This window comes from Leiobunum rupestre, chromosome 2 (genome assembly GCF_980474605.1).
Source record: "Leiobunum rupestre chromosome 2, qqLeiRupe1.1.hap1, whole genome shotgun sequence".
Classification (NCBI taxonomy): domain Eukaryota; kingdom Metazoa; phylum Arthropoda; class Arachnida; order Opiliones; family Sclerosomatidae; genus Leiobunum; species Leiobunum rupestre.
The window spans coordinates 2,876,169-3,003,851 of record NC_143385.1 but is presented as its reverse complement, the minus strand read 5'-3'; the positions used below and the strand labels follow the sequence as shown (position 1 = coordinate 3,003,851).

Genomic DNA, 127,683 nt, shown 5'->3' with positions numbered 1-127,683 from the left:
AACCCACGAAGCCCCTAGAATATATGCAAGCTCACATTTTAATAATAACCTTTATTTAAAATAAAAGGATTTGAAAAATAACAATTTGATTTACAATACCTTATTGGTTTAGTTTTCTCCTAAATTTCACATTAAAAATTAGAAATGTTTGATAGAGTTAAGTCTAATGAAGTTAGCGATGTCTTTGTCGACTTTCAAGTATCGCAGTGAGAGCCAAAAAAGTTTTGGTTTTTAAAAATTGATATTACATATTTTACTAGTGATTATCCCAAAAAGTTAATGTTATTCAGAATCAAGTAAATTATTTGGATAAGCTATAGTTTAATTATTCTTTCTGGTGGCTTCCTTCTTTCATACTTCAACAAACGTTTTCTATAGTGGTAAAATATAGACTAAAATATGACTGCAATCTATAAGGGAACAACAAACCCCGTACACATTTATTTCGCTGATGTATCGTTACAATTCAGTACAAAAAAAATTGAAAACACTACATGAATTAATACCCATAAGTCTGAGCAATATTTGGCATATACATTAAATGTACAAATTATTGAATATTATATTACACATAAAAAGATATGTTATTTAAACCTTTTAATAAAATATTTATCAGAAATTTTTACTATTATTAGAAATTTTTCTCGCCTGGGATTATAAAAGAGCTGATGACTCTCTCAGAATATGATAATTTTCGGCCCATCGGGGAATCGGTAACCAGAAATTCAGCTTGCTTTACGTATAACACACACTACGAATATTTAAGGAAACGTAATGAAAATTGTACACATATGTACAAAGGACGCGAAGAATATTTCCCTATCACGTACCACTTGTTTCATTCGATCAATATTTCAGCAGATATCACCCAGAGGATTAATTATCTGTGAGTTCAGCATCTATTTGTTTACTAAAATTGCACATTATTAATTAATTCCAGAAAGTAATAAAATGAGTCTGCAGCTAACAGCTCCGGAGGTAGAATAAATAGAGATCCAAATCCGCCCTCCAGGAACTACAATTTCGTGGGACAGTATTTGTTGAAATTGGAGAGTTAGGCCTAGTAAATGAACTTAATCAAATCGTGTTAGCGCCATCTATCGTGTTATTGGAAAACTAAACCTTCATATATTTTGCGAAAGGGTCTGATTATAAAACAGATGACGCTAACACGATTGGATAAAGTTGAAACTTAAGCCTAATTCTCCTACTCAAATAAAACGTGTCCCGCAAATCCCAGATTATTTGGGAACTCTATTTATTCTACCTCATTGGATATACCCCCTTTCAGGATCAATTTTAATTTTTAGGTCAAGAGCGCCATTTATTGGTAGGAATAAGAAACATTAGTCATTAATAAATAAATTTTTTATATTTTATTTCATTGTTTTTTGTTTTTATGTACAATGAAATTTTAAAAATTAATAATTAATAATATAAGAGGTGCTCATTTTAGATTTAAAATTTTTGTTAAATTATTTTATAAAGGTATACTCAGGCAGTAAATTGTTTTGAAAATTTGGCATTTATGAGAGTTGCTATTATTTATTATTTCAATTTCGCTCAATATATAGCGGCATCTGAGTATTACAAAACCAATTGGTAGAATCAGGGAGTAGAATTATATGGAAATGACAATTGGGCCAGTTCCAAGTTTTCCCATATGTAAATTGGCTCTGGGCTATTAGGCTAAGACACAAGGAAATTTAGAGGTTTTGAATGATTTTTAAAATCCTAAAAACGCGTCAAAAATATTTTCTAATTTACAAAATATTTGATTCGGAACTATGACGTATTCGTTGGTCAAAATGATTCAAAAGTGTGTAAAGAAAATTTTTCATAATGTTCTGTGTGGAAACCAACGCTATAAAAATAACTGTTCATGTTTACGTTGCTTTAAGGTGAGCTAGAATTCGGGTCCCATAACTCTGTAGCGTAAGTACTTTAGAGCACATAGATATTCTACATGTTTCACTAGTTTCGACTAAAGAATTTGACGCAAATCCGAAATCACTCTGTATACTTCCTATGAAATACTTTAGAGGTCTATAAGTGTTGGGTCTATTGGTTGTCTATCCGACAGAATTCTGTACAAAAGATATTAAGTGTCCGGTCAACGTGAAGTGGCTGTTTTTCAACAGATGGCGTTAGCGTCGAAATCAAAACAAGATGCTTTTGCTTCATTTTTCCCCAAAAGGCGGGACATAAAAGTACCCCTCACGTTGATTGGCTCGTTCGAAAATTGGACAATAACGCAAATTATAGTAATTTTTTACAATATATTTTATATGGGATATCTAATTTAGATTTGGATCCATTAAGTAGAGTATAAGTTGCCTAATTATAATACTCAACTCTGACGACGTTATCGTTTCGCTATTTTGAATTTTAGCTTCCTTTGCCATTAATAGATGGCACCACGTTCTCCAGTAAAGTGGTTTTATCGAAGAATCGTATAGATTCATTGTCATCTCTAATAACAAGGGCCTTATCATTATACAGGTGGAAATGATAGAGCCGATTGTTGCTTTAAAAGATAGAGAAAAACGAATCAAATGTGTTTATAAGTCACACCAGCCTCCCAGGGTCGCTGGTGTTTCTGATTTTATAGATTTTTCTGGGCAAATTGATTAATAATTTGAGTGGAACGGTAATATGAACTAAAATTTTAAGTAATTAGAATATATTTAAATCATTATTTAAAAATTAAATTTAATCTAGGTTGCTTTAAATTGACATTGATAGAAAACCTACTTTGAACATTTTCATAAATACGTTGAAATCAATAATTGATTGCGAATGAGAATATTTGACCGTGGAACGTTTACCATTGCGCTATTTGGTGTCAATAGTCACTAAAGTAATTTCTACGATTTTTCACGTCTATGATGATTCATTCAAATAATCATTTGCGTTTTATTTTAAAGAGTTTAAAGTTATAGCTAAATTTATAGATAAACGAGCATTTTATTAAGCCTTTATTTCCGAATTATAAAGGTAAGTTAACTTAGATGGCACCATGTGCTCCATTTACGTGATTTACTGTCTACCAAAGATATTTGTTTCTCGCCGACAGTCAAGAAAACGGCCACTGTGCATGCTCGAATATCAACCATCTGGTGTTCCTTCCCTGGATAAATAATCAACCCCATTTATTTTAGCGTTCTATAACTTATTACGTGTTTCTTTTTGCAGCGTCACTCGTTTTGTGGAGTGCAGGTTGAGACAACCGAAGGACAGACAAAACGCACACGAGTTTCGTGATGAAAACCCTTTCGATCCGATTATTAAACCAACAGAGACCAATTTCCATTTCTTGTGGCCGATTGTTGCAATTTGGATCTTCGGGATGATTCTTTCCATCGTCGTTAGCTTTATCGAAATGGCGCACGCGCAGTGGACGAAAAAATGGAAAATACGACAGAAATATTACAAAACCGAATACGCAAATCCTTAACCTACCACGTGTCGTGAACCGAATCTATGTGTTATTCCTTTATTGTAATACCCAGATTCCGAAGGGCTAGTCACTCCACGTAATTGGTGTACAAGCCCGTACCTTTGACTGTACTAATGAGATTACGCGTAATCTTTAGAGTCTGTATCTTTGTCAGTGTTGACTGTTGAGTACGCGTAATCGGTGTACAGGCCATCGGATCATAGACGAAGAACGGGTAAACCCTGGACACACGACGTACGCCTTTCTTCGCAATAAATTGTTAGTGGCGTCAGAGGCGCTGCTTGTTTGTTTGCTGGTGTGCTCGCCCTCCACCCTCCACCTCCTCTATTATCAATTTCTGGTTTCGAATCACGTGAGTCGTGGAGATCCCACACGTTTAAGCTAAGACTTAGCAATTGGACTTGAATAAACGATGAATTTATTGATGAAGTGTTTAATGGTGAGTACAATTAACATTTCTGTATTTCACTCTTCCTAACTGCGATTATAAAAGTAAGCACTTTCTACAATCTACACACGATAAATATAAAAACATACTTAAAATTATAAATCCACGAGGTTTTATTGCTTTAGGGAAAACACACGGTAAATGGTCGATTATGTCTAATAATCTATTTACAAATAACACACTAAATGCAAGACTGATTGAAACTAACAGGATAAATTGATAAGGCTTACTAAACGGCACGACTCGCCTCAACTATGACCCCGACACCGGAAATTTAGAGAGAAACAAAAATTTGCGCTTGCGCAGTAGTCGTTATTTTGATGACGGCCACTAGAGGCACTAGAGTCGCGCACCAGCAAATTCCGAATAATTTTCAAAATCTCTCTCTCTACTGTGGAACGCGTACGTCGCGTGTCCAGGGCTTACCCGTTCTTCGTCTTTGATCGGACAGTCAGGTCTTCTATGCTTGTGTATCTCTATAGCTTATAAATTTATTCATTTTTACCATGTCAATTAGTGTAACTATAGAAAATATAGGCGTGACGTATGTCGACGTTACCCATGCTTTTTCCTATAGATAAAAAACTGCCCTCAAAATAGCGGCAATAGCCCAAAGCTACAGAGCGATACTACTCTATAGACTATATTTCTAGTCTTTCAAATATATATATTCCAAGTGATGATCTGGATCCTATTAACACTACGAGCTCAGCGAAATATAATTTTCTTTAACGTACTTAATGTCTAAAGTTATATTTATTGAAGGTCTTCTAAGAATGAGATTATCTGAAGTGGAATCAGATTTTGGGTCCATAGTACAGAAATATTTATAACGGAGCCTTGCGTAATTTTTGTCAAATGAGGTTACGTGCATGTAGCATTCCTGATAGGTTTGGAATCTAAAGTGTTTAGAGATAAAGTTTTATTTTAAATTGTAATGCTGAATCCAATTAAATGGAATATCCGCTTATTTATAATAGTAAAATTAGTTTTCTTAAGCCCAAACTATATAAAATAACGTTAGTAATTAAATATATGGCAAGGGATCAAATGAATTGGGTAAAATAAAATATAAATTCATAGTACCTAAATTAAAATGTCGATAAAAAGTGTCAACCCGGCAGAATTTGAAAACACATTGTCACACCGCTTTTTCGGTTCATTTCGCGCAATAAACGCTTCAATAGAACCCTTTCAGCGATTCACTAGGAAGTATTAATACACAGAGAAAGCTACTTATTATATGGTCCGTGTATTGGGTGGTTTTTCAAAAGGACAAAAACGCCCTGTGGTTGACACGATCCTGAATTCAATGTGGCCCGAATTGGGCAATCGAAGTAACTTTTCCTCGCTAAAAACGTACATTTATCACTCCTATATTCAGAAGTAAGGGGTCTCATATGGCCTAGAATTCTTTTACCGGGGCCCGCCCCCCCCCTCAGTCGCCCTGAGTAATACGGATTGAAGGCCAAAGAAAAACAGTAATACACTCAGATTAGGAAAGGCATCAACGTTGCGGGCAGTGGCCCTGTTTTTTTGGAATTTAGAGACAATACCAAAGGTTGTATTGGCACTGAAATCAATCAAACTCATCCGAAGGTGCACGAGATGGGAGGGCAGTTGCCCGCTCATCCGGGTGTCCATGTGCTCATTTTTTAATCAAATATAATCAAATATATATATAAAATACATGTACAAGCAATGGAATTCTAAAATTGTTTTCTTAAAAGTGTTTCAAGTGTAAAAAGAAATACTTTAAATTGATTCCTAATCAGTTAACAAGTTCATTATGGATTAAACGAATTTTCAATAATATTTCTCCAAGAATCATTAATTTTGGTAAGTTCCTGTACGAAGGGGGCATCAGTGGCCAGGACGGCCAATCTCCGAAGCAGCTCGTTAATGTCATCGAAGCGGCGAAATCGGTCGTCCAACAACTTTAGAGCATGTTCCCACTCCGCTTTCCTGGGACCTCCTTCGGGCAAGAAGTACACGAAGGGTATTTTGTAAGTGATCAATTTCACTTCTTCATTCGTTTTCGAGGTTGGATCCCCTTCACGTACGGACAGTTCGATGTGATCCTTAGCACCGAGGATGGTAAAGAAAGCTACAACAGCTCCCCCCAAATCAGCAAATGCCAGTGCATGGTAAGTATTCATCTGGAAAATAAAGAAAACGAAATGAAATAGATGTCACGCGTTTTGACGATTTCCATTGCCACGCGATTAATCTTTTTACACTCTATTTCTTTAGGCTTCCCTTTCACAAGGACACCCATTAAGTAATGGTTCTGAGGCAGCGCCGTAACCAGCCTTAAAATTTGAGTAGGGCACTAGTAGGGAACTGTTTTTAGTGGCGAAGTATGAGTGAGCGAGACGCTCCGCAATGTATATTTTTAAATTGATGAAAATTATAATGTTTTAATCTTCGTCCAATGCTCAATGGGCAGTCGAGCATAGCCTGTAACGATTGACGGGCGCCCCGTTTGTGTTAGATTTACTGCAACGACGAAGAGACATTTATAGACTATGGTTGCGATGGTTTGACAAATATGTAACATTTATAGTTATTCATATTTTTATGAATTTATTTGCTTGTATTGCGAATTGCTAATTTTTTTTGAACGAAAAAATTAAATTTAATTTAATAAAAATAAAAAGGTGTTCAACTGAAAAACTTTAATGATCACCAAAATATCTGGTTAGGGCACTTTCCTCAGATTTTAATTTCATCTCAAAATTTTAGGTAGGGCACTTCAAATTCTAGGTAGGGCACGGCCCGAGTGCCCCCCTGGTTACGGCCCTGTTCTGAGGCCGCCCGCCAAACCTGATTTATGCCCCATTTGAAGAATCCATTTTCTAAGGGGGACCGCCTGAGAGGACCCTATTTACGCCCCTGAAGAACATTTAATGAAGACAATTAAACTGTAAGAGTCGCAACTACCCTGACCTCCACATTTCTTACGTTAGATTATATGTTAAGAGATCTTTAGCAAATGGTGACCTTCACCATCAAAATCTTTTTCTAAAATATACTAAAATCTCATAATAAAAAACTTGTACAAACAGAGCGATTTCGACCAACAAAATGGAAATCTAAAAGTTTGAAATTTAGTAACCCATGCTTTATTACATAATTAACTATTTTGTCTTATATTTGGCAGATTTATAACCATAAGGTCGGCACATTTAATTACGTCCACATAGAATATGTTAAAGGTAGTCATGCAAGTTGTAATAAGTTATAGAACATAATGATGGACCCCGATTGCGTAAGAAGACAAACGATGTAATGTTAAAACCTCATTTTCAAACTTACTCGGTTGCGTTTTTCAATTTGAAGGACATTTTGCAACTTTTTCCCAACAAAAAACCATCTGTGTTCCACTCTGCTATCCGGGGATATCGTGGCGTCGTATGTCTCGGTTAGCCAATAAACGTAGTTTTCATTGTAGTATTTGAAGTCGTAAGATTTCCCTCCTGTTTTGCTCACAATTTCAAATCTTCCGGTGTTGGGAGCCTCACCGTCTTTCATGATGACAACCGGAAAATCAATCAAGAATCCGGGGTCGAGAATTATGAAGCCTTGGCGCCTTTGACTTTCGAGCGTAAATTTCATTACGAGACAAGAATGATCTTTTAAACAATCAGTTTTTTGGGGCAATTCCTGATGATAACTGAAAAGGTAAGAATATTTTTATCAACAACCGGTATAAGATCATCTTGATATTGTTCCACAAGCAGCGGTATTCCTTGGTTTAAATGTAACTTCTAATTGTATAATTTCCCGCGTTTTAACAAAAATAAATTCTCATTGTTATGACTACAGGCTATCAAGAACCTGTAATAAATTAGTTGACGTAAAATGCTACGGCATCGTCAACAACGGGTTAAATGTATCCCGTCAATAATGTGAACCAGATCGAGTCATTCTTAAATTGGGTGGCCGAGGTCTGATTATTCGTGGCCTCGGTAGTCCAATGGTAGTGGCGTTGGGACGGTAACCCAAAGGTCGTAGGTTCGATTACTGCCCGAGGTGATATGATTTTTCTCAACCACTCTGGTAGGGCACCACACGCAGAGGTATTCCTTGGTTTAAATGAAACTTCTAAAAGTAATACCACATCAACATTAATTAATTCGAAACTTTTCTTATTCGAGGTAATATTGATTCGTAATAATTAAGTTATTCGTGAACACTAATTTTGGAACTAAAAAACATTCATTACTGAGTTCACCCTGTTTTACAAGAATTAAATTTAATTGTAAAATATCATCAGGAACTACCTTTTTAAAGCAGATCAAGGGTTATAAGAAACATCTACCATTACTACACTCATGGTTCTACCTTTTTGGGATATCATTTTCCAAGTATGGGTTACAAGTGCCGATATGGAGATAGCTCTGCAGGTCCGGATATTCGCCTCGAGTGTGTTTGAGGAGTTTCCTTCTAAGATAAAGAGCCTTCCCGATGCAATTCTGGCTGTCTCTTCGAATGGTGGGTTGATGGACAGTCTCGAAGAAATTCATTAAATCCAAGTCTTGCTCTTTGAACTCTTCGTAAAATCGCACGAAAGACGACACAGAGTTGTACGGATCCCTGTTCATGTACTTGACCATAATCCTACTTATTTCGCTAATGAACTTTTGGAAATGTGAGCGGAAGGGGAAATGCCGAACCAAGATGGAATCACTGCTCCACATTTGGTCCGGTCCGAAGGTTTCATTGCCAATAACTTCGAGTTCCATCTTCAACAGCGATATACAATGTGATGATAGCCTAGAAAGGAAACCAAATTTGCCAAATACTTATTATGGGCTAAATAACTTGTATTGCAACGATGTAAGCCTAACGATACCCCAAAATGTGATCCTAAATTTTAGGTTGTCTACCAAAGCCTCCACTAATTATTGCATTTCTTTGAATAAGTGCTTCCCTTTTGTAGCTTTTAAGAAGTTTCTGTATTTGCTTTAAAAACTTTGTGTTATACTTATTACATAGCAAATAAATGAAATTCATTATTATATCAAGAATGTATTGAAGTTACTAAGAATATTGCAGCATAGCATTAACCCCATAGTACCAGCCTCACAGCTTTTGTGGAGAAAGTTCATCTGTATTTAAGGCGCAATCAAGGTCATACCATTTAGCAAATTTGAATGGGAAAGCAGACGAATTTAAGCTACAAAGGCTGCGAGTATGGGAATCAGAATCCTGTAGTCCAATATTCTTAGTAATGAGATAAAATATGTTTGGCTTATCTGCTTATTAATTTCAAAAATCGGGCAATTAAACGGTATGTTCCCATTTATTCCAATTTTACCTTCTCCCAAAAACATGGTGTCCCATTTGTCCCAATTCCATTTCGCCGAACCGGAGTTCATTTAACCCAAAAATTTGTATTCCCATTTCTCCCAACGATCAATATTCCCAAAAATATTTATTCCCCTTTCTCCCAATCATTATTTTCCAAATATATGGTAATTGCGCGGTTTTAGATCTCATCGGTACGAGTCGATATGTCGAAAAAAATACCGTTTTGTGAATATGTGAATTGACTTGGCGTTAGGTTAGGTTAGGTAAGGTTAGGTTAGGTTATGTTAGGTTAGATTAGGTTAGTAGGCATATCCTAATTGTAGTAATATAAAGAATTACTTGGACTTATTTCATGTAATATATGGTAGGTTAAAATAAAACTTAGATTCATGTTTATACCAAGTGCAATTTTGGAACAAATGGGATTTAGGATAACTATTTTGGGACAAATTGGAATTGGGAGAACTATTTTGGGCGAAATGGGGGTAAACCAATTAAACAGCTATCTGCTACATTTTATTAATAAATAATAAATACATTTAAAGATAGGTTTTTACTCTATTAAAAATCGACTTTTGGGAAAATCATTGCCTCACGTAAAGTAAACATAACGCTTACTTTCTGATCAGATATCATGAATTGAAAAAATTATAAATTCAGTTAAAGAAAACAGATACACTATGTTTTTAATCAGATTACCGTGAACCAGTTAGTTGTTATCTACTTTTCTAATATCGGTATTGTCCAATATCGCCTTAAACTGATATCGGCCGATACCGGTATTAGAAAATATTTCCAGGAAAATCTTTTAAAAATCAGAAAATTCTCAATTAACTAACTAATGATAATTTATTTGATTCGCCGCGCAACGTACGTCAGACTTCAAAAGCTCCATCATACCTTTTTTTTAGACAAGAGGTTACGAGTATAAACAAATTAATAAAAACTACGATATTCGATTTGTGATAGAAAATGTGTGAAGTAAAATGAAAAGAAACATATTCGGATATGCTTTTGCAAACTATTGTTAAGGAAAAATTAGAATAAAATGGTATGACAGTTCACTGAATCGTCTTTTATTATGATTTTATCATTTAGATAACTTTGTTAATATCGGCCACGAATATCCGACATATCGGTTGTACCGATATCGGTACATCCCTACAAAAAAGTTATTTCCATTTCAATGTCAATCTGACGCGGAAAAAAATTATCTAGATTTTCTTTTGAAAGACTCGCCTACACTTCACCTACTCGCAGAATCATATAAATAAACTAACAATACAGATTCTGACGCGTGTTATAAACCGGTTACCAGAGAGAAATAATTTAAAGTCAAATTACAAAATAATATTATTAATAAAAATAATAATTATAATTATAATAATAACAAATAATGATTTCCAACTCGGTTTGTACTATTCTATAAAAATCATTCTACACCTTCTGCCAATACCTTGTTCAAATTTGAAAAGAAGATACACAAATTCCTACATTAAAAAGCAAATCTCACTTACTATTTAGAAGAATTAATTCAATTGGAAAATACTGTTCAATACTTTTGTACGAAAAATTATCTGAAAAAAAGGTTCGTCTTTCAATGTTTGAATTGAGCAGAAACAAGTACTTAGAACCTTTGATAAACGTTTGGGCGCCTTGACCGAGTTCTATCTCTAATCGAGTCCTTCAGTGTTATCAAGTTATACTTTTTTTTCCAAATTTTATAGCGGCCGAAAGAATACATAAATGCCTTGTGAAACGTTTTACGCTATTTTCTATAGGCACAAGCTAGAGTAGAATATAAACGAGTCACATGTACTGTGCTACGCGTTCCGTATTTTATTGACGTCACTCGGGTTATATAGTGAAAAAGAAACAGTAGAGACAGTACGTTCTTGGGCCGCACGTTCAAATTATACTTAATAATTTGGCATTTTGAATCTTTGGCTATAATTATTGTATTATTCAAGCTATTAAGGCGAGTACTTTCAAAGAGAGTTTATTTATTGGACATAAATTAGTTAATGTATTAAATCTTCATTCGAATAAATTCTTGGTATGCTATCTTAATACTTTACTTCGGGTTTATGTGGTTTTGTTTGTAAGTTCAATATGCTGAAAATGGTTATGAAAAAGGAGATAGATTTCGTTATATTAGTATATTTAATAAGTTAAAATTCATGATATATACAATGATTTTTACTAATTAAATAAGCCAATTTAACGAAGTTTCTCCTTTTAATAACCAATACTTTACGTCATCATTTGAAAATCTGTTCAAAATGTACTCGGAGTAGGCTGTGGTTCCAATAAAATCTAAAATCGAAATTTCGGCTTCGCTACAGATCTCTGGTGCACTGATTTTGAGACCCTTCTGCTTGAAAGATTGTCCAAGAGTTATTTAGTTGAGGCTAGCAGGGAAATCTGTTTTCTATCGAAAAGTATATTTTGAATGAAAAATATTTGATCACAAAGGTTTAATCGGCTTAAAAATAATTTTGATATATTCTTCAATAATTTTAAAGGTTATTACAAATAATATTTCTCCAAGAATCATTAATTTAAAACTATCACTATATAAGGTATAAATATTAATTTTTAAACCTAAATAATTTATTTATAAAACGTTTACAAACTGTTTGACAACCAAGAAATAAAACTAGACGAATAATTAAGAAAAGTAAAGGTAAAATTAATAGACCTTTAAATAAATAATAAGGAAATCGCCAAGAAGTAATATTTCCGAGAGCCAGGACCCACGAGGTATTGTTTATATAGTGCAAGCAAAACTAAGTAATATTATATACAAAATGTGTCAAACTTCACTAGTCCTATAGCTTCCGCTGTGGTTTGCACGTAATTTCTAGAGTTATGTAGGGAGCCAAAATGTTTGGGCCAATAGAAAACGTTCAACGATGACGACACTTTTTCAGTCAGAAAATAGTACAAGTTCGTTAACAGTCAAAATATGTACGGTGCCGATTCGTTTGAGGTGAATTTAAATAATAATTTAATTAATTTATACGTAGTTAATCGGTTATTTTGATTTTATAACATAGCTTCAGTACTATTAAATAGTTAAAAGGTTATTTTTTATGATGGTACCGTCTGATAATTTCTAAAACAAAACGGTTTCTGTAAGCCTTGGTATAAACCAGCGTTTGTTTGACTGTGTGAAACGAAACTTGAACGCTGTTTCAATATGCCTCCTCGAAAAAAAATATGAACAATTAATACACAAAAAATCTAATTATACCCAATGCAACTTCTACCTGAAGGACACATGCAACGCAGAAATCCAGACTGAGATTCCTTGTCAATCTATTCCAACTGCAGTTTCAGTTCAACCTATAATAAACAAGGATGTTAGTGAAAGATTGGAGAAGTATACAAAAGAACAATCAACTCAGTGTGTTTTTTTTCTGAAACTTACACGTTCTTATGCGGTACAAACTGACTTACCTGACCTTGAATTGCGATTACCTTTTAAAAGGAAAGTTGTAGATAAAGAAACATTAATTTACCAAGTCAAAAAGCCAAAGCTTTCTTTAAAGGCAAAATCAGTTTCAATTATAAATTATCTGGAGAAATACATTAGTAGTTTACAAAGAGGTAAATACATTTCACTTTTTATTCAATGAGTAACGTTTCACTCTTAACAGTCACACCAGGATAATTATTTTTTAATATATTACTTTTTTATTTTTATTATCAGATGACTTGTGTGTGTCATTACGAAAAACCAAAGATGGAGATGAACAGCTAGAAGTAACGAGAGAAGGTGGTTTAATTTTTGTGTCTAAATATTATGATACACCAATTAGACTTATCAGTAGCGTAGCCAGGATTTTGTTTCGGAGGGGGGGGGGGGGGCACACCATTGAAAAAAAGTAAAAAAATAAAAATATTTGTACGTACAACCATACGTTTCGGGGGGGGGCATGTGCCCCCTGTGCCCCCCTGGCTACGCCACTGAGACTTATCTTTTCTTCAAGTGGACTACTCACCATTTTAACTCTGTTTCAAACATCCCACCAAACCAGCTTTGCCAATTAAAATAATCACCAAGAAATAGATGTACTGGTGGTAAATGAAGCGTTATCAAAGTTGTCAGTCCATCATGTTTTTGCCCAGATATCTTAGATGTACGTATATTTATTTTTTAAATCTAACCATGATTTTATACACTCTTAACCTTTTTTAGGATAACTGCAAAAACTTCCAAACCAAAAACTTTCCTTTCGAGCGACTACAGTCTTCTGAATGTGCTGTTTGGTTCATACCACCATCTAATACTCGGGCACTTGAAGTAAAAAATGGGATTTATCAATGCAGTAAATGTCGATATCTCCAGAGGTGATTATAGATATATAATTATAATTTTAAACCATTATAGCTCAATCTACATGTTTTCTTGATTGTAATTAGGTACATTCTTTATCGTAAAAAGAAGAAAGAACAACTTACTCCAAAAACGAGACGAAGAAGACAGTCATGTTTCTCTTCATGCAGAATTAGCGTTTTAACACCACGATCGCGATCAAAAAGAGTTCTTGACAACAGGCAGTACCGATGCAGTCTCCGGAAGAAAATTAAGGTACTGAAAAATAAGCTTGATGAAACAAGTGTTGAACTTTCTACCGATCAAAATAATCAAATGGCAGCAATTTTAAGTGAAATTAACTCCAGAGGACATGACGATTTAAAAATAACTTTCAAAGAAGCTAAGGCCAGAAATAAAATGTTAGGATTAGCACTTGAAAAAGCATGGCAGAGAGATTTAGACAAAAATGATTTTCTAAAAGACCAGGATAATTGTAAAAAAGGGTCAAAAGGGAACAGGTGGAGCCACTTAACTTATCGTATAGCACTCAGCGTGTACTCCAGGTCACCCGCTGCGTATGAAGCTCTCGCACCATTTGACATTTTGAAATTACCGAGCGTACACTATGTGCAGGCTAAGATACCTAAAATACAAAGTCAGAAAGGCATTGATTACAAATTTTTGCAATTTGAAACTGATTGATTTGATCAATTAAATTATCCCGGCAAAATAAAACCAACAAAAGAAGGCATTTTAATATTTGACGAAGTTAAATTTATTGGTAAACTGACTTGGAATTTACGAAACAACGAATTCATTGGCTGCGCTCTTCAGGCTAGTGAATATATTACGATGGAAGATTTGTTCAAAGAAAATACTCTTAAAGAAACCCTCGCTGCGGAAGATGTCTTACAGTTTCTTTGGAGGTGTTCTTCAGCTCGATTTGACATAGTCGGGCCTTATTTTATGCTGGCAGTTCCAGCCCCACAGGGATTTATTACAAATACTGTTTTGGACTGTAATGCTGCATTTCATTTGGTTGGGTTTGAAACCACTGCCCTCGTGTGTGATGGTGGAAGTGCAAATGTTGCATCGTTAAGGCACAGTTTAGGAGTCACAGTTGAAGACAATGGGACTCTAAATTTCAAAATAACTCCTCGGTTTAGGAATCCTCACTTGGAAGACCAATGGATTTATTGGATAATTTGCCCAAGACACCAGATGAAGAATATGATAAATGCTGCTCATAGTTCTCAAAAGGAAGGCACAAAACATTTCAGTCATAAAGACATTCATTTTGGCTGGGAACAAGCTATAGATATGAAAGTGAGGGAAGATGACCGAAGAGACTGTAATGAACTTGCTCAAGTAAAAGGGTTGTGTCAAGCTTACATCGATAGAGACTCTGGGTCGAAACTAAGCGTGACTCCCGCAAAAATAATGCAACAGCTTCCGGTCCTTGGTGAACTATTCAATTATGTTAATCCGAAATATGGAAAACCCCCAGATGATAAAGAAAAATTAATGGCTTTTTACAACTATCTCTACGCTTGCCACCAAATTTTTGAGAAATGTTTATTAAGTCACGAAGGCCTTTACGATGCAAATTCAGCCCCAATAAAATCTATGCTAAATGCGCTTAAATATTTTGAAGACTGGGCCACCGAACGAATTAGTAAAGGGGAATGTTTGACGGAAAAAAATCCAAACCATTTTATAGCGTGACAAACTTGGGAGTTGCTAAGGATTTGTATATTTGGTTTGCGGAAGATTTTACACGAAGACATCCTACAAAATGCATTTATCCGGTGAGAATTAATGGATCCGCTGTGAAAACTGTATTTAGTCAGGTGAAATATATATCCGGTGAAAAGCTTACAAGTGGAAATTATAAACCAGCAAGAAGGGCATTGTTAATTAAAAGCTGCACGAATACTAAACAGAATGCAGAAGCTTCCTATAGAAAAGAAGGGTTAGACATATCGTATGAGTGATAAAAAAATTATACTTTATACATTTATGATACTAGAGAAAATAAATGTTAAACATACCTTTGTTTATCACAACATCTACAGTCTATTTACATTATTTATTTACACAGCTGCGATTATCAAGTTTATTTTATTCATAAAATACCTTTCTCCTAACAGTTCGTCCTGAACGAGTATGCTTAGATATGATAAAATTGAAATACTAGCATTGTTTAATGGGGTAGTGGAACTCGTTGCTTTTGAGGGGCTGGAGTATGGAATGTTTGTTAATGGGCTGCGTGGGCTGGATTTTGAGGAATAGAAACTGCATGAAGGTATACGTTCCTCTAGTGACTGTTTTCCTTTCCTTTTGGTAAGTGATTTGTTCTTTGCGTTGGGTTTCTTAGGTGATTTGTTCTTTGCGTTGGGTTTCTTAGGTGATTTGTTCTTTGCGTTGGGTTTCTTAGGTGATTTGTTCTTTGCATTGGGTTTATTAGGTGATTTGTTCTTTGCGTTGGGTTTCTTAGGTGATTTGTTATTTGCGTTGGGTTTCTTAGGTGATTTGTTCTTTGCGTTGGGTTTCTTAGGTGATTTGTTATTTGCGTTGGGTTTTTAGGTGATATGTTATTTGCGTTGGGTTTCTTAGGTGATTTGTTCTTTGCGTTGGGTTTCTTAGGTGATTTGTTATTTGCGTTGGGTTTCTTAGGTGATTTGTTATTTGCGTTGGGTTTCTTAGGTGATTTGTTCTTTGTGTTGGGTTTCTTAGGTGATTTGTTATTTGCGTTGGGTTTCATAGGTGATTTGTTCTATGCGTTGGGTTTCTTAGGTGATTTGTTCTTGCGGTGGGTTTCTTAGGTGATTTGTTATTTGCGTTGGGTTTCTTAGGTGATTTGTTATTTGCGTTGGGTTTCTTATGTGTTTTGTTATTTGCGTTGGGTTTCTTAGGTGATTTGTTCTTTGCGTTGGGTTTCTTAGGTGATTTGTTCTTTGCGTTGGGTTTCTTAGGTGATTTGTTCTTTGCATTGGGTTTATTAGGTGATTTGTTCTTTGCGTTGGGTTTCTTAGGTGATTTGTTATTTGCGTTGGGTTTCTTAGGTGATTTGTTCTTTGCGTTGGGTTTCTTAGGTGATTTGTTATTTGCGTTGGGTTTTTAGGTGATATGTTATTTGCGTTGGGTTTCTTAGGTGATTTGTTCTTTGCGTTGGGTTTCTTAGGTGATTTGTTATTTGCGTTGGGTTTCATAGGTGATTTGTTCTATGCGTTGGGTTTCTTAGGTGATTTGTTCTTCGCGTTTGGTTTCTTAGGTGATTTGTTATTTGCGTTGGGTTTCTTAGGTGATTTGTTCTTTGCGTTGGGTTTCTTAGGTGATTTGTTATTTGCGTTGGGTTTCTTAGGTGATTTGTTCTTTGCGTTGGGTTTCTTAGGTGATTTGTTCTTTGCGTTGGGTTTCTTAGGTGATTTGTTATTTGCGTTGGGTTTCTTAGGTGATTTGTTCTTTGCGTTGGGTTTCTTAGGTGATTTGTTATTTGCGTTGGGTTTCATAGGTGATTTGTTCTATGCGTTGGGTTTCTTAGGTGATTTGTTCTTCGCGTTTGGTTTCTTAGGTGATTTGTTATTTGCGTTGGGTTTCTTAGGTGATTTGTTATTTGCGTTGGGTTTCTTATGTGTTTTGTTATTTGCGTTGGGTTTCTTAGGTGATTTGTTCTTTGCGTTGGGTTTCTTAGGTGATTTGTTCTTTGCGTTGGGTTTCTTAGGTGATTTGTTATTTGCGTTGGGTTTCTTAGGTGATTTGTTATTTGCGTTGGGTTTCTTAGGTGATTTGTTCTTTGCGTTGGGTTTCTTAGGTGATTTGTTCTTTGCGTTGGGTTTCTTAGGTGATTTTTTCTTTGCGTTGGGTTTCTTAGGTGATTTGTTCTTTGCGTTGGGTTTCTTAGGTGATTTGTTATTTGCGTTGGTTTTCTTAGGTGATTTGTTCTTTGCGTTGGGTTTCTTAGGTGATTTGTTCTTTGCGTTGGGTTTCTTAGGTGATTTGTTATTTGCGTTGGGTTTCTTAGGTGATTTGTTATTTGCGTTGGGTTTCTTAGGTGATTTGTTCTTTGCGTTGGGTTTCTTAGGTGATTTGTTCTTTGCGTTGGGTTTCTTAGGTGATTTGTTATTTGCGTTGGGTTTCTTAGGTGATTTGTTATTTGCGTTGGGTTTCTTAGGTGATTTGTTATTTGCGTTGGGTTTCTTAGGTGATTTGTTATTTGCGTTGGGTTTCTTAGGTGATTTGTTATTTGCGTTGGGTTTCTTAGGTGATTTGTTATTTGCGTTGGGTTTCTTAGGTGATTTGTTATTTGCGTTGGGTTTCTTAGGTGATTTGTTATTTGCGTTGGGTTTCTTAGGTGATTTGTTATTTGCGTTGGGTTTCTTAGGTGATTTGTTATTTGCGTTGGGTTTCTTAGGTGATTTGTTATTTGCGTTGGGTTTCTTAGGTGATTTGTTATTTGCGTTGGGTTTCTTAGGTGATTTGTTATTTGCGTTGGGTTTTTTAGGTGATTTGTTCTTTGCGTTGGGTTTCTTAGGTGATTTGTTCTGTGCGTTGGGTTTCTTAGGTGATTTGTTATTTGCGTTGGGTTTCTTAGGTGATTTGTTATTTGCGTTGGGTTTCTTAGGTGATTTGTTATTTGCGTTGGGTTTCTTAGGTGATTTGTTCTTTGCGTTGGGTTTCTTAGGTGATTTGTTCTTTGCGTTGGGTTTCTTAGGTGATTTGTTATTTGCGTTGGGTTTCTTAGGTGATTTGTTCTTTTCGTTGGGTTTCTTAGGTGATTTGTTCTATGCATTGGGTTTCTTAGGTGATTTGTTATTTGCGTTGGGTTTCTTAGGTGATTTGTTCTTTGCGTTGGGTTTCTTAGGTGATTTGTTCTTTGCGTTGGGTTTCTTAGGTGATTTGTTCTTTGCGTTGGGTTTCTTAGGTGATTTGTTCTTTGCGTTGGGTTTCTTAGGTGATTGGTTTTTGCGTTGGGTTTCTTAGGTGATTTGTTCTTTGCGTTGGGTTTCTTAGGTGATTTGTTATTTGCGTTGGGTTTCTTAGGTGATTTGTTATTTGCGTTGGGTTTCTTAGGTGATTTGTTCTTTGCGTTGGGTTTCTTAGGTGATTTGTTCTTTGCGTTGGGTTTCTTAGGTGATTTGTTATTTGCGTTGGGTTTCTTAGGTAATTTGTTATTTGCGTTGGGTTTCTTAGGTGATTTGTTCTTTGCGTTGGGTTTCTTAGGTGATTTGTTCTTTGCGTTGGGTTTCTTAGGTGATTTGTTATTTGCGTTGGGTTTCTTAGGTGATTTGTTATTTGCGTTGGGTTTCTTAGGTGATTTGTTATTTGCGTTGGGTTTCTTAGGTGATTTGTTCTTTGCGTTGGGTTTCTTAGGTGATTTGTTCTTTGCGTTGGGTTTCTTAGGTGATTTGTTATTTGCGTTGGGTTTCTTAGGTAATTTGTTATTTGCGTTGGGTTTCTTAGGTGATTTGTTCTTTGCGTTGGGTTTCTTAGGTGATTTATTCTTTGCGTTGGGTTTCTTAGGTGATTTGTTATTTGCGTTGGGTTTCTTAGGTGATTTGTTATTTGCGTTGGGTTTCTTAGGTGATTTGTTTTTGCGTTGTGTTTCTAAGGTGATTTGTTCTTTGCGTTGGGTTTCTTAGGTGATTTGTTATTTGCGTTGGGTTTCTTAGGTGATTTGTTATTTGCGTTGGGTTTCTTAGGTGATTTGTTTTTGCGTTGGGTTTCTTAGGTGATTTGTTCTTTGCGTTGGGTTTCTTAGGTGATTTGTTCTTTGCGTTGGGTTTCTTAGGTGATTTGTTATTTGCGTTGGGTTTCTTAGGTGATTTGTTATTTGCGTTGGGTTTCTTAGGTGATTTGTTCTTTGCGTTGGGTTTCTTAGGTGATTTGTTCTTTGCGTTGGGTTTCTTAGGTGATTTTTTTCTTTGCGTTGGGTTTCTTAGGTGATTTGTTCTTTGCGTTGGGTTTCTTAGGTGATTTGTTATTTGCGTTGGTTTTCTTAGGTGATTTGTTCTTTGCGTTGGGTTTCTTAGGTGATTTGTTCTTTGCGTTGGGTTTCTTAGGTGATTTGTTATTTGCGTTGGGTTTCTTAGGTGATTTGTTATTTGCGTTGGGTTTCTTAGGTGATTTGTTCTTTGCGTTGGGTTTCTTAGGTGATTTGTTCTTTGCGTTGGGTTTCTTAGGTGATTTGTTATTTGCGTTGGGTTTCTTAGGTGATTTGTTATTTGCGTTGGGTTTCTTAGGTGATTTGTTATTTGCGTTGGGTTTCTTAGGTGATTTGTTATTTGCGTTGGGTTTCTTAGGTGATTTGTTATTTGCGTTGGGTTTCTTAGGTGATTTGTTATTTGCGTTGGGTTTCTTAGGTGATTTGTTATTTGCGTTGGGTTTCTTAGGTGATTTGTTATTTGCGTTGGGTTTCTTAGGTGATTTGTTATTTGCGTTGGGTTTCTTAGGTGATTTGTTATTTGCGTTGGGTTTCTTAGGTGATTTGTTATTTGCGTTGGGTTTCTTAGGTGATTTGTTATTTGCGTTGGGTTTTTTAGGTGATTTGTTCTTTGCGTTGGGTTTCTTAGGTGATTTGTTCTGTGCGTTGGGTTTCTTAGGTGATTTGTTATTTGCGTTGGGTTTCTTAGGTGATTTGTTATTTGCGTTGGGTTTCTTAGGTGATTTGTTATTTGCGTTGGGTTTCTTAGGTGATTTGTTCTTTGCGTTGGGTTTCTTAGGTGATTTGTTCTTTGCGTTGGGTTTCTTAGGTGATTTGTTATTTGCGTTGGGTTTCTTAGGTGATTTGTTCTTTTCGTTGGGTTTCTAGGTGATTTGTTCTATGCATTGGGTTTCTTAGGTGATTTGTTATTTGCGTTGGGTTTCTTAGGTGATTTGTTATTTGCGTTGGGTTTCTTAGGTGATTTGTTATTTGCGTTGGGTTTCTTAGGTGATTTGTTCTTTGCGTTGGGTTTCTTAGGTGATTTGTTCTTTGCGTTGGGTTTCTTAGGTGATTTGTTCTTTGCGTTGGGTTTCTTAGGTGATTTGTTCTTTGCGTTGGGTTTCTTAGGTGATTGGTTTTTGCGTTGGGTTTCTTAGGTGATTTGTTCTTTGCGTTGGGTTTCTTAGGTGATTTGTTATTTGCGTTGGGTTTCTTAGGTGATTTGTTATTTGCGTTGGGTTTCTTAGGTGATTTGTTCTTTGCGTTGGGTTTCTTAGGTGATTTGTTCTTTGCGTTGGGTTTCTTAGGTGATTTGTTATTTGCGTTGGGTTTCTTAGGTAATTTGTTATTTGCGTTGGGTTTCTTAGGTGATTTGTTCTTTGCGTTGGGTTTCTTAGGTGATTTGTTCTTTGCGTTGGGTTTCTTAGGTGATTTGTTATTTGCGTTGGGTTTCTTAGGTGATTTGTTATTTGCGTTGGGTTTCTTAGGTGATTTGTTATTTGCGTTGGGTTTCTTAGGTGATTTGTTCTTTGCGTTGGGTTTCTTAGGTGATTTGTTCTTTGCGTTGGGTTTCTTAGGTGATTTGTTATTTGCGTTGGGTTTCTTAGGTAATTTGTTATTTGCGTTGGGTTTCTTAGGTGATTTGTTCTTTGCGTTGGGTTTCTTAGGTGATTTATTCTTTGCGTTGGGTTTCTTAGGTGATTTGTTCTTTTCGTTGGGTTTCTTAGGTGATTTGTTCTTTGCGTTGGGTTTCTTAGGTGATTTGTTATTTGCGTTGGGTTTCTTAGGTGATTTGTTATTTGCGTTGGGTTTCTTAGGTGATTTGTTTTTGCGTTGGGTTTCTTAGGTGATTTGTTCTTTGCGTTGGGTTTCTTAGGTGATTTGTTATTTGCGTTGGGTTTCTTAGGTGATTTGTTATTTGCGTTGGGTTTCTTAGGTGATTTGTTATTTGCGTTGGGTTTCTTAGGTGATTTGTTATTTGCGTTTGGTTTCTTAGGTGATTTGTTATTTGCGTTGGGTTTCTTAGGTGATTTGTTATTTGCGTTGGGTTTCTTAGGTGATTTGTTCTTTGCGTTGGGTTTCTTAGGTGATTTGTTATTTGCGTTGGGTTTCTTAGGTGATTTGTTCTTTGCGTAAGGTTTCTTAGGTGATTTGTTATTTGCATTGGGTTTCTTAGGTGATTTGTTATTTGCGTTGGGTTTCTTAGGTGATTTGTTATTTGCGTTGGGTTTCTTAGGTGATTTGTTCTTTGCGTTGGGTTTCTAAGGTGATTTGTTCTTTGCGTTGGGTTTCTTAGGTGATTTGTTATTTGCGTTGGGTTTCTTAGGTGAGTTTTTTTTGCATTGGGTTTCGTAGGTGATTTGTTCTTTGCGTTGGGTTTCTTAGGTGATTTGTTATTTGCGTTGGGTTTCTTAGGTGATTTGTTATTTGCGTTGGGTTTCTTAGGTGAGTTTTTTTGCATTGGGTTTCTTAGGTGATTTGTTCTTTGCGTTGGGTTTCTTAGGTGATTTGTTCTTTGCGTTGGGTTTCTTAGGTGATTTGTTATTGGCGTTGGGTTTCTTAGGTGATTTGTTCTTTGCGTTGGGTTTCTTAGGTGATTTGTTCTTTGCGTTAAGTTTCTTAGTTGATTTGTTATTTGCGTTGGGTTTCTTAGGTGATTTGTTATTGGCGTTGGGTTTCTTAGGTGATTTGTTCTTTGCGTTGGGTTTCTTAGGTGATTTGTTCTTTGCGTTAAGTTTCTTAGTTGATTTGTTATTTGCGTTGGGTTTCTTAGGTGATTTGTTATTTGCGTTGGGTTTCTTAGGTGATTTGTTCTTTGCGTTTGGTTTCTTAGGTGATTTGTTATTTGTGTTGGGTTTCTTAGGTGATTTGTTATTTGCGTTGGGTTTCTTAGGTTATTTGTTCTTTGCGTTGGGTTTCTTAGGTGATTTGTTATTTGCGTTGGGTTTCTTAGGTGATTTGTTCTTTGCGTTGGGTTTCTTAGGTGATTTGTTATTTGCGTTGGGTTTCTTAGGTGATTTGTTATTTGCGTTGGGTTTCTTAGGTGATTTGTTCTTTGCGTTGGGTTTCTTAGGTGATTTGTTCTTTGCGTTGGGTTTCTTAGGTGATTTGTTATTTGCGTTGGGTTTCTTAGGTGAGTTTTTTTTGCATTGGGTTTCTTATGTGATTTGTTCTTTGCGTTGGGTTTCTTAGGTGATTTGTTATTTGCGTTGGGTTTATTAGGTGATTTGTTATTTGCGTTGGGTTTCTTAGGTGAGTTTTTTTTGCATTGGGTTTCTTAGGTGATTTGTTCTTTGCGTTGGGTTTCTTAGGTGATTTGTTATTTGCGTTGGGTTTCTTAGGTGATTTGTTCTTTGCGTTGGGTTTCTTAGGTGATTTGTTATTTGCGTTGGGTTTCTTAGGTGATTTGTTATTTGCGTTGGGTTTCTTTGGTGATTTGTTATTTGCGTTGGGTTTCTTAGGTGATTTGTTATTTGCGTTGGGTTTCTTAGGTGATTTGTTATTTGCGTTGGGTTTCTTATGTGATTTGTTATTTGCGTTGGGTTTCTTAGGTGATTTGTTCTTTGCGTTGGGTTTCTTAGGTGATTTGTCATTTGCGTTGGGTTTCTTAGGTGATTTGTTCTTTGCGTTGGGTTTCTTAGGTGATTTGTTATTTGCGTTGGGTTTCTTAAGTGATTTGTTATTTGCGTTGGGTTTCTTAGGTGATTTGTTTTTTGCGTTGGGTTTCTTAGGTGATTTGTTCTTTGCCTTGGGTTTCTTTGGTGATTTGTTCTTTGCGTTGGGTTTCTTAGTTGATTTGTTATTTGCGTTGGGTTTCTTAGCTGATTTGTTATTTGCGTTGGGTTTCTTAGGTGATTTGTTCTTTGCGTTGGGTTTCTTAGGTGATTTGTTCTTTGCGTTGGGTTTCTTAGTTGATTTGTTATTTGCGTTGGGTTTCTTAGGTGATTTGTTATTTGCGTTGGGTTTCTTAGGTGATTTGTTCTTTGCGTTGGGTTTCTAAGGTGATTTGTTCTTTGCGTTGGGTTTCTTAGGTGATTTGTTATATGCGTTGGGTTTCTTAGGTGAGTTTTTTTGCATTGGGTTTCGTAGGTGATTTGTTCTTTGCGTTGGGTTTCTTAGGTGATTTGTTATTTGCGTTGGGTTTCTTAGGTGATTTGTTATTTGCGTTGGGTTTCTTAGGAGAGTTTTTTTTGCATTGGGTTTCTTAGGTGATTTGTCCTTTGCGTTGGGTTTCTTAGGTGATTTGTTCTTTGCGTTGGGTTTCTTAGGTGATTTGTTATTTGCGTTGGGTTTCTTAGGTGATTTGTTCTTTGCGTTGGGTTTCTTAGGTGATTTGTTCTTTGCGTTAAGTTTCTTAGTTGATTTGTTATTTGCGTTGGGTTTCTTAGGTGATTTGTTATTTGCGTTGGGTTTCTTAGGTGATTTGTTCTTTGCGTTTGGTTTCTTAGGTGATTTGTTATTTGCGTTGGGTTTCTTAGGTGATTTGTTATTTGCGTTGGGTTTCTTAGGTTATTTGTTCTTTGCGTTGGGTTTCTTAGGTGATTTGTTATTTGCGTTGGGTTTCTTAGGTGATTTGTTCTTTGCGTTGGGTTTCTTAGGTGATTTGTTATTTGCGTTGGGTTTCTTAGGTGATTTGTTATTTGCGTTGGGTTTCTTAGGTGATTTGTTCTTTGCGTTGGGTTTCTTAGGTGATTTGTTCTTTGCGTTGGGTTTCTTAGGTGATTTGTTATTTGCGTTGGGTTTCTTAGGTGAGTTTTTTTTGCATTGGGTTTCTTAGGTGATTTGTTCTTTGCGTTGGGTTTCTTAGGTGATTTGTTCTTTGCGTTGGGTTTCTTAGGTGATTTGTTATTTGCGTTGGGTTTCTTAGGTGATTTGTTATTTGCGTCGGGTTTCTTAGGTGATTTGTTATTTGCGTTGGGTATCTTAGGTGATTTGTTCTTTGTGTTGGGATTCTTAGGTGATTTGTTCTTTGCGTTGGGTTTTTTAGGTGATTTGTTATTTGCGTTGGGTTTCTTAGGTGATTTGTTATTTGCGTTGGGGTTTCTTAGGTGATTTGTTCTTTGCGTTGGGTTTCTTAGCTGATTTGTTCTTTGCGTTGGGTTTCTTAGGTGATTTGTTATTTGCGTTGGGTTTCTTAGGTGATTTGTTCTTTTCGTTGGGTTTCTTAGGTGATTTGTTCTTTTCGTTGGGTTTCTTAGGTGAATTGTTATTTGCGTTGGGTTTCTTAGGTGATTTGTTATATGCGTTGGGTTTCTTAGGTGATTTGTTCTTTGCGTTGGGTTTCTTAGTTGATTTGTTCTTTGCGTTGGGTTTCTTAGGTGATTTGTTCTTCGCGTTTGGTTTCTTAGGTGATTTGTTATTTGCGTTGGGTTTCTTAGGTGATTTGTTATTTGCGTTGGGTTTCTTAGGTGATTTGTTATTTGCGTTGGGTTTCTTAAGTGATTTGTTATTTGCGTTGGGTTTCTTAGGTGATTTGTTATTTGCGTTGGGTTTCTTAGGTGATTTGTTATTTGCGTTGGGTTTCTTAGGTGATTTGTTCTTTGCGTTGGGTTTCTTAGGTGATTTGTTCTTTGCGTTGGTATTCTTAGTTGATTTGTTATTTGCGTTGGGTTTCTTAGGTGATTTGTTATTTGCGTTGGGTTTCTTAGGTGATTTGTTATTTGCGTTTGGTTTCTTATGTGATTTGTTATTTGCGTTGGGTTTCTTAGGTGATTTGTTATTTGCGTTGGGTTTCTTAGGTGATTTGTTCTTTGCGTTGGGTTTCTTAGGTGATTTGTTCTTTGCGTTGGGTTTCTTAGGTGATATGTTCTTTGCGTTGGGTTTCTTAGGTGATTTGTTCTTTGCGTTGGGTTTCTTAGGTGATTTGTTATTTGCGTTGGGTTTCTTAGGTGATTTGTTCTTTGCGTTGGGTTTCTTAGGTGATTTGTTCTTTGCGTTGGGTTTCTTAGGTGATTTGATATTTGCGTTGGGTTTCTTAGGTGATTTGTTATTTGCGTTGGGTTTCTTAGGTGATTTGTTCTTTGCGTTGGGTTTCTTAGGTGATTTGTTATTTGCGTTGGGTTTCTTAGGTGATTTGTTCTTTGCGTTGGGTTTCTTAGGTGATTTGTTCTTTGCGTTGGGTTTCTTAGGTGATTTGTTCTTTGCGTTGGGTTTCTTAGGTGATTTGTTATTTGCGTTGGGTTTCTTAGGTGATTTGTTCTTTGCGTTGGGTTTCTTAGGTGATTTGTTATTTGCGTTGGGTTTCTTAGGTGATTTGTTCTTTGCGTTGGGTTTCTTAGGTGATTTGTTCTTTGCGTTGGGTTTCTTAGGTGATTTGATATTTGCGTTGGGTTTCTTAGGTGATTTGTTATTTGCGTTGGGTTTCTTAGGTGATTGGTTCTTTGCGTTGGGTTTCTTAGGTGATTTGTTATTTGCGTTGGGTTTCTTAGGTGATTTGTTCTTTGCGTTGGGTTTCTTAGGTGATTTGTTCTTTGCGTTGGGTTTCTTAGGTGAATTGTTCTTTGCGTTGGGTTTCTTAGGTGATTTGTTATTTGCGTTGGGTTTCTTAGGTGATTTGTTCTTTGCGTTGGGTTTCTTAGGTGATTTGTTCTTTGCGTTGGGTTTCTTAGGTGATTTGATATTTGCGTTGGGTTTCTTAGGTGATTTGTTATTTGCGTTGGGTTTCTTAGGTGATTTGTTATTTGCGTTGGGTTTCTTAGGTGATTTGTTATTTGCGTTGGGTTTCTTAGGTGATTTGTTCTTTGCGTTGGGTTTCTTAGGTTTCTTAGGTGATTTGTTATTTGCGTTGGGTTTCTTAGGTGATTTGTTATTTGCGTTTTGTTTCTTAGGTGATTTGTTATTTGCGTTGGGTTTCTTAGGTGATTTGTTCTTTGCGTTGGGTTTCTTAGGTGATTTGTTCTTTGTGTTGGGTTTCTTAGGTGATTTGTTCTTTGCGTTGGGTTTCTTAGGTGATTTGTTATTTGCGTTGGGTTTCTTAGGTGATTTGTTATTTGTGTTGGGATTCTTAGGTGATGTGTTCTTTGCGTTGGGTTTCTTAGGTGATTTGTTATTTGCGTTGGGTTTCTTAGGTGATTTGTTATTTGCGTTGGGTTTCTTAGGTGATTTGTTATTTGCGTTGGGTTTCTTAGGTGATTTGTTATTTGCGTTGGGTTTCTTAGGTGATTTGTTATTTGTGTTGGGTTTCTTAGGTGATTTGTTCTTTGCGTTGGGTTTCTTAGGTGAATTGTTCTTTGCGTTGGGTTTCTTAGGTGATTTGTTATTTGCGTTGGGTTTCTTAGGTGATTTGTTATTTGCGTTGGGTTTCTTAGGTGATTTGTTCTTTGCGTTTTGTTTCTTAGGTGATTTGTTATTTGCGTTGGGTTTCTTAGGTGATTTGTTATTTGCGTTGGGTTTCTTAGGTGATTTGTTCTTTGCGTTGGGTTTCTTAGGTGATTTGTTCTTTGCGTTGGTATTCTTAGTTGATTTGTTATTTGCGTTGGGTTTCTTAGGTGATTTGTTATTTGCGTTGGGTTTCTTAGGTGATTTGTTCTTTGCGTTTGGTTTCTTAGGTGATGTGTTCTTTGCGTTGGGTTTCTTAGGTGATTTGTTATTTGCGTTGGGTTTCTTAGGTGATTTGTTATTTGCGTTGGGTTTCTTAGGTGATTTGTTCTTTGCGTTGGGTTTCTTAGGTGATTTGTTCTTTGCGTTGGGTTTCTTAGGTGATTTGATATTTGCGTTGGGTTTCTTAGGTGATTTGTTATTTGCGTTGGGTTTCTTAGGTGATTTGTTCTTTGCGTTGGGTTTCTTAGGTGATTTGTTATTTGCGTTGGGTTTCTTAGGTGATTTGTTCTTTGCGTTGGGTTTCTTAGGTGATTTGTTCTTTGCGTTGGGTTTCTTAGGTGATTTGTTCTTTGCGTTGGGTTTCTTAGGTGATTTGTTATTTGCGTTGGGTTTCTTAGGTGATTTGTTCTTTGCGTTGGGTTTCTTAGGTGATTTGTTCTTTGCGTTGGGTTTCTTAGGTGATTTGATATTTGCGTTGGGTTTCTTAGGTGATTTGTTATTTGCGTTGGGTTTCTTAGGTGATTTGTTATTTGCGTTGGGTTTCTTAGGTGATTTGTTATTTGCGTTGGGTTTCTTAGGTGATTTGTTCTTTGCGTTGGGTTTCTTAGGTTTCTTAGGTGATTTGTTATTTGCGTTGGGTTTCTTAGGTGATTTGTTATTTGCGTTGGGTTTCTTAGGTGATTTGTTATTTGCGTTGGGTTTCTTAGGTGATTTGTTCTTTGCGTTGGGTTTCTTAGGTGATTTGTTCTTTGTGTTGGGTTTCTTAGGTGATTTGTTCTTTGCGTTGGGTTTCTTAGGTGATTTGTTATTTGCGTTGGGTTTCTTAGGTGATTTGTTATTTGTGTTGGGATTCTTAGGTGATGTGTTCTTTGCGTTGGGTTTCTTAGGTGATTTGTTATTTGCGTTGGGTTTCTTAGGTGATTTGTTATTTGCGTTGGGTTTCTTAGGTGATTTGTTATTTGCGTTGGGTTTCTTAGGTGATTTGTTCTTTGCGTTGGGTTTCTTAGGTGATTTGTTCTTTGCGTTGGTATTCTTAGTTGATTTGTTATTTGCGTTGGGTTTCTTAGGTGATTTGTTATTTGCGTTGGGTTTCTTAGGTGATTTGTTCTTTGCGTTGGGTTTCTTAGGTGATTTGTTCTTTGCGTTGGGTTTCTTAGGTGATATGTTCTTTGCGTTGGGTTTCTTAGGTGATTTGTTCTTTGCGTTGGGTTTCTTAGGTGATTTGTTATTTGCGTTGGGTTTCTTAGGTGATTTGTTCTTTGCGTTGGGTTTCTTAGGTGATTTGTTCTTTGCGTTGGGTTTCTTAGGTGATTTGATATTTGCGTTGGGTTTCTTAGGTGATTTGTTATTTGCGTTGGGTTTCTTAGGTGATTTGTTCTTTGCGTTGGGTTTCTTAGGTGATTTGTTATTTGCGTTGGGTTTCTTAGGTGATTTGTTCTTTGCGTTGGGTTTCTTAGGTGATTTGTTCTTTGCGTTGGGTTTCTTAGGTGATTTGTTATTTGCGTTGGGTTTCTTAGGTGATTTGTTCTTTGCGTTGGGTTTCTTAGGTGATTTGTTCTTTGCGTTGGGTTTCTTAGGTGATTTGATATTTGCGTTGGGTTTCTTAGGTGATTTGTTATTTGCGTTGGGTTTCTTAGGTGATTTGTTCTTTGCGTGGGGTTTCTTAGGTGATTTGTTATTTGCGTTGGGTTTCTTAGTTGATTTGTTCTTTGCGTTGGGTTTCTTAGGTGATTTGTTCTTTGCGTTGGGTTTCTTAGGTGATTTGTTCTTTGCGTTGGGTTTCTTAGGTGATTTGTTATTTGCGTTGGGTTTCTTAGGTGATTTGTTCTTTGCGTTGGGTTTCTTAGGTGATTTGTTCTTTGCGTTGGGTTTCTTAGGTGATTTGAAATTTGCGTTGGGTTTCTTAGGTGATTTGTTATTTGCGTTGGGTTTCTTAGGTGATTTGTTATTTGCGTTGGGTTTCTTAGGTGATTTGTTATTTGCGTTGGGTTTCTTAGGTGATTTGTTCTTTGCGTTGGGTTTCTTAGGTGATTTGTTATTTGCGTTGGGTTTCTTAGGTGATTTGTTATTTGCGTTGGGTTTCTTAGGTGATTTGTTATTTGCGTTGGGTTTCTTAGGTGATTTGTTCTTTGCGTTGGGTTTCTTAGGTGATTTGTTCTTTGTGTTGGGTTTCTTAGGTGATTTGTTCTTTGCGTTGGGTTTCTTAGGTGATTTGTTATTTGCGTTGGGTTTCTTAGGTGATTTGTTATTTGTGTTGGGATTCTTAGGTGATTTGTTCTTTGCGTTGGGTTTCTTAGGTGATTTGTTATTTGCGTTGGGTTTCTTAGGTGATTTGTTATTTGCGTTGGGTTTCTTAGGTGATTTGTTATTTGCGTTGGGTTTCTTAGGTGATTTGTTATTTGCGTTGGGTTTCTTAGGTGATTTGTTCTTTGCGTTGGGTTTCTTAGGTGATTTGTTCTTTGCGTTGGTATTCTTAGTTGATTTGTTATTTGCGTTGGGTTTCTTAGGTGATTTGTTATTTGCGTTGGGTTTCTTAGGTGATTTGTTCTTTGCGTTTGGTTTCTTATGTGATTTGTTATTTGCGTTGGGTTTCTTAGGTGATTTGTTATTTGCGTTGGGTTTCTTAGGTGATTTGTTCTTTGCGTTGGGTTTCTTAGGTGATTTGTTCTTTGCGTTGGGTTTCTTAGGTGATATGTTCTTTGCGTTGGGTTTCTTAGGTGATTTGTTCTTTGCGTTGGGTTTCTTAGGTGATTTGTTATTTGCGTTGGGTTTCTTAGGTGATTTGTTCTTTGCGTTGGGTTTCTTAGGTGATTTGTTCTTTGCGTTGGGTTTCTTAGGTGATTTGATATTTGCGTTGGGTTTCTTAGGTGCTTTGTTATTTGCGTTGGGTTTCTTAGGTGATTTGTTCTTTGCGTTGGGTTTCTTAGGTGATTTGTTATTTGCGTTGGGTTTCTTAGGTGAGTTGTTCTTTGCGTTGGGTTTCTTAGGTGATTTGTTCTTTGCGTTGGGTTTCTTAGGTGATTTGTTCTTTGCGTTGGGTTTCTTAGGTGATTTGTTATTTGCGTTGGGTTTCTTAGGTGATTTGTTCTTTGCGTTGGGTTTCTTAGGTGATTTGTTATTTGCGTTGGGTTTCTTAGGTGATTTGTTCTTTGCGTTGGGTTTCTTAGGTGATTTGTTCTTTGCGTTGGGTTTCTTAGGTGATTTGATATTTGCGTTGGGTTTCTTAGGTGATTTGTTATTTGCGTTGGGTTTCTTAGGTGATTTGTTCTTTGCGTTGGGTTTCTTAGGTGATTTGTTATTTGCGTTGGGTTTCTTAGGTGATTTGTTCTTTGCGTTGGGTTTCTTAGGTGATTTGTTCTTTGCGTTGGGTTTCTTAGGTGATTTGTTCTTTGCGTTGGGTTTCTTAGGTGATTTGTTATTTGCGTTGGGTTTCTTAGGTGATTTGTTCTTTGCGTTGGGTTTCTTAGGTGATTTGTTCTTTGCGTTGGGTTTCTTAGGTGATTTGATATTTGCGTTGGGTTTCTTAGGTGATTTGTTATTTGCGTTGGGTTTCTTAGGTGATTTGTTATTTGCGTTGGGTTTCTTAGGTGATTTGTTATTTGCGTTGGGTTTCTTAGGTGATTTGTTCTTTGCGTTGGGTTTCTTAGGTGATTTGTTCTTTGCGTTGGGTTTCTTAGGTGATTTGTTATTTGCGTTGGGTTTCTTATGTGATTTGTTATTTGCGTTGGGTTTCTTAGGTGATTTGTTATTTGCGTTGGGTTTCTTAGGTGATTTGTTCTTTGCGTTGCTCTTCTGCTCTTCTGCTGTTTTGTCTTTTTTGATGAACTTTTCACATTGTACAAAAAGCAACGGAGATTTTGACCACCTCGACTCCTTTTTCCTAATCATTCATTCCTCCTCCTAACCTGACCTCGAACTAAATCACCTAACTTTGCATGGCCAATTTTTCTTTGCCACTCGAGTCACATACATTCTATCTCTTCAAATGAGTGATTTCTACCTTTAACTTCTTTGATGGTCACCACCGCTTCGTGAAACATGGCTTTTAGAACTGTGCTTTCAGAAATACATTGCATTGATTTCTCTGAAAGAAACAAAATGATTATTTAAGTTGATTGTGAATGCATGTATACTAAAATAGAAATTCTAACTTAGAGTTTGCCCTGGATCACTGCTCATATAGCACTTGCAGAATGTATCAACTACCATATCGTTGATTGTTTTTAAATAAGGCATTAGAGTAATTATTTCTGAAATCGACAGGGTTTGTTGCTCGATAGTGATGGATTTCAACCAAACATTTTTTGTGGGTTTATATAGCACTCGTATGGAAATATATGAAGCACGCGGGCCCTAATTGAAAAATTTCAAAAGTTATGAATTTTTCAATTTTGACTTTTTTGAATAGATTTTGCGCACTGTCTTCATATTATATTGAATATCTCAATTGGTATTGGTTTTTAAATACGAAATTTGGTATCCCAGGCTAAAAGGACCATCTAAAGTCGATATTGAGGTCATTTTTTTATAGATGTTATAGTTTTTGCAATATGAGCTCATTAGGGGGGTAGTACCTGATGTTTGATTCAGAAAAAGGGTCAACTGGAAATTCATTAAATATTTTAGCTAAAAGCCTACTTATAGAGAGAAAATAAAAGTTAAAATAAAATTGATGGTATCTCGATTATTAAGGTCAAAATAATTTGTTTAAATTTTAAGGTTTATTCATTTTCACACAAAATATTGCTAATAAATTAAACACAAGGTAGGACTTATCATTTATTTACACAAAAAGGGTGTGCTCCAAAATTGATGAAATTTTACGATTATCTTCGCGCCCGAGCTGTTGTCACGCGCTACATGTATATTCTATTAGATAAGCCTATTATTATGATTTATGGAAATATGCGTACGGTTCCATCATGTCGCACTGCAAGATATACCTAACTCGTGGGAACGTTTACTTTAAACTAATTTAATCCAACTGGCACGAAATAATGTTAATTAAATAATGAGTATAAATAATCGAGATACCATCAATTTTATTTTAACGTATATTTTCTCTCTATAAGTAGGCTTTTAGATAAAATATTTAATTAATTTCCAGTTGACCCTTTTTCTGAATCAAACATCAAGTACTACCCCCCTAATGAGCTCATATTGCAAAAACTATAACATCTATAAAAAAATGACCTCAATATCGACTTTAGTGGGTCCTTTTAGCCTGGGATACCAAATTTCGTATTTAAAAAACCAATACCAATTGAGATATTCAATATAATATGAAGACAGTGCGCAAAATCTATTCAAAAAAGTCAAATTTGAAAAATTCATAACTTTTGAAATTTTTCAATTAGGGCCGAGTGCTATATAAATCCACAAAAAAAGTTTGGTTGAAATCCGCCACTATCGAGCAACAAACCCTGTCGATTTCAGAAATAATTACCCATTAGTGACACATGGGGTAACAGCATACCTCCCTTATTTAACATGTTGATAACCGCAGGAATGTTATCTGGGAACTAGTCCATATTTCGTAAAGACAATGAAATCTTATACAACGAATGGGCACGATCGTGCTGTTTTTGAGATAAGGATTTCTTTCCTTTCAGTATTTTTTATGTACTGCCATGTTCCTTTTGCTTACTGACCAAATTTCACCTAGGCTTCCTCCACCAAGCCTATTAAGGGTATATAATTTATTTGTTTCTACATTCCTAATTTTTGAAGATTTTCTAAATTGCATATAAGCCTTTATAATCGTAGATTTTTCTGTGGGCTTTCCTTTTTCTTCAGTGGCACCAATTTCAGCATCTCTTTTCTTTTGAGCGCACTGTTCCGCCAAACGTTTACCGATCCAATGGAGGATATTTGTTCCCTGAATCTTTCCAAATTCTTCCATCCGTGAAAAATGTAAGTATGCAAAAAATTTCTGTAGGCATACTGGAATGCTGAATATCCACTACGAACATTTCGAAATATTTCCAACAAATTGGAGTACTCTTGATGCATATCTTTCACAATTGTCTCCAATCTTCCATCATCAAAACGTTCCTCCAATATTGCTCTTCTTTCCCCAGTTTTGTCAATTATTGGATGCAGAGATTCGCATTTTAATTCACCAATAATTTCTTCAGCTGATATTGGTGCACCCAGCGGTGGATTTAAAAGCCCAACATTATAGTTATCTTCATCACAATCATGAGACATTTTATTAATTTTAAATAACGTTAATTTATAGATAGGATTAGTGAAGAAAATCTGTAATATTGTAGTTTGTTTTGTTACCCATGTGCTCCTACTAAAACGTGGGAGGTCACGTGTAATATAATAACCAATCAAAAGTCTTCTTTATTATAAATATAAAAACAATCAATAATATTAAATAACCAATAATAAAAAATATAATAATAAAGGTTCTATATGATAAACAGTTGTTTGTACTAATCCCAGTAACGTCAGGGAAGTCGAGTTATTTATTAGATTAATAATTTCCCTGGACTATTTTCAATGCGCAGTGAGTCTACTTCTTATAAAGTAAGGAAATTTGGCCAACGGAGCACCGTGATATTTGCCTACGCTGACCTGGCGGGAGTTTTTGTCTAGCTTCGAAAATAACGCGTAGCAGCCCGTGCACCGACTTCGACACTTTTTGTATGTAATATTATTTAGTTTGGGTGCAAGTGGTAATAATGGAAACTTTTCACCGGGCAAAAAAGCTACCTGGTTAAAAGGGAACGCTTGTTGCTGCCATAAAGGTGAAAATTATTTGGAGGTGCCACTTCGAATAAAATTTGTTGCACATAATTTTACCAATTGACGTTTTTTTTAACTATCATAGTATATTTAAAACAAGTTGGCCAGCCAAAATATACCTCTCCTCGGAAGAATTGTCCCTAGTGGTATTAATTTCTCGAGATGACCCTTAAAGATATATTTCCGCTATTCAGAGTTATTTACTAAAAACGTAATCCCGGTTCAATCCCGGCCGGTATAAAATTTTAAAATAATTGAGGCGAAACAACCGAGTTTAATTTATTCGGAATATTATAAATAAAGTAGTTACAACAGTGAGTTAGACGTACTAAAACAATGCATAATTGAATTTAACCCTATTTACGGTACAAGTTTATCAGTTAAATATAATACGAAGCCAATTTTAATGAAAGAAATATCTACAGAGGGGTATTTGATTTTTTCTCGCTTACGAAATACTTGCCGTATCTTTAACGCTCATTTTATTTCAACACTCGCCCTTGATGAAGATACCGTAGAATAGCTATATTCGATATCTGGTAATGGACGACTCGTAGACTTCCTGTTGACGTTGTGACACAAACAGCATAAAAAAGACCAATACCATCCAATTTCTAATATAATATAATGAATCGCACACCCAGGAAATCAATGACTGCATTAGGAATCGTAGATGTCCAAATATCCACACCAACAAAAAATTATTAACAAGAAGCGAAAAACTTACCAGTAACAAAGCCAGTGGCGTAGCTGATGGTCCGCAGGGCCCGCGGTGCGGGGGGGCCTCGAGCTTCAGGGGGGCCCCACTAACCATAAAGAAAATTAGAAAGGGGGGCCACATAGCACAGAAAGCCACTTGACTAAACGACAGCTCTTATATCAATAAATGACCGTAGACGGAATAGTTAAGGCTCTTTTTAAATAAAAAACTAATAGAAAAATATTATAACGCAGTCAAGCAATAAATTAGTTCAAATACTTAGAAATCCAGCAATAGAAAATATAATTTTAAGAAGCGCAACACCTTACCATTCAGAAATACGAATTTTCACGTTATTATGATGAAACCGGATAAGCTTTTGGGCATGACTTACGCACTTAAAGGTTCCTCTAAGACTGGACGATTTTGCGGGAAAAAGGAAATAAACTTTAAAAAATAGTAGATACAAATATAAGACAGAAAAAACCCACAATACCAAAGATTAGACAAAAATAACGTAATCTCAATCAGTTAAAAAACACAACTAAAATAACCAACATTACTAAAGAATAGACAAAAAAGAACGTTATCTCGATCAAAAAAAATAATTAAAATATCGATGATTACACATTTAGGAAAAAGTCATTGTATAAAAATTTGAGGTTTTTTATACAGCGTAACGGGAATCAATGCCTTGGCGGCAGAATATTAATGTCCCAAAACCGGGGTACCGATTTATTTCCCGACAGATAAAACAAAATACAGGGTGTCTCAATTTGCTCGATCAGGCCATTTTTCTCAAAATATATGTATTCAGGGTTTATTTGTTAGGTATGGAAGGCTTTGGCTACTAAATTTCAGAAAAATCGAACGATTTTGTGCCGTTTTGGAAAATTTATTTTTTCACCGGTAGGTGTAACGCTAAATGTTTGAATAGAAAAGTTGTAGGGCATAGTCGAAAGTGTAAAAATAATTTTGGTTCGGTTGAAAAAGACCTTTAACGAATTGTAGGTAACATGCATATCAGTTATAAGATTTCGAAAAATAAACAAATAATAATTAGCCCAATTGACAAATGTTTTTTAATGACTTCTACAAAATGTTTTCAAAAATGCCACCTTCTGATGCAATGCAGAAATATGCACGATGTTGCATATTGCGAAATGCTCCCCGAACCATTTCTGGAGTCACCCGGCGACATGCTTCGATGATTCTTTGTCGTAAATCTTCAACGCTCGTCACAGGTGTTTGGTATACGTAGTCCTTTACGAATCCCCAAAGAAAAACGTTGAGTGGTGTTAGATCAGGGGATCTTGCAGGCCAACGAACAGGACCAGTTCTTCCGATCCATCTTCCAGGAAACTCGTCGTTTAGATATGCAACCGCGTCACGATATTGGTGAGGTGGCGCCCCATCCTGCAGGAACCAGATGCGTCTGTACTCGGCCAGAGGAATGTCGTCCAACTCGTTGGATATTTCATTTTGAAGGAACTCCAAGTAGTTTTGACCGTTCAGACGATTTGGCAGGAAGAACAGGCCAATAATTCTGTCACCTAACAGACTAGCCCACACATTTAAGCGAAACTGCACTTGGTGGCGGTGAGGAAATCCCCAGTGTGGATTCTTGTAGTCCCACATATGTTGGTTTTGATGGTTGAAAGGCCCATCTCATCCGAATGAACATTCGTCGGACATCAGTAGTTGATCGTGAAAATCCTGGTGTGCGTCAGCCATGAGGCAAAACCAATTGTATAAGTCGAGTCGGCGCTGTCTATCACCGTCGAGAGATATTCGGTTTCCCATTCCATAAAAACTTGTGGAGGTTAACGGTAATAGTTAGTGTAGGGTGCTGTTGGCTTGAACGCGTGGCATGCAGGGCTTGCCACCACCCTCCTAAGCATTGTAACCCGGCCACCTGAATAAATGGCTTCAAAAGTCGCTTGACGACTTAGGCCTAAGGTGGTGCCTTGGGTATTAGCCTAGCTGATTTGCTGATTACCGTCATGCAGTCCTTGGTGAAGTGTCGCTCGATAAGGATGAAAATGGTGTATTTTGAGTGTTCTCCAAACGTAGTTTCGATCCAACCCTAAGTCAAAGCTGGCAGTCCTGACGCTCGCTCGAGGAAATACGACGAAGTAGGCAAGTATGGTGTTTTCCATGTCGATGTCCTGGAGACCACGACCACGAAACCTCGGATTGATATTACCCCAGTTGTCGAAGTCGCGGACCACTCTAAGAACCGTCGTATGACTTGGTCTGCATTTGGGAAATCTTCGTCTAAATAACTGACTTACTAGAGAAGCATTACGACGACCTTCTCCGTAAAATAATTCTAGCATATGAGCGCGCTGATCTCGAGTGTAAAGAGGCATACTGGACAACAATCGGCCAAGCTGAGATAATGTTTTAACTTTGAAATGTAAACGCTTTAAATACTACTCGGACAATTGATATTTCACTTTAAAAAACAACAAAAGAAAAATAAGCGTAATTTTTGGTGTACAAATCTTTGTTTGGTGATCTTACTCGTAACCACGTCGAAATGGAAGACACGGTCTTTGTCTACTATGTCTAATTAGGTGTTGAACGTAATAACTTTTTGCAGATCTGATTATTAACTACATAGCTGAAAGCATAAGTTCCCTAAAATAAATGTACATGTGTGTTGTGATTATGTATGATTGTTTACGTTAAAGGCTATTGCCTGCTAGTACAACTTGTTTATTCCCCCGACCTCCAAACTCAGTGAAAAATAGGTCTTTTTCAACCGAACCAAAATTATTTTTACACTTTCGACTATGCCCTACAACTTTTTTATTGAAACATTTTGCGTGACACCTACCGGTAAAAAAATAAATTTTCAAAAAACGGAACAAAATCATTCGATTTTTTCTGAAATTTAGTAACCAAAGCCTTCCATACCTAACAAATAAACCCTGAAATTTCAGAACCCTAGCATAAATACATTTTTAGAAAAATGGCCTGATCGAGCAAATTGAGACACCCTGTATAATTAAAATAAAACAAGAAATAGGTTATCCTCTGACGCTATCGCGTGATTCTTACAGAATTAGAGGTAACATTGACCATTTGCCTTTGAAACGAACGAAAAAATAGTTCTCTCGGTACCTCGGCCTTATCGAGAAACCCGAATGACGTCATCCTCTTTTGCCACTCGCCGTTCGCCGTTCGGATTCGCAACTTCGAAACGCGTCTGAGAATGGAGAATACAATGAAAGTCTACGCCCTGCCTTCCACAGGCCTTATCTTCTTACGTAGACTCGTGTATTTACCTCGCCTAATATTGAAAAAGCCCCAAAAAACCCGCGTGCACCGGCCTCTATTAATAACCTAGGCATTGGACTATGTATTTTTACTTAGCAACGTTGCAATCAATAGCTCAACGGTAAGATGTCCGTTAACTAACCGTCCCGGGTTCGATTCCCGGGCACGACAGAATAATACTTAAATAAAATAAAAGAAATAATTTTACGTTTAACATGAAATCTCGTTCTATTTAAATCAATATTTATTACTCTATTAATTAATTAATATACGCTTCCTATTAAGCTGAGCTTATTATTTTCTTTGAATCGTAACATGTATCGGTGGTTGTGTGGTAGAACACTCGCCTGTCATGCAGGAGGGCTCGGGTTCGAATCCCGCCCGATGCTATCGCAAGTTGATACTAAGACGATTACCGTAAACAATTAGTGGAAACCCTGCCATTGGAAGTTGAGAGGTTGCATAACACTCAGCACACGGTTTGTCCTAAAGTCAATTAGATGAAGTAGTAGCTAAGACGTACACACTCAACGCCCATAACCGCAATAGCACAAACTCAACATTCCCACACTACACAAAAACCTTACAATAACGAAATTTACAATATAACTGAGTTGAAACCGTCGTGACGGTGCACGTTAGCGAAAATCACAAAACCAAACCCGACGCAACCGCAAATTTATCCGTGAACGCTTTAAATACCGAGAAGCTGCGTACGCAGTGATTACACTTTGCTACACAAATGCGTACGCGTTCGCAGGCCAGACACACCCACACACACACACACGCACGCAAGCACCCACCCACCCACTCTCACCCAGACACGGTGATTGTATAAACCCTCCTAGGGGTGTCCCCTCGGAGAGGTAATAATAAGTTAACACTTAAACTAAAATATTATATACAGATGGCGCTAAAATAAGAAAACCAAAACAAAATGAATAAAGAAAATAGAAATAAACAAGACTATTAGAAACCTTTTAGCCAATGGGAGGCCATAGACAAATATGCAAATTGCAGACGATGCAATCGTCAGTCAAGCTCGGCAAATTTTCTTCCGATTTCGCTGGGGGTTTTCAATTTTGAGATTCTAAACGATTGGGGATAATCAGTTGTTTATATTTTCATGTATGTCGGACGGAAAGCATTTTAAACGTTAGGGCCAACCTTTTGCCGACCGCTATTTAAGTCGATGAACCGACGTTGCATTTACCATTTTTAATAGTAGGCCCAACATATAACCCCAGTAGCGCAAAATCGTCTAGCCAATGGCCCTAAAAAGGTTCGCCCGATTGCCGGCGTGGTGTCGGGGCGACCACTTGAAATGTCAAAGCGGCCGACGTGCGGAAATTTAAGTCGGGCCGGTAGCATTTTAAGTGTTAGGGCCAACGTGATGCCGACTGTTTGGTTAGTCGTTGGGCCGACGTTTTATTTACCTTTAATATAATATAGAGGTGAGCGGGCGCACCACTTTTACCGGGCTCGGACGCCCGCGGGCAGAGTCCCTATGGGCACAATCCCTGTCAATGATGTTTGAAAAACATGAAACTGCTCATATTTGGCAACGGGCTTTTGCCCGTTTAGGATATCGGGCTTCCTCCCGAAAGGAAAGTGTTTTATCAAATGCAAGCCCCCAATGGCGCCCGTAAGAATACATTTTGCAGGCAGATTGGCGTTATTGTGTTTGAAATGTTTTTTAAATGAAACCACGGGCTAATTATGGTGAATTTTATTAAGTGCAGGCGGTTGTACGGTCATACTTGTATAATTTTGTATATCAAATCAAATTTAAAAATTGAGGGCTGACGCCTGTGTTTCGTAATGCAGCATGGTTTGTATCCGCGATAATAAAATCCTATTGCTGAAGCCCGCTATAATAAAATACATATTACTGAGGCTCGCGATAGTAAAATACGCATTACCAAATACAGTGATACTAAAATACTATTACCGAACCGCCAAAATAATACTTATACTGAAGACCTTTATAGTGAAATCGAAGTACTAAAGCCCCAGATAATTAAGTCCTGTTACAAAAGCGTGCAATAAACAACTAAAATTTGCAAAACCCGTGATCTTACAAGATAATGGTAAGACAAGTATAAAATTTGAAAAGGTAATATTGCAGATAAATCGAGGTGCAGGTTTGCAAAGAAGTCCTCCTAAATGCGTATAAGGTTGTAAACTGGTACGAAAGTCGGTTTTGGCTCCTTGTCGGAATATTTTAGGAGCTGGATCTGCTAAAGACTATATATACGCTTCGCTTACTAGACAGGCGTGTTCATAGGAAAAACCTGTTAACACCTCTGAAGCACTGTAAAAGCTGGGGTAATATTTGGACCCGCGGCTAGAGGCGCCACTAGTAACACAGCTCAAGATAGGGGAAAATTTTGACCAGCGTCGAGATGGAGCCACTATCGGTATGCAAGTTGAGCCATAGAACACGCCTGTCTAGTAAGCGAAGCGTATATATAGTCTTTGGGATCTGCCAAGCACTAGTTTTTCAAGCCCAAAAACTTAAATTTTGAAGTTCCAATTTCGCCGCTAGGGGACACAGCTTCAGAGTGGCGCACCCAGCCATTTTAAATGAAATAAATTTTTAGTTTCATCTAACCATTATATGATTTTAACGAAAAATAGTATCGCGCGTCATAACGTCGTCTGGTCTGTCGTCTTCCGTCCTCCCTCTCCCTCATGAGACCGTTAAATCCCCTCCCTCCCGAAATGCGTGGGATAGGTCGAGATTGCCGTCTACGCGGCGCTCGCTACCTGATAGCAAGAATCAAGCATGTCGAGATACGTTACTTTTGAAAGTATTTCGAAATAAGAATCGTCAAATGAGTTTACATAATAATGATACAATACGTCACTTTTAATATCAATTTAAACCATCTTTTAGTACCCATCCATAATAAGATTATCATTGTTATTATTCTAGATTTAAAACTCGTTTCTCTCAAATAAAGGTATTTAGACTCGCTTGCCTTTCCTATTAATACATTTTTCTTAACTGTAGATGACGTTACATCGACGTCAAATATTTCGAAAATTGTGCTGTTACTAGTCCAGCCAAGCCAGACGAGTATATTTGGACAATGGCCCGACGATTTTGTGCTGCTGGGGTGGTGAAAGCGCCTGTCTAGTAAACAGGAGATCCTGAGTTCGAATCTCGGCGGTGCCTGCGGTTTCATGTTTCCTATAATCTTCGCTCGGCATTTTGCAAAAACTGTCATTCATCCGCGTTAATCGTGGCGCCGTGGCTTAGTTGGTTGCAGCGCCTGTCTAGTAAACAGGAGATCCTGAGCTCGAATCTCGGCGGTGCCTTCGATTTCATGTTTTCTATAATCTTCGCTCGGAATTTTGCAAAAAAATGTCATTCAACCGCGTTAACCGTGGCGCCGTGGCTTAGTTGGTTAAAGCGCCTGTCTAGTAAACAGGAGATCCTGAGTTCGAATCTCGGCGGTGCCTTCGGTTTCATGTTTTCTATAATCTTTGCTTGGAATTTTGCAAAAACTGTCATTCAACCGCGTTAACCGTGGCGCCGTGGCTTAGTTGGTTAAAGCGCCTGTCTAGTAAACAGGAGGTCCTGAGTTCGATTCTCGGCGGTGCCTTCGGTTTCATGTTTTCTATAATCTTCGGTGGCAATTTGCAAAAACTGTCATTCAACCGCGTTAACCGTGGCGCCGTGGCTTAGTTGGTTAAAGCGCCTGTCTAGTAAACAGGAGATCCTGAGTTCGAATCTCGGCGGTGCCTTCGGTTTCATGTTTTCTATAATCTTCGCTCGGAATTTTGCAAAAAAACTGTCATTCAACCGCGTTAACCGTGGCGCCGTGGCTTAGTTGTTTAAAGCGCCTGTCTAGTAAACAGGAGATCCTGAGTTCGAATCTCGGCGGTGCCTTCGGTTTCATGTTTTCTATAATCTTCGCTTGGAATTTTTCAAAAACTGTCATTCAACCGCGTTAACCGTGGCGCCGTGGCTTAGTTGGTTAAAGCGCCTGTCCAGTAAACAGGAGATCCTGAGTTCGATTCTCGGCGGTGCCTTCGGTTTCATGTTTTCTATAATCTTCGGTGGCAATTTGCAAAAACTGTCATTCAACCGCGTTAACCGTGGCGCCGTGGCTTAGTTGGTTAAAGCGCCTGTCTAGTAAACAGGAGATCCTGAGTTCGGATCTCGGCGGTGCCTTCGGTTTCATGTTTTCTATAATCTTCGCTCGGAATTTTGCAAAAAAACTGTCATTCAACCGCGTTAACCGTGGCGCCGTGGCTTAGTTGTTTAAAGCGCCTGTATAGTAAACAGGAGAACCTGAGTTCGAATCTCGGCGGTGCCTTTGGTTTCATGTTTTCTATAATCTTCGCTTGGAATTTTTCAAAAACTGTCATTCAACCGCGTTAACCGTGGCGCCGTGGCTTAGTTGGTTAAAGCGCCTGTCTAGTAAACAGGAGATCCTGAGTTCGAATCTCGGCGGTGCCTTCGGTTTCATGTTATCTATAATCTTCGCTCGGAATTTTGCAAAAACTGCCATTCAACCGCGTTAACCGTGGCGCCGTGGCTTAGTTAGTTAAAGCGCCTGTCTAGTAAACAGGAGATCCTGAGTTCGAATCTCGGCGGTGCCTTCGGTTTCATGTTATCTATAATCTTCGCTCGGAATTTTGCAAAAACTGCCATTCAACCGCGTTAACCGTGGCGCCGTGGCTTAGTTAGTTAAAGCGCCTGTCTAGTAAAGAGGAGATCCTGAGTTCGAATCTCGGCGGTGCCTTCGGTTTCATGTTTTCTATAATCTTCGGTGGCAATTTGCAAAAACTGTCATTCAACCGCGTTATCTGTGGTGCCGTGGCTTAGTTGGTTAAAGCGCCTGTCTAGTAAACAGGAGATCCTGAGTTCGAATCTCGGCGGTGCCTTCGGTTTCATGTTTTCTATAATCTTCGCTCGGAATTTTGCAAAAACTGTCATTCAACCGCGTTAACCGCGGCGCCGTGGCTTAGTTGGTTAAAGCGCCTGTCTAGTAAACAGGAGATCCTGAGTTCGAATCTCGGCGGTGCCTTCGGTTTCATGTTTTCTATAATCTTCGCTGGGAATTTTGCAAAAACTGTCATTCAACCGTGTTAACCGTGGCGCCGTGGCTTAGTTGGTTAAAGCGCCTGTCTAGTAAACAGGAGATCCTGAGTTCGAATCTCGGCGGTGCCATCGGTTTCATGTTTTCTATAATCTTCGCTCGGAATTTTGCAAAAACTGTCATTCAACCGCGTTAACCGTGGCGCCGTGGCTTAGTTCGTTAAAGCGCCTGTCTAGTAAACAGGAGATCCTGAGTTCGAATCTCGGCGGTGCCTTCGGTTTCATGTTTTCTATAATCTTCGCTCGGAATTTTGCAAAAACTGTCATTCAACCGCGTTAACCGTGGCGCCGTGGCTTAGTTAGTTAAAGCGCCTGTCTAGTAAACAGGAGATCCTGAGTTCGAATCTCGGCGGTGCCTTCGGTTTCATGTTTTCTATAATCTTCGGTGGCAATTTGCAAAAACTGTCATTCAACCGCGTTATCTGTGGTGCCGTGGCTTAGTTGGTTAAAGCGCCTGTCTAGTAAACAGGAGATCCTGAGTTCGAATCTCGGCGGTGCCTTCTTTTTCATGTTTTCTATAATCTTCGCTCGGAATTTTGCAAAAACTGTCATTCAACCGCGGTAACCGCGGCGCCGTGGCTTAGTTGGTTAAAGCGCCTGTCTAGTAAACAGGAGATCCTGAGTTCGAATCTCGGCGGTGCCTTCGGTTTCATGTTTTCTATAATCTTCGCTGGGAATTTTGCAAAAACTGTCATTCAACCGTGTTAACCGTGGCGCCGTGGCTTAGTTGGTAAAAGCGCCTGTCTAGTAAACAGGAGATCCTGAGTTCGAATCTCGGCGGTGCCTTCGGTTTCATGTTTTCTATAATCTTCGCTCGGAATTTTGCAAAAACTGTCATTCAACCGCGTTAACCGTGGCGCCGTGGCTTAGTTCGTTAAAGCGCCTGTCTAGTAAACAGGAGATCCTGAGTTCGAATCTCGGCGGTGCCTTCGGTTTCATGTTTTCTATAATCTTCGCTGGGAATTTTGCAAAAACTGTCATTCAACCGTGTTAACCGTGGCGCCGTGGGTTAGTTGGTTAAAGCGCCTGTCTAGTAAACAGGAGATCCTGAGTTCGAATCTCGGCGGTGCCTTCGGTTTCATGTTTTCTATAATCTTCGCTCGGAATTTTGCAAAATTTGTCATTCAACCGCGTTAACCGTGGCGCCGTGGCTTAGTTGGTTAAAGCGCCTTTCTAGTAAACAGGAGATCCTGAGTTCGAATCTCGGCGATGCCTTCGGTCTCATGTTTTCTATAATCTTCGCTCGGAATTTTGCAAAAACTGTCATTCAACCGCGTGAACCGTCCCGCCGTGGGTTAGTTGGTTAAAGCACCTGTCTAGTAAACAGGAGATCCTGAGTTCAAATCTCGGCGATGCCTTCGGTTTCATGTTTTCTATAATCTTCGCTCGGAATTTTGCAAAGACTGTCATTCAACCGCGTTAACCGTCCCGCCGTGGGTTAGTTGGTTAAAGCACCTGTCTAGTACACAGGAGATCCTTTGTTCAAATCTCGGCGGTGCCTTCGGTTTCATGTTTTCTATAATCTTCGCTCGGAATTTTGCAAAAACTGTCATTCAACCGCGTTAACCGTGGCGCCATGGCTTAGTTAGTTAAAGCGCCTGTCTAGTAAACAGGAGATCCTGAGTTCGAATCTCGGCGGTGCTTTGGTTATTGTTTTCTATAATCTTCGGTGGCATTTTGCAAAAACTGTCATTCAACCACGTTAACCGTGGCGCCGTGGCTTAGTTGGTTATAGCGCTTGTCTAGTTAACAGGAGATCCTGAGTTCGAAACTCGGCGGTGCCTTCGGCTTCATGTTTTCTATAATCTTCGTTCGGCATTTTGCAAAAACTGTCATTCAACCGCGTTAACCGTGGCGATGTGGCTTAGTTGGTTAAAGCGCCTGTCTAGTAAACAGGAGATCCTGAGTTCGAATCTCGGCGGTGCCTTCGGTTTCATGTTTTCTATAATCTTCGCTTGGAATTTTTCAAAAACTGTCATTCAACCGCGTTAACCGTGGCGCCGTGGCTTAGTTGGTTAAAGCGCCTGTCTAGTAAACAGGAGATCCTGAGTTCGAATCTCGGCGGTGCCTTCGGTTTCATGTTTTCTATAATCTTCGCTCGGAATTTTGCAAAAAAACTGTCATTCAACCGCGTTAACCGTGGCGCCGTGGCTTAGTTGTTTAAAGCGCCTGTCTAGTAAACAGGAGATCCTGAGTTCGAATCTCGGCGGTGCCTTCGGTTTCATGTTTTCTATAATCTTCGGTGGCAATTTGCAAAAACTGTCATTCAACCGCGTTATCTGTGGTGCCGTGGCTTAGTTGGTTAAAGCGCCTGTCTAGTAAACAGGAGATCCTGAGTTCGAATCTCGGCGGTGCCTTCGGTTTCATGTTTTCTATAATCTTCGCTCGGAATTTTGCAAAAACTGTCATTCAACCGCGTTAACCGCGGCGCCGTGTCTTAGTTGGTTAAAGCGCCTGTCTAGTAAACAGGAGATCCTGAGTTCGAATCTCGGCGGTGCCTTCGGTTTCATGTTTTCTATAATCTTCGCTGGGAATTTTGCAAAAACTGTCATTCAACCGTGTTAACCGTGGCGCCGTGGCTTAGTTGGTTAAAGCGCCTGTCTAGTAAACAGGAGATCCTGAGTTCGAATCTCGGCGGTGCCTTCGGTTTCATGTTTTCTATAATCTTCGCTCGGAATTTTGCAAAAACTGTTATTCAACCGCGTTAACCGTGGCGCCGTGGCTTAGTTGGTTAAAGCGCCTTTCTAGTAAACAGGAGATCCTGAGTTCGAATCTCGGCGATGCCTTCGGTTTCATGTTTTCTATAATCTTCGCTCGGAATTTTGCAAAAACTGTCATTCAACCGCGTGAACCGTCCCGCCGTGGGTTAGTTGGTTAAAGCAACTGTCTAGTAAACAGGAGATCCTGAGTTCGAATCTCGGCGGTAACTTCGGTTTCATGTTTTCTATAATCTTCGCTCGGAATTTTGCAAAAACTGTCATTCAACCGCGTTGACCGTGGCGCCGTGGCTTAGTTGGTTAAAGCGCCTGTCTAGTAAACAGGAGATCCTGAGTTCGAATCTCGGCGGTGCCTTCGGTTTCATGTTTTCTATAATCTTCGCTTGGAATTTTGCAAAAACTGTCATTCAACCACGTTGACCGTGGCGCTTAGTTGGTTAAAGCGCCTGTCTAGTAAACAGGAGATCCTGAGTTCGAATCTCGGCGGTGCCTTCGGTTTCATGTTTTCTATAATCTTCGCTCGGAATTTTGCAAAAACTGTCATTGAACCGCGTTAACCGTGGCGCCGTGGCTTAGTTTGTTAAAGCGCCTGTCTAGTAAACAGGAGATCCTGAGTTCGAATCTCGGTGGTGCCTTCGGTTTCATGTTTTCTATAATCTTCGCTCGGAATTTTGCAAAAACGGTCATTCAACCGCGTTAACCGTCACACCGTGGGTTAGTTGGTTAAAGCGCCTGTCTAGTAAACAGTAGATCCTGAGTTCAAATCTCGGCGATGCCTTCGGTTTCATGTTTTCTATAATCTTCGCTCGGAATTTTGCAAAGACTGTCATTCAACCGCGTTAACCGTCCCGCCGTGGGTTAGTTGGTTAAAGCACCTGTCTAGTAAACAGGAGATCCTTAGTTCAAATCTCGGCGGTGCCTTCGGTTTCATGTTTTCTCTAATGCTCGCTCGGAATTTTGCAAAAACTGTCATTCAACCGCGTTGACCGTGGCGCCGTGGCTTAGTTGGTTAAAGCGCCGGTCTAGTAAACAGGAGATCCTGAGTTCGAATCTCGGCGGTGCCTTCGGTTTCATGTTTTCTATAATCTTCGCTCGGAATTTTGCAAAAACTGTCATTCAACCGCGTTGACCGTGGCGCCGTGGCTTAGTTGGTTAAAGCGCCTGTCTAGTAAACAGGAGATCCTAAGTTCGAATCTCGGCGGTGCTTTGGTTATTGTTTTCTATAATCTTCGGTGGCATTTTGCAAAAACTGTCATTCAACCACGTTAACCGTGGCGCCGTGGCTTAGTTGGTTATAGCGCTTGTCTAGTTAACAGGAGATCCTGAATTCGAAACTCGGCGGTGCCTTCGGCTTCATGTTTTCTATAATCTTCGTTCGGCATTTTGCAAAAACTGTCATTCAACCGCGTTAACCGTGGCGATGTGGCTTAGTTGGTTAAAGCGCCTGTCTAGTAAACAGGAGATCCTGAGTTCGAACCTCGGCGGTGCCTTCGGTTTCATGTTTTCTATAATCTTCGCTCGGAATTTTGCAAAAACTGTCATTCAACCGCGTTAACCGTCCCGCCGTGGGTTAGTTGGTTAAAGCACCTGTCTAGTAAACAGGAGATCCTTAGTTCAAATCTCGGCGGTGCCTTCGGTTTCATGTTTTCTCTAATGCTCGCTCGGAATTTTGCAAAAACTGTCATTCAACCGCGTTGACCGTGGCGCCGTGGCTTAGTTGGTTAAAGCGCCGGTCTAGTAAACAGGAGATCCTGAGTTCGAATCTCGGCGGTGCCTTCGGTTTCATGTTTTCTATAATCTTCGCTCGGAATTTTGCAAAAACTGTCATTCAACCGCGTTGACCGTGGCGCCGTGGCTTAGTTGGTTAAAGCGCCTGTCTAGTAAACAGGAGATCCTAAGTTCGAATCTCGGCGGTGCTTTGGTTATTGTTTTCTATAATCTTCGGTGGCATTTTGCAAAAACTGTCATTCAACCACGTTAACCGTGGCGCCGTGGCTTAGTTGGTTATAGCGCTTGTCTAGTTAACAGGAGATCCTGAATTCGAAACTCGGCGGTGCCTTCGGTTTCATGTTTTCTATAATCTTCGATCGGAATTTTGCAAAAACTGTCATTTAACCGCGTTAACCGTGGCGCCGTGGCTTAGTTCGTTAAAGCGCCTGTCTAGTAAACAGGAGATCCTGAGTTCGAATCTCGGCGGTGACTTCGGTTTCATGTTTTCTATAATCTTCGCTCGGAATTTTGCAAAAACGGTCATTCAACCACGTTAACCGTCACAACGTGGGTTAGTTGGTTAAAGCGCCTGTCTAGTAAAGAGGAGATCCTGAGTTCAAATCTCGGCGGTGCCTTCGGTTTCATGTTTTCTATAATCTTCGCTCGGAATTTTGCAAAAACTGTCATTCAACCGCGTTAACCGTGGCGCCGTGGCTTAGTTGGTTAAAGCGCCTGTCTAGTAAACAGGAGATCCTGAGTTCGAATCTCGGCGGTGCCTTCGGTTTCATGTTTTCTATAATCTTCGCTCGGAATTTTGCAAAAACTGTCATTCAACCGCGTTAACCGTGGCGCCGTGGCTTAGTTCGTTAAAGCGCCTGTCTAGGAAACAGGAGATCCTAAGTTCGAATCTCGGCGGTGCTTTGGTTATTGTTTTCTATAATCTTCGCTCGGAATTTTGCAAAAACGGTCATTCAACCACGTTAACCGTCACAACGTGGGTTAGTTGGTTAAAGCGCCTGTCTAGTAAAGAGGAGATCCTGAGTTCAAATCTCGGCGGTGCCTTCGGTTTCATGTTTTCTATAATCTTCGCTCGGAATTTTGCAAAAACTGTCATTCAACCGCGTTAACCGTGGCGCCGTGGCTTAGTTGGTTAAAGCGCCTGTCTAGTAAACAGGAGATCCTGAGTTCGAATCTCGGCGGTGCCTTCGGTTTCATGTTATCTATAATCTTCGCTCGGAATTTTGCAAAAACTGCCATTCAACCGCGTTAACCGTGGCGCCGTGGCTTAGTTAGTTAAAGCGCCTGTCTAGTAAACAGGAGATCCTGAGTTCGAATCTCGGCGGTGCCTTCGGTTTCATGTTATCTATAATCTTCGCTCGGAATTTTGCAAAAACTGCCATTCAACCGCGTTAACCGTGGCGCCGTGGCTTAGTTAGTTAAAGCGCCTGTCTAGTAAAGAGGAGATCCTGAGTTCGAATCTCGGCGGTGCCTTCGGTTTCATGTTTTCTATAATCTTCGGTGGCAATTTGCAAAAACTGTCATTCAACCGCGTTATCTGTGGTGCCGTGGCTTAGTTGGTTAAAGCGCCTGTCTAGTAAACAGGAGATCCTGAGTTCGAATCTCGGCGGTGCCTTCGGTTTCATGTTTTCTATAATCTTCGCTCGGAATTTTGCAAAAACTGTCATTCAACCGCGTTAACCGCGGCGCCGTGGCTTAGTTGGTTAAAGCGCCTGTCTAGTAAACAGGAGATCCTGAGTTCGAATCTCGGCGGTGCCTTCGGTTTCATGTTTTCTATAATCTTCGCTGGGAATTTTGCAAAAACTGTCATTCAACCGTGTTAACCGTGGCGCCGTGGCTTAGTTGGTTAAAGCGCCTGTCTAGTAAACAGGAGATCCTGAGTTCGAATCTCGGCGGTGCCATCGGTTTCATGTTTTCTATAATCTTCGCTCGGAATTTTGCAAAAACTGTCATTCAACCGCGTTAACCGTGGCGCCGTGGCTTAGTTCGTTAAAGCGCCTGTCTAGTAAACAGGAGATCCTGAGTTCGAATCTCGGCGGTGCCTTCGGTTTCATGTTTTCTATAATCTTCGCTCGGAATTTTGCAAAAACTGTCATTCAACCGCGTTAACCGTGGCGCCGTGGCTTAGTTAGTTAAAGCGCCTGTCTAGTAAACAGGAGATCCTGAGTTCGAATCTCGGCGGTGCCTTCGGTTTCATGTTTTCTATAATCTTCGGTGGCAATTTGCAAAAACTGTCATTCAACCGCGTTATCTGTGGTGCCGTGGCTTAGTTGGTTAAAGCGCCTGTCTAGTAAACAGGAGATCCTGAGTTCGAATCTCGGCGGTGCCTTCTTTTTCATGTTTTCTATAATCTTCGCTCGGAATTTTGCAAAAACTGTCATTCAACCGCGGTAACCGCGGCGCCGTGGCTTAGTTGGTTAAAGCGCCTGTCTAGTAAACAGGAGATCCTGAGTTCGAATCTCGGCGGTGCCTTCGGTTTCATGTTTTCTATAATCTTCGCTGGGAATTTTGCAAAAACTGTCATTCAACCGTGTTAACCGTGGCGCCGTGGCTTAGTTGGTAAAAGCGCCTGTCTAGTAAACAGGAGATCCTGAGTTCGAATCTCGGCGGTGCCTTCGGTTTCATGTTTTCTATAATCTTCGCTCGGAATTTTGCAAAAACTGTCATTCAACCGCGTTAACCGTGGCGCCGTGGCTTAGTTCGTTAAAGCGCCTGTCTAGTAAACAGGAGATCCTGAGTTCGAATCTCGGCGGTGCCTTCGGTTTCATGTTTTCTATAATCTTCGCTGGGAATTTTGCAAAAACTGTCATTCAACCGTGTTAACCGTGGCGCCGTGGGTTAGTTGGTTAAAGCGCCTGTCTAGTAAACAGGAGATCCTGAGTTCGAATCTCGGCGGTGCCTTCGGTTTCATGTTTTCTATAATCTTCGCTCGGAATTTTGCAAAATTTGTCATTCAACCGCGTTAACCGTGGCGCCGTGGCTTAGTTGGTTAAAGCGCCTTTCTAGTAAACAGGAGATCCTGAGTTCGAATCTCGGCGATGCCTTCGGTTTCATGTTTTCTATAATCTTCGCTCGGAATTTTGCAAGAACTGTCATTCAACCGCGTGAACCGTCCCGCCGTGGGTTAGTTGGTTAAAGCACCTGTCTAGTAAACAGGAGATCCTGAGTTCAAATCTCGGCGATGCCTTCGGTTTCATGTTTTCTATAATCTTCGCTCGGAATTTTGCAAAGACTGTCATTCAACCGCGTTAACCGTCCCGCCGTGGGTTAGTTGGTTAAAGCACCTGTCTAGTACACAGGAGATCCTTTGTTCAAATCTCGGCGGTGCCTTCGGTTTCATGTTTTCTATAATCTTCGCTCGGAATTTTGCAAAAACTGTCATTCAACCGCGTTAACCGTGGCGCCGTGGCTTAGTTAGTTAAAGCGCCTGTCTAGTAAACAGGAGATCCTGAGTTCGAATCTCGGCGGTGCTTTGGTTATTGTTTTCTATAATCTTCGGTGGCATTTTGCAAAAACTGTCATTCAACCACGTTAACCGTGGCGCCGTGGCTTAGTTGGTTATAGCGCTTGTCTAGTTAACAGGAGATCCTGAGTTCGAAACTCGGCGGTGCCTTCGGCTTCATGTTTTCTATAATCTTCGTTCGGCATTTTGCAAAAACTGTCATTCAACCGCGTTAACCGTGGCGATGTGGCTTAGTTGGTTAAAGCGCCTGTCTAGTAAACAGGAGATCCTGAGTTCGAATCTCGGCGGTGCCTTCGGTTTCATGTTTTCTATAATCTTCGCTTGGAATTTTTCAAAAACTGTCATTCAACCGCGTTAACCGTGGCGCCGTGGCTTAGTTGGTTAAAGCGCCTGTCTAGTAAACAGGAGATCCTGAGTTCGAATCTCGGCGGTGCCTTCGGTTTCATGTTTTCTATAATCTTCGCTCGGAATTTTGCAAAAAAACTGTCATTCAACCGCGTTAACCGTGGCGCCGTGGCTTAGTTGTTTAAAGCGCCTGTCTAGTATACAGGAGATCCTGAGTTCGAATCTCGGCGGTGCCTTCGGTTTCATGTTTTCTATAATCTTCGGTGGCAATTTGCAAAAACTGTCATTCAACCGCGTTATCTGTGGTGCCGTGGCTTAGTTGGTTAAAGCGCCTGTCTAGTAAACAGGAGATCCTGAGTTCGAATCTCGGCGGTGCCTTCGGTTTCATGTTTTCTATAATCTTCGCTCGGAATTTTGCAAAAACTGTCATTCAACCGCGTTAACCGCGGCGCCGTGTCTTAGTTGGTTAAAGCGCCTGTCTAGTAAACAGGAGATCCTGAGTTCGAATCTCGGCGGTGCCTTCGGTTTCATGTTTTCTATAATCTTCGCTGGGAATTTTGCAAAAACTGTCATTCAACCGTGTTAACCGTGGCGCCGTGGCTTAGTTGGTTAAAGCGCCTGTCTAGTAAACAGGAGATCCTGAGTTCGAATCTCGGCGGTGCCTTCGGTTTCATGTTTTCTATAATCTTCGCTCGGAATTTTGCAAAAACTGTTATTCAACCGCGTTAACCGTGGCGCCGTGGCTTAGTTGGTTAAAGCGCCTTTCTAGTAAACAGGAGATCCTGAGTTCGAATCTCGGCGATGCCTTCGGTTTCATGTTTTCTATAATCTTCGCTCGGAATTTTGCAAAAACTGTCATTCAACCGCGTGAACCGTCCCGCCGTGGGTTAGTTGGTTAAAGCAACTGTCTAGTAAACAGGAGATCCTGAGTTCGAATCTCGGCGGTAACTTCGGTTTCATGTTTTCTATAATCTTCGCTCGGAATTTTGCAAAAACTGTCATTCAACCGCGTTGACCGTGGCGCCGTGGCTTAGTTGGTTAAAGCGCCTGTCTAGTAAACAGGAGATCCTGAGTTCGAATCTCGGCGGTGCCTTCGGTTTCATGTTTTCTATAATCTTCGCTTGGAATTTTGCAAAAACTGTCATTCAACCACGTTGACCGTGGCGCTTAGTTGGTTAAAGCGCCTGTCTAGTAAACAGGAGATCCTGAGTTCGAATCTCGGCGGTGCCTTCGGTTTCATGTTTTCTATAATCTTCGCTCGGAATTTTGCAAAAACTGTCATTGAACCGCGTTAACCGTGGCGCCGTGGCTTAGTTTGTTAAAGCGCCTGTCTAGTAAACAGGAGATCCTGAGTTCGAATCTCGGTGGTGCCTTCGGTTTCATGTTTTCTATAATCTTCGCTCGGAATTTTGCAAAAACGGTCATTCAACCGCGTTAACCGTCACACCGTGGGTTAGTTGGTTAAAGCGCCTGTCTAGTAAACAGTAGATCCTGAGTTCAAATCTCGGCGATGCCTTCGGTTTCATGTTTTCTATAATCTTCGCTCGGAATTTTGCAAAGACTGTCATTCAACCGCGTTAACCGTCCCGCCGTGGGTTAGTTGGTTAAAGCACCTGTCTAGTAAACAGGAGATCCTTAGTTCAAATCTCGGCGGTGCCTTCGGTTTCATGTTTTCTCTAATGCTCGCTCGGAATTTTGCAAAAACTGTCATTCAACCGCGTTGACCGTGGCGCCGTGGCTTAGTTGGTTAAAGCGCCGGTCTAGTAAACAGGAGATCCTGAGTTCGAATCTCGGCGGTGCCTTCGGTTTCATGTTTTCTATAATCTTCGCTCGGAATTTTGCAAAAACTGTCATTCAACCGCGTTGACCGTGGCGCCGTGGCTTAGTTGGTTAAAGCGCCTGTCTAGTAAACAGGAGATCCTAAGTTCGAATCTCGGCGGTGCTTTGGTTATTGTTTTCTATAATCTTCGGTGGCATTTTGCAAAAACTGTCATTCAACCACGTTAACCGTGGCGCCGTGGCTTAGTTGGTTATAGCGCTTGTCTAGTTAACAGGAGATCCTGAATTCGAAACTCGGCGGTGCCTTCGGCTTCATGTTTTCTATAATCTTCGTTCGGCATTTTGCAAAAACTGTCATTCAACCGCGTTAACCGTGGCGATGTGGCTTAGTTGGTTAAAGCGTCTGTCTAGTAAACAGGAGATCCTGAGTTCGAACCTCGGCGGTGCCTTCGGTTTCATGTTTTCTATAATCTTCGCTCGGAATTTTGCAAAAACTGTCATTCAACCGCGTTAACCGTCCCGCCGTGGGTTAGTTGGTTAAAGCACCTGTCTAGTAAACAGGAGATCCTTAGTTCAAATCTCGGCGGTGCCTTCGGTTTCATGTTTTCTCTAATGCTCGCTCGGAATTTTGCAAAAACTGTCATTCAACCGCGTTGACCGTGGCGCCGTGGCTTAGTTGGTTAAAGCGCCGGTCTAGTAAACAGGAGATCCTGAGTTCGAATCTCGGCGGTGCCTTCGGTTTCATGTTTTCTATAATCTTCGCTCGGAATTTTGCAAAAACTGTCATTCAACCGCGTTGACCGTGGCGCCGTGGCTTAGTTGGTTAAAGCGCCTGTCTAGTAAACAGGAGATCCTAAGTTCGAATCTCGGCGGTGCTTTGGTTATTGTTTTCTATAATCTTCGGTGGCATTTTGCAAAAACTGTCATTCAACCACGTTAACCGTGGCGCCGTGGCTTAGTTGGTTATAGCGCTTGTCTAGTTAACAGGAGATCCTGAATTCGAAACTCGGCGGTGCCTTCGGTTTCATGTTTTCTATAATCTTCGATCGGAATTTTGCAAAAACTGTCATTTAACCGCGTTAACCGTGGCGCCGTGGCTTAGTTCGTTAAAGCGCCTGTCTAGTAAACAGGAGATCCTGAGTTCGAATCTCGGCGGTGACTTCGGTTTCATGTTTTCTATAATCTTCGCTCGGAATTTTGCAAAAACGGTCATTCAACCACGTTAACCGTCACAACGTGGGTTAGTTGGTTAAAGCGCCTGTCTAGTAAAGAGGAGATCCTGAGTTCAAATCTCGGCGGTGCCTTCGGTTTCATGTTTTCTATAATCTTCGCTCGGAATTTTGCAAAAACTGTCATTCAACCGCGTTAACCGTGGCGCCGTGGCTTAGTTGGTTAAAGCGCCTGTCTAGTAAACAGGAGATCCTGAGTTCGAATCTCGGCGGTGCCTTCGGTTTCATGTTTTCTATAATCTTCGCTCGGAATTTTGCAAAAACTGTCATTCAACCGCGTTAACCGTGGCGCCGTGGCTTAGTTCGTTAAAGCGCCTGTCTAGGAAACAGGAGATCCTAAGTTCGAATCTCGGCGGTGCTTTGGTTATTGTTTTCTATAATCTTCGGTGGCATTTTGCAAAAACTGTCATTCAACCGTGTTAACCGTGGCGCCGTGGCTTAGTTGGTTAAAGCGCCTGTCTAGTAAACAGGAGATCCTGAGTTCGAATCTCGGCGGTGCCTTCGGTTTCATGTTTTCTATAATCTTCGCTCGGAATTTTGCAAAAACTGTCATTCAACCGCGTTAACCGTCCCGCCGTGGGCTAGTTGGTTAAAGCGCCTGTCTAGTAAACAGGAGATCCTGAGTTCAAATCTCGGCGGTGCCTTCGGTTTCATGTTTTCTATAATCTTCGCTCGGAATTTTGCAAAAACTGACATTCAAACGCGTTAACCGTCCCGCCGTGGGCTAGTTGGTTAAAGCGCCTGTCTAGTAAACAGGAGATCCTGAGTTCAAATCTCGGCGGTGCCTTCGGATTCATGTTTTCTATAATCTTCGCTCGGAATTTTGCAAAAACTGTCATTCAACCGCGTTAACCGTCCCGCCGTGGGCTAGTTGGTTAAAGCGCCTGTCTAGTAAACAGGAGATCCTGAGTTCGAATCTCGGCGGTGCCGTCGGTTTCATGTTTTCTATAATCTTCGCTCGGAATTTTGCAAAAACTGTCATTCAACCGCGTTAACCGTGGCGCCGTGGCTTAGTTGGTTAAAGCGCCTGTCTAGTAAACAGGAGATCCTGAGTTCGAATCTCGGCGGTGCCTTCGGTTTCATGTTTTCTATAATCTTCGCTCGGAATTTTGCAAAAACTGTCATTCAACCGCGTTAACCGTGGCGCCGTGGCTTAGTTAGTTAAAGCGCCTGTTTAGTAAACAGGAGATCCTGAGTTCGAATCTCGGCGGTGCCTTCGGTTTCATGTTTTCTATAATCTTCGGTGGCAATTTGCAAAAACTGTCATTCAACCGCGTTATCTGTGGTGCCGTGGCTTAGTTGGTTAAAGCGCCTGTCTAGTAAACAGGAGATCCTGAGTTCGAATCTCGGCGGTGCCTTCGGTTTCATGTTTTCTATAATCTTTGCTCGGAATTTTGCAAAAACTGTCATTCAACCGCGTTAACCGTGGCGCCGTGGCTTAGTTGGTTAAAGCGCCATTCTAGTAAATAGGAGATCCTGAGTTCGAATCTCGGCGGTGCCTTCGTTTTCATGTTTTCTATAATCTTCGCTCGGAAATTTGCAAAAACTGTCATTCAACCGCGTTAACCGTGGCGCCGTGGCTTAGTTGGTTAAAGCGCCTGTCTAGTAAACAGGAGATCCTGAGTTCGAATCTCGGCGGTGCCTTCGGTTTCATGTTTTCTATAATCTTCGCTTGGAATTTTTCAAAAACTGTCATTCAACCGCGTTAACCGTGGCGCCGTGGCTTAGTTAGTTAAAGCGCCTGTCTAGTAAACAGGAGATCCTGAGTTCGAATCTCGGCGGTGCCTTCGGTTTCATGTTTTCTATAATCTTCGCTGGGAATTTTGCAAAAACTGTCATTCAACCGTGTTAACCGTGGCGCCGTGGCTTAGTTGGTTAAAGCGCCTGTCTAGTAAACAGGAGATCCTGAGTTCGAATCTCGGCGGTGCCTTCGGTTTCATGTTTTCTATAATCTTCGCTCGGAATTTTGCAAAAACTGTCATTTAACAGCGTTAACCGTGGCGCCGTGGCTTAGTTCGTTAAAGCGCCTGTCTAGTAAACAGGAGATCCTGAGTTCGAATCTCGGCGGTGCTTTGGTTATTGTTTTCTAAAATCTTCGGTGGCATTTTGCAAAGACTGTCATTCAACCGCGTTAACCGTGGCGCCGTGGCTTAGTTGTTTAAAGCGCTTGTCTAGTAAACAGGAGATCCTGAGTTCGAATCTCGGCGGTGCCTTCGGTTTCATGTTTTCTATAATCTTCGCTTGGAATTTTTCAAAAACTGTCATTCAACCGCGTTAACCGTGGCGCCGTGGCTTAGTTAGTTAAAGCGCCTGTCTAGTAAACAGGAGATCCTGAGTTCGAATCTCGGCGGTGCCTTCGGTTTCATGTTTTCTATAATCTTCGCTGGGAATTTTGCAAAAACTGTCATTCAACCGTGTTAACCGTGGCGCCGTGGCTTAGTTGGTTAAAGCGCCTGTCTAGTAAACAGGAGATCCTGAGTTCGAATCTCGGCGGTGCCTTCGGTTTCATGTTTTCTATAATCTTCGCTCGGAATTTTGCAAAAACTGTCATTTAACAGCGTTAACCGTGGCGCCGTGGCTTAGTTCGTTAAAGCGCCTGTCTAGTAAAGAGGAGATCCTGAGTTCAAATCTCGGCGGTGCCTTCGGTTTCATGTTTTCTATAATCTTCGCTCGGAATTTTGCAAAAACTGTCATTCAACCGCGTTAACCGTGGCGCCGTGGCTTAGTTGGCTAAAGCGCCTGTCTAGTAAACAGGAGATCCTGAGTTCGAATCTCGGCGGTGCCTTCGGTTTCATGTTTTCTATAATCTTCGCTCGGAATTTTGCAAAAACTGTCATTCAACCGCGTTAACCGTGGCGCCGTGGCTTAGTTCGTTAAAGCGCCTGTCTAGTAAACAGGAGATCCTAAGTTTTAATCTCGGCGGTGCTTTGGTTATTGTTTTCTATAATCTTCGGTGGCATTTTGCAAAAACTGTCATTCAACCGTGTTAACCGTGGCGCCGTGGCTTAGTTGGTTAAAGCGCCTGTCTAGTAAACAGGAGATCCTGAGTTCGAATCTCGGCGGTGCCTTCGGTTTCATGTTTTCTATAATCTTCGCTCGGAATTTTGCAAAAACTGTCATTTAACAGCGTTAACCGTGGCGCCGTGGCTTAGTTCGTTAAAGCGCCTGTCTAGTAAAGAGGAGATCCTGAGTTCAAATCTCGGCGGTGCCTTCGGTTTCATGTTTTCTATAATCTTCGCTCGGAATTTTGCAAAAACTGTCATTCAACCGCGTTAACCGTGGCGCCGTGGCTTAGTTGGCTAAAGCGCCTGTCTAGTAAACAGGAGATCCTGAGTTCGAATCTCGGCGGTGCCTTCGGTTTCATGTTTTCTATAATCTTCGCTCGGAATTTAGCAAAAACTGTCATTCAACCGCGTTAACCGTGGCGCCGTGGCTTAGTTCGTTAAAGCGCCTGTCTAGTAAACAGGAGATCCTAAGTTTTAATCTCGGCGGTGCTTTGGTTATTGTTTTCTATAATCTTCGGTGGCATTTTGCAAAAACTGTCATTCAACCGTGTTAACCGTGGCGCCGTGGCTTAGTTGGTTAAAGCGCCTGTCTAGTAAACAGGAGATCCTGAGTTCGAATCTCGGCGGTGCCTTCGGTTTCATGTTTTCTATAATCTTCGCTCGGAATTTTGCAAAAACTGTCATTCAACCGCGTTAACCGTCCCGCCGTGGGCTAGTTGGTTAAAGCGCCTGTCTAGTAAACAGGAGATCCTGAGTTCAAATCTCGGCGGTGCCTTCGGTTTCATGTTTTCTATAATCTTCGCTCGGAATTTTGCAAAAACTGTCATTCAACCGCGTTAACCGTGGCGCCGTGGCTTAGTTCGTTAAAGCGCCTGTCTAGTAAACAGGAGATCCTGAGTTCGAATCTCGGCGGTGCTTTGGTTATTGTTTTCTAAAATCTTCGGTGGCATTTTGCAAAGACTGTCATTCAACCGCGTTAACCGTGGCGCCGTGGCTTAGTTGGTTAAAGCGCCTGTCTAGTAAACAGGAGATCCTGAGTTCGAATCTCGGTGGTGCCTTCGGTTTCATGTTTTCTATAATCTTCGCTCGGAATTTTGCAAAAACTGTCATTCAACCGCGTTAACCGTGGCGCCGTGGCTTAGTTGGTTAAAGCGCCTGTCTAGTAAACAGGAGATCCTGAGTTCAAATCTCGGCGGTGCCTTCGGTTTCATGTTTTCTATAATCTTCGCTCGGAATTTTGCAAAAACTGTCATTTAACCGCGTTAACCGTGGCGCCGTGGCTTAGTTGGTTAAAGCGCCTGTCTAGTAAACCGAAGATCCTGAGTTCAAATCTCGGCGGTGCCTTCGGTTTCATGTTTTCTATAATCTTCGCTCGGAATTTTCCAAAAAACTGTCATTCAACCGCGCTAACCGTGGCGCCGTGGCTCAGTTGGTTAAAGCGTTTGTCTAGTAAACAGAAGATCCTGAGTTCGAATCTCGGCGGTGCCTTCGGTTTCATGTTTTCTATAATCTTCGCTCGGAATTTTGCAAAAACTGTCATTCAACCGCGTTAACCGTGGCGCCGTGGCTTAGTTGGTTAAAGCGCCTGTCTAGTAAACAGGAGATCCTGAGTTCGAATCTCGGCGGTGCCTACGGTTTCATGTTTTCTATTATCTTAGCTTGGCATTTTGCAAAAACTGTCGTTCAACCGCGTTGACCGTGGTGCCGTGGCTTAGTTGGTTAAAGCGCCTGTCTAGTAAACAGGAGATCCTGAGTTCGAATCTCGGCGGTGCCTTCGGGTTATTGTTTTCTATAATCTTCGCTTGGCATTTTGCAAAAACTGTCGTTCAACCGCGTTAATCGTGACGCCGTGGCTTAGTTGGTTAAAGCGCCTGTCTAGTAAACAGGAGATACTGTGTTCGAATCTCGGCGGTGCCTTCGGTTTCATGTTTTCTATTATCTTCGCTCGGAATTTTGCAAAAACTGTCATTCAACCGCGTTAACCGTGGCGCCGTGGCTTAGTTGGTTAAAGCGCCTGTCTAGTAAACAGGAGATCCTGAGTTCGAATCTCGGCGGTGCCTTCGGTTTCATGTTTTCTATAATCTTCGCTCGGAATTTTGCAAAAACTGTCGTTTAACCGCGTTAACAGTGGCGCCGTGGCTTAGTTGGTTAAAGCGCCTGTCTAGTAAACAGGAGATCCTGAGTTCGAATCTCGGCGGTGCCTTCGGGTTGTTGTTTTCTATAATCTTCACTTGGCATTTTGCAAAAACTGTCATTCAACCGCGTTAAACGTGGCGCCGTGGCTTAGTTGGTTAAAGCGTCTGTCTAGTAAACAGGAGATCCTGAGTTCGAATCTCGGCGGTGCCTTCGGGTTATTGTTTTCTATAATCTTCACTTGCATTTTGCAAAAACTGTCGTTCAACCGCGTTAACCGTGGCGCCGTGGCTTATTTGGTTAAAGCGCCTGTCTAGTAAACAGGCGATCCTGAGTTCGGATCTCGGCGGTGCCTTCGGGTTTTTGGTTTCAATAATCTTCGCTAGTAGTAGGAGACTAAAACTTAGCGCTTTTATTTCCAAGATGGCCGCCAAGATGACCACCAAAACAACCCCCCCAAGACACCCCCAAAATATTTCCAAAAACAAAAATTTTTGTCCTTGGAAAAAAATCAACATAATATTTTAATTTCAATCTCAAATTTCACCTTGAAGATGATCCTTGACCTCGACGCCTGTCCACAACCACTAAGCCTCGGTCTATCACCCCAACAAGTTTGGTCACGATCGGACAAGGTCGAACCGAGATATCGGCGGTAATATGTGACCCCACCAAATACTTATGTTAAATTACTTTTGATATCGTTTTTTTCGTTTTTTCGTTTTTTCGCCGTTTAAAATGCTAATTAGTTATTTGCGAGATGGGGAAACGAATTCGCGACCTTCGCTTTATACCCTTGGCGGTTTTGGCCCCACCCAAAATACTTTAAACAGCTAATAAACGTGTCTAAACTTGCGATAATAACTATTTCTATAAATAATAATGGTTTTTATATTTAACATCAAAGGATATGTGTAAGCGTAAGACGTCTCAAAAATCGAGCTCTTTAAAGGTTAAAAAAATGAAGTTATTTATGGGGACACCAGAAATTAAATGCAAATCGCCTACCGAGAATCCTTGTTATTATAATGAGCCATGTCGCAAACACGCTTTTAATTTCTTTGATAATTTAAACTTTAGTGTTAAATGCTGGATTTGTCAAGAACAATATCTTGACAAGACAATTTTTAAGCAACACTTAATGGATCACTTATCGAGTAGTTATAAAAATCAAATTCGTATTGATGTTTGCGATTGTCTTCATTCAAAGAAACCAGAATATACATCCAAAGAAGAAATATTAGACGATCAAATTATTGATTATTTGAACGAGTTTAACGTAAAACATTAAGAATGGTTAAACGAGTTTGTTAATGGTACTGGAACTCCAAAGAAAATTCATCGTAAAAAAAAGACAACTGGTATTAAGAGTGAAGAAACTTTAAATTCAACAATGAAATCAAATGTTGTATTTCCACCGGACTTTGTCATGCCATCTGATGAGCAGATGGAAGCTATTATTTTTTTCAAGAATATTGTAAAAATAATCAAATTTTAACTCTTAATAAAGTTGAAACACCCATTGAGGTTTTGGAAAATCTTGAACAAACTTGTCAAATGATTGAAAATATGTGAATAAAGCTGATTTTATAATATATTGTGATTATTTTTCCTACGTAAAATAGATATTTTAACTCTTTCATGTTAAGGTTTAGCGTGGTAGATCGGTAGCGTTGCAGGACGCTATTCAAACAGTCTCAAGTTCAAATCCCAATCCTTTCGATCTATCACGCTAAATCTTTTATTAGTATAAAACGAGATGTCGCCCAACTGAAACTGTCATTATAAAGATGTCAAGTTTTGTAGTATTTCTACCTTCGAACGCATCACCCGATATTTACCCGGAAAATACGCCTTCTAACTTTAATGTTCAATTATCAAAACCATTAAATTTTAACAATGAAAAATGGTCTTGTGCATTAGCAGAAATAATTCTTCCTGAAACTTATTCGAATATAACAAATGAGTATTCGCATTTCCAAGTAGGGCACGTGTCAGATGTTATTTCACCCGAAGAAAATCAATGGGATTATATTAAAATTGAAATTCCACCCAAACGTTACGAGGGTGATCTAGATCGAAATAAGAATAATATTCCAACATCTCTTCAAAATAATATACTCAACGAGTTTGCTAAAACTATTGAGGCCAATCAAACACTTAAAGGAAAAATACATATGAATACGGTAAAAGTTGATGAAAACGAAGACAGTTCAAAATTAAAAATACAGTTACAAAAAGATGTGCAAGTAAGAATACCTCAAGCATCGCCCCTAGCGTCTGTTCTGGAATTTCGAGAAAATGATTTTGTCGACAGTGATTATCTTTCTAATTATCCTCTCTCGAATCACGCCAAAACTATTTCTTTAACTTACGCAACAAATTTTATCGAAGTACGAATTAAAAAAGCGTTAGTTGTGAATAAATATCAACAAAAATATTTACCACGACAAATTCCCGTGGAAGAAATACAATCACATCCCAGGAGAAAAAAAAAACAGAAAATTAACAAGAAACCGAAACTAAAACCAGAAGTGAAACAAGAGGAAAAACCAAAACTTGAACCAAAAACAAATTTAGAAGAAAAGCCAAATTTGAAACCAGAAGAAAATCTAAACAACATTTTACCAACAGAACCTTTAATTCTAAATTTTAATGAAGACGTCAACCAACCAAAAGTTTTAAATCCTTCCGAAGAAAATAATCTACCAAGTTCTCTCCCAATACCAGTTAATCCACCATCTCAGCCTGTTATTAAACAAATACAATGGAATAATTACGCGATTGTTTTTGAGGCGGGCAGATATGAGGGAGAAAGACAATATAATAATGAAATTCAACCGTTCACATTACACTTAATTATACGCCATTTATTAGAACGATGTAAACCAAGACAGTTTGATGGATTAAAAACCGCAATATCTTCCGATGATGAAGATAATTTATATTTTAATTTAGAAATACCGGTAGGGATGGAAATTAAATTTCAAAATCCATTAGCAGATCTTTTTAAAATTCCAACAGACACTTATTTTACGGGTAATCAAAAATTTGGACCGTTAAATAATTTAAATAATATTACTTTTAATTCGCGCAACAATTTTATCGACATACGTATTGAGACTACAAAAATACCGCAATTTGAGCAGGACGATTGGGCTTTCTATTCCGTATCAATTATCCAGCCTTTTTTATTTGAAGGTCAGAGAGATGATTTTGGAAATATTATCCCATTATCTTTGCATAGGCAATTAAAAAACGAGATTCAACAGGCGACTAACTTCCCCCCTTTGAATCGGTACGAAATTAGTTATGCAATAGAAGAAATAAATCGAGGTCATTACTTAAGAATTTCATTTCCTAAAGATCTACAGATGGCCTTCACGGGGAGATTAGCAAATATTTTTAATATAAACGCGCCAGAATTTCAAAATGGTGTAATTAGCAGTCAAAATCCTTTAAAAGTGTATGAGGAAAAATTTATGTCAGATGAGGAATCTGTTATAGATTTTAGGTACAATAAAAATTTTCCAATCGAACACCCTAACTGGGAAAATGACAGTTATACGTTTGAACGCAACTATTACGAGTCTGATAAAGATTTAAGCGGGAATTTTAAACCGTTATCTGTTCATTTCAAAATTTTGAATGAACTTCAAAAATATTTTGATTGGCATATCTCACTTAAGGCTGGATTTTTTATTTTCAAAGAAAATGGAAATTATTATTTTCAAATTGAGTTAATGAGTGGGTTGGAAATTAAAATATTCGGTCCTCTAGCAGACCTCTTACAAATTGAGTACAAAGTAGATTATATATCCTCAGTTTATAAAAGCAAAGCATTAGACCCTCTTCAAATTAGATTAGAATTAGATAATACGGCTAATTTTATAATTTTTCGAAACGATTTAAACAGAGTTGAGAATAGTCGACGACAAAAACGTGATATTGATTTCCACAATTACGAACATGGTAAAAATAATAAACTAAATATTGTAGACAAATTCCATTGTCGAATTCCAACTGGTGTGTACCACACTATTGATGATATTTTATTAGCAATGAAACAATCATTGCCACATCAGAGTTGGGCTAAATTCGAGTTTAATTTTAATTAAGATTCGACAGTTTCAGTTAAAGGTTTGGGTGGAAACAGTTTTTTAACCTTTCCAATAGATAACCCCAAACTCGGGCGAATGTTAGGTTTTTCAAACAATCAAATTGAAAGGCCTCTTTTTAACGAAATAGGTATGTACCCCGCAGATCTCAACCACGGAATATCCGGAATTTATGTCTATACAAATATTATACAACCTATAATAACAGGACACACTAATACCCCCCTGCTGAGAATTATCAAATTAAACGAAAATAAAAATCGAGCACAGGTTGAAAGATTTCATTTTTTAGACCATTTTCCAGTTCTCTACGATCAAATACAGACTATAGAAATTTCTTTAAGGTCGGATTACGGTGAACTCCTACCATATAAAACAGGCAAGACTATTATTAAATTAATATTTAAAAGACTGGATGCTTAGTCTAAAGTACACTTAAAACAAGCTCATCATGGAAAGATATTATCATCATTATGTTCAAACAGGACGCGGATATAACGTCTTTCGAGGAAGCCAATATCAGACGGGACGTGGATTTGGGTCAATTTTTAAAAGTTTAGCAAGATTCGTAACACCTCTTTTTCGACCCGTAGCTAAATCACTCGGTATTCAAGGGTTGGTTATGGGGAAAAGGATAATGGACGATGTTGTTGCGGGTCAAAATTTTAAGGAGTCGTTAAAAAAAAATAGTAAAATTGCTGGAACAAATCTTTTAAATAGTCTCGGTGATACCATATTAAATACACAGAAAGGCTCTGGAGCTCGAAGAGTAAAGAAGCGCAAATCAAAATTACGCAATAAGCAAAGAAAACGCAAGAGAACAAAAACCGATTTTCTTGACTAAAGCATTATGCCTCAATTTGAATCTATGTGTTCAGAGTTAGAGCTTTTTAACGAACCCCTGATTAATGGTAATATTGAGGGGAATAAATTTGTAGACTATTTCCCTATAGCTCCCTTGTCTAATTATTATTATATTGACATGTCAAACTTGATGCTTAAAATTCGAATTCGGGTTAAAAAAGAACAAAACGGTGTTTTAATAGATATTCCAGCAGCCGAAAAAAAAGTATCATTATGTAATCTTCCATTGCATTCTATTTTTAGCCAAATAGACGTGTTTATGAATGAGACTTTAGTACAATCTAGCAACAACTGCTACCCATATTTAGCATATTTAGCAACAGTTTTAAATTTTGATAAGGGATCCAAACAATCTTACAAAACCGCCGAGGGCTATTACGAAGACGGGTTTTGCGACCCAACGCTAGCGTTTAACGATGTTCATAAAGATAAAAAAACAATGGAATTTTAAAAAGAAGTAAAGATATTGGGGGATCGAAAGTTTGTGAATATATGGGTAGACTTCATGTAGACTCTTGTAAAATAGACAAATTTCTTTTAAACAAAGTGAATTTAAGAATTTGACTCTTGAAAAATTCCGATCAATTTATAATTATTTCACAAGAAGATGTTAATATCAAATATAGATTGATTATCGAAGAAGCGGTTCTTACTGCTAAACATATTCTCGTAAATCCAGATCTCCAGCTGGCACATAATGCGATATTGCACAAACAGAGGGCTTTGTACGATCTAACACAAACTGTTGTTAAAACTCTAACAATTTCAGCAGGCGCGAGCGATTTCGTGAAGTCAAATATTTTTTTAGGTAAAATTCCAAATCGTGTAATAATCGGAATGGTAAACAATTCAGCTTACAATGGATCTAGTAGAGAAAATCCCTTTCAATTTAACCATAATAATCTCTCGTTCTTACAACTTTCATTAGACGACCAGAATATACCAGAAACTGCTCTAACTCCAGATTTTAATAAAAACCTTTACACTAGGTCGTATTATTCACTATTCTCGGCAATGGATTTAATCGGAAATAACTCTGGTAATTTTATTGATTACGAAAATTATAAAAACGGTAATACATTATTCGCGTTTGATTTAACTTACGATTCCTCGGCAAACTCTAACAACCTCTCAATTCAACGAAATGGTAGTTTACGGATGGTAATGAAGTTTTCTTCCCCCTTAACTAATATTCAAAACATAATTATTATTGGAGAATACGAAAACCGATTTGTCATTAACCAAGAGCGTCAAGTTACGTATATTACGGAATAAAATCAATCAACGAGGGCAAAGATTGGTTAGTTGTTTCGCGAAATCGTAGTGGTAAAGATGTCTCGAACTCACAGTCTCTCACCCAAACAAGAAGTAACGGTGCTAGGTTATGTAAATCCATCCATCAAAATTTACCGACTAGACACTTGCGCCGAATTTGAACTGAATTTGGAAGCCTGGCAATCTCTATTCACATTCGAAAAGGAAATAACTGATTTTTTTGAAGACCAAGTTGCTAGTTTTCACACCTGGCTTCCTCTTGAAGGTTCAAAGATAAAAATCGACTGTTTCAAGGGACAAAAGGAAAAACTCGTGGATGTACGCGCTTGTGCCAGAGGAAAAAACCATTTGTATCATCTTTTTTATTCAACAAATTATGGTTTTAATCTCAACCAAGCAGGGTGGAAAAGATTAAAACATTGTAAACATACAATCGATCAGGAAATTAATTTAATTTTGTCGGCAAAAAATATTATGCGTGACATAATTGTACATGAGCTTACGGATAAAATGTTTGAAATTACCGAAAATTGTGAGAATCCGCATTGTAAATCTTCGATTGCTCACGATGTCTCTTGTAAACTAGGATTTAGCACAAATTTTGAAGACCGAGTGGAAAATATGATATTAATAGCTATCCCCCAATTAAACTACGATCATATTGTGGTAAGATTCCTAAAGGAATTTGGTCTTGATCCCTTAATAGTAGAAAGTCAATTATATTTTGATATTGTACAAAATGTTTCAAACTTAAAATGTGATTTAATTTATTAAAATAAAAACTTTTACTATAGTTTGTTTTTATTATTTCTATTCACACATTTAAAGATGGTGTTGTCAAAAACAGACAAACAATTAAGTAAAGTTTATTACGATGTTGAAAGCCCATACAGTTATTCTGACAGTGTTACTTTAAAAAAAAATTTCTCAAAATTTCGGAAAAAGAAATTAAAAATTTTCTCAGTAAACAACCAACCTACACACAACACAGAGCTAGGAGGTTAAATTTTAAACGTAACAAATTATATGTAACAACTATTGACGAGACATTTATGGCCGATTTATTAGACCTCCCTATTTTACAAACCTTTAATAAAAATTACCGCTATACGTTATTAGTTCAGGATATATTAAGCAAATTCGCTTTTATTCTGCCAATTAAAAATAAAACCTCGAGCGAGATTGTGAAGGCCTTTAGAGAGATTTTCAAAAAACGGGTACCCCTTAATTTATGTACCGACGCAGGGACAGAATTTCGAAACGCCCCATTTCGCGCTCTCTTAAAGCGTTATAACATCCACCATTACCTCACGTACTCCGAGAAAAAGGCTTCTATGGTTGAGAGATTCGTTCGCACGGTAAAATCTAAAATTTTTAAAATAATTACCAAGACCGGCGATTTACACTATCTTAATAAACTACCATTAATTGCAAAATCTTATAACGCTCGAAAACATTCAACAACGGGAATCGCCCCTAAAGATGTCAATAAAAACAATGAATCGGCAATTTGGGAAAAAAACTATGGCAATCTTAGTATGATTGGAAAGGCAAATTTAAAAATTGGGGATAAAGTTCGATTAGCCGTTGCAAAAACAACATTTGATAAAGCATACAAGGGAACGTTTACAGCCGAAATATTTGAAATTCATAGAGTAATTACGAGAGATCCCTGTATGTATATTGTGAAAGATTTGACCGGCAATATAATTAAAGGAGCTTTTTACGCTCAAGAAATAGTTAAAATTCAAGTGTAGAGCGCTAAAGTCTTTATTCAACATTTTGTTATCCATGGGTAGGGTACACATTCTCCTGGGTCTCGCGATTGTAATATTTGGCGTGAGCGCAACAATAGTAACATCCGCGATGAAATTTAAAAAAAGAAGTCCCGAATACAGCTTAGATATTGGAGTTTGCGACAAAGCCTACGATTTAGGAAGAGACACGTACCTTGTAAAATGTAACGAAACTTTCGACGTGCGACATTTTAAAAAAGAAGACGGGAGTTTGAAACCATCTATCAGAGGAATCAACTTAACAAAAGATCAATATGAGAAATTATGCATTTTGACAGTAACGTGAAAGATGAACACTAATCAAATCCAATCTATACTTAAGTGTGACCCCCGCTCGAGAGATAAATTTATCGGAGTGTTTCCCGCTAATAGATTACCAAAAGTTCCAATTAAAAAAAAATCATATTGTTTCGTAATCAACACCGATCCTGATACGCTTCCAGGGTCTCATTGGACGGCTGTTTACAAATCGGGCGACACTCTGGACTTTTTTTGTTCTCTAGGAAGATCACATTGTGACTATGGATTTTTGCTAGAGCGATATAGCAAGCGTATTCGACACAATACTCATAAATTTCAATCAAATAAAAGCCAAAACTGCGGACCTCATGTAATTTATTTTATAACCTCGAGATGTGTGGGGATTTCTTACAGTAAAATAATTAACGAATTGTATAATTTCGATTTAAAAAGAAATGATAGTTTAGCGTTGTTGAATATATGTATTCATTTGATGAAAGAGTGGAAACGAAATAAATCAATTTGTTTAAAATAAAAAAAATGTTTATTTATTTTACACATAATTATTTTTACACATTTTTATTATTCTTGCCAACGAGAAGGAGGGCGGGTCTGTCTTTTAGGACTTGGCGATTTTTTGGGGGATGGTAATTTTAATTTTCTTTGCGGCGATATTGAAACACCACCGACAGCACCCTCCTCCAAAGACAGCTCTCGATCCCAATCATCTTCCTGGCTTAATTGACTTCCAATATCGGTATTTTCTAAGTATTCTTCAAATATTTCATTTTCTCGATTTAATCGTTTATGCATTCTATTATCGGTAATTGTCTTTTGTTGCTTAACAATCGGCGTAGATGCTTTCCTCTTCCAAGATTCTACATTTTTTAAGAGACTCGGGAATTTTCTACTCTGCTCGTTTTCTCTCTCGCTGAGATATTCTTTCATTTTGCGTGTCATAGTATTTAAACGCAGCTCCGCAGCGTCGCCAGCGTTAACTCCCTCGGGCGTTTTGAAAGGTGAATAAATTTGCGAGGTGAACGGGGAATTTAATGGAGCAACAGGTACGGGTGCTTGAAAGTTTGTAATTTCAACCTTAGGTACCGGAATCGCTTTTCTCATCTCCCGGGCCTCGCTCAGTATTTTTAGAAATTCTCGTAATTTGGAACGACTGTTTAAATTAGAAGTTAATATATTTTGCAACTCATTATCTAATAAGTTATAATACGTTTCCTGGGGAGAAACAAGCTGTTTATTTTCTTGAGATATTTGTCCGACACTCGATGCGGGAACTAAAATCATTTTTTTCATTTTATCTTTTATTGAATAAATTGGCAATTAAAGGAACAATAGAGCCTAATAAAGCCGGTATGAAGAATCCCGTACCTTTCTGAATTATTAGAGCACGCTTCTTTTTTTGCGAAATATTCGGACTGGCTAAGAACCGTATTGTTTTTTTATATTTAGAAAGTTGTTTTTTTTTTGGCTTTAGATAATATAATTCCACCCCCTTTCAAGTTTTTGCAAACGGTCTGTAAGGCTTTTAATTGCTTTGGAGAACTGTTAGCTAATAAATTTTTACGTATCCCTCCTTTAGATTTATACAATAAATTTAAATATGGATAGTGTGTTTTAAACCTGTCAGAGGGATTTGCAATAGGAGTAGTTTTTTTACGTACTGTCTTTTTTGGTGTCATTTTCTTTAATGAACTTGATAATAATATAGTAAATTATTTATTATTGGAAAAAACCACCATTTGTGGTCCGATTTGATTAAATGTGTACGATCTTAATCGTAAGCTATCTGGAGTGGTAACAGATGTGTCTATAAATAGTGAATTGTAAGGTTCTCTAGTAGCCATATCGTAGGCCATTTTAATTATTTTTGTATTATTTGGAGATATTTGATTGGCCAGATATTGGATTTGACTTAGATCTCGAGGAGATTTAAATAGATTTAGATATGACATATTAAGAGAGATTAAACGAGATTGTTTGCCTCGAGGAAATAGGGTTTGTGAGATTAATACGACTGAAATTTCATAATGATGACTGTCTACTGTAACTAATTTAGCAATTTGATCATTTTTGTAAAGATCTTCTGATAAGTCGTCAATAATAAGTAAAGAATTTCTATTTGATTCCCAGAACTCGCTGTCCATTGGAGGAAGTCCTTGAATAAACTCTATATCGGTTAAAAACTGAGATAAATCGTGGTAACCTGATTGCCAAACCGAATAACAATAAATAATTTTAATAGGAGGTTTATCAATTAATTCATTCCTCCATCTAATTAGTGAGTTCGTCCATGCTGACTTGCCCGACATAGTAGGGCCTGACACCATCATTCGAAACGGTGAAAGAAATTTTATATAAGACATTACTGTTTAAACAAAGACAACATACTACGTATTTTGATAGTGCATGGACTATTTTATAGAATATATGAAAAAATAAACAAACACATTTTTAAATTTAAAAAATTATTTTATTAAAAGTATAATATTTTTCTTATCAAAACTATCCCTTCACCAGTTATATAAAGTTTCAAAATAACATACAAAAATAACATTTTGAATTAAAAATAAAATCATAATATCTCCTTCACCAAAAAAAATTATTAATTCCCGTTTTTTAGTAAAAATTCAATTTTGGAAGTTAAAAGTTTAAATCTTAAGTTATTTAAAAATAAAGTATTTACTCGATTTTCAGAAGAGATTTCATTTACGATAACTATGTTGTTAAATGACACCTGTTTTGCAAGTTTTTTTGTTACATGTTTTTTAGATTTATAATTAAAAGACAACTTTATTTTACAATTCATCATTTTCACATTCTAAATAACCGTAGGGGACACTAGAAATATTATCTTGTAGCACACGTTTACAAAAAGTCTTTTTGAAAGTTTTACTTAAGTTGACAACACGTAAAAGCATTTTGTACTTATCTTTTATTACGTTAAAGGGAATTTTAACCTTAAACTCGGTATTTGGCACAAAAATCATTTGTTTAAAAGAATCGAAATGTATGATGTCTGAATTTTCCCTGGTAAGAGTTATTCCTTTAAGTTTTATAATTGTCCGATTATTTTCAAGTTTATAGCTGTAGCTTTTTGGTCCAGTTGATACGAATTTTGTGATATATGAATTCGGAGTCTCGCACGTAAGTTCACCTAAATTACCACCAAGGGGGGGTAGCCACTCGTGTGGTTTATGTGTAAATTTTATTCCGTCAGTGTCATAATAAATTACACGCTTTCCTAACTTATTAATTAACTTATGCAGATGAATACGCCCGTAACTGGTGACAAAGGAAGCCACAATAACATTACCTTTTGAAAATGTTGGAGCTAGCTCACTTTTTTTTTATAGCTTACCATGGCAACATCGTTGTTGATTAAATTAAAGTCTGTTAATTTATTCGATGTGTCTGCTATAATCTCGGTTAATTGGGAGTATCTATGTATAATTTTAGTTGATGATTTGTCCATTCTTAACGCCATTCTGCCATATAACGAATTTTGCGCCAATTTCGCGGAAGTTCTTAAGGATGGGTTATCAACAATTTCCTCAGGCTCTAACCTTACTCCATCAGCTTCGTATATCGCGTCTAAATACTCTTTTTGCTCTTGATATGTTTTAATATTGGGTGGAAATCCTGAATTTTTAACTTTTGCTTTAAAAAAAATGTCTATATATGGTTTGAAAAAATTAGTTGTAATATTGTAATGGTATACTTCGAAAATTTCTAACAGTTTGTAGTTACATTCTTTTATTGAGTAGTAGATTTCCACCGAGGGTAAGACTACCGTTATAGCGCGTTCGTCAATACTGTGGGTACATTTTTCGTCATTATTTATTACACAACTTCTGCATAAAGGATAATAAAGTTTTTTATTAAATCGGTATGGAAGAACGGGTAAGTATAGGTCTCTGGGGGGGAGGATTCGACAACCAATTATTCCAAAATACGCGTCTGGGGCATAATCAAAATTGTGTGTGATAACTTTAACATTTTTACAACCGTACTCCATTTTTTGTAAACAATAGGCATACAGACTACAAAAGTCAAAATATCTGATTTGTTCTCCAAGTAAGGGTTCAATTTCATGGTACAGCTTAATTGTTTCTACACGGCCACCTACTAGCGAATCTCTAGGGTTAATTTTAGGAATAATTTTAATTGTATTAAAAAATGCTTTCGCCTCGGTATTTTTTCTCAACAGTTCTAATATCTCACATTCAAAAATTTGAATATATGTGTGGTTTGGTAAATTTTGTTCAATAAATTCTTTTCGATCTAATTCTCTTTCTCTAATTTCTTTGAATGATTTTCCGACAATTGAATTAAAGCTCGAGCCAGAAAAATGTTTTGGACAACCGTGCCAGAAATCACCCTTTACATCAATTACTATGGGTGGATTTTCACAGTAGCCATCTACAAAATACGGACCTACAGCCTGTTCCCCAGCCGCGGATCTGACCGTTTGCAAAATTAAATTATTTTCCTTCTCGTACCAAAATAAATATTTTAATGCAATCTCGCTTTGATTCTGTCTACTTGCCAAACCGATAGCAGGAATAGTACATAAGGTATATGGTTCTAAAAACTTGTCGATAAATACATTATTAAGTGCCCCGGAAAGAGAAATACCCCCATAATTACTGATATCAATTTCAATTAGTTCTTTATATAAGATGCGAAATTTCTGCATAGCTAAGCGTAATAAATTACAATCTAAAAGACAATACGCTCTGGATTCTGATTTAATACAATAGACCGGTTCGAGCTGTTTGTGTGAATACCATTTTTTAAATTCTCGGTATTCAAATTCTTTCATTTTATGGGGTTCAAAGTATTTTTCGTCCGGAATTTTACCTGAATAGTTCAAAGTGTCTTTCGTCCAAAAAATATAGGGAAAATATCTTTTAGCTTGAGGCAAAGAAAACATTTTAGGAAAATGTCTTAAAGGAGCACTAACATAGTTCAAAGAATCTACAAAACGAATGTCTACTCCTTTAATATAAATAGTGAGTATCTTGGCTCCATCGTAAATAACCTCGGGAATGACATGATTAATTAATTTAGAAATAATAAACATTCCGTCGAAAGATCTTAGATTATGGGCCATTACGATGAGGTTGGTAAATTTCGGCCTAATTTTTTTTCTCTTACGTTTCCCATCCGTAAGTAAAATAGTTTCATGTTGAAACAAAAAATTGAGGAAGTTATTTACACAATATTGTCCTTCAAAAACCGTAGTTTCCACAGGCTGATTTAAAATTTCACTTTGGGTCACTAAGAGAATTGGTTTATGCACATTATTCTCAATTATAGTTTCAATATCGAAATATACATAGGATCTTGGATTCTTTTTAAATGTCGACTGTTTAACATAATGTTGGTTTGGAGGATGATCAATTTTACAAGACTCGCAAGCTGTTTCACATTTGTGAGTTTTTGAAGTTTCAAATTGAACACAGCATTTTTCGCATCTGTGGAAAAGCTTGCAAGTTTCATTTTTTAGGTGAAAACTGTAACATTCCCCTTGTTTTAAATATCTATTGCAAAGTTTACAACGAATTAAAGGAATTTCTAAAATTTCGTGAAAATCTCGACCTAAACACCTTTTACATTTAATATTTCTAGTGTCAAAACAGTGGTGTTTGTTCCTACGAGCGGTAGAATAAAATTTTTTTTCACAATCTAAACACGAAGCTACACCGCCCCAAATGGAATGTAGATTTTTAGCTAAATGAACGTGCGTCCCAATTTTTACAAGTAGAATTTTGTTCTCTGAAGGGGGAAAACCCTTGAAATAAATTTGAAAATTTTCCGTGGCGTTAAATATTATTATCTGATACTTTTGGGCTAAATATGATTGAAATTTAGCTATATCCCCAATTTCTACAGCGCCTAGAGCAATTCCTACATCATCGTGTAATTTCTTAGCGGTTTTAGTTTGTAATTTACTACGAAAGTATGTTAAGGTTCGATATTCTTTAAGAACACTTGTTAATGGAAGTTTTTTCTTTTTGTACTCGGCAATTTCACAAAGTTTTACTCCGACCACAAGAGCTCTCGCCACGCACAAATTATCGATATTGTTTATATAGTAAAAATTGGCTTTAGTTTTCAAAAAAGCATCAAGATCGATAATGTCTCTGTTTTTTAAAGCTAAACATTTTTTTCCCATTTTCTGTGGGGATTTCAAAAGAATTATACTAAATTTAATTTCTCCATCTAGTAAGAAATCTTTTTTCGATTGAGCAACGCGAGCTATATGGTTAAATATTCGAGAAACAGTTAACTGATCAATTTTAATAAATTTAATGTTAATTGGATGTTCTAAATTTTCCGATTGAATTGCAAATCTGAGGAAATCGAAACCGGGTGCTTCTTGTCTTACGTATTTGATAATTTTAAACAGAATCTTTTCAAATACTGTAAAAAATAAATGTGTGGGGATTTCGTTTAAGTCTATTAGTTCTAGGTCAATATCCAGTTGTTTACATTTCCACTTTTTTGAATTTCTAGGGCTTAATTTTTTAATTTTATAAAACTTTTTATAATTAAAACTGTTTAACGATGAAAAGTCTAATTGAGAGTCCGAATCGTAATAATCGGAGTCTTCCATGTTCTAATTTCGTTTCCAGGTCTAAAATATTATTCTAATTACTATTACGAATAATTAATTAATGAGTTTAACTTGCCTTCGTGGGTGGAACAACAATTTTTCCTTCCGTCTGCTCAATTAATTTTTTCAGCCTGTTTGTTGAGTTTATGATTCGAATAACATCCATGGATAGGGTGTTAGCTAAGAATTTCACCCTCTTATAATCACCCTTCCAGAGTTCATCTTGGGGAAGATGTTTGATGTTTTTATATGAATATATCTGGATATCTAGATATAACCCCTTGTCGCTCGCTTTTTTTCTCGGAGTTTTAGTTTCGTAACACACTCCACCTTTCTTGACTTTCACTGATTGTTCGATTCCAACTTCTTCGATGTTTGACATGCGACGAACCTCTTGAATATAGTCCCCATCCGATTCGTCCGACTCTAATAACATCTCCTGTTCGGGCCTATCAAAAACTGAAACTACCTGACTCGCGGAGATTTGACTATTACTTGTGGAAGCCATTTTAACCTGTTATGATTCAATAGTAAAATTTTGCCCTTTTATACCAAATGCATTTTTCATTAATTTTTTTCAAAATATAAAACCTTGAATATTAAAGTGATTAATACTACAAGGATAGAACCTAGTTATAATTTATCAGTATGTAAACGGTATTTAAAATTGTTTGTGAATAACAATTTAAATATGTAGACATGTATAAAAATATAAAATTATTAATTATTTTTTTTTAAAGGACTTTATATTTAATTTCGTGACAAAAAAGACAACGCCCTAAGAGTTTTAATATTTTTTTGCTTTAAAAATCGATTATAGATGTAAGAATTTTGGTAATTACAGGGTTAGATGTTTTAAAATTTTATGAGAAGAAATATATTTCTGCGAGGTATAAAATTTAAACGAAGGGATAAAATTATATTTCTGCAGGGTGTATTTGATAAAAAATTGTCCTTTGACTTGATTTTAAAACAGGTTAAAATCAGGATGTAAAAATTAAATATTCTGAAATTTGTTCTTATAAAAGCGTGATTTTCAACGTATTCCTTTTATAAACCATGGGCTCTCGCGAAGTTTTGACTGTTTCTGGTAAGATTTCTCATCCTCTCGCTATTAACCCTTTTTCACTAAAATATTTAGCTTTACGTAAAGTTAGGAATTATAACCTTTTTAAAATTAACGATATTTCAATTAGAGTTGAAAATTACTGTATGAGAACTGTCTTTCTTGAGTGTAAAGCATTAATAGAACCCTTTAAAAAAATTGTTTTTGCCTGTCCCTTTATAAAAAATTCTTTCAAATTATCGCCAGCTGTTTTCGCTTCGGTTTTTTCTAGAAGAATCAATAACAATTCTTGTCTATTTGACGTTCATTCTGTTAATTTTGTCTGTCCCCACGAGGCTTTTGAGTTTGACGGCTTATTGTTCCACACTCAAGCCTCTCTTGAAGGCTGGTTTTCTTACGAAATTTTACGCCTAATTGGAAAACATATGCGCGTTTATCAAAATTTAAATAAGATCCCATGGTTCCATCAACACAAAAATCGTAGGAGCCTTCAACGTGACCTTTTGTTACTCTTTCAATTACAACAAGTTTCCTTTTTTCAAAAAAAACATTTATCAATTACCACTGACTTTCGCCTAACACGATATAACATCCGTTTAGAATTAGGCATGATCGTTCTATTTTTTATTAATGATTTGGATCGACAAGAAGTTAAAATAGTTACAAATTTAGAGTAAGGAATACTAATTTAAAAAAATAATTACAATAATTAAAATAAATATTTTTATTTAGTTGCAAATTATCTCGACCAAATCAAAATTTAAACGATCGTCGGCAACTTTTCCAACTGCGACTCAAGGTATTTACAATAATTTATTTATTTTTTTAAAAAACTAAAACTATTAATTTTTTGAAATAGGACTCAAACCTTATAAAATTTTAATTTTTTATTTAAAGACTTTTTTGTGTTTTTATTTTTTTATTTGTTTATTTTGGTGAAAGAGTTTTAATTTTTGAAATGTTTTATATTTTTTATTTTAAATGTTTTTATTTTAAAAAGTTTAAGTGTTTTTTAAATATGTTTTCCAAATCAACTAGCTTTATTAATTTAATTCAGGCGGTGGAGGTTGTTTTTAATATTTCATAATCTACTTTTTCTTTTTTAACTAGCTTTATTAATTTAATGTTGGGATTGGTGTAAAGTTCTTTTTTCTCTATATTAAAAATCCTTTGTTTTCATCTTTTTTATACAACGCATTTTCAAGAAATTTTATTATTCTTATCTTTTTTGTTTCTTCATCTCTTGCGCTATCTTTTTTGTTTTTCATCTCTTGCGCTATATACCCTTGAGCCTAACCGCAATCTTAAAAGTCTACCTGAGATTATTAACATTTCTTTTCTATAGCAAACATTCTTTGTTTTCATCTTTTTTATCCAATAAGTTTTCAAGAAATGATATTCTTATCTTTTTTGTCAGGTATCAAATTTTTTGGTTAAATTAATTGTCTGATATAAATATCTTTTTTGTTTTTTTATTAATATTAGTTTTTTTATATTTATTATTATTATTATTATTATTATTATTATTATTATAATGATTATTTAAAACATTGCTTGAAAATTTCTTGTTTAAAACCGATTTCAACAAAGTTCATCTGGGATACAATCTATCGCCTATATCAAACAAACCATTGATTATTTATTATTCTTTCTGATTTTTTTCATGTACTCTATGTACTTTTTTTAAACTAATATCGGTTAAACTTTAATGTTTTATGTTTTTTTGGTAATTGATTAGTATATTAACTGAAAAATGTATAAGTACATTTTGTACTAGGTTGTTTTTAAAAAATTGAATATAATTGTTTTTATTAATTTATAAAAACATGTTAAAGAAGGATAGGGATAATTAGTTAACCTTAGTTGTATTAAAAATTAATAATTATTCCCAAAGACAATATTTTTAAATTTTTAAAATAAAGGTCGGGCTTAAACTATAAAATCTCAATGTAAAGGATTTTACCAGGAGAAATCTAGACTCAAGATGTCTGGTGAATTACATCTAAAGCCTGTATAATCTTTGTAATACTCGTCAAATTTCGTGGTAGAATCACAAGAATTTAAAGTCTGAACTTCATATGTTAGATCAAATTCATCATGTTGGCATTGTACAACATTCGATCTGTTTTAATTCAGACATTCTCGAACTGTATACTTCCGAAGCGATTAAGACCAAAACCAGTGTTTTATTCGTGCGATGGTAGAGCAACAAAAAGAATTCTTGTGGTAAATATTTTTTAGATATATTCGTTTTTAAAAGGTTAATTTATTTATATTTATAAATTCTAGCCTGAATTTCCAACCCGACATCTCGTTTTGTACCGAAGAGGAAAAATACCTTCTACGAATGATGTAATTATAATTATTTTTACCTCTCCGAGGGGACAAAGTCCCCTAGGAGGGGTTATACAACGACCGTGTCTGTCTGTGGGTCTGTGGGTGGGTCTGTGGGTGGGTCTGTGGGTGTGTCTGTCTGTCAGGACTGCGAACGCGTTCGCATTTTCGGTGCAAAGTGTAATCACTGCGTACGCAGTTTCTCAAAGGGTTGGCAAAACCACCGTGTGACGGTGAGCGTTAACGGATGCATTTGCGGTTTGGTTTGGATGGTGTTTTTTCGCTCACCGTCGTGACGGTTTGGTGTATTACGGTTTTTGTAATGTTTATGCGTAGGTTGTGAGTGTTGAATTTGTTGTGTTTGTGTTCTGATGGATGTGCATGTTGAGTCTGTTGTGTTTATATGGGCGTTTTCTCTCCAACTTCTTCTTAATGACTTTGGGACGGACCGAGTGCTGAGTGTAATGCTACCTCTCAACGTCCAATGGCAGGGTTTCCACCAGTTGTACACGGTATTCGTCTTAGTATCAATTTGCGATCGCATCGGGCGGGATTTGAACCCGTGACCTCCTGATTGACAGGCGGACGTTCTACCACAGAACCACCGACACTTGTTACGCCTTATTGAAAATTAGACCTTCAGCTTTATCGGAAGCGTATTTAATAGAGTACGAAATTTTGGTTTAATTGAAATAGAATTGAAATTGAAATTATTGCATCGAAGAAATTCTAATTTAGCGTTTCTCTATTGATTAAAAACAAATGCGCCACCCAGGTTTCGAACCCAGACCATTCGGCTTGGCAGTCGAGCGCTCTACCACAGAACCACCGATAGCTGCTTAGATTCACTGAAATTAAGACAGGCATCGTAAGCATAATAGGTAATAAAGTCTTTTTTTATTAATGAATTTATGAAGGCCTAATCTGGTATTTTTTAAAGGTTAAATCTTGTTTTAGCGCAGTCAGCCGAAATTAGAGGGTTAAAGGGTAGGTCCTGTGGGTGGTCCACTTTCTTAACGACCTATATATAGTTCTGTTAATTCAAAGGAGATAATTTAACGTTAATTGCTTTAAAAGCTGGCGGTTAGTCAAGTGGCTCTCTGTGCTTTGTTGATGGTAAGGTTTTTGCTTCTTGTAAATACATTTGGTGTGGATATTTGGATATCTACGATTTCTAACGCAGTCAATGATTTCTTGGGTGTGCGAGTCATTATATGATATTGGAAATTGGACGGCATTGGTCTTTTTCATGTGGTATGCGTCACAACGTCAACAGGAAGTGAACGAGTCGTCCACTACCAGATATCTACGGTATCTTCATCAAGGGCGAGTGTTGAAATAAAATGAGCGTTAAAGATGCGGCAAGTATTTCGTAAGCGAGTAATTCCAAAAAGCCTCTGTAGATATTTCATTAAAATTTGCTTCGTATTATATTTAACTGATAAACTTGTTCTGTAAAAGGGTTTAATTCAATTGTGCATTGTTATAGTACGTCTAACTTACTGTTGTAACTACTTAACTTATGATATTCTGAATAAATTAAAATTGGTCGTTTCGTCTCAATTATTTTAATTATAATTAAAATTTTATACCGGGCGGGATAGAAATGGGTTAATATTTTTAACAAATAACTCTAAATTGCGGAGATATATCTTTAAGGGTTATCTCGAGAAATTAATACCACTAGGGACAATTCTTCCGAGGAGAGGTATATTTTGGCTTGCCAACTTGTTTATTATACGTTTAAAATATTTTTATCATTGTGTTTTTATATTTTTCAGCCTTCAAATTATTTATATATCCTTCTTTAATTCTTTATTATTTATTAATTTAATTTGTTAGATTTTAGTTTTATTTGTAGTGTTTCATATTTTGTTAAGTGTTTAAAAAAATATATTGAAAATATTAGTTATTAAATATAATAATAACTAATTGTGTTTTTTTGATTACTTAAACTAGCATTGTTTTAAAATAATAAAATATTTGCGAAAAATGAAAAAACTTATTTATATTAGTTTAGTTGATTAAAGTATTTTGGGTGGGGCAAAAACGCCAAGGGTATAAAGCGAAGGTCGCGAATTCGTTTCCCCATCTCGCAAATAACTAATTAGCATTTTAAACGGCGAAAAAACTAAAAAACGAAAAAAACGATATCAAAAGTAATTTAACATAAGTATTTGGTGGGGTCACATATTACCGCCGATATCTCGGTTCGACCTTGTCCGATCGTGACCAAACTTGTTGGGGTGATAGACCGAGGCTTAGTGGTTGTGGACAGGTGTCAGGCGTCGAGGTCAAGGATCATCTTCAAGGTGAAATTTGAGATTGAAATTAAAATATTATGTTGATTTTTTTCCAAGGACAAAAATTTTTGTTTTTGGAAATATTTTGGGGGTGTCTTGGGGGGGTTGTTTTGGTGGCCATCTTGGCGGCCATCTTGGAAATAAAAGCGCTAAGTTTTAGTCTCCTAATACTTTCGCTTGGCATTTTGCAAAAACTGTCGTTTAACCGCGTTAACAGTGGCGCCGTGGCTTAGTTGGTTAAAGCGCCTGTCTAGTAAACAGGAGATCCTGAGTTCGAATCTCGGCGGTGCCTTCGGGTTATTGTTTTCTATAATCTTCGCTTGGCATTTTGCAAAAACTGTTGTTCAACCGCGTTAACCGTGGCGCCGTGGCTTAGTTGGTTAAAGCGCTTGTCTAGTAAACAGGAGATCCTGAATTTGAATCTCGGCGGGGCCTTCGGGTTGTTGTTTTCTATAATCTTCACTTGGAATTTTGCAAAAACTGTCATTCAACCGCGTTAACCGTGGCGCCGTGGCATAGTTGGTTAAAGCGCCTGTCTAGTAAACAGGAGATCCTGAGTTCGAATCTCGGCGGTGCCTTCGGGTTGTTGTTTTCTATAATCTTCACTTGGCATTTTGCAAAAACTGTCATTCAACCGCGTTGTCCGTGGCGCCGTGGCTTAGTTGGTTAAAGCACTTGTCTAGTAAACAGGAGATCCTGAGTTCGAATCTCGGCGGTGCCTTCGGGGTGTTGTTTTCTATAATCTTCACTTGGAACTTTGCAAAAACTGTCATTCAACCGCGTTAACCGTGGCGCCGTGGCTTAGTTGGTTAAAGCGCCTGTCTAATAAACAGGAGATCCTGAGTTCGAATCTCGGCGGGGCCTTCGGGTTGTTGTTTTCTATAATCTTCACTTGGCATTTTGCAAAAACTGTCATTCAACCGCGTTAACCGTGGCGCCGTGGCTTAGTTGGTTAAAGCACTTGTCTAGTAAACAGGAGATCCTGAGTTTGAATCTCGGCGGTGCCTTCGGGTTGTTGTTTTCTATAATCTTCACTTGGAATTTTGCAAAAACTGTCATTCAACCGCGTTAACCGTGGCGCCGTGGCTTAGTTGGTTAAAGCGCCTGTCTAGTAAACAGGAGATCCTGAGTTCGAATCTCGGCGGGGCCTTCGGGTTGTTGTTTTCTATGATCTTCACTTGGCATTTTGCAAAAACTGTCATTCAACCGCGTTAACCGTGGCGCCGTGGCTTAGTTGGTTAAAGCGCCTGTCTAGTAAACAGGAGATCCTGAGTTCGAATCTCGGCGGTGCCTTCGGTTTCATGTTTTCTATATTCTTCGCTCTGAATTTTCCAAAAAACTGTCATTCAACCGCGTTAACCGTGGCGCCGTGGCTTAGTTGGTTAAAGTGCCTGTCTAGTAAACAGGAGACCCTGAGTTCGAATCTCGGCGGTGCATTCGGGTTATGGTTTTCTATTATCTTAGCTTGGCATTTTGCAAAAACTGTCGTTCAACCACGTTTGGTTTTTTGGAGAGTGCGGTTCGTTTTTCTTTGCTCTCCTCGTCTTCTCGCTAAGCCTTAGTTTCGGTTCTTTTTCTAACATTTTGTTTGCTTAATTTAAAATTTACTAATTCGCGCAGTTTATTTTTCGTTTTTCGTGCCCTCCTGGGTTTTCTTCTGAATTCCAGGATGGATGTTTTAAAACGTTCCATTTTTGTGGAATGCGTCGTGAAAGAAGTTTCGAAGCAAGAAATTTTGACGGCATGTATTTTGGATTACGGGCCTAATACGGTCTCGTCGGTTGTTGCTACGGAGGGTGGCTATTACGTCACCTTCTTACGCGAGGAAGAAGCGGAATTGTGTCTTGATGCTGGGATCGAAGTAGGAGAGACGCGTTTTGCTGTGTCTGGGATAGCGAGGAAAACAGTTATTGTCCATATTTATGGTTTACCTGAGTTTGTGAGTGACGAAGCGGTGAAGGAGAAATTGGAAAGCTTACAATGTGAGTTGCGTGGCGAAATTATCTGGACTAAAAATGACGCCGGAATTTATTTTGGAATTCGTTCGGTCAAGGTTCGCCTTGCCGAATGTGTCAGTTCGTTACCGTACGGTCTAAAGATCAAAGACGTTTTAGGTCGGGAGACTTTTTATCAGGTTCGTCACTCCTCTCAGAGTAAAGTTTGTAATGGGTGTCTCTCTTCGAGTCACCTGTATAAAGACTGTCCCTCTTTTATCTGTTTTCGTTGTAAGAAGCAAGGTCATGTGGCGCGGTCCTGTCCAACTCGCTCTGAAGTTGTTGAATCCGCGGATACGGTCGCTGATAGGATGGTCGAAGAACAGGATGCGTGCCTGACTACTGATCAGGTTCTTTCAGACAAAGAGTCCTCTCAAGGCATGGTTGCCCAGGGGGGCGACAATGTTGATCGGCCAAAATTTCCCAAGCACGTTACGAAGGACGTTGGTAAGAGATTCTTGACTTCGACGAGTGGCTCGGATGTTGATAAACGCCAGCCTCCTCCTAAGAAGACGAACGTCTACTCTACGGAATCGAATGCCATCGCACCTGCCAAGTTGCCTTCTACGTCCCTGCCAACTGTTGTCACGCCTGTCCCCGGTTAATTTAATGCCATTAAAAATCGTCTCTCTTAACGTCAATGGTCTTCGGAATGTTAATAAGATGTCGGAAGTGCTTATTTTTATGGACGCGTATGATGTGGTTTTTTTACAAGAGACACACTGGACGAATGAACATGTGAGTACTTTTCGGAAAATTTTTCGCGGCCGCGCTTTTTGGGATAATGACCCTACTACTACTTTTTGCGGTGTAGCGACCTGCTTTCGGGCTGGGCTGGATATTGTTCCTTCGCGAGTTTTTCGAAGCGACTGTGGCCGATTTCTTTCTGTCTCCGCGGTAGTTGACGATGTTCCTATGGATTTCGCGAATATTTATGCTCCGAATGACGCGCCGTCGCGTTCTCTTTTTATGTCTTCGGCGAAGTTGTGGTGTTCGCTTTTACCTCGTCCGATTATAGCGGGGGATTTTAATGATATTTTAAACTCATCTCTCGATCGTCGCCCCGTTTCTAATCTTCGTTCCGCCGTTCCGCCTACGAGTTTTAAGCTTTGGCTTACCAGTCTTGATCTTTATGATCCCTGGAGGGCTTCTCACGCCGATCATTTTGATTATACTCGTTCCGGTTTCGTATTCGGGAACTTTGTCATGTCGCGGATTGACTATTTATTTATTCGCCCAACGGATGCGCATAATTGTTCGCGGAATCTAATCTTGAATGTTCCTTTTTCTGACCACAAGGCCGTGTCTTTCGTCTTTGATCCCAGTGGCGTCCAGCGCGGCCCTGGGGTCTGGGCGTTTAACTCTACGTTACTTCAAGAGGAGCGCTTTCGTACGGGTATCCAGCGTTTTGTTGATCGGAGTCGCGACACCGTCGAATACCGTGTAGATATTTTTCAATGGTACGAAAATCTTAAAGTTTGTATTAAGGATTACGCCATGTTCTACGGCAAAGCTCGCGCTCAGAAGTTGAGAAGTTCTCGCGCTGCTTTATTGGTTCGGATTTCTCACCTCGAGTCTCGCTACGTGTCCGATCCCACTTGTTTGCCGGAGTTGCTGGACGCTAAGCAGGCATTGGCGGATTTCGATTCTGAGGTGCTTCGTGGCCAGGTCGTACGCGCTAAGACGGATTTTAAAGAATTGGGTGAGCGACCCACGCGCTATTTTCTGCGCCTGGAGACTCATCGTCAATGTATAAAATCGATTGGTCGTTTAGTGTCTTCATCAGGAGAGGTCTTTCGCGACGGGCGTCTCATCCGTCAGCAAATTTTTGATTTCTATAATGCCCTTTATACTCATGGGCCTATTTGCGAGGCCCAGAGTCGAAGTTTTAGCAATCGGGTCCGGGACCGGGTATCGAAAGCTGATCGTGACGCGGTTGAGTTGCTTGTCATCTGGGAGGAACTCGAGCGGTCCTTGGGGTCTATGAAGCCCAATAAGAGTCCGGGACTTGATGGTTTGACGGTGGAGTTTTGGCGGTTTTTTCTTCCGCTTATTAAGGATGACTTTCTTCGCCTAGCCCATATCGCCCGTGACCAGGGTCAAATTCCGCGCAGCATGAAAATAGGTCTTATTATCCTTTTGCCCAAGACTGGTGATTTAACTCTTTTAAAGAACTGGAGGCCTATAACGTTACTCAATACTGATTATAAAATTTTATCCAAAGTTTTTGCTCTCCGAGTAGCGTCGCTTTTGCCGAACATTACGTCAGCTACTCAAACGGGTGCGGTTCGTGGTCGGGACATTTCTACCTCCACGAGACTGTTGTCAGATGTCGCCGAGAACCTCCGCCTTCGTGAAGAGGGTGGCATTATGGTCCAGCTGGACCTTATGAAGGCTTTCGACCGGGTGGCATGGCCATATTTATTTGAACTCTTAGCGGCCATGGGGTTTGGCCCGTTTTTCTGCAAGTGGATTCAAGCTTTTGTCGCCGGTTCCAGGGCCTGTGTCAAAGTCAATGGTCATTTGACTGATGTCTTTTCGTTAGGGCGGTCGGTTCGTCAAGGGTGCCCGCTTAGCCCTCTGCTATATGTTTTAGCCTCGGAACCTCTGTTTTCCGCGGTCACGTCGCACGAATCCATCCCGCCGGTACGGTTATCCGCGCATTCGGTTTTGCCGACTCTCTTTCAACATATGGCTGACACCACGGCTGTAACCTCAACAGCGGCCGCGATTCCCGCGATCTGCGACGTTTTTGCGGATTTCGGTCAAGCCTCCGGAGCGAAATTGAACCCGTCAAAGTGCCACGCGAAATGGCTTGGTCTATATCATGGTCGGGACCCTATCGAGATCAGCGGCGTAACGCTTTCTAGTTCACCTTTGAAAATTCTCGGTATTTGGATAGACTACGATTCTGTGCATTCGGCTCGCCTTCAATGGGAGGAGCGCTATGGCAAGTTCTCTCGGGTCTTACGGTCTTGGAAAGGTCGTACTCTCTCGGTCGTTGGCAAAGTTTTGGTTGTCAATGTGCTCGCTGCATCTATGCTCTGGCATATTTTAAAAACAGTCGATATTTCGCCTTTTTGGCTTCGTCAATTTCGGGAAGCCATTTTGAACTTTATTTGGGGCAATGGCCCTCATCTGGTCGCCTATGAGAGTCTTGTTCGGCCAACGCTGATCGGAGGGTTCGGGCTAGTAGACATTTGTACCAAAGTTAAGGCGTTTCGCGTTCGCGAAGCTCTTACGTTGTTTGCAGAGACTACTCCGGTTTTCGCTCGGGATCTTTCGTCGCAGATTCTTAATCTTTATGGCGGCGCCTTGCAATTGGGCCTACACGTTTTCCGGTTATCTATCACTTCTCGTTGCGCCGCCGGTCTTCCGTCTCGGTATGTTTCCATGCTGCTTGCTTGGAAGGATTTTCAGCACATTCATGGCTGGACCTTTCCCGCTCTCTCGAATTTTTTGGATGAACCGCTTTTTTTAAATCCGCGTCTGTCGTTGCCACATTTCGGTCGTCTCGAGCGTGGGTTTTTTTCGCAAGCGGGTTTTCGGACAGTACGCGATCTGTGTTACGAGTACGTCCCCGGGTTCTTGCCGCCACAGGCGTGTTTCGACGCTGCAGCCGATTCATCGCTCGTTTTGCCTCGGTCTCGGGTCTTGCTACTCTACCAAGAACTTATTGATGCAGTTCCTCCGATTTGGTCCATGAGCATTCAACAAGGGGGGCGTCAATTGCGTCGCCCTCCGGTCGCGCACGAGGTCGGTTTATCGGTTATTGACGTGTCGGGCGAAAAGGTGTCTCTCGCTATCGCAGTGAGGCCCATTTACGCTGCGTTCGCGGAATCATTGGCTATCGAGTCGAGTGGAGAAGAACGCTGGCGTCGCTTTTTCGGTGGCCCTCTTCAACGGATTCGCTGGAAATTCGTGCGATCCAATTTTTTGGGTCCTTCGCTCTCTGCCATAAATTTACGCCTCATTCATCATGGTTTCTCGGTGAAGTCGCGTTTGGTGCACGCTCTAGTGGTACCGGATGATACGTGCATATATTGTCGGATAGACTCAGAGACGGTAGAACATCTCTTCGTAACGTGCCCCGTGGTTTCTCAATTATGGACTTGGCTATTCTGTGATATTTTGGAACTTAATCGTGATTTATATGGCGTTTCTTCGTATACGCGAAATTCTTTCCTTATTTTTGGTTTAATTCACAAAGACTTGCATAACTCTAAAATGTTTTGGACAGTGGTCCAGTTCCTTTGTGCTGTAATGAAAAGAGAAATTTGGTTATACCGGTGTTATTGTTCTTTTAATGATATTCCATTTAATCATTTTTTGTGTCAAAAGAAATTCCATGCAGTTTTAAAACTAGAATGTCGTTATAAGCAACAGAAATTACATTTAGATTTACCGTCAGATTTAATCTTATACAACATGTTAAACAAAATATTTGAATAGAATGCTTGTTGATTGCTTGTCCTTAATTCTATTTTGTGTTTTATAACCTTCAATCTTTATGATTGTATTGTAATTTTAATACTGTGAATAAAGGGTTTTTAATAAAAAAAAAAAAAAAAGCGCCTGTCTAGTAAACAGGAGATCCTGAGTTCGGATCTCGGCGGTGCCTTCGGGTTTTTGTTTTCTATAATCTTCGCTTGGCATTTTGCAAAAACTGTCGTTCAACCGCGTTAACCGTGGCGCCGTGGCTTAGTTGGTTAAAGCGCCTGTCTAGTAAACAGGAGATCCTGAGTTCGAATCTCGGCGGTGCCTTCGGTTTCATGTTTTCTATAATCTTCGCTCGGAAATTTGCAAAAACTGTCATTCAACCGCGTTAACCGTGGCGCCGTGGCTTAGTTGGTTAAAGCGCTTGTCTAGTAAACAGGAGATCCTGCGTTCGAATCTCGGCGGTGCCTTCGGCTTCATGTTTTCTATAATCTTCGTTCGGCATTTTGCAAACACTGTCATTCAACCGCGTTAACCGTGGTGCCGTGGCTTAGTTGGTTAAAGCGCCTGTCTAGTAAACAGGAGATCCTGAGTTCGGATCTCGGCGGTGCCTTCAGGTTTTTGTTTTCTATAATCTTCGCTTGGCATTTTGCAAAAACTGTCGTTCAACCGCGTTAACCGTGGCGCCGTGGCTCAGTTGGTTAAAGCACCTGTCTAGTAAACAGGAGATCCTGAGTTCGGATCTCGGCGGTGCCTTCGGGTTTTTGTTTTCTATAATCTTCGCTTGGCATTTTGCAAAAACTGTCGTTCAACCGCGTTAACCGTGGCGCCGTGGCTTAGTTGGTTAAAGCGCCTGTCTAGTAAACAGGAGATCCTGAGTTCGAATCTCGGCGGTGCCTTCGGCTGCATGTTTTCTATAATCTTCGTTCGGCATTTTGCAAAAACTGTCATTCAACCGCGTTAACCGTGGCGGCGTGGCTTAGTTGGTTAAAGCGCCTGTCTAGTGAACAGGAGATCCTGAGTTCGAATCTCGGCGGTGCCTTCGGTTTCATGTTTTCTATAATCTTCGCTCGGAAATTTGCAAAAACTGTCATTCAACCGCGTCAACCATGGCGCCGTGGCTTAGTTGGTTAAAGCGCTTGTATAGTAAACAGGAGATCCTGAGCTCGAATCTCGGCGGTGCCTTCGGTTTCATGTATTCTATAATCTTCGCTCGGAATTTTGCAAAAACTGTCATTCAACTGCGTTTACCGTGGCGCCGTGGCTTAGTTGGTTAAAGCGCCTGTCTAGTAAACAGGAGATCCTGAGTTCGAATCTCGGCGGTGCCTTCGGTTTCATGTATTCTATAATCTTCGCTCGGAATTTTGCAAAAACTGTCATTCAACTGCGTTTACCGTGGCGCCGTGGCTTAGTTGGTTAAAGCGCCTGTCTAGTAAACAGGAGATCCTGAGTTCAATTCTCGGCGGTGCCTTCGTTATCATGTTTTCTATAATCTTCGCTCGGAATTTTGCAAAAACTGTCATTCAACCGCGTTAACCGTGGCGGCGTGGCTATGTTGGTTAAAGCGCCTGTCTAGTAAACAGGAGATCCTGAGTTCGAATCTCGGCGGTGCCTTCGGTTTCATGTTTTCTATAATCTTCGCTCGGAAATTTGCAAAAACTGTCATTCAACCGCGTTAACCGTGGCGCCGTGGCTTAGTTGGTTAAAGCTTTTGTCTAGTAAACAGGAGATCCTTAGTTCGAATCTCGGCGGTGCCTTCGGTTTCATGTTTTCTATAATCTTCGCTCCGAAATTTGCAAAAACTGTCATTCAACCGCGCTTACCGTGGCGCCGTGGCTTAGTAGGTTAAAGCGCCTGTCTAGTAAACAGGAGATCCTGAGTTCGAATCTCGGCGGTGCCTTCGGTTTCATGTATTCTATAATCTTCGCTCGGAATTTTGCAAAAACTGTCATTCAACTGCGTTTACCGTGGCGCCGTGGCTTAGTTGGTTAAAGCGCCTGTCTAGTAAACAGGAGATCCTGAGTTCGAATCTCGGCGGTGCCTTCGGTTTCATGTATTCTATAATCTTCGCTCGGAATTTTGCAAAAACTGTCATTCAACTGCGTTTACCGTGGCGCCGTGGCTTAGTTGGTTAAAGCGCCTGTCTAGTAAACAGGAGATCCTGAGTTCAATTCTCGGCGGTGCCTTCGTTATCATGTTTTCTATAATCTTCGCTCGGAATTTTGCAAAAACTGTCATTCAACCGCGTTAACCGTGGCGGCGTGGCTATGTTGGTTAAAGCGCCTGTCTAGTAAACAGGAGATCCTGAGTTCGAATCTCGGCGGTGCCTTCGGTTTCATGTTTTCTATAATCTTCGCTCGGAAATTTGCAAAAACTGTCATTCAACCGCGTTAACCGTGGCGCCGTGGCTTAGTTGGTTAAAGCTTTTGTCTAGTAAACAGGAGATCCTTAGTTCGAATCTCGGCGGTGCCTTCGGTTTCATGTTTTCTATAATCTTCGCTCCGAAATTTGCAAAAACTGTCATTCAACCGCGCTTACCGTGGCGCCGTGGCTTAGTAGGTTAAAGCGCCTGTCTAGTAAACAGGAGATCCTGAGTTCGAATCTCGGCGTTGCCTTCGGCTTCATGTATTCTATAATCTTCGTTCGGCATTTTGCAAAAACTGTCATTCAACCGCGTTAACCGTGGCGGCGTGGCTTAGTTGGTTAAAGCGCCTGTCTAGTAAGCAGGAGATCCTGAGTTCGAATCTCGGCGGTGCCTTCGTTGTCATGTTTTCTATTATCTTCGCTCGGAAATTTGCAAAAACTGTCATTCAACCGCGTTAACCGTGGCGCCGTGGCTTAGTTGGTTAAAGCGCCTGTCTAGTAAACAGGAGATCCTGAGTTCGAATCTCGACGGTGCCTTCGGTTTCATGTTTTCTATAATCTTCGCTCGGAAATTTGCAAAAACTGTCATTCAACCGCGTTAACCATGGCGCCGTGGCTTAGTTGGTTAAAGCGCTTGTCTAGTAAACAGGAGATCCTGAGTTCGAATCTCGGCGGTGCCTTCGGCTTCATGTTTTCTATAATCTTCGCTTGGCATTTTGCAAAAACTGTCATTCAACCTCGTTAAACGAAGCGCCGTGGCTTAGTTGGTTAAAGCGCCTATCTAGTAAACAGGAGATCCTGAGTTCGAATCTCGGCGGTGCCTTCGGCTTAATGTTTTCTATAATCTTCGCTTTGCATTTTGCAAAAACTGTCATTCAACCGCGTTAACCGTGGCGCCGTGGCTTAGTTGGTTAAAGCGCCTGTCTAGTAAACAGGAGATCCTGAGTTCGAATCTCGGCGGTGCCTTCGGTTTCATGTTTTTTATAATCTTCGCTCGGAAATTTGCAAAAACTGTCATTCAACCGCGTTAACCGTGGCGCCGTGGCTTAGTTGGTTAAAGCGCTTGTCTAGTAAACAGGAGATCCTGAGTTCTAATCTCGGCGGTGCCTTCGGCTTCATGTTTTCTATAATCTTCGTTCGGCATTTTGCAAAAACTGTCATTCAACCGCGATAACCGTGGCGGCGTGGCTTAGTTGGTTAAAGCGCCTCTCTAGTAAACAGGAGATCCTGAGTTCGAATCTCGGCGGTGCCTTCGGTTTCATGATTTCTATAATCTTCGTTCGGCATTTTGCAAAAACTGTAGTTCAACCGCGTTAACAGTGGCGCCGTGGCTCAGTTGGTTAATGCGCCTGTCTAGTAAACAGGAGATCCTGAGTTCGAATCTCGGCGGTGCCTTCGGGTTATTGTTTTCTATAATCTTAGCTTAGCATTTTGCAAAAACTGTCGTTCAACCGCGTTAACCGTGGTGCCATGGCTTAGTTGGTTAAAGCGCCTGTCTAGTAAACAGGAGATCCTGAGTTCGAATCTCGGCGGTGCCTGCGGGTAATGTTTTTATAATCTTCGCTTGGCATTTTGCAAAATCTGACATTCAACCGCAAGTAACGTGGCGGCGTGGCTTAGTTGGTTAAAGCGCCTGTCTAGTAAACAGGAGATCCTGAGTTCGAATCTCGGCGGTGCCTTCGGTTTCATGTTTTCTATAATCTTCGCTCGGAAATTTGAAAAAACTGTCATTCAACCGCGTTAACCAGGGCGCCGTGGCTTAGTTGGTTAAAGCGCTTGTCTAGTAAACAGGAGATCCTGAGTTCGAATCTCGGCGGTGCCTTCGGCTTCATGTTTTCTATAATCTTCGCTTGTCATTTTGCAAAATTTGTCGTTCAACCGCGTTAACCGTGGTGCCGTGGCTTAGTTGCTTTAAGCGCCTGTCTAGTAAACAGGAGATCCTGAGTTCGAATCTTGGCGGTGCCTTCGGCTTCATGTTTTCTATAATCTTCGCTTGGCATTTTGCAATAACTGTCATTCAACCGCGTTAAACGTGGCGCCGTGACTTAGTTGGTTAAAGCGCCTGTCTAGTAAACAGGAGATCCTGAGTTTGAATCTCGGCGGTGCCTTCGGGTTATTGTTTTCTATAATCTTAGCTTGGCATTTTGCAAAAACTGTCTTTCAACCGCGTTAATCGTGGTGCCGTGGCTTATATGGTTAAAGCGCCTGTCTAGTAAACAGGTGATCCTGAGTTCGAATCTCGGCGGTGCCTTCGGTTTCATGTTTTCTATAATCTTCGTTCGGCATTTTGGCAAAACTGTCATTCAACCGCGTCAACCGTGGTGCCGTGCATTATATGGTTAAAGCGTCTGTCTAGTAAACAGGAGATTCTGAGTTCGAATCTAGGCGGTTTCTTCGGTTTCATGTTTTCTATAATCTTCGCTCGGAAATTTGCAAAAACTGTCATTCAACCGCGTTAACCGTGGTGGCGTTGCTTAGTTGGTTTAAGCGCCTGTCTAGTAAACAGGAGATCCTGAGTTCGAATCTCGGCGGTGCCTTCGGTTTCATGTTTTCTATAATCTTCGCTCGAAAATTTGCAAAAACTGTCATTCAACCGCGTTAACCGTGGCGCCGTGGCTTAGTTGGTTAAAGCGCTTGTCTAGTAAACAGGAGATCCTGAGTTCGAATCTCGGCGGTGCCTTCGGCTTCATGTTTTCTATAATCTTCGTTCGGCATTTTGCAAAAACTGTCATTCAACCGCGTTAACCGTGGCAGCGTGGCTTAGTTGGTTAAAATGCCTGTCTAGTAAACAGGAGATCCTGAGTTCGAATCTCGGCGGTGCCTTCGGTTTCATGTTTTCTATAATCTTCGCTCAGAAATTTGCAAAAACTGTCATTCAACCTCGTTAGCCGTGGCGCCGTGGCTTAGTTGGTTAAAGCGCTTGTCTAGTAAACAGGAGATCCTGATTTCGAAACTCGGCGGTGCCTTCGGCTTCATGTTTTCTATAATCTTCGCTTGGCATTTTGCAATAACTGTCATTCAACCGCGTTAAATGTGGCGCCGTGACTTAGTTGGTTAAAGCGCTTGTCTAGTAAACAGGAGATCCTGAGTTCGAATCTCGGCGGTGCCTTCGGCTTTATGTTTTCTATAATCTTCGTTCGGCATTTTGGCAAAACTGTCATTCAACCGCGTTAACCGTGGTGGCGTTGCTTAGTTGGTTTAAGCGCCTGTCTAGTAAACAGGAGATCCTGAGTTCGAATCTCGGCGGTGCCTTCGGTTTCATGTTTTCTATAATCTTCGCTCGAAAATTTGCAAAAACTGTCATTCAACCGCGTTAACCGTGGCGCCGTGGCTTAGTTGGTTAAAGCGCTTGTCTAGTAAACAGGAGATCCTGAGTTCGAATCTCGGCGGTGCCTTCGGCTTCATGTTTTCTATAATCTTCGTTCGGCATTTTGCAAAAACTGTCATTCAACCGCGTTAACCGTGGCAGCGTGGCTTAGTTGGTTAAAATGCCTGTCTAGTAAACAGGAGATCCTGAGTTCGAATCTCGGCGGTGCCTTCGGTTTCATGTTTTCTATAATCTTCGCTCAGAAATTTGCAAAAACTGTCATTCAACCTCGTTAGCCGTGGCGCCGTGGCTTAGTTGGTTAAAGCGCTTGTCTAGTAAACAGGAGATCCTGATTTCGAAACTCGGCGGTGCCTTCGGCTTCATGTTTTCTATAATCTTCGCTTGGCATTTTGCAATAACTGTCATTCAACCGCGTTAAATGTGGCGCCGTGACTTAGTTGGTTAAAGCGCCTGTCTAGTTAACAGGAGATCATGAGTTCGAATCTCGGTGGCGCCTTTGGTTAAATGTTTTCTATAATCTTCGCTCGGAAATTTGCAAAAACTGTCATTCAACCGCGTTAACCGTGGCGCCGTGGCTTAGTTGGTTAAAGCGCTTGTCTAGTAAACAGGAGATCCTGAGTTCGAATCTCGGCGGTGCGTTCGGCTTCATGTTTTCTATAATCTTCGCTTGGCATTTTGCAAAAACTGTCATTCAACCGCGTTAACCGTGGCGCCGTGGCTTAGTTGGTTAAAGCGCCTGTCTAGTAAACAGGAGATCCTGAGTTCGAATCTCGGCGGTGCGTTCGGTTTCATGTTTTCTATAATCTTCGCTCGGAAATTTGCAAAAACTGTCATTCAACCGCGTTAACCGTGGCGCCGTGGCTTAGTTGGTTAAAGCGCTTGTCTAGTAAACAGGAGATCCTGAGTTCGTATCTCGGCGGTGGCTTCGGCTTCATGTTTTCTATAATCTTCGCTTGGCATTTTGCAAAAACTGTCATTCAACCGCGTTAACCGTGGCGCCGTGGCTTAGTTTGTTAAAGCGCCTGTCTAGTAAACAGGAGATCCTGAGTTCGAATCTCGGCGGTGCTTTGGTTTCATGTTTTCTATAATCTTCGTTCGGCATTTTGCAAAAACTGTCGTTCAACCGCGTTAACCGTGGCGCCGTGGCTCAGTTGATTAAAGCGCCTGTCTAGTAAACAGGAGATCCTGAGATCGAATCCCGGCGGTGCCTTCGGGTTATTGTTTTCTATAATCTTAGCTTGGCATTTTGCAAAAACTGTCGGTCAAACGCGTTAACCGTGGTGCCGTGGCTTATATGGTTAAAGCGCCTGTCTAGTAAACAGGAGATCCTGAGTTCGGATCTCGGCGGTGCCTTCGGGTTTTTGTTTTCTATGATCTTCGCTTGGCATTTTGCAAAAGCTGTCGTTCAACCGCGTTAACCGTTGCGCCGTGGCTCAGTTGGTTAAAGCGCCTGTCTAGTAAACAGGACATCCTGAGTTTGGATCTCGGCGGTGCCTTCGGGTAATGTTTTTATAATCTTCGCTCGGAAATTTCCAAAAACTGTCATTCAACCGCGTTAACCGTGGCGCCGTGGCTTAGTTGGTTAAAGCGCTTGTCTAGTAAACAGGAGATCCTGAGTTCGGATCTCGGCGGTGCCTTCGGGTTTTTGTTTTCTATGATCTTAGCTTGGCATTTGGCAAAAACTGTCGTTCAACCGCGTTAACCGTGGTGCCGTGGCTTAGTTGGTTAAAGCGCCTGTCTAGTAAACAGGAGATCCTGAGTTCGAATCTCGGCGGTGCCTGCGGGTAATGTTTTTATAATCTTCGCTCGGAAATTTGCAAAAACTGTCATTCAACCGCGTTAACCGTGGCGCCGTGGCTTAGTTGGTTAAAGCGCTTGTCTAGTAAACAGGAGATCCTGAGTTCGAATCTCGGCGGTGCCTTCGAATTCATGTTTTCTATAATCTTCGCTTGGCATTTTGCAAAAACTGTCATTCAACCGCGTTAACCGTGGCGCCGTGGCTTAGTTGGTTAAAGCGCCTGTCTAGTAAACAGGAGATCCTGAGTTCGAATCTCGGCGGTGCCTTCGGTTTCATGTTTTCTATAACCTTCACTCGGAAATTTGCATAAACTGTCATTCAACCGCGTTAACCGTGGCGCCGTGGCTTAGTTGGTTAAAGCGCCTGTCTAGTAAACAGGAGATCCTGAGTTCGAATCTCGGCGGTGCCTTCGGTTTCATGTTTTCTATAATCTTCGCTCGGAAATTTGCAAAAACTGTCATTCAACCGCGTTAACCGTGGCGCCGTGGCTTAGTTGGTTAAAGCGCTTGTCTAGTAAACAGGAGATCCTGAGTTCGAATCTCGGCGGTGCCTTCGGCTTCATGTTTTCTATAATCTTCGCTTGGCATTTTGCAAAAACTGTCATTCAACCGCGTTAAACGTGGCGCCGAGGCTTAGTTGGTTAAAGCGCCTGTCTAGTAAACAGGAGATCCTGAGTTCGAATCTCGGCGGTGCCTTCGGTTTCATGTTTTCTATAATCTTCACTCGGAAATTTGCATAAACTGTCATTCAACCGCGTTAACCGTGGCGCCGTGGCTTAGTTGGTTAAAGCGCCTGTCTAGTAAACAGGAGACCCTGAGTTCGAATCTCGGCGGTGCCTTCGTTTTCATGTTTTCTATAATCTTCGCTCGGAAATTTGCAAAAACTGTCATTCAACCGCGTTGACCGTGGCGCCGTGGCTTAGTTGGTTAAAGCGCTTGTCTAGTAAGCAGGAGATCCTGAGTTCGAATCTCGGCGGTGCCTTCGGCTTCATGTTTTCTATAATCTTCGTTCGGCATTTTGCAAAAACTGTCATTCAACCGCGTTAACCGTGGCGGCGTGGCTTAGTTGGTTAAAGCGCTTCTCTAGTAAACAGGAGATTCTGAGATTGAATTTCGGCGATGCTATTACGATTTGATCAATATCAATTTGTCCACACAAGATTACGGATTCCTGATAATTTTCAACTTTTACTTTGGAAATGAAATTCATCTTTATTCCAGACAGAATTCGTTACGCGAGTGACGACGACCAAATTTACGTTTGCGGTCACTTTAATTGTACGGTCGACCCCGCACTTGACCGCCACTATTGCATCGAAAGGAGGAAAAAGGTCACCAACGCGCTCTAGAATCTCGTTGCTACCCTCGATCCTTCCGATGCCTTTCGGTCCATTAAACCGAATCTGAGAAGCATTTACAGGACGCTCTCTAAATCACGATAAAGGTGAAGTATGCGTGCGTCACGATCGCGTTTACGTGTCGACAAACACTCGATTGCGGAGTGCGCAACACGCTCCAGCCTATTTTCTCAACCACGATGGTTATAAAAATAATAATAATAATCAGCTAGTCTAATACCCAAGGCACCACCTTAGGCCTAAGTCATCAAGATACTTTTAAAGCCATTAATCCAGGTGGCCGGGTTACAATGCGTAGGAGGGTGGTGGCAAGCCCTTCATGCCACGCGAGCCAACAGCTCCCTACACTAACTATTACCGTTAAACTCGACAAGTTTTATGGAAGGGAAACCGGAAATCTTGTGGGAAAACCACTTGAACCAGTGGAGAGAGAACTTGCATGTAGTTAGGGATATTTGCCGTGCATAAATAAGTTACTGTCGTTCATTAATTCGTTATTTTGCGTGAACTTATTGGTTATTTTCTTTTATAAAGCGATATTTTCCGTGTATTTATAGGTTAATTGGAGTAAATTATGCTGTTAGTTTTCGTGTATTAAGCGGATATTTAGCATACAATAAGAGGTCATTTTTCGATTAATAAGCACTTATTTTTCTTGCACGAAGAGATTATTTCTAATACATTAAACTATTATTTTGCATGTATTAAGCTTTTTCGCGTATGGTTTTCCGAATTATTGTTTGACATTCAAACGCTGAAAGCTATTTATAAATATAATTTTGAAAAATTATTTTCTGAGGTATATTCATCAATTTAATGAAATTAATTATAAGTATATCTTTTATTTTTATTTACTATTTCACATACATTTTGTAAGATAATTGGGCAGAATTGTAGATAATGTAGATCTATTTAAGAAATACTGCATTGAAGTGGTAGAAGTTGTTTCGTAGTCATATGTTTTTCATATTCATTAAACTATGTTTTAACGACTTTAGAATTCTGGTCCTACAGATAATAGAAGTTAAGATATGCACTATTGAAAAAATTATTTATCAATATAAAACACAATCAATAAATGTATTGTATCTCAAAAACTTTATTCTGTCTAGTATTAGACGAAAACTCAAAGTGTAATGTGTACCTTCATTACATAATTCAAAAACTAAACAATTATTGCACGCAAAATAACCAATAAATGCACCCAAAAACCAATTAATGAACCCAAAGTAACCAATTAATGCACCTAAAATAGCCAACTATTGCACAAAAACTGACTTATTAATGCACGCAAAATAGCTAATGTATGCACGCAAAATAACCAATGACTGCAGACAAAATAACCAATTAAGGAACCCACAACAAACAATTAATGCATACAAAATAACCACTGAATGCACACAAAATAACCAATTAATGTACATAAAATAAACAATTAATGCACGCAAAATAACCGATTGGCCAACGAAAAAAAACCGATTGACACACAAAAAACATGAAATTAATGTACGCGAAATGATACCTGAATTCACGGAAACTCCCGATAGAATTTTATTTAACCTTCTGGTATATCCTTTTACCAATTAATTTACGCGTTTTTCGCGATATTTTGATCGATCCATCCCTAATAAGTCGATTCTCCAAATCTGTCGTAAGTCGAATCCCTGAATCCGGAGACCACCTAGATATTAATAACTGGCGTCCCACCTCCCTTACTAATTGTGACTAGAAACTTTTCGCCAAGCAACTGGCTACGTGTTTTGGCTCTGAAGTTTATTTCCTCATTCATTCCAGTCAAACCTACTACCTTCTAATAATACAGCTATCAATAGTGTATTGCCGACCTCGATAGTCCAATATTGATTTCAATGAAGGTGGAGGCGGAACTTCATTAGTGCTTATATTCGTGATTTTGCCGTACTGTACTTAACTCATCAACCGATAGGGTTAGAAGGGTAAATGATAGGAAATGTGGCCACCATTTCGGCCCTTGGATTACATTTCTTTCGATCAGGGCCCACAACCCAATCTCCTTTTTCGACCATGGCCTTTTCGATTTCACATCGATGCCCAAGGTTAAAGATGCATCAATTGATAGGGAATTAGATAGCTTTGCTATCTTATTTCTGGGCGGTATCAGACTTCCTTATTTATCCATACTGTACATAACTCCCCAACTGCTGGAGTTAGAAGAGTTTGTAATACATCGTTCGGAGGCCAGTTAAAGCAGCAACAATTTCGTGATTCATGAATCTTATATCTCTTACGAACATTTCGCGATCATTGGCGCTTACTGCTCATTCGAAATTTGTTTCCATTATATGTTAAAGTGTGTAACCGGATAGCTTTAATAAGGTGTTAGGTTTGGTTCGTTTGTTTAGTGATCATTTTGATTTTGAAATGGGTCAATGACACGGTGATGGGGATCGTTGTTTATGCACTGGGTTCTTAAGAAAGTGCTACCGGGTGATTGATATGGCACTCATTTTGGTAGTTATAGTGCGCCTTTTAATTTAATGTACAGTAACTTAATAAGCATAATATAATAACCCAAGAGTAATTTTTAAATAAATAAGTGTTTCTGTTACCCACCTTGTATATATAAAATTTCATTAAATTTAATATTCAACATCGGGTTCTTCCAAGATTCACGACGTGATCGGGTTGTTGTCTATATTATCACATGTAAACTTGTATGCATTGTGTAACCCTTCAGGTTCATTATCCCCGCCTCCCTACATATTTTTTTCAGTTTGTTATTGTGTTGTTTACTTATGTTATTATCTATTTAAAGTAATTGGAAACCTCGACAAGGAATACAGAAATTGCGAAACATGGATCAAAGAAATAGAGATGGAAATAAACCCGTCTAAGTCAGAAGTGATTTTTTTGGGCCCCAAGGGCAAACTTCAGGCCATAAACCACATACAAGAATTCCCGGAATCTAAAATCAAAAGAGTTAAAAAAATCAAATATCTTAGTTTCCACATTGACGAGGAACTAAGCTGGAAACCCTGCATAGAAGCAATCCTCAACAAAATGAAATCAAGATTATTTATCTTACGACATGTTCGATCACATATTCCAATGAACATTTTAATTCTCTGGTATAAATCAGCTGTGATCCCAGTTGTGGACTATGGTGATATATTATATGGTACCTCCTCAAACAAATTCCTAAATCATCTACAGATTATGCAAAATAAATTCGGAAAATTAGTGCTAGGGGTGAATAGTAGAACTTCGACCAACTATGTGCACATCCAATTATCCTGGCTGATGCTGGAATCTAGAAGGAAAATGTAACCATCGTATATTACAAAACTTCTTCTTCAACCAACAGAAATTCATAAATATAATACAAGGGGTGCCACAACATCGTGCTAAATATCATCACAGGAATCAAAAAACTCACAAAACCGTCTATCATATTTATGGAACTCTCTACCCAGTGAAATAAAGACAATAACAAATTTTAAATATTTCAAAAATAAACTAAATGAATATTATCTACCATTCCAAAGTGACTAGAAAGCTAATTTTTTAGGGTTAACTAAATAATGTTAATTGTTGGTTTCTTTAATATGTATGTGTATCAAAACTACCATTATATTTTTATGTAGTAATTTAATTAAGTCAGGAACTCGTGGAAAATAGTTTATAACTTATGTAGATATCCTGAATAAATATGCTTATTATTATTATTATTCCCCCGAACTCTAGACCAATTTTCAAAAAGCCCTCCAAGAGTAGAAACGAACTGGTCTTGACTATTTTGTTGTATGTATTTAAGGTACTAATTTAGCTATTATGGACAATTATTCTTGAGTACTTATAAAATTCTACATTGCAAAAGTCCTATAATTCTAGGATCTAATAATGAAAGTCATCCCACGTAATTTAAAAATAGTAATAAAAATGAACGTTAACTTAAAACTTAAATAACTTTTGCACTTTTTAATGTCGGCGTTTACCAACAGTTGCAATACAACGCTTTCGTACCCACGACGGTTGATATTGGAAGAGTTCCTCCACATCGACCGAAGCTTCAACATCGCTGACCTTCGGTGTATATTTAGAGGTCATATCTTACTCCGCCCTAAATACCGGCGGAATTGTATAGGATGCTTTATAATGCCGCTTTGAACGGGGGATTTCGCGACACGTCAACTTACCGTGAGCACAATTGTGACGGAGCGTCAACCGTATTTTTATGCCGGTGATTTTATATTCAACCACTCATCCGATTTAAATTTCGAACCGAGATTTGGACTCCTTGCATTTTGGAGCACGGGCCACGATGTAGGACTTTTAGTAATAAATTAGTTAACGTCGTTAAAACACGAAGTTTTTAAAACATCGAAATTACGAAGAGAAGGGAACGGAAGGCGCTTCGGAGCCGGACAGCTTTTAAGAAACTTTGATAATTTTAATTTATTAACGACGATACTAAATTGCCCATAACCAAACCTTAAGGTCTTGGCAAAATGACGTAGATAATACGTCACCCATGCTTTTGAAAAAAGCATACCAGCATGGCAGCCAAAGCCAAAGGTATGGCGTGACGTCATTTTGCTAAGTCCCTATTGAATTTATTACAAAATGCTTACAGGTAATCAATAACTTCGAGCGAGGCTGATCGAGGTTAGATTTTAACGCTTTTATTTGTACTAGAGGGCGCCATTAAGTTACACTTTTTAACGGTAAGTTAATAAACGCCTACCGATTTATTACAAAGAACAACTTTTAACAATATTTAACGCGAAGTTTCATGTAATATCTTTTAAAAACAGTTCAGTTCAGGAAAAATTCGGCATAAAAATTTATATTTTTAAAATTCAAAATATCTGCTTCAATCTCATTTCGTAAGAAAACACTTAATCTAATTATCTTAAAAACATTAATTTGCAATACAGCCTTTACCTGTATGCGTGACTACAGAAATTTGTAGTATGAAAGTCCTTATGATAAAATCGAGGGGCTACTCACTCCACGTAATCGGTGTACACGACCGAACCTTTGACTGTACTTATGAGAGTATACGCGTACTCTTTGAAGTCTGTACCTTTAACAGTGTTGAGTTCGCGTAACCGGTGTACAGTCTATCTGACAGTGATTAGCCCTTCGGATAAAACATCAAACGGTGGAACTATGTAATTCAATTAAAAGTTCTTCTTAACCAGTTTCAGGAGGTGTCTTACAGGAAGTGTAAAACAAGTTATAGGCTTCGTGGTTCGAGTATTACAAGAGTCAGTTGTGAAAAGAGATCCTATTCAAAAAATTGAAATAACCAAATTTGAAATAGCTTGGGCTATCATTTTTCCCAAATCACCATTTACAATGGTTATGGAAAATGGCGGACTACGTTAATATTTTCAAACAACAATTTTTCACAATATTAAAGTGAATATAATAGACTGCTAATGTGAATGCTAGTTAACGAAAATAGTGTTCAGCTTCCTTTGGAGAAGACACAAAGGGATAATCGTTGTGGCCGGTAGAAATTCGTCTCTTGAAAATTCTACTATTGGCCACCAACCAAAAAGCTCTTGCGCAATTGGAGTCGTTCTGTAACGTAAGTAAAGTTACAATTAGATGTTAATTCAACGCAGCTGGTACTTTCAATAAGTTTTTCAATGTACTAAGACTATTTAGCAAACAAAAATAAGATAGAAATAAACTTGATTACAACCAAAGTCCGGTTTTTCTGGATATTTCATTAAAATTTCAATTAATTTGATTAAATGAATGTGAGGATCATAACCGTTTAAATTTTTAAATACGAAATTGAAGGAATTAGGTTTTGTAAGCTTTTCATAATCATTTTACGTTTTCAGTGTTGCAGTTGAATATTCATGGGTTAAATAAATTCAGAATTTTTGCTAATACCGGTTGGAAAATCTATTAAGTCTACGGCCAGAATACTGTTTTAAAAACAAAGTATTGTTTAAAATATTCTTCAACAGCATATTTGAATAAAAGTGCGAAATAAGTGAAAAATATATAACTTTATTAAATAATTAAGTTTTCGCCGTTTTGATTATATCCCATTTTTGGTTTAATTTAAAATTCAGTCTTACGAAATTAATTTTATGTTGAAGAATAAGATTCGAAATAATTGCAGGAATATTTTTAGTTTACCTAATTTACAATTCGCATTTCGGTTACAGACACAGATGCGCCATTTAGACGGATCCAGCTTTGATAACTTTGCATGTAGTTGATTACGTATTGGGACAGTTTTGACTTGTACGAAACTCTGCAGGAGAGACATTCAAATTATCATTTTGATCATGGAAATTAATATCGATAAAAATTAACACGAAAAGAATAAACTTATGGTGCGATTCAATGCTTGATTGCATTTAATTTTGAGAGTTAATGTTAAATTAGTGTTACAACGTATTGTGAAAAGGAAATTAGAATTTGATAGACCGCTGGTGCTATAATAAATAATCAGTTATTTCCAATTGATCCTTGCCATATATGTTGCTATAATAAAGCAATTAATTTGACTTTTCATATTATTTTAATTTCAAATTACGGGTAATTAGAAGAAAATATTCATTTATAGAGCTGCCATTATTGAATGATTTAATCAGTAGTGAAACTTGAACCAGTTAAGACAAAATCAGGGAAGCTTGGCAACCCAAAAGTAGCTCTCCTGCCAAGAATCTACATATGATGCCTCTTCTTCACAAAGTATATTTCTAGTGCCCTCTAAACGACTAAGCCTTAGTGGGCTGTACCGTTTCTGACTGAAAAATTTAGTCTCACATCTTTTAACTACAAATCACCGAAATAGTTGCCGAGAACCCTTAGGAGCCTTTTCTTGCTTATCAAATAACTACATTATTCGATTATGATATTTCAAATAAGTCAAAAATTATTTAATAGATACGACATAATAAGTACTAAGCTCCACCGAGTAAATATAAACAAAGAGTATTTATACCAATGAAGCTTGTTTTTATCAAAAAATTAATAATTTCGTAGTTTTACCTAATTTATACGAATAATTTATTTGACAAGTTCTTTATTCAGATATGCTTGGAAAGGGCTCGTTTGTTCAACTTGGTGATTTTGTCCCCGTCAGCGACCTTCGAGTTGTAAAATCCGTTAGAAAAAAAAACCTTTTACCATATTCACCTCGTGTTGAAACGGGCTATGAAACTGGTTGACGTACGTTAAATTTATCGAATGGGGAATAAAGTTCCCACATAAGCCGCAAAGGAAATTGGCGATGTGTTTAGCTTCCAGGTTCCATCGGACAGGTATTCAATCCGAAAAAAAATTACTTTTAAAGATTCGTTAAATGCCCCTTTAATGAAAACCACAGGTGAGAAGAAAGAGTTAAACTTACAGATAAATTAATGCGCCAACATTCAACAATTTCTTTTGGGGCACTTCGTCGAAAAGGTTCCTAGCTAAACGCTGCTCGAATTAACGAAATCAGAAAGTAGAAAGGAAAAATTATGAGATTTTTTCGTAAGTTATAGCGGTGAAGTACACTTACGGGGTAGTGAAACTTTCGAGTGGTTTGAAGGACGAGGGCTACAGATCTTCAATTTGATTATCTTGAAGTAAACTGACGGTGTAATACAGAAACAGTTTTAAACCAATTAAAATTGAAGACAGCGTGCTCCAAGATCACGTCAAACTACAACAAGCTCGATAAAAATAATATTCTGAAATAAAAGACGATTTAGTAAAATCCTCTGTCTATTACATTTTATCCCCGCTGTTGTATAGGCCAGGCGGTATCAATGGACAAAACATTTTCGAAATAAGTGGACATTCAATATATGAACGTAACTTTTCCCTAAAGCTCATTCTAATTTTACAAAACGGTTATATGGCGCGATGGCAAGCTTCGACGTAAAACATTCCTATCAGGTCTAAAATAATAATCTAGTCATCTAGCGACTTATAATGCCTTTAAACAAATGGCCGGGTCACAATGCGTAGGAGGTTGGTGGCGTCGACGGTCTGACCATCGCGACGTTTTGGCCGTAAGGAAAACCATTCCTTGAGAGAACCGTATGAAGAACTAGCCGAGAAGACCGCCTTACACGATGGCGCGATGGCAAGCTTCGACGCAAAACATTCCTATCAGGTCTAAAATAATAATTTAGTAATCTATAGCGACTTATAATGCCTTTAAACAAATGGCCAGGTCACAATGCGTAGGAGGTTGGTGGCGTCGACGGTCTGACCATCGCGACGTTTTGGCCGTAAGGAAAACCATTCCTTGAGAGAACCGTATGAAGAACTAGCCGAGAAGACCGCCTTACACGATGGCGCGATGGCAAGCTTCGACGCAAAACATTCCTATCAGGTCTAAAATAATAATTTAGTAATCTATAGCGACTTATAATGCCTTTAAACAAATGGCCAGGTCACAATGCGTAGGAGGTTGGTGGCGTCGACGGTCTGACCATCGCGACGTTTTGGCCGTTAGGAAAACCATTCCTTGAGAGAACCGCATGAAGAACTAGCCGAGAAGCCCGCCTTACACGATGGCGCGATGGCAAGCTTCGACGCAAAACATTCCTATCAGGTCTAAAATAATAATTTAGTCATCTATAGCGACTTATAATGCCTTTAAACAAATGGCCAGGTTACAATGCGTAGGAGGTTGGTGGCGTCGACGGTCTGACCATCGCGACGTTTTGGCCGTAAGGAAAACCATTCCTTGAGAGAACCGTATGAAGAACTAGCCGAGAAGCCCGCCTTACACGATGGCGCGATGGCAAGCTTCGACGCAAAACATTCCTATCAGGTCTAAAATAATAATTTAGTCATCTATAGCGACTTATAATGCCTTTAAACAAATGGCCGGGTCACAATGCGTAGGAGGTTGTTGGCGTCGACGGTCTGACCATCGCGATGTTTTGTCCGTTAGGAAAACCATTCCTTATTGAGAACCATATGAAGAATAGCATGCTCGTCCAAGTTTTAAGTATCTTCACTTCGTATCTAATCGTTGAATTGGTTTCAGTTAAACGCTTTTGATGGCTAAAGCATAAAGGGTGTTTTCTGTTCGAACAATTGATATTTTACGAAAACTTCTTAAGACAGAAATTTTAAATTTGTATGGTTAAATAAATACACTGGCAGACAATATTTTCACACTTTAAGAAAAAATGATTTGCAAAAATGTTGGTTCGTGCGAATAGACCTTAAATGAATTGAACTAATTTAATCAGGATCTAATCCATTTAAGGACGACTTAATAATTTAAATCTGATTTGAGGGTGAGGGTTTTCGATCTCTCTCAATGTATAGATTTTGTCGCTTCTTTTATAGGTGCAATGAAGCAAAACATTTGAAGACTAGTTACTCCTTTTCTAACCGGGGCTTTTTTAAAATTAGCTAATTAGTTTAATTATTTATTTTCAATTGTTTTGTAACATACAAATGGTTCTTTCCGGCAATTAATTTGAACCAGAGGAAACGTTTGGCATTTCTTGTTACGAAATTTCAATTAAATTTCTTTATAAGTTCAAGTGTTCAAATTAAAATATTGTTATTTTTAAGCTGAAGAAAACCAGAAGACTTGACCAAAAAATAATATGGTGGTTTAAATTGAAATTCACTTAAGCCTTTTATAGTTAAGGCGATTTTGGAACGAATATACAAGAAGATAAGTTTTTATAAACCACAAAGGACACTATTTAGTTTTGTTTAAACACGTGCTTTGTGTCGTCGCATACCTCAATTTAAACACGATTTAATAATTTAAATGTCAATTTTATCAATTCAATCTCAATTTCATCTTAACAATGTAGATTTAATGACTTTAATCTCAATTTCATCATCTTAAAGTCGATACAATTATATCAATCGGAATTTACAAATTTTTATTATGATTTTATAATTTAATTAATTATTTCAATCACGATTCTATTTAATTATTCAAATCATGATTTAATCTTTTAATCGTGAAAAATCATTTAATGCTGTTATCTAATTAAATCCAATTTAATCTAATTAATCCAGATTTCATTAAATTAATACTGTTTTAAGCAAATTAATCCTGATTTTATACCAAAAAATAATGATTTAATAATTTAAATCATGATTTATTTATGATATAATTAATTGAGGGTGTCCTAATAATCATGAAAGTGACCTGCCCTTCGATGAAAAATATTCTCTCGCACGTTTATCAAAATTTTACACTACACCCCAGCAAAAACAGAGCGCATTATTCGCAATGAACTACTCGGCGCCTACTATACGCTTTCTTATTTTGCGTCGTTGTCAATTTAAAATGTAAAGAAAATACTTACAACTCTTCAAAGTCGCTTTGTTCTTCGAAAGTGCCTTTGCCCATAAAAAATAATGGGTTTTGACCAAGAACTCTACATTTAAAAAAAAATTTAAGTTTATTATCGGAAATTGGTTGTAAATTTAGAAAATTATATAACGGTAAAAACAAATGTATCCTTAAAAGACGTATAAGGAGATTACAAATCTGAGTAAATAAACTCCATTTGGAGAAGCAATTGTAAAATATAAATCGCATATTGGGGGAGTGCGTAGATTTTTTACGACGAAAAGCAGTGGCTTAAATGAAAATTTGCTGAAGGATAATTTCTATAAAACATAAAGGTGGCCTAAATCTAGAATATTGGTGTAAACTTTTTCGGGTAGCAGACACCAAACGTTCATACGTAAGAAAGTCAAATGGTTAAAAACTCAACCACTTTTTTTCGCGTTACAGTTGTACGCAAAATGGCCAAAGTCTGTTTGTAGTTGTTTTTGTAAACTTTAACTATTTTCGAGCAAAACCTCTTAAGACCAGGGGCTATTTTTCAGGGGCAGCCTTGTTTTGGCTCACTCCATCCAAATTTTTCCTAGTCACACACAATCCTCCTGGTTTGTTAAGTTTGTTTGAGCTATTCAATTCAGTTTATTACCATAGTGTTTTCTATTACATTGTTATGAAGGGCCAAGTCAGCAGCGACTTATAGCCCTTTTTAAATTAGTTTTTTCCCCTCTCTGTTACTTATAATGGGAGAGCGATTTTAATTCACAAGAATAGAACAAAAGTAGAAAACAACAAAAACAAAGATAAAAAGAAAAAACAATAAAAAATTTAACATTCGATAATAAATTTTGTAAAAACAAAAAAAGAGAAAAATAAAAAACCAAAAATATATATAAAATTTGAAATTGAAAACAGTCTAAATTAGGAATGGTGCCAATTGGAGTAGGGGGCCCTAAAGAGCATAAACAGGACAATTGGGGAGCGAAATATCTTCAGATAGCAGACACAAAGTAGATTAAAAATGGTCTTGTTCCGTTATATATTTATTTAAATATTTTTTTAGGCAAACATAGCTGTTAATTTCTTTTATGTCATTATAGATTGAGTTAAATTTTTTTACACCCGTGTAGAAAATTGATAGTATTTTTTTTCTGTTTGCATTGGGGTAGAGCAAGTGCATATTGTTTCCTATTTGCAGTTTTAATGTTGTTAAAAGTAAATAAATTTTTAACATCGCTATGTACAGTCTTAAAAATAAATGTAATGTTTACAAACCAGCATAATTGTGCCATGTTTAGGATCCCACTCCTTTTATATAGTACGTCCGATGGGGAGCAACCATTGGACGTTGAAGATATTACGTAGGGCACGTTTCTGTAGTACTTTTATTCGACTTATGTTATAATTTGCGGTATTGCCCCATGACGTTAGACCGTATATTAATCTGGAATGGAAAAAACTAAAGTACAACTGGAATAGTGTGGATCTAGGAAATACGCCCTTATACTTATATATTATATATGATGCATACGATAATTTTTTACAAACTTCGTTAACGTGCATATTCCAATTCAAATTCTTGTCAAACCAGACTCCAAGGTATTTATAATGAGTAGCTCTATTATTAATCTGGCCTGATAATTGGATTTTACATACTAAATTATTTATTGGTTTGCGTAAATTTGAGAAAATTATATATTCTGTTTTATTCTTGTTTAGTTTCAGACCATTTCCCAGCAACCAGTTATTAATTAAGCCAAGAATACGGCTAGCTGAATCCACTAGCAGCTCTAAATTGTAATTTTCTAATAATAACAGTGCGTCATCCGCGTATAATGTGAGGAAACCATAGGGGGTGGATTTTACTAAGTCATTGATAAATAGGTTAAAAAGTAGGTGGGAAAGAACCGGCCCCTGAGGGACTCCTGTGGTAAGTACCTTATTTTGAGAAAGGTAGTTATTTATTTTGGTCGCGAAGGATTTATTCGCTAAGTAACTCTGAAGCCATTCTAATGAGGTACCTCTAATTCCTAATCGTTTCAACTTGTCGAAAAGACGTTGGTGGGGGACACTATCGAAGGCTTTTTCAAGGTCTATAAAAAGCCCTAGGCAGTATTTTGACGTGTCTATAGCGTTTAAAATAAATTTATAAACTCTAGCAGTGGCTTGTTCTGTGTTCCGGCCATATCTAAAGCCGAATTGGTGATCCGAGATTAAATTATGTTTGGTACAGAAAGCATTGAGACGAGTAAAATAGCAAGTGTCTATAATTTTGGCAAAGAAGGACAGGACCGATATTGGTCTATAGCTATTAGGAATATTTGGGTCACCTTTCTTAAATACAGGGGTAATAACGGTTCTTTTTAGTCTGTCGGGATAAGTACCAGTATTAAAAGATAAATTTATAAGGAAGACTAAAGGCGCTAAGATGTACGTACTTATATGTTTTATTGGTTTGGGGTGGAAACTATCTATTCCGGGAGCACTATTCTGGGGTAGCGTTTTAATGATTTGATTAATTTCATTTGAGTCCGTGGGGAACAGAGCGCAGGTGCTGGGGTTAGCTTCTATGTGACTTAAAGGGCCGTTAGCGGTAGAATATTTTACGGCCGTTGCGAAGTGATTATTAACGTCATCTGGCGATAGTAGAATTTGAGTTTGCTGGGAATTTTTTTTACTTTTACCGATAATCGTGTTGATAACTTTCCATTTATCTTTAAGTGATTTGCTAGACTCAAGTTTGTTTCTGATATAGTTATTTCTAGCATTACGTATCAGATTATTACATTGGTTACGTAAGTTAACATAATTTTTCCTGTTTTCTTCTGTGGGACGGCGTTTACAATATTTATATAATTTACGTTTGTGCTTAATCGCAAGCGTTACGCCTTCCGGAAGGCGATAGTCTTGAGCCGTTTTAATTTTATTATACGGGAAGCTTTTGTCATATGCTAGTTTAAGATAGTTTTCACAGTAACCTGCAACGCCGGTGACATAACCCATATATATCCACGGTCAATCTTATTTTAACTTACACTTATTTGTTACTTCTAAGCAAACGTTGAGTGTCACACTTTATTTGTTACTTCTGCGCAAAAGTTGAGTGTCACACTTATTTTTACTTCTGGTCATACGTTGAAAGCGCTGCGCGAACGGCCTTGAAAAATGCGAGAGTGAAACTCGCGGGTAGATCTCTATAAGCACGCCAATTTACAATGTCGGAAGTTGCGGTAATCCGTATACGCTGCCTAAAGAACCTTACTTAGAATTCAAATTAAGCAACGTAATTGCAAAACTATATATGGAAACCACAGCTATTCAAAAATATAACTAACATGAAAATCGGACCTAAATTAAGGAACGTTATGTAGACCTTTAGGCGAAAATATAAAATTGCGAAATTAGGGTCCCGTAAATTACCCTGGAAATTATACTTAAATTTAATATATACTGATATAACCGTAGGTGTACATCCGCTAAATCCTAACTTAACCAAAAATATATTTTTTAATGTTATCGGGCTTAATTCTAAATAAATGTCTACCACACAAAGCGAAACCACCGAAAATAGTAAATTGGGCATTGGCCCAACTTCTAGGGCTACGATTTTCAAAATTTATAAGACTATCGATGCCGAAAGTATGTACATTCGAACGTAATATCATTTTCTTTTCTAGACCTAACTGTTGAAGACATATGCGTGACACGGCGGCATCGTGAAACTAATATAAACCTATCCCTAGGTATGTGTGTAAAAACGGCTATCAGAATCTGCATTTCGCCCTCAGGAACTCTATTTCGAAAAGGATAAATAGTTTAAAGCCAATAATCAACTTACAGCAATTTCAATTTCTTCAAAGATTGAAACGTCCCCTTCTCCAATTGCATCAGCCGGCTGGACAATAAGTACCTTTTTTAAAGAAACATAATTTTTATAGTTTAGTTAAGAAACGGACACGGTAAATCAGTTGTTTTTGAGTTCATTGATATCAACCGCGGACTAGGTTCAATGGATTTACCCTTACTCTATGGTTATCAATATTACCCGTGATTCAAAGCTGAAGAGCTTAAAATTTAAATTGTTATCGCGATCGCGTGTAATGATTTTTGGTTAATTAAAGTTACTAAAAATGGAATAACCCAATTGAATTGAATCTCACTCGATCGAAAATTTTCCCAAATATAGCACACTGGCGAGTCTCGATTGATATCTAAACTTTGCGATTTAATTAATTTTTTATTTAGTTTTGGCCTATGTTTGGTTGGGTTTGGCTGGATTAGGTTCAGTTAGGTTAGGATAAGGTTAGTTTAGGCTGAATTGGGTAAGACCTTAGGTTGTGGGATTAAAATAAAGTTTTTTCTTGAATATGTAATTTGATTGGAAGTCATACAATTTGACAAGATTTTATGAATAAAACTCGGTCGAATGGGATTGGATCGAATGGGATTGGATCGAATGGGATTGGATCGAATGGGATTGGATCGAATGGGACATCAGCGTAACACTTCGGGAAAGATAATCTTTCACTGTCAGCTGATATTTTTGATTTTCGTCAACTAATGACAGTTTCATATTGATTCCATCAACATGTCATGGTCAGGCGAGGGGGTGACGTAAAAGATATCTATGAACCATTTTTTCCACAAAGAAGGTAGTTTTAGACGTAGGTACGTCTATAAAATCGAATTATGTGTCTTTACTTACAATTTGACTAAATTTGGCATGTTACGGAAGGTGTCCCATCCCAAAAACTGCACATTCGACTTTGTTATTATGCTATAAATATAATTCATTATATTAAAAATATATGAGGTTATAAAGCTTGGAAGTGTAAGTGGAGAAGAGAATACAGCGTTTCTAATGAGGGCAGTAAGGGAAAATCTTTCGTTTCCAGTCTCTCCAAGTTGTGTCCAGAAATATCCCTAAAAATATATTTATTTAAATGTTTTTTACCTTTTTGAACCAACTATTTTTAACGCCATAGGTTTTAACGAGAACGTATACAGGTTAACAGAGCACATGGAACCGCAACTACATTCACTATCTTTATAATTATCGGCAATTACGTGCGCGGTTTCACAATTATTGTATTATCCGCCTACATATTAAGAGAGGGAGTCTGCAATCCCTGAAGTGTGAGAAAGGGTGAAATTATCTACGATTAAAACGTTGTTGTGGAAGGGCGTGGTTTTTGGGCTGGAACTCACGATGCGAACGCTTTGTTTCCTACATATCCTCTGTTGACCTCTACGTATTGTTGGTTTTAACTGACGATATTCAAAATCAGAGAGGAATAAGCAAAAACACTTACAATTCAGAGGCGCTTTGGGGAATGTTGATGGGGATCTGAGATAGGCCTTTGTCAACGTGGAAGAAGGCCTTCCTGCTACAGTGGCAATCTTCGGGTACCAGTTCAAGCTCTAAATAATCCAAGAAGCGCATTTATCCCAGTGTTAATGCAATCGTCAAACCAAGCACCGATTTACTCAAAGGAATGTGAAAGAATTATAATTTACATCTTTCACGAATACAAACGTTTCAATCTTTCTAACTGCTTCTAAATATACTTTTGTCCAATGAAATACATTATTTATAAATTACATAACATTATATGTGAAAACCCGCAACAAAATCAATTGAATGAAATGTTATTTGATTGCAATTTGAAACTAAAAAAAGGAGTATATATTTGTATAAAAAATATAGAGAAGTAATATTAAAATACTAATGAATAATATTTCGTATTCTATTAAAGAGATGGTGCCATAAACATAAAATTAGGATGGAGCCTGAAATGGGACGTCAATTTGCAGTCCCTGGTTTTTCTTTGTGTGTATCGGTTCCTGATAAAACGATTTAGTAGGAATTAATTATAATGAATTTATAGAGAGGTAGGTATTTTTTAATGGAAGTAAATAAACTTATACTTGCAGGTCTAATACTTACCACAATAAGTATAATTCGTTTTGTCGCGATCTTTGTCCGGCATCTTACGAAACTTCTGGTTCAGATATTCTACCATTGAAAGATCATACACACCAAATAAAAAACCAACACAAAAATTAAAAAGTTTTTTAAATTTAATTAATTTGGGGCTATTTAAAAATTAATGGTAATAGTTAGTGTATGGAGCTATTGGTTATTATGGCTTGAAGGGCTTGCCACCACCCTCCGACAAATTGTAAAAGGTATTATAGCTCGCTAGATGATTTGGGCTTAAGGTGTTGCCTTAAGTATAAGCCTAGCTAATTATTATTGTTATTTTTCCTAAGCCCAAGTCATCTAGCGACTTATTCCTTAAACAGGTGGTTAATTGCCATGGGAACGAAAAAAATAGCGCGTTCGCGTCCCAATCAAATGATTTTGAAGTCACTGTGAGCGCGTGAATTTTTTTATTCATTCATAAGAAGTTACGTTCGCCGAGAAAAATTTTTAATTTCGGCCACGTGCCGATGTTTATGAATGAAACGGCTAATTTACGTTAAGGTATTAAAATGTATTGTCAAATTAGGGGTCGTCCATACATCAATTGTTTCGTAACTTCGAAACGGTGGCCTAAATCGGAAAAATGCCATAGAACATTTTCGACTTAAAATAATCTGTAGAACCCGTAGACGCTCGGTCCTACCACCATTTTGGAAACACCCTGTATAAAGGAAAATATAAGAACTTTTCTCTACCACCCCACCCTCGTAACGAAGAGTAACAGTATGAAATTGCTAGTTCACCTTTAAATAATTGATAAATTAGGTCCCAAATAGAGTGTTATATGAAGTAATATTTCAACGACCATCCCCTCCCCCTGGACGATTTTGTAACAATGCCACAAAGCCCATCCCCCAAAATACTTCAAAATACTTCAACTAAGAATATACCGCATTATCCTGGCCTCTTTATACGCGAAAGGTGGAGCCTGTTTTCCCGCTCTCAGCCATGACCAATGAAACAACTTGGAGTACCCCGAAACTATATTCTATCCGTGGCTAAGAGTATGCTTGCTCGCCATTAACGCCCTAGACCAGGGTTCAAGACCCCAGTGTTCATAGTAAATTAACTTTAATTATTATGAAATTTTATAAATTTTTGTGTTCCCGCCACATAAGCTAGTTGCAATTTGGTTTCCCTCCCTTTATTTTTCCCGTTAAAGGCGGCAATCCACGATTAAAAAGACTCAAGCAGAGGGTGTTCATACTGACCACTTGACAATTTATCGGACTCTTCGTCGTGGTCCTCCTGCTTGCTGAAAAACTTGATATGGTTCCCAGGTAAGAAACCTCCCAGACACGACATCAACGGCAGACCAGAGTTCCAGAGGTCATTGATCCTGACTATTGTAGCCTCTGAAGAGTTGAACAGGGTCGGGCTGGTGCCTTGTTGCTGTTGGTGGATGACCCCGACGACTACCATCGTTTGTATAAAGAGCAAACGGAGCTGGCTTCCTTTTCGCTGATTCATATTATCAACTTTGATCTCCGTGTCACGTTTACTAAATAATGGGAGATTAATTAGAGTAATAATTAGATGGAATTATATTTCACAAAAATACATTTGATTTAAATTGGGGATATGGACTAAGATGAAAGGATTCAAATAATGGTCCGCTGGCATGAGAGGGTGGGGGGGGGGGAGCAAAACGTCACAGGCCGCCGTAGTGTTCGTACGGGGACCCCGACCTCGACCCCGAAAGTCGGGGATCCCCGACTTTTGTCCCCGACCCCGACCCCGACCCCGACCCCGACTGTTGCAAATCAAGTCGGGGTTTTCCATTTTTCGGGGTTATGTTTTCATAGTGTAATTTTAAATTTTCGCGCCGACGTACCCCGCTAAATCCTAAAAATATAAAATAGATAGGTTCCGTCTCTCCCTTTTTTCGTGGGCGACAATAGAATGATCCGAATGACCTTCGGCTGATGCCGCTGACGTGGTTCTCGCTTAACGCTTGACTCGGACTTGAGTCGATTTTAAGTTTTATTTTCATAATTGCCGTTGTTTCGGGCTCTCTCAGTCACAGCTAATGAGTGTGGAGCTACAAATGTTTGTAAATAACTTGTGAATTTACAAAACAACTTATTTAAACAATACAATGCCTAAGCTATAGACCTCTATTTTAAAATCTACCTATCTTATCTATTTTTACTATAGTCTTAGTCGATAATACAAAATAACGGTAAAAAATGCCGCCGATCAGTTTTGTAAGGTATTTTCGGCGGCGTAATCGACGGCCATTTTCGGTATGGAGATACAGGCCGGAAGGCAGGCAAGGCTGCCAGATTTCGATAGATCGGAAACGGCCAACTCTCTCAAATGTTTTCGTTTTCAAAACGAAAATTTTGCGGCGTAGCTATCGACTAAGACTTTTACTAATAGTCCCTAGGCTCAGAGGCTGGCTTACACAAGATACACTATCTAATCATAACCAGAAAAATTTGGGTATTTTTATAATTTTTCTATTCTTAATAAGTACAAAGAATTTTCCATCCCCGACCCCGACCACGACTTGTTTTTCGCGGGGTTAGATCCACCCCGACCCCGACCCCGACCTCGATTTTTTTTGACCCAGTACGAACACTGGCGTGCGCTTAATTTGTGTTCGATGACGTCAGTGTTGGGCAACCAATCAGATACTCCGCCTGTTCGAATAAGAGGAAAAGGACTGTAGTTTTCGAAGGGGAGGGCGATTGGAAACAGTGCTTAAAATCTTATCAGCAAAGTAATTCTCAGTAAGTAGAAATCAACTCATTATTGATTACAAATCGAACCCAATATACAAACATGTCAGACAAATTTGAGGTTCAGAAATCCAAAATTTTGAAAATAGTGAAAACACTTAAAGGTGGTCATTATAATAACTTTGGAACTTGTTCAGAGCATCTTTATATTACTCATCTAATATATACTTTATTGGTGTCATTTGTTTTTTAATATTAAACATTAAATTTAATCGCCTAAAATACTAAATATATGGTTTTAGTAAAGGATGATAAAATTAGCGAATAAGTAGATTAGTCCATTATGAAAAAGGGATAATAAAGCTAAACCTTAAACAATTTTGAAGGAATTCAAAAACTTACTAATAAATCGTACCGATAAGTCTTCGAGCAAACAAAAAGGCTCGAAACTCGGACCAAATAGATCTTCGAGTGAAAAACTAAATTAAATTAAATAAAAAAGCCAGAAATTCCAATAGTAGACCGGTTTCGTCCTATTTGGGACTCGTCAGTACCTTGCAAGAAATCTGTCTCGCGACTATAACACTGAATAGAGAAGCTAAGCCTAAATATTAAAAATTTCAAAACGAGTTGCATAGCAACGGAAAGCCGAATAGGAGGAGAGTGGTGGAGATTATTACATACGCAATCCACCTATGGACTGCATTGTAAAGGATGATAAAATTAGCGAATAAGTATATTAGTCCATTATGAAAAGGGATAATAAAGCTAAACCCTAAACAAATTTGAATAAATTGAAAAACTTACTAATAGCTCGTACCGTTAGGTCTTCGAGCAAACAAAAAGACGCGAAACTCGGACCAAATAGATCTTTGAGTGAAAAACTAAATTAAATTAAATTAAATATCCAGAAATTCCAACCGTAGGCCGGTTTCGTCCTATTTGGGACTCGTCAGTACCGTGCGGGATATCTGGCTCGCGACTTTAACACCGAATAGAGAAGCTAAGCCTTAATATGATCAATTTCAAAATGAGTTGCTAGCAACGGAAAGCCGAATAGGGGGAGAGTGGTGGAGATAAGTATACACGCAATTTTAAGTTAAAAGGAAACACCTATGGACTGCATTGTAAAGGAGGATAAAATAAGCGAATAAGTATATTAGTCCATTATGAAAAGGGATAATAAAGCTAAACCCTAAACAAATTTGAATAAATTGAAAAACTTACTAATAGCTCGTACCGTTAGGTCTTCGAGCAAACAAAAAGACGCGAAACTCGGACCAAACAGATCTTTGAGTGAAAAACTAAATTAAATTAAATAAAATAGCCAGAAATTCCAACGGTAGACCGGTTTCGTCCTATTTGGGACTCGTCAGTACCGTGCGGGAAATCTGGCTCGTGACTATAGCACCGAATAGAGAAGCTTAACCTAAATATTAAAAATTTCAAAACGAGTGCATAGCAACGGAAAGCCGAATAGGGGGAGAGTGGTGGATATTAGTATATACGCAATGTTAAGTTAAAAGGAACCACCTATGGACTGCATTCTAAAGGATGATAAAATTAGCGAATAAGTATATTAGTCCATTATGAAAAGGGATAATAAAGCTAAACCCTAAACAAATTTGAATAAATTGAAAAACTTACTAATAGCTCGAACCGTTAGGACTTCGAGCAAACAAAAAGACGCGAAACTCGGACCAAATAGATCTTTGAGTGAAAAACTAAATTAAATTAAATTAAATAGCCAGAAATTCCAACGGTAGACCGGTTTCGTCCTATTTGGGACTCGTCAGTACCGTGCGGGAAATCTGGCTCGCAACTATAACACCGAATAGAGAAGCTTAGCCTAAATATTAAAAATTTCAAAACGAGTGCATAGCAACGGAAAGCCGAATAGGGGGAGAGTGGTGGAGATTAGTATATACGCAATGTTAAGTTAAAAGAAACAACCTATGGACTGCATTCTAAAGGATGATAAAATTAGCGAATAAGTATATTAGTCCATTATGAAAAGGGATAATAAAGCTAAACCCTAAACAAATTTGAATAAATTGAAAAACTTACTAATAGCTCGTACCGTTAGGTCTTCGAGCAAACAAAAAGACGCGAAACTCGGACCAAATAGATCTTTGAGTGAAAAACTAAATTAAATTAAATTAAATAGCCAGAAATTCCAACGGTAGACCGGTTTCGTCCTATTTGGGACTCGTCAGTACCGTGCGGGAAATCTGGCTCGCGACTATAACACCGAATAGAGAAGCTTAGCCTAAATATTAAAAATTTCAAAACGAGTGCATAGCAAAGGAAAGCCGAATAGGGGGAGAGTGGTGGAGATTAGTATATACGCAATGTTAAGTTAAAAGGAACCACCTATGGACTGCATTCTAAAGGATGATAAAATTAGCGAATAAGTATATTAGTCCATTATGAAAAGGGATAATAAAGCTAAACCCTAAACAAATTTGAATAAATTGAAAAACTTACTAATAGCTCGTACCGTTAGGTCTTCGAGGAAACAAAAAGACGCGAAACTCGGACCAAATAGATCTTTGAGTGAAAAACTAAATTAAATTAAATTAAATAGCCAGAAATTCCAACGGTAGACCGGTTTCGTCCTATTTGGGACTCGTCAGTACCGTGGGGGATATCTGGCTTGCGACTTTAACACCGAATAGAGAAGCTAAGCCTTAATATGATCAATTTCAAAATGAGTTGCTAGCAACGGAAAGCCGAATAGGGGGAGAGTGGTGGAGATAAGTATACACGCAATTTTAAGTTAAAAGGAACCACCTATGGACTGCATTCTAAAGGATGATAAAATTAGCGAATAAGTATATTAGTCCATTATGAAAAGGGATAATAAAGCTAAACCCTAAACAAATTTGAATAAATTGAAAAACTTACTAATAGCTCGTACCGTTAGGTCTTCGAGCAAACAAAAAGACGCGAAACTCGGACCAAATAGATCTTTGAGTGAAAAACTAAATTAAATTAAATAAAATAGCCAGAAATTCCAACGGTAGACCGGTTTCGTCCTATTTGGGACTCGTCAGTACCGTGCGGGAAATCTGGCTCGCGACTATAACACCGAATAGAGAAGCTTAGCCTAAATATTAAAAATTTCAAAACGAGTGCATAGCAACGGAAAGCCGAATAGGGGGAGAGTGGTGGAGATTAGTATATACGCAATGTTAAGTTAAAAGGAACCACCTATGGACTGCATTCTAAAGGATGATAAAATTAGCGAATAAGTATATTAGTCTATTATGAAAAGGGATAATAAAGCTAAACCCTAAACAAATTTGAATAAATTGAAAAACTTACTAATAGCTCGTACCGTTAGGTCAACGAGCAAACAAAAAGACGCGAAACTCGGACCAAATAGATCTTTGAGTGAAAAACAAAATTAAATTAAATTAAATATCCAGAAATTCCAACCGTAGACCGGTTTCGTCCTATTTGGGACTCGTCAGTACAGTGCGGAATATCTGGCTCGCGACTTTAACACCGAATAGAGAAGCTAAGCCTTAATATGATCAATTTCAAAATGAGTTGCTAGCAACGGAAAGCCGAATAGGGGGAGAGTGGTGGAGATAAGTATTCACGCAATTTTAAGTTAAAAGGAAACACCTATGGACTGCATTGTAAAGGAGGATAAAATTAGCGAATAAGTATATTAGTCCATTATGAAAAGGGATAATAAAGCTAAACCCTAAACAAATTTGAATAAATTGAAAAACTTACTAATAGCTCGTACCGTTAGGTCTTCGAGCAAACAAAAAGACGCGAAACTCGGACCAAATAGATCTTTGAGTGAAAAACTAAATTAAATTAAATTAAATAGCCAGAAATTCCAACGGTAGACCGGTTTCGTCCTATTTGGGACTCGTCAGTACCGTGCGGGAAATCTGGCTCGCAACTATAACACCGAATAGAGAAGCTTAGCCTAAATATTAAAAATTTCAAAACGAGTGCATAGCAACGGAAAGCCGAATAGGGGGAGAGTGGTGGAGATTAGTATATACGCAATGTTAAGTTAAAAGGAACCACCTATGGACTGCATTCTAAAGGATGATAAAATTAGCGAATAAGTATATTAGTCCATTATGAAAAGGGATAATAAAGCTAAACCCTAAACAAATTTGAATAAATTGAAAAACTTACTAATAGCTCGTACCGTTAGGTCTTCGAGCAAACAAAAAGACGCGAAACTCGGACCAAATAGATCTTTGAGTGAAAAACTAAATTAAATTAAATTAAATAGCCAGAAATTCCAACGGTAGACCGGTTTCGTCCTATTTGGGACTCGTCAGTACCGTGGGGGATATCTGGCTTGCGACTTTAACACCGAATAGAGAAGCTAAGCCTTAATATGATCAATTTCAAAATGAGTTGCTAGCAACGGAAAGCCGAATAGGGGGAGAGTGGTGGAGATAAGTATACACGCAATTTTAAGTTAAAAGGAACCACCTATGGACTGCATTCTAAAGGATGATAAAATTAGCGAATAAGTATATGAGTCCATTATGAAAAGGGATAATAAAGCTAAACCCTAAACAAATTTGAATAAATTGAAAAACTTACTAATAGCTCGTACCGTTAGGTCTTCGAGCAAACAAAAAGACGCGAAACTCGGACCAAAGAGATCTTTGAGTGAAAAACTAAATTAAATTAAATAAAATAGCAAGAAATTCCAACGGTAGACCGGTTTCGTCCTATTTGGGAATCGTCAGTACCGTGCGGGAAATCTGGCTCGCGACTATAACACCGAATAGAGAAGCTTAGCCTAAATATTAAAAATTTCAAAACGAGTGCATAGCAACGGAAAGCCGAATAGGGGGAGAGTGGTGGAGATTAGTATATACGCAATGTTAAGTTAAAAGGAACCACCTATGGACTGCATTCTAAAGGATGATAAAATTAGCGAATAAGTATATTAGTCCATTATGAAAAGGGATAATAAAGCTAAACCCTAAACAAATTTGAATAAATTGAAAAACTTACTAATAGCTCGTACCGTTAGGTCTTCGAGGAAACAAAAAGACGCGAAACTCGGACCAAATAGATCTTTGAGTGAAAAACTAAATTAAATTAAATTAAATAGCCAGAAATTCCAACGGTAGACCGGTTTCGTCCTATTTGGGACTCGTCAGTACCGTGGGGGATATCTGGCTTGCGACTTTAACACCGAATAGAGAAGCTAAGCCTTAATATGATCAATTTCAAAATGAGTTGCTAGCAACGGAAAGCCGAATAGGGGGAGAGTGGTGGAGATAAGTATACACGCAATTTTAAGTTAAAAGGAACCACCTATGGACTGCATTCTAAAGGATGATAAAATTAGCGAATAAGTATATTAGTCCATTATGAAAAGGGATAATAAAGCTAAACCCTAAACAAATTTGAATAAATTGAAAAACTTACTAATAGCTCGTACCGTTAGGTCTTCGAGGAAACAAAAAGACGCGAAACTCGGACCAAATAGATCTTTGAGTGAAAAACTAAATTAAAATAAATTAAATAGCCAGAAATTCCAACGGTAGACCGGTTTCGTCCTATTTGGGACTCGTCAGTACCGTGGGGGATATCTGGCTTGCGACTTTAACACCGAATAGAGAAGCTAAGCCTTAATATGATCAATTTCAAAATGAGTTGCTAGCAACTTAAAGCCGAATAGGGGGAGAGTGGTGGAGATAAGTATACACGCAATTTTAAGTTAAAAGGAACCACCTATGGACTGCATTCTAAAGGATGATAAAATTAGCGAATAAGTATATTAGTCCATTATGAAAAGGGATAATAAAGCTAAACCCTAAACAAATTTGAATAAATTGAAAAACTTACTAATAGCTCGTACCGTTAGGTCTTCGAGCTAACAAAAAGACGCGAAACTCGGACCAAAGAGATCTTTGAGTGAAAAACTAAATTAAATTAAATAAAATAGCCAGAAATTCCAACGGTAGACCGGTTTCGTCCTATTTGGGACTCGTCAGTACCGTGCGGGAAATCTGGCTTGCGACTATAACACCGAATAGAGAAGCTAAGCCTAAATATTAAAAATTTCAAAACGAGTGCATAGCAACGGAAAGCCGAATAAGGGGAGAGTGGTGGAGATTAGTATATACGCAATGTTAAGTTAAAAGGAACCACCTATGGACTGCATTCTAAAGGATGATAAAATTAGCGAATAATTATATTAGTCCATTATGAAAAGGGATAATAAAGCTAAACCCTAAACAAATTTGAATAAATTGAAAAACTTACTAATAGCTCGTACCGTTAGGTCTTCGAGCAAACAAAAAGACGCGAAACTCGGACCAAATAGATCTTTGAGTGAAAAACTAAATTAAATTAAATAAAATAGCCAGAAATTCCAACGGTAGACCGGTTTCGTCCTATTTGGGACTCGTCAGTACCGTGCGGGAAATCTGGCTCGCGACTATAACACCGAATAGAGAAGCTAAGCCTAAATATTAAAAATTTCAAAACGAGTGCATAGCAACGGAAAGCCGAATAAGGGGAGAGTGGTGGAGATTAGTATATACGCAATGTTAAGTTAAAAGGATCCACCTATGGACTGCATTCTAAAGGATGATAAAATTAGCGAATAATTATATTAGTCCATTATGAAAAGGGATAATAAAGCTAAACCCTAAACAAATTTGAATAAATTGTAAAACTTACTAATAGCTCGTACCGTTAGGTCTTCGAGCAAACAAAAAGACGCGAAACTCGGACCAAATAGATCTTTGAGTGAAAAACTAAATTAAATTAAATAAAATAGCCAGAAATTCCAACGGTAGACCGGTTTCGTCCTATTTGGGACTCGTCAGTACCGTGCGGGAAATCTGGCTCGCGACTATAACACAGAATAGAGAAGCTAAGCCTAAATATTAAAAATTTCAAAACGAGTGCATAGCAACGTAAAGCCGAATAAGGGGAGAGTGGTGGAGATTAGTATATACGCAATGTTAAGTTAAAAGGAACCACCTATGGACTGCATTCTAAAGGATGATAAAATTAGCGAATAAGTATATTAGTCCATTATGAAAAGGGATAATAAAGCTAAACCCTAAACAAATTTGAATAAATTGAAAAACTTACTAATAGCTCGTACCGTTAGGTCTTCGAGCAAACAAAAAGACGCGAAACTCGGACCAAATAGATCTTTGAGTGAAAAACTAAATTAAATTAAATTAAATAGCCAGAAATTCCAACGGTAGACCGGTTTCGTCCTAATTGGGACTCGTCAGTACCGTGCGGGAAATCTGGCTCGCGACTATAACACCGAATAGAGAAGCTAAGCCTAAATATTAAAAATTTCAAAACGAGTGCATAGCAACGGAAAGCCGAATAAGGGGAGAGTGGTGGAGATTAGTATATACGCAATGTTAAGTTAAAAGGAACCACCTATGGACTGCATTCTAAAGGATGATAAAATTAGCGAATAAGTATATTAGTCCATTATGAAAAGGGATAATAAAGCTAAACCCTAAACAAATTTGAATAAATTGAAAAACTTACTAATAGCTCGTACCGTTAGGTCTTCGAGCAAACAAAAAGACGCGAAACTCGGACCAAATAGATCTTTGAGTGAAAAACTAAATTAAATTAAATTAAATAGCCAGAAATTCCAACGGTAGACCGGTTTCGTCCTATTTGGGACTCGTCAGTACCGTGCGGGATATCTGGCTCGCGACTATAACACCGAATAGAGAAGCTAAGCCTAAATATTAAAAATTTCAAAACGAGTGCATAGCAACGGAAAGCCGAATAAGGGGAGAGTGGTGGAGATTAGTATATACGCAATGTTAAGTTAAAAGGAACCACCTATGGACTGCATTCTAAAGGATGATAAAATTAGCGAATAATTATATTAGTCCATTATGAAAAGGGATAATAAAGCTAAACCCTAAGCAAATTTGAATAAATTGAAAAACTTACTAATAGCTCGTACCGTTAGGTCTTCGAGCAAACAAAAAGACGCGAAACTCGGACCAAATAGATCTTTGAGTGAAAAACTAAATTAAATTAAATTAAATATCCAGAAATTCCAACCGTAGACCGGTTTCGTCCTATTTGGGACTCGTCAGTACCGTGCGGGATATCTGGCTCGCGACTTTAACACCGAATAGAGAAGCTAAGCCTTAATATGATCAATTTCAAAATGAGTTGCTAGCAACGGAAAGCCGAATAGGGGGAGAGTGGTGGAGATAAGTATACACGCAATTTTAAGTTAAAAGGAAACACCTATGGACTGCATTGTAAAGGAGGATAAAATTAGCGAATAAGTATATTAGTCCATTATGAAAAGGGATAATAAAGCTAAACCCTAAACAAATTTGAATAAATTGAAAAACTTACTAATAGCTCGTACCGTTAGGTCTTCGAGCAAACAAAAAGACGCGAAACTCGGACCAAATAGATCTTTGAGTGAAAAACTAAATTAAATTAAATAAAATAGCCAGAAATTCCAACGGTAGACCGGTTTCGTCCTATTTGGGACTCGTCAGTACCGTGCGGGAAATCTGGCTCGCGACTATAACACCGAATAGAGAAGCTTAGCCTAAATATTAAAAATTTCAAAACGAGTGCATAGCAACGGAAAGCCGAATAGGGGGAGAGTGGTGGAGATTAGTATATACGCAATGTTAAGTTAAAAGGAACCACCTATGGACTGCATTCTAAAGGATGATAAAATTAGCGAATAAGTATATTAGTCCATTATGAAAAGGGATAATAAAGCTAAACCCTAAACAAATTTGAATAAATTGAAAAACTTACTAATAGCTCGTACCGTTAGGTCTTCGAGCAAACAAAAAGACGCGAAACTCGGACCAAATAGATCTTTGAGTGAAAAACTAAATTAAATTAAATAAAATAGCCAGAAATTCCAACGGTAGACCGGTTTCGTCCTATTTGGGACTCGTCAGTACCGTGCGGAAAATCTGGCTCGCGACTATAACACCGAATAGAGAAGCTTAGCCTAAATATTAAATATTTCAAAACGAGTGCATAGCAACGGAAAGCCGAATAGGGGGAGAGTGGTGGAGATTAGTATATACGCAATGTTAAGTTAAAAGGAACCACCTATGGACTGCATTCTAAAGGATGATAAAATTAGCGAATAAGTATATTAGTCCATTATGAAAAGGGATAATAAAGCTTAACCCTAAACAAATTTGAATAAATTGAAAAACTTACTAATAGCTCGTACCGTTAGGTCTTCGAGCAAACAAAAAGACGCGAAACTCGGACCAAATAGATCTTTGAGTGAAAAACTAAATTAAATTAAATTAAATATCCAGAAATTCCAACGGTAGACCGGTTTCGTCCTATTTGGGACTCGTCAGTACCGTGCGGGATATCTGGCTCGCGACTTTAACACCGAATAGAGAAGCTAAGCCTTAATATGATCAATTTCAAAATGAGTTGCTAGCAACTAAAAGCCGAATAGGGGGAGAGTGGTGGAGATAAGTATACACGCAATTTTAAGTTAAAAGGAAACACCTATGGACTGCATTGTAAAGGAGGATAAAATTAGCGAATAAGTATATTAGTCCTTTATGAAAAGGGATAATAAAGCTAAACCCTAAACAAATTTGAATAAATTGAAAAACTTACTAATAGCTCGTACCGTTAGGTCTTCGAGCAAACAAAAAGACGCGAAACTCGGACCAAATAGATCTTTGAGTGAAAAACTAAATTAAATTAAATAAAATAGCCAGAAATTCCAACGGTAGACCGGTTTCGTCCTATTTGGGACTCGTCAGTACCGTGCGGGAAATCTGGCTCGCGACTATAACACCGAATAGAGAAGCTAAGCCTAAATATTAAAAATTTCAAAACGAGTGCATAGCAACGGAAAGCCGAATAAGGGGAGAGTGGTGGAGATTAGTATATACGCAATGTTAAGATAAAAGGAACCACCTATGGACTGCATTCTAAACGATGATAAAATTAGCGAATAAGTATATTAGTCCATTATGAAAAGGGATAATAAAGCTAAACCCTAAACAAATTTGAATAAATTGAAAAACTTACTAATAGCTCGTACCGTTCGGTCTTCGAGCAAACAAAAAGACGCGAAACTCGGACCAAATAGATCTTTGAGTGAAAAACTAAATTAAATTAAATTAAATAGCCAGAAATTCCAACGGTAGACCGGTTTCGTCCTATTTGGGACTCGTCAGTACCGTGCGGGATATCTGGCTCGCGACTATAACACCAAATAGAGAAGCTAAGCCTAAATATTAAAAATTTCAAAACGAGTGCATAGCAACGGAAAGCCGAATAAGGGGAGAGTGGTGGAGATTAGTATATACGCAATGTTAAGTTAAAAGGAACCACCTATGGACTGCATTCTTAAGGATGATAAAATTAGCGAATAATTATATTAGTCCATTATGAAAAGGGATAATAAAGCTAAACCCTAAGCAAATTTGAATAAATTGAAAAACTTACTAATAGCTCGTACCGTTAGGTCTTCGAGCAAACAAAAAGACGCGAAACTCGGACCAAATAGATCTTTGAGTGAAAAACTAAATTAAATTAAATAAAATAGCCAGAAATTCCAACGGTAGACCGGTTTCGTCCTATTTGGGACTCGTCAGTACCGTGCGGGAAATCTGGCTCGCGACTATAACACCGAATAGAGAAGCTAAGCCTAAATATTAAAAATTTCAAAACGAGTGCATAGCAACGGAAAGCCGAATAAGGGGAGAGTGGTGGAGATTAGTATATACGCAATATTAAGTTAAAAGGAACCACCTATGGACTGCATTCTAAAGGATGATAAAATTACCGAATAATTATATTAGTCCATTATGAAAAGGGATAATAAAGCTAAACCCTAAGCAAATTTGAATAAATTGAAAAACTTACTAATAGCTCGTACCGTTAGGTCTTCGAGCAAACAAAAAGACGCGAAACTCGGACCAAATAGATCTTTGAGTGAAAAACTAAATTAAATTAAATAAAATAGCCAGAAATTCCAACGGTAGACCGGTTTCGTCCTATTTGGGACTCGTCAGTACCGTGCGGGAAATCTGGCTCGCGACTATAACACCGAATAGAGAAGCTAAGCCTAAATATTAAAAATTTCAAAACGAGTGCATAGCAACGGAAAGCCGAATAAGGGGAGAGTGGTGGAGATTAGTATATACGCAATGTTAAGTTAAAAGGAACCACCTATGGACTGCATTCTTAAGGATGATAAAATTAGCGAATAATTATATTAGTCCATTATGAAAAGGGATAATAAAGCTAAACCCTAAGCAAATTTGAATAAATTGAAAAACTTACTAATAGCTCGTACCGTTAGGTCTTCGAGCAAACAAAAAGACGCGAAACTCGGACCAAATAGATCTTTGAGTGAAAAACTAAATTAAATTAAATTAAATATCCAGAAATTCCAACCGTAGACCGGTTTCGTCCTATTTGGGACTCGTCAGTACCGTGCGGGATATCTGGCTCGCGACTTTAACACCGAATAGAGAAGCTAAGCCTTAATATGATCAATTTCAAAATGAGTTGCTAGCAACGGAAAGCCGAATAGGGGGAGAGTGGTGGAGATAAGTATACACGCAATTTTAAGTTAAAAGGAAACACCTATGGACTGCATTGTAAAGGAGGATAAAATTAGCGAATAAGTATATTAGTCCATTATGAAAAGGGATAATAAAGCTAAACCCTAAACAAATTTGAATAAATTGAAAAACTTACTAATAGCTCGTACCGTTAGGTCTTCGAGCAAACAAAAAGACGCGAAACTCGGACCAAATAGATCTTTGAGTGAAAAACTAAATTAAATTAAATAAAATAGCCAGAAATTCCAACGGTAGACCGGTTTCGTCCTATTTGGGACTCGTCAGTACCGTGCGGAAAATCTGGCTCGCGACTATAACACCGAATAGAGAAGCTTAGCCTAAATATTAAATATTTCAAAACGAGTGCATAGCAACGGAAAGCCGAATAGGGGGAGAGTGGTGGAGATTAGTATATACGCAATGTTAAGTTAAAAGGAACCACCTATGGACTGCATTCTAAAGGATGATAAAATTAGCGAATAAGTATATTAGTCCATTATGAAAAGGGATAATAAAGCTTAACCCTAAACAAATTTGAATAAATTGAAAAACTTACTAATAGCTCGTACCGCTAGGTCTTCGAGCAAACAAAAAGACGCGAAACTCGGACCAAATAGATCTTTGAGTGAAAAACTAAATTAAATTAAATTAAATAGCCAGAAATTCCAACGGTAGACCGGTTTCGTCCTATTTGGGACTCGTCAGTACCGTGCGGGATATCTGGCTCGCGACTTTAACACCGAATAGAGAAGCTAAGCCTTAATATGATCAATTTCAAAATGAGTTGCTAGCAACGGAAAGCCGAATAGGGGGAGAGTGGTGGAGATAAGTATACACGCAATTTTAAGTTAAAAGGAAACACCTATGGACTGCATTGTAAAGGAGGATAAAATTAGCGAATAAGTATATTAGTCCATTATGAAAAGGGATAATAAAGCTAAACCCTAAACAAATTTGAATAAATTGAAAAACTTACTAATAGCTCGTACCGTTAGGTCTTCGAGCAAACAAAAAGACGCGAAACTCGGACCAAATAGATCTTTGAGTGAAAAACTAAATTAAATTAAATAAAATAGCCAGAAATTCCAACGGTAGACCGGTTTCATCCTATTTGGGACTCGTCAGTACCGTGCGGGAAATCTGGCTTGCGACTATAACACCGAATAGAGAAGCTAAGCCTAAATATTAAAAATTTCAAAACGAGTGCATAGCAACGGAAAGCCGAATAAGGGGAGAGTGGTGGAGATTAGTATATACGCAATGTTAAGTTAAAAGGAACCACCTATGGACTGCATTCTAAAGGATGATAAAATTAGCGAATAATTATATTAGTCCATTATGAAAAGGGATAATAAAGCTAAACCCTAAACAAATTTGAATAAATTGAAAAACTTACTAATAGCTCGTACCGTTAGGTCTTCGAGCAAACAAAAAGACGCGAAACTCGGACCAAATAGATCTTTGAGTGAAAAACTAAATTAAATTAAATAAAATAGCCAGAAATTCCAACGGTAGACCGGTTTCGTCCTATTTGGGACTCGTCAGTACCGTGCGGGAAATCTGGCTCGCGACTATAACACCGAATAGAGAAGCTAAGCCTAAATATTAAAAATTTCAAAACGAGTGCATAGCAACGGAAAGCCGAATAAGGGGAGAGTGGTGGAGATTAGTATATACGCAATGTTAAGTTAAAAGGATCCACCTATGGACTGCATTCTAAAGGATGATAAAATTAGCGAATAATTGTATTAGTCCATTATGAAAAGGGATAATAAAGCTAAACCCTAAACAAATTTGAATAAATTGAAAAACTTACTAATAGCTCGTACCGTTAGGTCTTCGAGCAAACAAAAAGACGCGAAACTCGGACCAAATAGATCTTTGAGTGAAAAACTAAATTAAATTAAATAAAAAAAAATTCCAACGGTAGACCGGTTTCGTCCTATTTGGGACTCGTCAGTACCGTGCGGGA

General features: G+C 38.4%; 2 protein-coding genes, 1 long non-coding RNA gene and 129 other non-coding genes across 133 annotated transcripts; 131 read left to right on the top strand and 1 right to left on the bottom strand.

The window, feature by feature from the left end:
* The first annotated feature begins 2,886 nt into the window (after positions 1-2,886).
* LOC149955525 (uncharacterized) lies at positions 2,887-8,813 on the top strand. 2 transcript variants are annotated; one of them, XR_016478455.1, is made up of 4 exons: positions 2,887-2,997; positions 3,077-3,899; positions 5,734-6,055; positions 6,162-8,813. It is a non-coding gene; the product is annotated as an uncharacterized LOC149955525 (long non-coding RNA). The 2 variants fall into 2 exon arrangements; XR_016478454.1 differs by having other exon boundaries at positions 2,887-3,899; positions 6,162-7,592; positions 8,188-8,813.
* LOC149955524 (uncharacterized) lies at positions 4,928-10,853 on the bottom strand. Its single transcript, XM_090165312.1, has 4 exons — positions 10,742-10,853; positions 8,256-8,687; positions 7,227-7,584; positions 4,928-6,067 (listed from the first exon to the last, which is right to left on the bottom strand). The coding sequence occupies exons 2-4, from the start codon at positions 8,654-8,656 to the stop codon at positions 5,696-5,698; spliced, it is 1,131 nt and encodes a 376-aa protein (XP_090021438.1). The 5' UTR covers positions 8,657-8,687; positions 10,742-10,853; the 3' UTR covers positions 4,928-5,695.
* Positions 10,854-12,587: 1,734 nt separating this feature from the next.
* LOC149955523 (uncharacterized) lies at positions 12,588-14,289 on the top strand. Its single transcript, XM_090166671.1, has 4 exons — positions 12,588-12,633; positions 12,940-12,992; positions 13,429-13,580; positions 13,653-14,289. Exons 1-4 carry the CDS (start codon positions 12,588-12,590, stop codon positions 14,248-14,250), a joined length of 849 nt encoding a protein of 282 aa, XP_090022797.1. The 3' UTR covers positions 14,251-14,289.
* A 26,856-nt stretch (positions 14,290-41,145) lies between these two features.
* Positions 41,146-41,219, top strand: TRNAT-AGU (transfer RNA threonine (anticodon AGU)). The gene has a single exon. It is a non-coding gene; the product is annotated as a tRNA-Thr (tRNA).
* Positions 41,220-41,288: 69 nt separating this feature from the next.
* On the top strand, positions 41,289-41,362 carry TRNAT-AGU (transfer RNA threonine (anticodon AGU)). The gene has a single exon. It is a non-coding gene; the product is annotated as a tRNA-Thr (tRNA).
* A 68-nt stretch (positions 41,363-41,430) lies between these two features.
* On the top strand, positions 41,431-41,504 carry TRNAT-AGU (transfer RNA threonine (anticodon AGU)). Its single transcript has one exon. It is a non-coding gene; the product is annotated as a tRNA-Thr (tRNA).
* A 71-nt stretch (positions 41,505-41,575) lies between these two features.
* TRNAT-AGU (transfer RNA threonine (anticodon AGU)) lies at positions 41,576-41,649 on the top strand. Its single transcript has one exon. It is a non-coding gene; the product is annotated as a tRNA-Thr (tRNA).
* Positions 41,650-41,718: 69 nt separating this feature from the next.
* Positions 41,719-41,792, top strand: TRNAT-AGU (transfer RNA threonine (anticodon AGU)). The gene has a single exon. It is a non-coding gene; the product is annotated as a tRNA-Thr (tRNA).
* Positions 41,793-41,860: 68 nt separating this feature from the next.
* Positions 41,861-41,934, top strand: TRNAT-AGU (transfer RNA threonine (anticodon AGU)). The gene has a single exon. It is a non-coding gene; the product is annotated as a tRNA-Thr (tRNA).
* Positions 41,935-42,148: 214 nt separating this feature from the next.
* On the top strand, positions 42,149-42,222 carry TRNAT-AGU (transfer RNA threonine (anticodon AGU)). Its single transcript has one exon. It is a non-coding gene; the product is annotated as a tRNA-Thr (tRNA).
* A 69-nt stretch (positions 42,223-42,291) lies between these two features.
* Positions 42,292-42,365, top strand: TRNAT-AGU (transfer RNA threonine (anticodon AGU)). Its single transcript has one exon. It is a non-coding gene; the product is annotated as a tRNA-Thr (tRNA).
* Positions 42,366-42,576: 211 nt separating this feature from the next.
* Positions 42,577-42,650, top strand: TRNAT-AGU (transfer RNA threonine (anticodon AGU)). Its single transcript has one exon. It is a non-coding gene; the product is annotated as a tRNA-Thr (tRNA).
* A 69-nt stretch (positions 42,651-42,719) lies between these two features.
* TRNAT-AGU (transfer RNA threonine (anticodon AGU)) lies at positions 42,720-42,793 on the top strand. Its single transcript has one exon. It is a non-coding gene; the product is annotated as a tRNA-Thr (tRNA).
* A 69-nt stretch (positions 42,794-42,862) lies between these two features.
* On the top strand, positions 42,863-42,936 carry TRNAT-AGU (transfer RNA threonine (anticodon AGU)). The gene has a single exon. It is a non-coding gene; the product is annotated as a tRNA-Thr (tRNA).
* Positions 42,937-43,005: 69 nt separating this feature from the next.
* TRNAT-AGU (transfer RNA threonine (anticodon AGU)) lies at positions 43,006-43,079 on the top strand. Its single transcript has one exon. It is a non-coding gene; the product is annotated as a tRNA-Thr (tRNA).
* Positions 43,080-43,148: 69 nt separating this feature from the next.
* On the top strand, positions 43,149-43,222 carry TRNAT-AGU (transfer RNA threonine (anticodon AGU)). Its single transcript has one exon. It is a non-coding gene; the product is annotated as a tRNA-Thr (tRNA).
* A 68-nt stretch (positions 43,223-43,290) lies between these two features.
* TRNAT-AGU (transfer RNA threonine (anticodon AGU)) lies at positions 43,291-43,364 on the top strand. The gene has a single exon. It is a non-coding gene; the product is annotated as a tRNA-Thr (tRNA).
* A 69-nt stretch (positions 43,365-43,433) lies between these two features.
* Positions 43,434-43,507, top strand: TRNAT-AGU (transfer RNA threonine (anticodon AGU)). Its single transcript has one exon. It is a non-coding gene; the product is annotated as a tRNA-Thr (tRNA).
* A 69-nt stretch (positions 43,508-43,576) lies between these two features.
* TRNAT-AGU (transfer RNA threonine (anticodon AGU)) lies at positions 43,577-43,650 on the top strand. The gene has a single exon. It is a non-coding gene; the product is annotated as a tRNA-Thr (tRNA).
* Positions 43,651-43,719: 69 nt separating this feature from the next.
* On the top strand, positions 43,720-43,793 carry TRNAT-AGU (transfer RNA threonine (anticodon AGU)). Its single transcript has one exon. It is a non-coding gene; the product is annotated as a tRNA-Thr (tRNA).
* A 69-nt stretch (positions 43,794-43,862) lies between these two features.
* Positions 43,863-43,936, top strand: TRNAT-AGU (transfer RNA threonine (anticodon AGU)). Its single transcript has one exon. It is a non-coding gene; the product is annotated as a tRNA-Thr (tRNA).
* A 638-nt stretch (positions 43,937-44,574) lies between these two features.
* On the top strand, positions 44,575-44,648 carry TRNAT-AGU (transfer RNA threonine (anticodon AGU)). The gene has a single exon. It is a non-coding gene; the product is annotated as a tRNA-Thr (tRNA).
* Positions 44,649-44,717: 69 nt separating this feature from the next.
* Positions 44,718-44,791, top strand: TRNAT-AGU (transfer RNA threonine (anticodon AGU)). Its single transcript has one exon. It is a non-coding gene; the product is annotated as a tRNA-Thr (tRNA).
* Positions 44,792-44,860: 69 nt separating this feature from the next.
* On the top strand, positions 44,861-44,934 carry TRNAT-AGU (transfer RNA threonine (anticodon AGU)). The gene has a single exon. It is a non-coding gene; the product is annotated as a tRNA-Thr (tRNA).
* A 71-nt stretch (positions 44,935-45,005) lies between these two features.
* Positions 45,006-45,079, top strand: TRNAT-AGU (transfer RNA threonine (anticodon AGU)). Its single transcript has one exon. It is a non-coding gene; the product is annotated as a tRNA-Thr (tRNA).
* A 68-nt stretch (positions 45,080-45,147) lies between these two features.
* TRNAT-AGU (transfer RNA threonine (anticodon AGU)) lies at positions 45,148-45,221 on the top strand. The gene has a single exon. It is a non-coding gene; the product is annotated as a tRNA-Thr (tRNA).
* A 69-nt stretch (positions 45,222-45,290) lies between these two features.
* TRNAT-AGU (transfer RNA threonine (anticodon AGU)) lies at positions 45,291-45,364 on the top strand. The gene has a single exon. It is a non-coding gene; the product is annotated as a tRNA-Thr (tRNA).
* Positions 45,365-45,433: 69 nt separating this feature from the next.
* On the top strand, positions 45,434-45,507 carry TRNAT-AGU (transfer RNA threonine (anticodon AGU)). The gene has a single exon. It is a non-coding gene; the product is annotated as a tRNA-Thr (tRNA).
* Positions 45,508-45,862: 355 nt separating this feature from the next.
* Positions 45,863-45,936, top strand: TRNAT-AGU (transfer RNA threonine (anticodon AGU)). Its single transcript has one exon. It is a non-coding gene; the product is annotated as a tRNA-Thr (tRNA).
* A 206-nt stretch (positions 45,937-46,142) lies between these two features.
* Positions 46,143-46,216, top strand: TRNAT-AGU (transfer RNA threonine (anticodon AGU)). Its single transcript has one exon. It is a non-coding gene; the product is annotated as a tRNA-Thr (tRNA).
* Positions 46,217-46,571: 355 nt separating this feature from the next.
* On the top strand, positions 46,572-46,645 carry TRNAT-AGU (transfer RNA threonine (anticodon AGU)). The gene has a single exon. It is a non-coding gene; the product is annotated as a tRNA-Thr (tRNA).
* A 69-nt stretch (positions 46,646-46,714) lies between these two features.
* TRNAT-AGU (transfer RNA threonine (anticodon AGU)) lies at positions 46,715-46,788 on the top strand. The gene has a single exon. It is a non-coding gene; the product is annotated as a tRNA-Thr (tRNA).
* A 209-nt stretch (positions 46,789-46,997) lies between these two features.
* On the top strand, positions 46,998-47,071 carry TRNAT-AGU (transfer RNA threonine (anticodon AGU)). The gene has a single exon. It is a non-coding gene; the product is annotated as a tRNA-Thr (tRNA).
* A 212-nt stretch (positions 47,072-47,283) lies between these two features.
* TRNAT-AGU (transfer RNA threonine (anticodon AGU)) lies at positions 47,284-47,357 on the top strand. The gene has a single exon. It is a non-coding gene; the product is annotated as a tRNA-Thr (tRNA).
* A 69-nt stretch (positions 47,358-47,426) lies between these two features.
* On the top strand, positions 47,427-47,500 carry TRNAT-AGU (transfer RNA threonine (anticodon AGU)). The gene has a single exon. It is a non-coding gene; the product is annotated as a tRNA-Thr (tRNA).
* Positions 47,501-47,995: 495 nt separating this feature from the next.
* TRNAT-AGU (transfer RNA threonine (anticodon AGU)) lies at positions 47,996-48,069 on the top strand. The gene has a single exon. It is a non-coding gene; the product is annotated as a tRNA-Thr (tRNA).
* A 353-nt stretch (positions 48,070-48,422) lies between these two features.
* Positions 48,423-48,496, top strand: TRNAT-AGU (transfer RNA threonine (anticodon AGU)). The gene has a single exon. It is a non-coding gene; the product is annotated as a tRNA-Thr (tRNA).
* A 69-nt stretch (positions 48,497-48,565) lies between these two features.
* Positions 48,566-48,639, top strand: TRNAT-AGU (transfer RNA threonine (anticodon AGU)). The gene has a single exon. It is a non-coding gene; the product is annotated as a tRNA-Thr (tRNA).
* Positions 48,640-48,850: 211 nt separating this feature from the next.
* Positions 48,851-48,924, top strand: TRNAT-AGU (transfer RNA threonine (anticodon AGU)). Its single transcript has one exon. It is a non-coding gene; the product is annotated as a tRNA-Thr (tRNA).
* Positions 48,925-48,993: 69 nt separating this feature from the next.
* On the top strand, positions 48,994-49,067 carry TRNAT-AGU (transfer RNA threonine (anticodon AGU)). The gene has a single exon. It is a non-coding gene; the product is annotated as a tRNA-Thr (tRNA).
* Positions 49,068-49,136: 69 nt separating this feature from the next.
* On the top strand, positions 49,137-49,210 carry TRNAT-AGU (transfer RNA threonine (anticodon AGU)). Its single transcript has one exon. It is a non-coding gene; the product is annotated as a tRNA-Thr (tRNA).
* A 69-nt stretch (positions 49,211-49,279) lies between these two features.
* On the top strand, positions 49,280-49,353 carry TRNAT-AGU (transfer RNA threonine (anticodon AGU)). Its single transcript has one exon. It is a non-coding gene; the product is annotated as a tRNA-Thr (tRNA).
* Positions 49,354-49,422: 69 nt separating this feature from the next.
* TRNAT-AGU (transfer RNA threonine (anticodon AGU)) lies at positions 49,423-49,496 on the top strand. Its single transcript has one exon. It is a non-coding gene; the product is annotated as a tRNA-Thr (tRNA).
* A 68-nt stretch (positions 49,497-49,564) lies between these two features.
* On the top strand, positions 49,565-49,638 carry TRNAT-AGU (transfer RNA threonine (anticodon AGU)). The gene has a single exon. It is a non-coding gene; the product is annotated as a tRNA-Thr (tRNA).
* Positions 49,639-49,707: 69 nt separating this feature from the next.
* Positions 49,708-49,781, top strand: TRNAT-AGU (transfer RNA threonine (anticodon AGU)). The gene has a single exon. It is a non-coding gene; the product is annotated as a tRNA-Thr (tRNA).
* Positions 49,782-49,850: 69 nt separating this feature from the next.
* Positions 49,851-49,924, top strand: TRNAT-AGU (transfer RNA threonine (anticodon AGU)). The gene has a single exon. It is a non-coding gene; the product is annotated as a tRNA-Thr (tRNA).
* Positions 49,925-49,993: 69 nt separating this feature from the next.
* TRNAT-AGU (transfer RNA threonine (anticodon AGU)) lies at positions 49,994-50,067 on the top strand. The gene has a single exon. It is a non-coding gene; the product is annotated as a tRNA-Thr (tRNA).
* Positions 50,068-50,136: 69 nt separating this feature from the next.
* On the top strand, positions 50,137-50,210 carry TRNAT-AGU (transfer RNA threonine (anticodon AGU)). The gene has a single exon. It is a non-coding gene; the product is annotated as a tRNA-Thr (tRNA).
* Positions 50,211-50,708: 498 nt separating this feature from the next.
* On the top strand, positions 50,709-50,782 carry TRNAT-AGU (transfer RNA threonine (anticodon AGU)). The gene has a single exon. It is a non-coding gene; the product is annotated as a tRNA-Thr (tRNA).
* A 66-nt stretch (positions 50,783-50,848) lies between these two features.
* TRNAT-AGU (transfer RNA threonine (anticodon AGU)) lies at positions 50,849-50,922 on the top strand. The gene has a single exon. It is a non-coding gene; the product is annotated as a tRNA-Thr (tRNA).
* Positions 50,923-50,991: 69 nt separating this feature from the next.
* On the top strand, positions 50,992-51,065 carry TRNAT-AGU (transfer RNA threonine (anticodon AGU)). Its single transcript has one exon. It is a non-coding gene; the product is annotated as a tRNA-Thr (tRNA).
* A 69-nt stretch (positions 51,066-51,134) lies between these two features.
* On the top strand, positions 51,135-51,208 carry TRNAT-AGU (transfer RNA threonine (anticodon AGU)). The gene has a single exon. It is a non-coding gene; the product is annotated as a tRNA-Thr (tRNA).
* A 71-nt stretch (positions 51,209-51,279) lies between these two features.
* TRNAT-AGU (transfer RNA threonine (anticodon AGU)) lies at positions 51,280-51,353 on the top strand. Its single transcript has one exon. It is a non-coding gene; the product is annotated as a tRNA-Thr (tRNA).
* A 68-nt stretch (positions 51,354-51,421) lies between these two features.
* Positions 51,422-51,495, top strand: TRNAT-AGU (transfer RNA threonine (anticodon AGU)). The gene has a single exon. It is a non-coding gene; the product is annotated as a tRNA-Thr (tRNA).
* A 69-nt stretch (positions 51,496-51,564) lies between these two features.
* TRNAT-AGU (transfer RNA threonine (anticodon AGU)) lies at positions 51,565-51,638 on the top strand. Its single transcript has one exon. It is a non-coding gene; the product is annotated as a tRNA-Thr (tRNA).
* A 69-nt stretch (positions 51,639-51,707) lies between these two features.
* On the top strand, positions 51,708-51,781 carry TRNAT-AGU (transfer RNA threonine (anticodon AGU)). The gene has a single exon. It is a non-coding gene; the product is annotated as a tRNA-Thr (tRNA).
* Positions 51,782-52,136: 355 nt separating this feature from the next.
* TRNAT-AGU (transfer RNA threonine (anticodon AGU)) lies at positions 52,137-52,210 on the top strand. Its single transcript has one exon. It is a non-coding gene; the product is annotated as a tRNA-Thr (tRNA).
* A 206-nt stretch (positions 52,211-52,416) lies between these two features.
* TRNAT-AGU (transfer RNA threonine (anticodon AGU)) lies at positions 52,417-52,490 on the top strand. Its single transcript has one exon. It is a non-coding gene; the product is annotated as a tRNA-Thr (tRNA).
* A 355-nt stretch (positions 52,491-52,845) lies between these two features.
* Positions 52,846-52,919, top strand: TRNAT-AGU (transfer RNA threonine (anticodon AGU)). The gene has a single exon. It is a non-coding gene; the product is annotated as a tRNA-Thr (tRNA).
* A 69-nt stretch (positions 52,920-52,988) lies between these two features.
* Positions 52,989-53,062, top strand: TRNAT-AGU (transfer RNA threonine (anticodon AGU)). Its single transcript has one exon. It is a non-coding gene; the product is annotated as a tRNA-Thr (tRNA).
* A 209-nt stretch (positions 53,063-53,271) lies between these two features.
* Positions 53,272-53,345, top strand: TRNAT-AGU (transfer RNA threonine (anticodon AGU)). Its single transcript has one exon. It is a non-coding gene; the product is annotated as a tRNA-Thr (tRNA).
* Positions 53,346-53,557: 212 nt separating this feature from the next.
* On the top strand, positions 53,558-53,631 carry TRNAT-AGU (transfer RNA threonine (anticodon AGU)). The gene has a single exon. It is a non-coding gene; the product is annotated as a tRNA-Thr (tRNA).
* Positions 53,632-53,700: 69 nt separating this feature from the next.
* On the top strand, positions 53,701-53,774 carry TRNAT-AGU (transfer RNA threonine (anticodon AGU)). Its single transcript has one exon. It is a non-coding gene; the product is annotated as a tRNA-Thr (tRNA).
* A 495-nt stretch (positions 53,775-54,269) lies between these two features.
* Positions 54,270-54,343, top strand: TRNAT-AGU (transfer RNA threonine (anticodon AGU)). The gene has a single exon. It is a non-coding gene; the product is annotated as a tRNA-Thr (tRNA).
* Positions 54,344-54,552: 209 nt separating this feature from the next.
* TRNAT-AGU (transfer RNA threonine (anticodon AGU)) lies at positions 54,553-54,626 on the top strand. The gene has a single exon. It is a non-coding gene; the product is annotated as a tRNA-Thr (tRNA).
* Positions 54,627-55,124: 498 nt separating this feature from the next.
* Positions 55,125-55,198, top strand: TRNAT-AGU (transfer RNA threonine (anticodon AGU)). The gene has a single exon. It is a non-coding gene; the product is annotated as a tRNA-Thr (tRNA).
* A 69-nt stretch (positions 55,199-55,267) lies between these two features.
* On the top strand, positions 55,268-55,341 carry TRNAT-AGU (transfer RNA threonine (anticodon AGU)). Its single transcript has one exon. It is a non-coding gene; the product is annotated as a tRNA-Thr (tRNA).
* Positions 55,342-55,409: 68 nt separating this feature from the next.
* On the top strand, positions 55,410-55,483 carry TRNAT-AGU (transfer RNA threonine (anticodon AGU)). Its single transcript has one exon. It is a non-coding gene; the product is annotated as a tRNA-Thr (tRNA).
* Positions 55,484-55,695: 212 nt separating this feature from the next.
* On the top strand, positions 55,696-55,769 carry TRNAT-AGU (transfer RNA threonine (anticodon AGU)). The gene has a single exon. It is a non-coding gene; the product is annotated as a tRNA-Thr (tRNA).
* Positions 55,770-55,838: 69 nt separating this feature from the next.
* TRNAT-AGU (transfer RNA threonine (anticodon AGU)) lies at positions 55,839-55,912 on the top strand. The gene has a single exon. It is a non-coding gene; the product is annotated as a tRNA-Thr (tRNA).
* Positions 55,913-55,981: 69 nt separating this feature from the next.
* TRNAT-AGU (transfer RNA threonine (anticodon AGU)) lies at positions 55,982-56,055 on the top strand. The gene has a single exon. It is a non-coding gene; the product is annotated as a tRNA-Thr (tRNA).
* Positions 56,056-56,124: 69 nt separating this feature from the next.
* TRNAT-AGU (transfer RNA threonine (anticodon AGU)) lies at positions 56,125-56,198 on the top strand. The gene has a single exon. It is a non-coding gene; the product is annotated as a tRNA-Thr (tRNA).
* Positions 56,199-56,264: 66 nt separating this feature from the next.
* Positions 56,265-56,338, top strand: TRNAT-AGU (transfer RNA threonine (anticodon AGU)). Its single transcript has one exon. It is a non-coding gene; the product is annotated as a tRNA-Thr (tRNA).
* A 69-nt stretch (positions 56,339-56,407) lies between these two features.
* TRNAT-AGU (transfer RNA threonine (anticodon AGU)) lies at positions 56,408-56,481 on the top strand. The gene has a single exon. It is a non-coding gene; the product is annotated as a tRNA-Thr (tRNA).
* Positions 56,482-56,550: 69 nt separating this feature from the next.
* On the top strand, positions 56,551-56,624 carry TRNAT-AGU (transfer RNA threonine (anticodon AGU)). The gene has a single exon. It is a non-coding gene; the product is annotated as a tRNA-Thr (tRNA).
* Positions 56,625-56,836: 212 nt separating this feature from the next.
* Positions 56,837-56,910, top strand: TRNAT-AGU (transfer RNA threonine (anticodon AGU)). Its single transcript has one exon. It is a non-coding gene; the product is annotated as a tRNA-Thr (tRNA).
* A 209-nt stretch (positions 56,911-57,119) lies between these two features.
* TRNAT-AGU (transfer RNA threonine (anticodon AGU)) lies at positions 57,120-57,193 on the top strand. Its single transcript has one exon. It is a non-coding gene; the product is annotated as a tRNA-Thr (tRNA).
* Positions 57,194-57,405: 212 nt separating this feature from the next.
* TRNAT-AGU (transfer RNA threonine (anticodon AGU)) lies at positions 57,406-57,479 on the top strand. Its single transcript has one exon. It is a non-coding gene; the product is annotated as a tRNA-Thr (tRNA).
* Positions 57,480-57,688: 209 nt separating this feature from the next.
* TRNAT-AGU (transfer RNA threonine (anticodon AGU)) lies at positions 57,689-57,762 on the top strand. The gene has a single exon. It is a non-coding gene; the product is annotated as a tRNA-Thr (tRNA).
* A 212-nt stretch (positions 57,763-57,974) lies between these two features.
* TRNAT-AGU (transfer RNA threonine (anticodon AGU)) lies at positions 57,975-58,048 on the top strand. The gene has a single exon. It is a non-coding gene; the product is annotated as a tRNA-Thr (tRNA).
* Positions 58,049-58,114: 66 nt separating this feature from the next.
* On the top strand, positions 58,115-58,188 carry TRNAT-AGU (transfer RNA threonine (anticodon AGU)). Its single transcript has one exon. It is a non-coding gene; the product is annotated as a tRNA-Thr (tRNA).
* Positions 58,189-58,257: 69 nt separating this feature from the next.
* Positions 58,258-58,331, top strand: TRNAT-AGU (transfer RNA threonine (anticodon AGU)). The gene has a single exon. It is a non-coding gene; the product is annotated as a tRNA-Thr (tRNA).
* A 213-nt stretch (positions 58,332-58,544) lies between these two features.
* Positions 58,545-58,618, top strand: TRNAT-AGU (transfer RNA threonine (anticodon AGU)). Its single transcript has one exon. It is a non-coding gene; the product is annotated as a tRNA-Thr (tRNA).
* A 69-nt stretch (positions 58,619-58,687) lies between these two features.
* On the top strand, positions 58,688-58,761 carry TRNAT-AGU (transfer RNA threonine (anticodon AGU)). The gene has a single exon. It is a non-coding gene; the product is annotated as a tRNA-Thr (tRNA).
* A 69-nt stretch (positions 58,762-58,830) lies between these two features.
* TRNAT-AGU (transfer RNA threonine (anticodon AGU)) lies at positions 58,831-58,904 on the top strand. The gene has a single exon. It is a non-coding gene; the product is annotated as a tRNA-Thr (tRNA).
* A 212-nt stretch (positions 58,905-59,116) lies between these two features.
* TRNAT-AGU (transfer RNA threonine (anticodon AGU)) lies at positions 59,117-59,190 on the top strand. The gene has a single exon. It is a non-coding gene; the product is annotated as a tRNA-Thr (tRNA).
* A 69-nt stretch (positions 59,191-59,259) lies between these two features.
* On the top strand, positions 59,260-59,333 carry TRNAT-AGU (transfer RNA threonine (anticodon AGU)). Its single transcript has one exon. It is a non-coding gene; the product is annotated as a tRNA-Thr (tRNA).
* A 69-nt stretch (positions 59,334-59,402) lies between these two features.
* On the top strand, positions 59,403-59,476 carry TRNAT-AGU (transfer RNA threonine (anticodon AGU)). The gene has a single exon. It is a non-coding gene; the product is annotated as a tRNA-Thr (tRNA).
* A 20,638-nt stretch (positions 59,477-80,114) lies between these two features.
* Positions 80,115-80,188, top strand: TRNAT-AGU (transfer RNA threonine (anticodon AGU)). The gene has a single exon. It is a non-coding gene; the product is annotated as a tRNA-Thr (tRNA).
* A 212-nt stretch (positions 80,189-80,400) lies between these two features.
* TRNAT-AGU (transfer RNA threonine (anticodon AGU)) lies at positions 80,401-80,474 on the top strand. The gene has a single exon. It is a non-coding gene; the product is annotated as a tRNA-Thr (tRNA).
* Positions 80,475-80,543: 69 nt separating this feature from the next.
* On the top strand, positions 80,544-80,617 carry TRNAT-AGU (transfer RNA threonine (anticodon AGU)). Its single transcript has one exon. It is a non-coding gene; the product is annotated as a tRNA-Thr (tRNA).
* A 212-nt stretch (positions 80,618-80,829) lies between these two features.
* Positions 80,830-80,903, top strand: TRNAT-AGU (transfer RNA threonine (anticodon AGU)). Its single transcript has one exon. It is a non-coding gene; the product is annotated as a tRNA-Thr (tRNA).
* Positions 80,904-80,972: 69 nt separating this feature from the next.
* Positions 80,973-81,046, top strand: TRNAT-AGU (transfer RNA threonine (anticodon AGU)). The gene has a single exon. It is a non-coding gene; the product is annotated as a tRNA-Thr (tRNA).
* Positions 81,047-81,115: 69 nt separating this feature from the next.
* TRNAT-AGU (transfer RNA threonine (anticodon AGU)) lies at positions 81,116-81,189 on the top strand. The gene has a single exon. It is a non-coding gene; the product is annotated as a tRNA-Thr (tRNA).
* A 70-nt stretch (positions 81,190-81,259) lies between these two features.
* Positions 81,260-81,336, top strand: TRNAT-AGU (transfer RNA threonine (anticodon AGU)). The gene has a single exon. It is a non-coding gene; the product is annotated as a tRNA-Thr (tRNA).
* A 5,244-nt stretch (positions 81,337-86,580) lies between these two features.
* Positions 86,581-86,654, top strand: TRNAT-AGU (transfer RNA threonine (anticodon AGU)). Its single transcript has one exon. It is a non-coding gene; the product is annotated as a tRNA-Thr (tRNA).
* A 69-nt stretch (positions 86,655-86,723) lies between these two features.
* TRNAT-AGU (transfer RNA threonine (anticodon AGU)) lies at positions 86,724-86,797 on the top strand. The gene has a single exon. It is a non-coding gene; the product is annotated as a tRNA-Thr (tRNA).
* Positions 86,798-86,866: 69 nt separating this feature from the next.
* On the top strand, positions 86,867-86,940 carry TRNAT-AGU (transfer RNA threonine (anticodon AGU)). Its single transcript has one exon. It is a non-coding gene; the product is annotated as a tRNA-Thr (tRNA).
* A 69-nt stretch (positions 86,941-87,009) lies between these two features.
* TRNAT-AGU (transfer RNA threonine (anticodon AGU)) lies at positions 87,010-87,083 on the top strand. Its single transcript has one exon. It is a non-coding gene; the product is annotated as a tRNA-Thr (tRNA).
* A 69-nt stretch (positions 87,084-87,152) lies between these two features.
* On the top strand, positions 87,153-87,226 carry TRNAT-AGU (transfer RNA threonine (anticodon AGU)). Its single transcript has one exon. It is a non-coding gene; the product is annotated as a tRNA-Thr (tRNA).
* Positions 87,227-87,295: 69 nt separating this feature from the next.
* On the top strand, positions 87,296-87,369 carry TRNAT-AGU (transfer RNA threonine (anticodon AGU)). The gene has a single exon. It is a non-coding gene; the product is annotated as a tRNA-Thr (tRNA).
* Positions 87,370-87,581: 212 nt separating this feature from the next.
* On the top strand, positions 87,582-87,655 carry TRNAT-AGU (transfer RNA threonine (anticodon AGU)). Its single transcript has one exon. It is a non-coding gene; the product is annotated as a tRNA-Thr (tRNA).
* Positions 87,656-87,724: 69 nt separating this feature from the next.
* Positions 87,725-87,798, top strand: TRNAT-AGU (transfer RNA threonine (anticodon AGU)). The gene has a single exon. It is a non-coding gene; the product is annotated as a tRNA-Thr (tRNA).
* Positions 87,799-88,153: 355 nt separating this feature from the next.
* Positions 88,154-88,227, top strand: TRNAT-AGU (transfer RNA threonine (anticodon AGU)). The gene has a single exon. It is a non-coding gene; the product is annotated as a tRNA-Thr (tRNA).
* Positions 88,228-88,296: 69 nt separating this feature from the next.
* TRNAT-AGU (transfer RNA threonine (anticodon AGU)) lies at positions 88,297-88,370 on the top strand. Its single transcript has one exon. It is a non-coding gene; the product is annotated as a tRNA-Thr (tRNA).
* A 69-nt stretch (positions 88,371-88,439) lies between these two features.
* TRNAT-AGU (transfer RNA threonine (anticodon AGU)) lies at positions 88,440-88,513 on the top strand. Its single transcript has one exon. It is a non-coding gene; the product is annotated as a tRNA-Thr (tRNA).
* A 355-nt stretch (positions 88,514-88,868) lies between these two features.
* TRNAT-AGU (transfer RNA threonine (anticodon AGU)) lies at positions 88,869-88,942 on the top strand. Its single transcript has one exon. It is a non-coding gene; the product is annotated as a tRNA-Thr (tRNA).
* Positions 88,943-89,011: 69 nt separating this feature from the next.
* TRNAT-AGU (transfer RNA threonine (anticodon AGU)) lies at positions 89,012-89,085 on the top strand. The gene has a single exon. It is a non-coding gene; the product is annotated as a tRNA-Thr (tRNA).
* A 69-nt stretch (positions 89,086-89,154) lies between these two features.
* On the top strand, positions 89,155-89,228 carry TRNAT-AGU (transfer RNA threonine (anticodon AGU)). Its single transcript has one exon. It is a non-coding gene; the product is annotated as a tRNA-Thr (tRNA).
* A 69-nt stretch (positions 89,229-89,297) lies between these two features.
* TRNAT-AGU (transfer RNA threonine (anticodon AGU)) lies at positions 89,298-89,371 on the top strand. Its single transcript has one exon. It is a non-coding gene; the product is annotated as a tRNA-Thr (tRNA).
* Positions 89,372-89,440: 69 nt separating this feature from the next.
* TRNAT-AGU (transfer RNA threonine (anticodon AGU)) lies at positions 89,441-89,514 on the top strand. Its single transcript has one exon. It is a non-coding gene; the product is annotated as a tRNA-Thr (tRNA).
* Positions 89,515-89,583: 69 nt separating this feature from the next.
* TRNAT-AGU (transfer RNA threonine (anticodon AGU)) lies at positions 89,584-89,657 on the top strand. Its single transcript has one exon. It is a non-coding gene; the product is annotated as a tRNA-Thr (tRNA).
* Positions 89,658-89,726: 69 nt separating this feature from the next.
* Positions 89,727-89,800, top strand: TRNAT-AGU (transfer RNA threonine (anticodon AGU)). Its single transcript has one exon. It is a non-coding gene; the product is annotated as a tRNA-Thr (tRNA).
* Positions 89,801-90,012: 212 nt separating this feature from the next.
* TRNAT-AGU (transfer RNA threonine (anticodon AGU)) lies at positions 90,013-90,086 on the top strand. Its single transcript has one exon. It is a non-coding gene; the product is annotated as a tRNA-Thr (tRNA).
* Positions 90,087-90,155: 69 nt separating this feature from the next.
* TRNAT-AGU (transfer RNA threonine (anticodon AGU)) lies at positions 90,156-90,229 on the top strand. The gene has a single exon. It is a non-coding gene; the product is annotated as a tRNA-Thr (tRNA).
* Positions 90,230-90,296: 67 nt separating this feature from the next.
* TRNAT-AGU (transfer RNA threonine (anticodon AGU)) lies at positions 90,297-90,370 on the top strand. The gene has a single exon. It is a non-coding gene; the product is annotated as a tRNA-Thr (tRNA).
* A 69-nt stretch (positions 90,371-90,439) lies between these two features.
* On the top strand, positions 90,440-90,513 carry TRNAT-AGU (transfer RNA threonine (anticodon AGU)). The gene has a single exon. It is a non-coding gene; the product is annotated as a tRNA-Thr (tRNA).
* Positions 90,514-91,297: 784 nt separating this feature from the next.
* On the top strand, positions 91,298-91,371 carry TRNAT-AGU (transfer RNA threonine (anticodon AGU)). The gene has a single exon. It is a non-coding gene; the product is annotated as a tRNA-Thr (tRNA).
* A 355-nt stretch (positions 91,372-91,726) lies between these two features.
* Positions 91,727-91,800, top strand: TRNAT-AGU (transfer RNA threonine (anticodon AGU)). The gene has a single exon. It is a non-coding gene; the product is annotated as a tRNA-Thr (tRNA).
* Positions 91,801-92,012: 212 nt separating this feature from the next.
* Positions 92,013-92,086, top strand: TRNAT-AGU (transfer RNA threonine (anticodon AGU)). The gene has a single exon. It is a non-coding gene; the product is annotated as a tRNA-Thr (tRNA).
* Positions 92,087-92,584: 498 nt separating this feature from the next.
* On the top strand, positions 92,585-92,661 carry TRNAT-AGU (transfer RNA threonine (anticodon AGU)). Its single transcript has one exon. It is a non-coding gene; the product is annotated as a tRNA-Thr (tRNA).
* A 66-nt stretch (positions 92,662-92,727) lies between these two features.
* TRNAT-AGU (transfer RNA threonine (anticodon AGU)) lies at positions 92,728-92,804 on the top strand. The gene has a single exon. It is a non-coding gene; the product is annotated as a tRNA-Thr (tRNA).
* A 209-nt stretch (positions 92,805-93,013) lies between these two features.
* Positions 93,014-93,087, top strand: TRNAT-AGU (transfer RNA threonine (anticodon AGU)). Its single transcript has one exon. It is a non-coding gene; the product is annotated as a tRNA-Thr (tRNA).
* Positions 93,088-93,582: 495 nt separating this feature from the next.
* TRNAT-AGU (transfer RNA threonine (anticodon AGU)) lies at positions 93,583-93,656 on the top strand. Its single transcript has one exon. It is a non-coding gene; the product is annotated as a tRNA-Thr (tRNA).
* Positions 93,657-93,725: 69 nt separating this feature from the next.
* On the top strand, positions 93,726-93,799 carry TRNAT-AGU (transfer RNA threonine (anticodon AGU)). Its single transcript has one exon. It is a non-coding gene; the product is annotated as a tRNA-Thr (tRNA).
* A 67-nt stretch (positions 93,800-93,866) lies between these two features.
* On the top strand, positions 93,867-93,940 carry TRNAT-AGU (transfer RNA threonine (anticodon AGU)). Its single transcript has one exon. It is a non-coding gene; the product is annotated as a tRNA-Thr (tRNA).
* A 69-nt stretch (positions 93,941-94,009) lies between these two features.
* On the top strand, positions 94,010-94,083 carry TRNAT-AGU (transfer RNA threonine (anticodon AGU)). Its single transcript has one exon. It is a non-coding gene; the product is annotated as a tRNA-Thr (tRNA).
* A 69-nt stretch (positions 94,084-94,152) lies between these two features.
* On the top strand, positions 94,153-94,226 carry TRNAT-AGU (transfer RNA threonine (anticodon AGU)). Its single transcript has one exon. It is a non-coding gene; the product is annotated as a tRNA-Thr (tRNA).
* A 69-nt stretch (positions 94,227-94,295) lies between these two features.
* On the top strand, positions 94,296-94,369 carry TRNAT-AGU (transfer RNA threonine (anticodon AGU)). Its single transcript has one exon. It is a non-coding gene; the product is annotated as a tRNA-Thr (tRNA).
* A 69-nt stretch (positions 94,370-94,438) lies between these two features.
* On the top strand, positions 94,439-94,512 carry TRNAT-AGU (transfer RNA threonine (anticodon AGU)). The gene has a single exon. It is a non-coding gene; the product is annotated as a tRNA-Thr (tRNA).
* Positions 94,513-94,581: 69 nt separating this feature from the next.
* Positions 94,582-94,655, top strand: TRNAT-AGU (transfer RNA threonine (anticodon AGU)). The gene has a single exon. It is a non-coding gene; the product is annotated as a tRNA-Thr (tRNA).
* A 69-nt stretch (positions 94,656-94,724) lies between these two features.
* TRNAT-AGU (transfer RNA threonine (anticodon AGU)) lies at positions 94,725-94,798 on the top strand. The gene has a single exon. It is a non-coding gene; the product is annotated as a tRNA-Thr (tRNA).
* Positions 94,799-127,683: the final 32,885 nt, after the last annotated feature.

Bases quoted from the DNA above. Each gene is read 5' to 3' on its own strand.
- LOC149955524 (XM_090165312.1), bottom strand. From the start codon at position 8,656: ATGGAACTCGAAGTTATTGGCAATGAAACCTTCGGACCGGACCAAATG. The intron at 7,585-8,255 runs GTAGAACCATGA...TTACCTTTTCAG, and splicing joins GAAAATGATATCCCAAAAAG to TTATCATCAGGAATTGCCCC. The intron at 6,068-7,226 runs GTAAGTTTGAAA...TTTATTTTCCAG, and splicing joins AAATTGAAAAACGCAACCGA to ATGAATACTTACCATGCACT.
- LOC149955523 (XM_090166671.1), top strand. From the start codon at position 12,588: ATGTTAGTGAAAGATTGGAGAAGTATACAAAAGAACAATCAACTCA. The intron at 12,634-12,939 runs GTGTGTTTTTTT...TTTTATTATCAG, and splicing joins ACAAAAGAACAATCAACTCA to ATGACTTGTGTGTGTCATTA. The intron at 13,581-13,652 runs GTGATTATAGAT...GATTGTAATTAG, and splicing joins AAATGTCGATATCTCCAGAG to GTACATTCTTTATCGTAAAA.